We start from the raw sequence: 144179 nt of genomic DNA, 5'->3' as shown, positions 1-144179 counted from the left end.
TGAAAGGTTCGAATATCTGCCTATTATTATAGAATTCTGCATTTGTAACTGTGCATTTGCTAGGTAAGTATTAGTAAGTCGTTTTGGAGAGAAATATGTTATACATATAATAAATTGTTTTCGTGGAAAACGGTAATGGGATCTCAAAAGCTTTGTACAAATACATGCAATAAGTAATTATTATTTTAAAGTAAAATTGCTTCTCTTCCTTGTCAAACATCACACCCCTCAGATATAAATGCCAGGGGAATATTCCATCGGACTAGATAGAATATTCTTTATTACGAATTTGCAAATAAAATTCTTCGCTGTGAAGAGAATAAAGATTTTCTTCCATTCATTAGTTTTGTTGGTTAGTAAATCTCATTACATGTTTTACAAAATGTCGATATCGTTTGATATTTCTAGGTAAATGAAATCATTTTCAAAAAAAATCAATAGGATAAATATAAATAGGATAAATTCGGGTAGAAAAACTGATTTTCTTGTAAATTATACAGGGTGTCCGGGCGTAAAGTACACAGACTTTGGGTGGTGATTCTACATGGTGGAAGTAGTAAAAAAGAAAAATAACTTTTTGTTTAATCTTGTTTAAAAATAATTTTTCCATAGAAGAATATTTACTTTTTTGCCTGAAATCTACATGCAATTTCTTAGAATGTATTTCCCTGTTTTTACTTGTATAATCACGTAGAATTACCTCCCGAAGTTACTGCACTTTGAAACCCTGTATACTTGAAAAATTAATTGCTCTATATTTAGTCTACAGTTTTTTTTAAATATGTGTAGGCAGTAAACGGTGCGAATCAAATCAACTTACAATGCAAGGGCATACTGAAAAGTCATCCCGGTAAAAGACAAGCCTTTGAAAGTAGTTCAACTGGAACACAATATTTCTATTCCAGGCTGCAGTTTCAGGGATGCAGTCCATGATAATATAAAGTATAAATAATGTTCAATCTTTGCAGATCCGGAATAAGAATAAGAATCTAAATAATAATTGTCTAAACTCTAACATTGACATTTTTTTGGATTCACTGCCCAAATTCAAACGTGGCAGCGTGTCAATAATTTAAACTGTTCAATGCGCATAAATACGGACACACACACACTCACACAAACACTCACACATACATTATACACACGTCACCTGGTAACTAAGGAATAAAAATACCACTTAGCAGACATTATAAGGAAACATATCATAGGTACTCAACATGAAGTAGCTTATTCCTGTACATTGTTTCATCTCTGTAAATCATGTACTGTTTGTTTCTATGATATAAAATAAAAAATAAAACCTTTAGAGAGCTTTGCTTTTTAAGAATTTTAGTTACCCCATATAAATGCACGGTTCAAGATAATGTCAATAAGATGGAAAGAAGTATTCTTTTTTTTTTAATATTTTCAATGATTATGTTTTATTTTAACTTATTTTAACATTCATTAATATTTTGTTTTTAACCAGTACACAAATAAGAGACTCCCACAGTAAATTATTTAGAAAAATCTTATATTTAGTCATTAAGTTCCTATATACTCGTATATAAATAAATGAGGTAAAGTTAAAACAGAAAATATGTGAGCAAAAAACTCTCGAATGGTTTTCTTTCAGGAATTTCGAACCCAAGTTGAAATTTCAAAATAAATTACCCCATTTCATTTTTTTTAAATTTTTTATTTATTTTAACCCGTGAAAATTCACGGACAGTCTGAATTCTTAACTGAATCACTTGATAAGTACTATAGGTAGGTAGTACTTTATTATTATTTGAATTTTTCACACGATCAGTTCCAATCTTGAAAATGAAACATAAATTCAAAGAAAATTTTAGTTCATTGAACCAGAGTTACGCAGACCGCAAAGATAACCGAAATTAATATTTTTGATGAGGAAACCAAAATATGAAAAACTGTGTGAACCCTCATAACATTTCTGGATGGTATTTAAAATGAATAAAGGAGTGTGGGTTCGTGCACTAAAATTACCTAATTAAATTTCCGCTTCTTCTCCATTGCACCACAGCTATGATGTCTGTTATTCGGTGACTGGTAATACAAATAAAGCAGCTACCCTCATATCTACGGTATCTCTCCTTTCCTCTGCAACCAGAGGCGGATTAACTGTTGAGAGCGCCCTAGGCAAGCACCTCATCGGCGCCCCTCTAGCGACCACATATTATAAATTTTAACAAGTACCTAAAGTAGCCGAATTTGTAGTTAGGTGGGTTTTACGTGAAAATAAAAATTTCGTGGGAGGGGGGGGGGGGGGTGGCTAGAGAATTTCAAGAAAATAAAATTTGTCCCGAAAAAAAAAATTCATGGGGGGGGGGTGGCTAGAGAATTGTTTAAAATTGATGTTTTTACGTGAAAATTATGTTTTTAACTTGACTCTGAAGTAGCCCGATCAGTCGCCTTTTAGATTTTTTCAGCGCCGATTCTCGTTCTGAGTAGCCTAAATGGCGATATATCGCCCTCGTTGGCAACACTGCCAGCTATCTTTTTTTTACATACCAAGTTTCATCACAATCGGTTCAGTAGTTTTTTTGTATGAAGAAGTAACATATACCTATACAAACACACACATATACACTTTCGCAGTTATAATATTAATAGGGATAATTAATAAAACATAAAAAATTTAAATGATTAATTATTTATGTAAAGGAATAAGTATTCACTAATAAGTACCTACCTAGAAATGCCTAGGATCCCTTTGTGTTTAAATTACAAGCTCAAAATACATGTTTTATGTTCACATGAGTTTTCGTGGCTTTCTAATCTATTCGATGCGTTCTTCCAATCATTAAAACCAACATCTTGTTTTCCAAAACTAGTTCCACCACCGAATAATAAACAAGGTCCACAATAAACTTTACCTGTGCTTGGAGAGTAAATAAGCCATTTCCTTGGAAGTTTTTCTCTATTTAACAACTTTCTTTCAAACATTGTTTTTGTTAAAAAACGTGAGATTTTATCTTCATATATTCTCTTACTCAATGAAAAATCTGCATTTTGATTTTGATTAAATCCATTAATTGCAATGTATTCTTGTGTTTCGTTATTGATATCCCACTTGACTGGGTCACATCCCACGATAAACAGTCTATTTTGCGACTGCCTCACAACTTCTACGGCTGACGGAGTAGGCAGCATGGACAAATCGTGTTGTTTAGAACTAGTAGGAATTTCACATTGAATAGACTCGGTAGAAGACGCACTGTGAATTGCGTTAGAAAATTCCGAATCATCACTTTTTAATTTAGAAAAAAATGTCTCAATATGTTTCGTATGCTTTATAATATTTTGATTTTTTTCTTCTTTTTCCTTAGCCTTCCTTTTATAAGCTGCACCACTAGGTTTCTTCTTCAATTCACTCATTATTTGGGTAATGAACTAAAACGCAATGTACTAATTAATTCACACAAATACCGCTGCGAGTACGTAATCAATAGAAGCGCGCGTAACCGGCAACATCCAAGCTGAAAGTGATGAGTGTGACTGTCACCCCGTCATCCGTTCGGAAGTCCGGTGCCGGCCGCTTAGCCCCTGCCCCCGCTGCGCCCTTTGCCCTGCAATCTAGCAACGCCCGCGAACGAATCCACGAGCGAGCGGTCTTCTATTAAAAAATCATGCGATGGAGGCATGGAGGAATAATCAAGAAGGCGAGTATGCTTTGGAAGCTCTGCATCTCTACAGAAGTAAATAATCTTTTATATTGTGTAAGCAGGTGCATACTTACTTACAAAATTAAGTTTATATATATATTTTTTTTAATTCTAGGGGCGCCCGCCGGCGCCCCTTTGTAACTGGCGCCCCTAGGCACGTGCCTACTTTGCCTTAGGGTTAATCCGCCACTGTCTGCAACTCCTAACTGTTAATATATTGGGACATAGAGAGAAGCCGAGAGAACAACGTTACCCCAATTAGCGCTAATTAAACGCATAAAAACATCCTTCCTCGTACCTTAAATTCATTATTTGGCAGGGTTGAAATCAGAACGTCACGAGTTGCAATTAAACCATAATACACCCGGGTATACGTTTACCGGGAGATTCTTTCGCAATAAGAACACTTACTTGGAGTCAATAGCTAAAATGTTAATTTTAACAATGTATTAGGCCGCTAGCATGGAGTAAAACTGAGTGGAACAGAACGCTATATAAATGAGTACCTCTAATGGAAGACTTGGGTTATTCATTTAAAAATGTTTTTTGACTCGTTTATTTCTTCATACTTTCCACTAGTGAAGTAAACTTTTTACGTTGCAAAACTCTATCTAATAACATCATTATAAAAACGTATTATAATTCAGGTATGCACTAATAAAATTGAAAATATTTGTTGTAGGACTTATAGGTAAAGCTCATAGTTGGCAACTGTTTCCCATCCATGCGTCGGGAGTTTAATTCCTCAATTGTCGTCCTTCACCACAACTTACTGTGATGGTAATAAGTAAGTTATTCGTAACCAAAAAATGTTCGACTTTCTTTAAAAAATGTTTTTTCTATCTGAAAGGAATTTTCCTATTTAACTATAATACAATACAGATTAATTTCAACGAATCAGAATTGCTTTTGTTTGAAGAATTCTTACACTTCAAGAAGATCATTACGGTGAAATTAAAATGTTTTAAAATTATAGGTAGACATTTGATCCGCCCCTTGCGGGCTGATATTTCAAGCTGGTCACACCCCCTCCCCCTTTTCCACCCTTGCGACCCAGACACCTGGAATAAATAAGCTATATCAATAGCTAGGGGATGAATATTTTGAAGTAGGTGGCTACTCCAAATGAATGTGTTTTTGGTTAATTTAATATGAACCTTTTTATGAGGCTTCGCATACATGTCGTACATTGTTTCAGCGAGGGTGAAATTTTTAATCTAGTGTTTTGTCGGAGTAGCAATTATTTCATTATTTTATTAAGTGAGTAAAAAACGACATTTGCTCGCTTAAACGTTCTTGTGTAATCTTTTGGTTGTATTTCTTATGAAGTTGTGATGAGATACGGATCCAATAGGTTATTAGGTTATTTAAAAGCTTTAGATAGAAAATCTAACTTCTAAAGGTCTTAATTAAATAATTTTTTTTAAATTTTCCGGTACAGATTAATAATTATTAACGGTAGATTAATGGTTGATTGTCAGTTAGGTAACATTTTAAACATGTTTATTAGTAAGGCCCTAGACATACAATAAGTATGTTCTATGTAAAGAAAGAGCAGCGAGTAATATCAAATTTAAAGAAAATTTTTGTGTTGCTCTAATTCATCCGCTTTAAACAATACACTGTTGCGTTCGCACAGATTTGATTAGTAAACATTAATAAATTGACAGTTACATAGGCTACATGATATCAATAAAATATTAATAAAAGTATATTCTTATTATTTATTTATTAGATACGAAGTCTGAGTTAAATGTTTTAAACCGTTAGATTTCTAATTCATACTTTTTTACTAAGCTTAACTATTTTTTCAAAAGGTGTAACTTGTTTGTCGAACTGCTAATCAAGCATCATATACACGTATTATACATGGCCACCTTTATGTAAACTTAAATATAATGCTACTTTGTTGCACTGTAAAAAAAATTTCTCAATCTTTTTATTATCTGCAATCAATAAATTTACAATTTAAATACTACCTATTACACAGCACAGTTGAAATAAATTCTCCATCACATTGTTAAAAAAGTACATATTTGAATACGAAATGAAATTATTAAAATAATACGTAATTGGGAAAAAGCCTAATTTGGAAAACAACGTAAAGAAACGATATTAGAATTTTAATAAAATCTTTTAAGTTTCTTTGTCAAAATGAAATCGTAGAAGTAATGAAACCATTTAGATTTTCTCATTTCAAGAACATTTCCACGACCTAAAATAATAATCTTACACTTATCATTTCATTTCTTCAAACCTTATTTTCAAACTTATGTTTATTCAACCAAAGAAATATTACCATTTTAAAAAAAGGGTTAGTAATCTAGATATGTTTAAATATATTCAAGTAATAATGTTAAAAATGATTTATATTTATATAAACTAACGCAGACAAGTTAAAAAAGTCAGGATATGAAATTAATAAAAATAAAAAATTCAAAAGTAAAAGTTTTAAAAAATTGAACCTTGATCAACTGCTTGAAATGCAACTAGTGTCACCAATCCACCGCTAACTGTAAGAACGGCCGCGTGAATTCATTTTATGTATTGAAAATATAAGAATTATGTATTTTTGAATTTTTGTATCTTACAATGTTAGAAACAACATGAATTATATTGTTTAGTAAATATATCTGTGCATTGTACTGATTCTCAGAGCTAATAAATTTATAAATTGTACTGATTCACATTTCTCACAGCTAATGAATATATACATTTTACTGATTCATATTTCACACCGCTAATAAATATATTTATTTTACTGATTCACTGTTCTCACCGCCAATAAATATAGAACAGATTGATTACTGATATGATTTGAGAAATCACTGTAAGACTGCTCTTTGCAGAATAGAAGCACCAGATCAATATTAAATTGTGATAGAAATATTAAGGACTGGTTGTTCACAGAATTTGAAAAATTTTCAGTATTTCAATGTTAATTTTCAAGCTCTGTATAAGTTCTATAATTATATAATTATGGGCCAGTTGCTCCAAAGAACTGAAATAACAACATAGCATGAAAACCATCTTCGATATTTTATGAATTGTTCAAATTCTGTGAAAAAATTGGCCTAAAGTAACCATTTTAATGTGTGAAACAATGTGTAAATTATTTTAATATTTTTCTGGACTACTTCAAAAACTCGACAAATACAATATTCTAAATTATATGTTAGTGCATTTAATTTTTCTTTTAAATATTACGTTCTATTAAATAATTAGTTCTCTCTCACACACTCTGTTAATTTAACAATTTACCGTATTAAAATATCCTTTTACTTAGTTTATTCCCATAAAGAAGATATTTATTACATAAGAAAACCGACCGCAGAAGGAACAAATATCTACTTTTTGCTCACAATGGAATTTGTTACTCGGAAAGAATCTTCAAATTATAATTAACAAATTAGTATTTGTTATAAGGTCTTTTTGTTCCACCCTTTAGATGATCTGTACTTTTTTTATTATTATTTTCATGTGAGCTATTTGTATAGTAAAAAAAAACATACACAATACTGCACAAGAATCCCAACTGTACAGAGCTAGTAAAACTAAGACATATCTATTACCTATTTGTTAGATGATGCGAGCATGAAAGATGTGGGCGTGGAGTAGGAGAAAGAAGTGAAAGCGGTTTAGTAATGCCTGGCTATTAGGATCTGATAACTCAACATAGCTAAAGTTATTTGAATTAAGCACTGATTCTAAATTGTGGTGGTAGTCATTTATCTGAATTCTCAGACAACTAACTCTGGTGCAAATATGTTACATTTCTGACCATGAAGAAACTATCTAATTATAGTTTCACATTACAAAGAGTCTTCTTGAAAGATTGGAAAAGTGTGCGCTCAATTTTACCCCCAAAGCTAGTAAATCATAATTCCCCTCTCTATTAAAAAGTGACATAAAACTTTTTTTTATTTTTAAAATCAATTTTCCATCAGCAGGGAAGTTTATTGGCGTTTGAGGGGTTAAGTGTCAAAAGTTAAAATCAAAGTTTAAAACTCCTTTTCTGACACTGACGTGATAATTTCTCCAAAGTCCCGCCAGAGAGAGGAGGGTATTTAATTTGATTGATCCGTAAAAACCTTTTTGACCGGCACTTCCCCGTCGAAGTATTATTTATTTTTAATATTCTGAAATTTTTTTAACAAAACCATCCTTGTAACGAGTGAAGAATCAAAAAAGGGTAAACAAAATGTGTTGATTCATTGAAGTCCGAGTAATGGTAAAAAAGTAAGTAATACGCATTATTTAATTTTTACATAAATTATAAAACTCACATTCATGCACAGCTGACCAAAAGTTGTTTTGTACATAACTCTTTTTACTGCCGGCGCTGGTTATTTGTTTATTGAACGCCCATAGGAATTTTACAGACATAACGCATAAATTTAATACCTAAGTACATATTATATAGGTAAATATCATTTGATCATAAGATACAATAAACCGAACAACAACATTTTGCACCTCCAGAGTCTTAGCTCTGCTTGGTTTACAATGGTTTACATTTAACAAATGGAACAGTTCTATTTGAAGTCATAAAATGCATTAATGCGAACTTATATTGGAATATTGTTGAGCTAAATATATCTACAACATCAGAGTATATATTTCCCAAATTTCGGATCCGTCTAATAGGCGCGTAAAAGAATTGCTACACTTATATGGTAGGTACTTTCCTTTCCTGCCAACATAGAACGAAACTAAATGTAGCACTCAAGGGTATTCAATAACGAATTAATAATTTTAAACAAACACATTAAATCCAAATAACTATTCGATCGGATAATTTTAATAAATTTAATGAATAAAGAAGGCAACCGTAATTTCTAATCATTCTCTAAGAATATCTATTCTAAAATTAACATATCTTAAGAATTTATTTCGGATTCTTTCAATGGTGTGTAAATGAACATTATAATTTGGAGACCAAACTGTGGAATTATACGCCATATCTATTGATAAATTTTTGATCTGATTTTCTATAAATTAATTTCTTTTCTTCAAAGGGGTGACCCTGTTTTAGAATGGAATCATTTTTAACTTAAAGATCTCAAAGATCTAAAGTTAAGATGATACAATTATCACCTTTGATACAGTTAAGGCCTTTATTAATTTGAGACAAACCGCGTGGGCTCGAATACCTTCTCCCTCCCGCCTAAGACGAAAACTCTTTATAAGATCTCTGATTCGTCACTCACACAATTCATAAATAAATTAGTGGCCCGCTCTCAAGCTGCACTGTGCTTCGCCCCACACACACTAGAAGGTATATAAATCACTTTAGAATTTTTGAACGATGACGTCATGCGGGTATTACCAGATTAGCCAGTGTGACAAATGCATTCTTACCTAGAGTGATTAATGCACGGGTTGACAAATACCAGAGTTAGAATATTTACAACTTTTTTAGTTGTTTGTTGAGTTTAGGGTCTTGTATGTTGGTTCTCAAAAAAATGGAGGTTACTTTGGAAGGTATGTATTATAGTTTTTTTTCTATTACTTTAGTAAAAAACATTTTAGTTATTTTTTAATAATAAATAACTTGTGTGTTTTTATCTGATCTAAAATATCAGTATTTATTTAAATACAGCTATTTAAATAAATACTAATATTTTATTAATATTCTATTCTGATGTATGATTTATTCATTTTTTGCCATTTTTTTCTCATAATTGTAATTAATTTACTGTTTTTGAGAGGAGCTTTGATGATGGGATTTATCATCCGGCGAAGTATCGTACAGCCACTATAATAGAACGTCACTTTACTTACTTAATTACTTTTTTGTGTATATTTAGATGAGACATGCCCTCCAACGCTCCCAACGCTCCCAACGCTACCAACGCTCTTACGCCGAATGACCGGAAACTACAAAATCCTATCTACGCGCAGTGCGCACCGATTATCGCTAGTGAAACACGTTTCGACGAGATTTAGTACTCAATAGCACCTCTAATTGAATCACTCGATGTTCTTAACATATTAATAAATTATGTCCACTTACGTCAATCTTCTGCAATCAATTCCAATGGCCGCAGTGGATGGGAAACTTATTCTCTTAAAATTAAAGTCCGTGGAAGTAATTCTGAAACATTTTTATTTAAAACGGTTGGGAATTTATTTTCCATGGCTGCTTGATGTCTGATAGATTTTAAGTTAAAGCCTTACTACCGCTGCAAAGGGTTTAATTTAACCTCGAATGAAAATTAAAGACTTCATAAAGGAAATATGGAACAACATATTCGTTTTACATTGATTGATTTTCCATCGAAAGTGTAAGCAAATATTGGCTTAGCGGACTTTATTTACTTTCTACCACATATCACGACCACAAGTGACCAAATTAATGATTTTAGGAACAAAAACACGATTGATCGAAGCATAAAAAACGTTAGCATGAATGTTTATTCTACGTGTAACGTGTGTTACGTACCCTTAAATCATTTGTATAGAATACAATACATTACCCCGATTAAAGTATTGATAAAAAATATAGGTCGATCAAATTGACACATCCGTGTACTGGGTAATACTTGAATGTGTTAATAATTATATAGCTGCTTGTGACGAAATAGGGAAGAGTTGAGTAACTCGTACCTACTTACTCAAGGAGGTGATTAAATTACTGAACGGCGCTATTTAAAGTTGTCCCTTTATATAATCTTATTCTCTTTTAAGTGCACTATTTGCTTTTTACTGATGTTATGGATACAACGTGGAAAATTAAAAAAAGTGTATTAGACCATACTTTTCAATGCAAACTCAACCATGACCAAAATAAAACTGTATGGGGGATTATTTTCTTCGGTATTAAAAAAAAATCAAATGTTTATTCTGGATTTAAATTTTTTTTTTTATTAAAGTCATTGCTCGCCACTGGTATTAAGTTTTCTTACATGTTCCAACACTATTGTATCACCCTATTTAATATTATCGCTTATTAACAATTTTCCTTTTTTTTAATATATATATTATAAATTGGTAAATTATTAGCAGGTAAAATTTTTACAAACTCGGTTTTTTTAATAAATTATATAAAACTAGTCGATCCTTCAATGCTTCGCTTTTCCTACTGCTTTTTAGGGCATCTGTGACTTCAACTACTTTTCACTAATTAAATGTATACCATAATGTTATAAACTATATTACATCGAATTTAATTGGACATTCATTCTCATTCCGGTGTAGGGATATTGCGTTTAGTATTCTTTGGACGCCTCCGACTTCTTCTGCCTTTGAAACCACTTTATAAACACTCTTGGTCTAATAAGAACAACCGTTTAAGCTTTCAGCGATATAGGTTGACCATTTTTTGAGTTTTGCAAACGCAGACATACGCGGGCTGAATTTTTGAATATTAAGATTTAAACCTTGTTTATTAGTAAGGCTGTGAGTTTTTTAAATGAAAACTTTTACTAAGTATCTCATAAACATGCACTAAATTCCTTATTTTTATTAAGAAAATCCTTTAATGTTACTTTTCGCACGTATAAAAAGCTTGTTATTTTTAGATTCAGTAAGACATGGTTTTGCAACTAGTCCCCCCGATGGCGATACTGCAAAATGGACCATTACCTTTTATTTGTAAAATGTCTCGGGGAGTTTCCTCAGCAATGATAACGGCTGACACATAACGGCGTACGACGCGATTCAGGGGCTATTGTCGTAGTAGGAACACCACACTCCATGGAATTGGTAGCTAACGCTATCCAGACGATGTGACGCTTAGATACTTGAATACTCTAAAATTATATTTCCACGCCTGCAAACGACAAAATATTCTAATGCTGAACATTGTTAAGTTATACCGGTCTTTAGATTTGATTAGCTACATGGTAGGGAAGAAAACAGATTCAGAAACAAGAGGTCGTTGATATAATTTTCAACATATTTTATTTTGATTTTGAATCTGTTTACTCATGACATGTGTTAAAATCAAGCTCTCTAGAAAAAACCTGAATATACTTAACACAAGTAAGAATGTTCAATCCCTTCGATTGATTCCCTTACCTTAAGCGAGCGAAGAGAAACTGTGACGAATCGGATTTCGTCGAAAAACTATTTAAGTACAAAATTATATATTTAAAAAAACGCGTCCAATGCCTGAGTGAATCGAAGTGACCAAGCTAAGGGACAGAAGAATATGATGGAAATATGGAAGTATTCAGGATTGTGAGGTTAGAGTACAACGGCTAACTTTAGTTTACATAAAAAAAATCAGTAACAAATTAATGGTTCAACTTGCGTGTAGTGTAGATACGTATTTTAAAATCATCCCTCAACAAAATTTATACCGACCGAATTGTGTTACCCATTTCATCTACTGGAACGTCAGTACAAATCGAATCGATTTAGGAAGAGAACCTGATGATTGATAATCGAAAGATGTTTCGATAATTGCACTAATAATAAAATACTCACATTCTTATAAACACTTTAGTTAGAAAAGCTTACAAAGAAAACCTAAAAACTCCGACAGTAAATTCAAGCTTTGGACAAAGACACTACCAATACCATACTATAAAAGCTTTCAACAGTGTAAAACTTGAAATTAAAATTGAGGAAAGTAAAAATAAATTCACACACAAAATTACAAAATAGATTAAAGAACAAAAAAGACAATATTACCAAAATTTCATAGCATAAAATAAAAATAAAACCTTCACGTAACACACAAAACCAATATAAACACACATCACTCACAAACACACAAGATTATATTTTAAATGTATTATTTTCTCTTTAAATGTATTATGTAGATTATATTTTCATAATATAAAATGAAGGCCTCAGCACGGGCAAGCCACCCAGTGAGGCCAACATTACTGTAAAACTTTGAAATGTAAAAAATATTGTACCGAATAAAAAAATAAAATAATATTATTTCTATTAATGTATAATATTATTGTGCTTAAGAAAAACAACCAGCACTGTGCCTAAGAGCGAACATGATTTAATGGTGTTTATTAAATGCAGTCCATATGTCAAACAATTTTTACATGGAGTAGTTGTGAAACAATTTAGAAAGGATCGCAAGTATTGGCTGAAAGAATGTTACCATAATGCGAACGCTAAACAGATTACCACCCTGAAGTAGCGCAAGATAGGCGGGGTGTCGACCCAGGCGCGAATACCAACCCTGGGCGACGCGACGAGACGTTGAAGAACGCGTCGGCTGGGATGCGCTGGTGACTCGGGGAAAGTGATAAACAAGCTTATAAAAAGCTACAGCAGATTCCAAGTAGTCCTCGACGCTTTGGAGGCACTGGGAAAAATAATTGCAATCTACCGCTTTTAATGTAATTTTTATTTTTATTTATTACATTACATTAGATACATGTATGTAGCAAAAATGACAAGATAATAATATTGTAATATTGCAATAACTGTATAAGTATATTAACAATAAGTATTATTATAAATTGTAGGTCAATATTAGTTCCTAGCTAGGCAGATTGCCCGTTCTAAGGAACGAAGTACTGTTAAAATTGCAAAAAAAATATTCTGTAAAATAAAAGTGTTGTTTTTTTTATTTCAAATTGAATATATATTAAGTTTTTACTAAATGAACCATTAAGAGTTAACCATGTAAAATTATAAATGTATTCTATACCTAATAACTTATTCCAGAAGGTATGCAGAGGAAGAGGGAGTGTGATTGCATTATTCCATGCTTAATAGTAAAAAACATTTAAAAAATAAGCAAAATAACAAAACATTGAATAAAAACAGAAAATGAGTAGGTAAAAATGTAAATTATGCGAATGGTCACGAACGGTAATTAAAACCACGGAATGATTACTTTTATGAAAACATGGTTTTACTGTTGCTAGTGATGCACCTATTACCGGTTGGATTATTATTCCTCTCTACGTGAATATTCGAAGGATGCACGGCTTGGGGATTTTAAAACTATACCTACTGTTAACGATTCTGTGAAAAATAGAATTTTCTCAAAATGACAATGACATTTTATGTTATTTGACTTACTAAAAGTACAGGGAATTAACTCATAATATAGAGCTTTTTGGTTTTAATTTTATGGATATGGGTTTTAAATATTTTTTAGCTGCCTTAAAAAATCATTTTTAAAATTGCGTGTTTATTAACATATTTCTTAAAATATTCAAAATCGTATTTCCATATCTATAATAATTTAAAAATTCATACAAAACACCGTCATTGAAGGTTTCTTAGTTATATTCAAAAATAAATATTTCATATCACATGAAAAATTATGATTGTAAATAAAGAACACAAATAACGAAAAAATAATCAATTAATTAATTTTAGGAATCCTTCAGAAATTAGTTTTCAATACCAGCAGGCTCTTATCTTTCATAAAGGATCGGCAGTTGTAATGATGCACTTGTGGCCCTTACATCCATCGGTAGGATTGATGCAATGATCCTGAGTGGCGCACGGCGCACCCGTATACTCGTAAATCCAAAGCTCGACCCATCCAAATCCCCTCTCTTGTAAACTGGGTCGCCAAATCGTGAATCAGAATAATGATATTGAATAGTGTTCCGCACAAAGCATCCCGAACTCTGAATTGATATAAATTCCTCCAGACAGATAAAGTCATTCACCTGAATCATAACGGAGCCGGAGACTGGGAGTTAATATGGTGTGCAGATAGCGCGAGCCGAGGGAGCCCGAGGAGATTTATTTAAGTTTCCTAAGTGCACTCCTTGGGTAGTTTAATGTCTCCAGATAACGCCTGGTGAGGGAAAAACCCGTGTAACGAATGGCCCCAGTAAGAGACGTGAACAAATTAAATCCACGGGCCAGTGCGGCTAATACGGGTTACACCTATACTCGTCCTATAGCTACATATCTCCAGCAACTCCTGCTACCCGGGATCTTGTTCAACGAGATTGCAAGCGATGCAAGTTTCGGTTGTCAGATAACCCTATTACCTCTGCATTCGAGACGAAAAAAGCGTACCCAATAGCGCCTTTAAGATTTTTCAAGAAGATGCAATTAGTTATAAAGAAAATTCATTCCGCAAGCAAATTGTTTATGCCTGTACATTATTTTCATCTTAAAACATTGAGAGATGTAAGAATGTGAATAAATTAAAAAAAATACGCTCTACAAGACAAATAATTCTAGAAAGTCCCTGTCCCCTCTGAGTAAGCACTTTAAATAATTATTTACTTTATAATTTTACTGTGCCTTTTATATCAGAATGACATACAAAAAAGACAAAAGAAAAAAAATAATATAAAAAAAATGTTTGAAGGGTAAATTAAAGTATCACTGTATATCTCTGTGAGATGGCGTATTATAATAGTTTTTAATTAAGAACTAAATATATTACAGTAATTTGAAAATATGAAATTACTACAACTTCACATAAATCAAATTAATTATATCTAAACATCAATAACCTTGACTTAAGATTGTTGGATACCATGTACTTATGGATGGAACTCCCACATAAAAAAATGCGGTTACGGATTTTTTTTTCCTCCACACAGGAGGCTTAGAGAAAAATAATTTCCCTCATGGCTCATCTTTGGGAATGCTGTGTGGATGGCCTTTTAAAGGAATGGATGAAAAGGTTGTTCTGGGAAGCAAAAAGGTATGAGGAGTGGATAGGTATCTAGGGACAGTGTGTCCCAGAGTAACGGACATACCTCTATCCCTCCCATTGTTGAGCAAGGCGATGAGTCGAGAAGAGGACAAAAGGGTCTTCTTCAACCGGCCTCTTCCGACCTGATCAAACCTTCCGGGCTCCCCTGCTATACCACCAAACGCAGCGAACTACTTGGGTTGATCTATGTCAGTGGTGTTAGTTAACCAATGAATGTTTTCCGGGGCAGTGGAACCTTATTATGGGCGGTATGTTATTTTGACTTTTCAATAATTATCCCACTCCAGAAAGAATAGTTTATTAAAAAAATTAAATTATTTCGTTATCCAAAGAAGGTAGATTATCTACAAACGTGTGCATATTTTAGGTGGATGCCTTTCATTACAATGGAAAACTTTTATAACATGTCATATAAACAACAGAACAGAAATCCAACCTTAAATATTTCTGGCAACGATAAACCAATTAAATTCTTCTATTGTAGGCAGGTGGAATGCAAAATTTATTCATAGGTTAGCGATATAAGACATATCATGATAGGTTAGCCAATATGACAGAGGTATAATTCTATTTGGTCAATTCCAAATTCATTTATTGAGTTAATTTTCTTTAAATGTAATTTTTATGATTTTGTAGTAACTAAAAAAAATTCGGGTGTAGTTTTTTACATACCAGGTTTTAAGTACTCTTTTTAAATAGTGATCTTACCTTTATTTGATAATCTTTATAAAATAAAATTAATAAGAATATGCAAACATTTGTGCATCAATTGAGTTTTGTGGCTATGCCACTATATATGCATCACTAGTTATTGTTACTATCCGGCTTTTACCGAATTTAAAAATTTCAACCAATTTGTTTTTAGTAAATAATTTCAAATACCTCGACTGTTACGAAACGCAAACTTCTCCTGTCTAAAGCTGGGAGTGAACCTTTTAATTGAAGATGTTAAAGTATCGAACAAACGAAAAAAGCACGAACACAGAACGTATTAAAAGCGCCTTCAATTTCAAAATTCCGACAGCAGAAACGATTAAACAAAGCAGTGGTATTAAATATAAATGAGGGGTCTATAATCCGACAAGCACTTTAAGCGATAAATCTCTGGCATTTGCTTTGGGGCTAAGCGAACAGAAAGTTAAAATGAATGGCTATACAAACGCATTTCCGCGCCATAAACTTCTGTGAACCCGACGCCCTGCGCACTGCTTGCAATGTTTAAATTAATAGCAGAGTCTAGTGCTAGTGCCTAGTCTCCTGGTGTGTACTCTATACTTGTAGTCCAAGTGTACCCTTCAGCCATTATTACTACGATGTACAAGGGGGTCCACTTTCAAGTGAAGTTAACAAGGTCATTCTTTATTATTATGTGAACGTTTGGCAACATAAACACTTTAGTACTTACGCACCTAAGCAGTATGGTAAAACTTCATAAAGTCTTATTTTCATTCGTATATTAACCTCAAATAAGAAGCAGTGAGATTTCCCTCACTTGTCTTGTCGTCTGCGAGGATGCTGTGTAAAGATTATTTTCAAGGACATTTGACTGATCTCAACTACCCCCCTATGTCAAAACGTTGTACTGTGTTTACGTACAATTTTTTTCAAAATAAAATATTAATATATTAGTAACGGTTACGTCACTGCTCCTAGGGTCATAATATCATAACCAGACCGCACGCGTAAAAAAGCTGAATTAAAAATCAGACTTACGAAACTTCATTTGAAATACCGGTACAGCAATACGTAAAACTGCTGATGAGAGAATGTTTGCATACAGGGTGATGTAAATGCTCATACAATGAACCGAGTCAGCAATCCTGCGGGTTCGACGTCCAGACGCTACTACGAGACGAGGACCTAAGTACATCATCATTCCAGTCAACAAGTTCGACCCGATATCATCCCACTCGAGAAGTACGACTCGGCGTAGCGAAGGAATCGGCCATTATGGCCGGTTCTCCCCGCGTCACGCCTCGATCTTTCTTCACCTCATCGCTACACACCTACAAACGACTTTGCACGGACTACAACCATGGAATTCTTGGGATTTCACCTCAACGCCCAGGCTATCATTCCTGGCCAGCGCTGACCTCACGCGCATAGACCCTGCGACCACATCATCGCCGGTCTGCGCCTCGGCCCCGCGATCATCGTCACCGGCCTGCATCTCCCGCTCATCTGCCGACCAGGTCCATCGCACCTTCGGCTACCTCGTTCACGCTGAAGTACCTGGAAGACTCCTCACCTTCATCAGTGCTGAACAAGCCCACGAGTCCGATCTCCACCAACGCGGGGTCGACTCACTGACCCGCATCTCGACCATTCTACCACAGTCATTGCCGCCTACGCCTGGTATCATCATCATCGGTCCAGAGTCATCTCCCAACTGCACAATTATACTGACTCGCAATAAATGCCGTGACATCACACAACATCATTTTTCATTGTCTCACTACCAAGTCCCCATAAATTTTTTGTGAAGAATATTTTTAAGTAAAAGGAAGTTTGAACGTGAGTCATGAAAACAACCAGTTTGCATGCGGTAAACGTCAATGTACACATATTGCCTTGTATGGCTCGCGTTTCGTGTCTCCGGACTGTTGGTCATCAGTAGAGCACTTTAAATTTAAATGCCAACAGAGCGAGAATATAAAATTTTTCTTTAATATTTAAACATTTGAATATTAAGGAAAAATCTTAAAATTACTCACATGGGCTTCATCTTAAGTATTATAATTTATTGTACTTCGAAACAACCTATAAATTAATATGTTAGGGTGTGATAAGTGGAGGGAGGGGAAGGGAATGGATTTAATCAAAGTAAGTTATGTATTCACAGAGAATAATGACTTTGATAAGCTACTATGTTCGCCCATTAGACTCAGGTTGTGAGGTGTTAAGTTAACGATGACAAGCTGACAGAATTAATATACTTTTCAAAAAATTGAAATTTTGTGTATTTTTCAGACGACTCTGTTTGCTCTCAAGTTTTCGGTATGAGTCAAAATAGTCCGGGTAGCGTAGCCAAGACATGGTCACAATAAGGTTAAGGTCTAATGGTTCGACAACGATAGACACATAACTAGCTGCCAAATAGCTGAGGCTGACTCTCATGATGATTACCGCAACTGAAATGTTTGTCAATCAGTATACCATTGTTTGGATCAGACCAAAGATTGGACCGATTTTGTTAATTAACGAGAGAAAGTGTTAAGTTTTAAATAATATTCTGTATATTTGACATTGTCATAAATACATTATCTAATATTTTTGATAGGTTTGTTAAAAGTGCATTTTTTCCATGCAGTAATTAATATATTATTTTAGCAATTATGTGCATCCGACATTTATTTGTAGTTGTTTTTCTATATGTCAGTTGCGCTGCAACATTAAAATTTTTAAATGGAAAGTGATTTTATATGTTATGATAAATACGGAAGAACTACTTCTGGGTTAATACAGTAAATATCCAAGAATGCATTTTGCATTTATATGAACTGCTGCATAATTTGAATAAAATAGTTATGAAGACCATAGCACCCAAAGATATTAGAAGAACGAGATATGCTATGTTGACCGCCGGACCGTAGCCGGAGTACTACCTAATTAGGGTACTTTGAACGGTATCAGGACGTGTACGCACAGAAATCTGTTCTATGTATTAGTGCGGATACCTTAGCGTAAGCGAAGGTGTGCAGTAGTATTGGTGAACGAAACCGGCGACACTCGGCTAAACAATTCCACACAGTATGAACTGCTCATAGCACATCTCGTTCTTCTAATATCTTTGATAGCACCTATAATGATATTAGACCGCTTGAACTTACCAGGATCTAATACGCTCCTGGTCAATTAACAATGTGTACTCTATTTCTACATATATCACCAAGATATGCTTTGAACTGGAAGTCATTGGAGAGAAACAGTTCTGTCTTCATTGGATGCCGGATCACCTTACAATGATGTAGGCAATGTAAACATGGCACAGAGGAACGGAATATTTAGTTGGCCCGGTGCAGTTAAGATCATTTAAGGTCCATTTCTACAATAGCGTGCTCAAGCAGTGTTCGATTCCAGATTTTCCGAAAAAAAACTTTTTTTGAAAGTCAATTTTTCTTCTTCTATCCATGCATGAATAAAATACCAATATCATGTAGGTTTTAGCAGAGAAAATTATTGTCAACATTTTTTTAAGCTTGCCTTTTACTATACTTATTTTTATTTTTATTTTACGGCCTCCGTGGTTGAAGAGTAAGGCTCTCGACTAGCAAGCCGAAGGTCCCAGGTTCAAATCCCAACGTGGAAAAGAAATTTTTATCTATATATGAGAAGGTGCGGGTTCAATTCCGGAGAATTTATTTTTTGTAGTAAGATTTTTTCAATTTATATTTATATTTCAGGATAATAATTATTGCTTATAATAATTTGTTATTCTTAACCCTTTGAATAAAAACCTAGTCTTAAAAATTTTACTTTAAATAAAAAAAAAATATTTTATTTGAATAATTTGTATTATTTCACAATTCGCATTTACAATAAAGTGTACTTGCGGCACGTTCCAGAGTGGAAGATACTCTTAATATCGTCCTGTTGTAAAACCATCATTCAGATGTGAAACGTTGCTTGAAATGGCTTTGGCAGTGTTTGGTGACCAGATCTAAGTAGTCAGGTACTTACCCACCTTTCTATTCCCTATTTCCTTGTCCTCCTCACTACATTCAGCCTCACAACATACCCCAATTAGGGAAGCCATGGTCTCACTAGCTCCAGACGGTTGGGAGCAGTTGGGACTCTTGTGCAGTTTCATAAAATTTATTTTTTAACTTTAAAATACTTACTTATGTAAAATTTGATGGACATTGCAGAACGAAATCTATCGAGTTTTAGATTTACAACTTTCATCGATCAAGCAATTTTTTTCTATATTGTTTACTTTAAGAGGCATTTTCTTTATTCAACTTATAAAAAACAGCTTTTAAAGTCAAAAATTTAGATTTAATTTATAACAGAATATATCCGCCTGGGAAATCCTGGTAACCCACTAGGCCAGTCAACCCCTGCGCCACTGGTCTGCTGGTCAGTGGCTTCAAGGGGCTTCCGTTTACTTGATTGTCTCTAGAGGATTGCTCCCCTATGTATGCAAATGTATAATCCAAGAAGGTTAATTGAACGACGTTCTGCAGATTGACGCTAACCAACATTAAAATTACTTCGTACAATTTTGCAGAAAGTATTCCATCTAAACTGTAATTAATTTGTTTCTTGTGATAGAAAAGCTTACATGAACAGCTAAAATGTAACAAAACCGTCAAAGCTATAATTTTAATGTTTTGTTAAACTATGAATAACTTGTTACCAGTCAACTTTGTCAAGATTTTGACACTTTTTCTTAATTCCCCACGGAACAAAGAATAAGGTTTTTTTGTCTTTTTATTCTATTTATTTTTATAACAGATTTAAATAATCCTATTACAATACACGTCACACAATTGATATAATTTTAAATATATGATGATGAAATATTTTATTTAAAGTATTTCAATTTTGTCTTTTTTTTTGTAGAAAAAAATCCTTTTATCTGACAATGGAAAAGACATGGTCACCTAGAAAATGGAGACAGGAAAACGTTTTTAAAATTCACAAAGTAAAAAATTCTAAAGTTATAACTACTAAAAAAAACATTGTTTGTTGTTTAATTGTTTAAATGATTTCATAACGTAGATCGTAAACATGAACGAATATATGATTTAAGATTTTCACGGCCAAAAGTATTTTTGTTATTTGTTTTTGGGGTATTATGCCGTGTTGCGCTAACTCCTTCTTTAGCCAACGTTTCGGACAACATTGCAGTGTCCATCATCAGGGCAGATGTGCTATTGATCAATAACACATCTGCCCTGATGATGGACACTGCAATGCTGTCCGAAACGTTGGCTAAAGAAGGAGTTAGCGCAACACGGCATAATACCCCAAAAACAAATAACAAAAATGAACGAATATCGTGAATTTTTTGGTCGTTGGGTATATAATATAATAATTTTTCAGATATAAAAACAAATTCAATAATTATGATGAACACAAAAGCAGCTCTATCATTGTTGTGGCTGGATTTGTTCTGCTGGACGAGTCTCAATTGATTCGCTGACAATTCGGAGAATGCTGATCAACCTTAATGCATTGAAATGGGGTTATCGGAATAATATATAGCTGTGTTGTGTAAGTATGTATAATCTGTAGCTAGCTGTCTGTCAATTTGTATGCATAATGAAACTGTCAATGAAACCTGCAAATTTAAATCACTTTCAATTTGTATTGTAAATCTAATATATACAACTTCGTATAAAGGGTTCCCTAACTTCTTTTCGCATCCCTTTTGTAATTAGAATGCATTTTATTATATTATGTCCTTGTGGGCCCCGCAATACTTTTGCTAATGTCTTTCTCGAGTATCTCCGATTTCTTCCACCATTCACCCGTTACTGTTAAAAAAATACATTACATAGACCTTAATTCGACTCCGTATGTTATTCCAGTGCAGAGATATTGGGTTAATTATTCCTAGGGCGTCTCTGACTTCTTTAACCATCCAAATCTCTCTCTAAAAATCACTGGTACCAATAACAACAAACGTTGAAATTTTTTTCCAAATCGATAGGCTACATTTCGAGTTTTGCGAGCAAACATAAGCAGCCTGATTTCTTAAATGTCATTGGGAACACCAAAACAAACAGCAGTTTTTTTTAATCTTAGGTATTCAATGCAACAAACTATAATGATATTCAAACCCATAGTACTAAGATGTAGGCATTAATTGTTAAATATATAAGAAGTGATGAAATATATTTCTAAATTGAATGGATGAAAAAAAAAACATTTATTTTCAAACAATGAAAATAAATAAACTACCAAATTTTTTTTTATTTTTTTTATTTCCATATAAAAACGGCACTCTTTATCGGTGGACTTCGTCATCTCAATCTACCTAAATGATAAATTGATTTAAAACGAGATATTTTAGTGTAATCTACCCTCCCTTCTCAATTAATAATCCATTCATATTCATTAATGATGACAACCTTTGGGAGAGCTTCTTAAAGCATTAGCCATTTAAATACTTCAAGTTTTATTGATGCTCGGGCACACAATTAATGTTTTTCTCTGTGATCAGACCGCTGGCGCTGAGACGAAGACTGGTAAAGAATAGAATCGAGGGAATTCACTTTGGAAATAGAAGTTAATAAAAATATTTATCTATATAATATCTAGACAAATATATGGGCACACTCTTATTTTTCATTCTTTATTTATTTTGAATTCTTTATTTTTTACATGAGATAGGTACCAACACATTTTTTTACGTAAGTTCATATAAAATAAAATAATGGATAAAATATAAAACAAAAGTTTTGGGAACCTATTAAGACACCGCCTGTGTGTTGGTAACATAGCCAAATTTTCGCGTGTTATGGGATCAACGTTTAGTTTAAATTATAATACTCTATATATAACTATAAAGCCCGAGTGGTTAAGTTCTTTGTTAGTTACAATATCATAGCCATGTGATGTGTTAATTTGTTAAAGATTTGTATTTAAATTTAGTTATCAAAACTTTAAAAAAACTTCGGTGTCTGTGAATTATGCAGTTTATCATGTTAAGTGGGTACACATATATGTAAAAGTCCAACAGGGCGTTGATAATAAATAAATAAATAATACTCTAATTATTATATAATGTTAAAACTATTTTAGCTATTTTTTATGTTTTTGGCTTTCACCCTGCAAGTTATTGAGAGAGAAGGTGAATTTACATATTAATTGTGTTAAAATTAGAAAATTTGAAAATAATATGCATCGGAGTCGAATTCAGAGATGAGATGTAGAGGAGGAAATTTTACATGAGGCCTGAAAAAGAGGATATTTGTTTGGACAGTTGTTTTACAATAAAAAATTATGTGATCTAAAGATCCCACTTCTAGACCACAGAATTTACATCTGAGGAATGAAGCACGTGCATTTTAAAATGGCGAGAAGGAACGGAACAATGTCCAATCCTCATTCTAATAAGTGAGGATTTTTTTTTTAGAATTGAGGTAATTGTTGAAACAACTGTTTTGATGGGATAGTCCTTTTTATTGAGGCATAGCAGGCTCTCTCGGATTGACTAATAATGTGCCAATACTCTTTCCAAACATTGCGGATCAATCTTTAAGGATGTAAAAAATGTCATATAGGAAAAAAGTGGTTTACGAGGATAATAATATGGTTAGATGATTGTTACCCACGATGCCAACATGTTCAGGAATCCAAAACAGAGTTACGGATTTTCCAGAGCTTTGAACTAAGAAAATCTGAGATTCTGTCATAAGAATTATTGTGGCAAACGTTAATACCTATACCACATTTAGAAGAGTCTGGAGATTTGGAGCCATCAGTAAATAAAAGAGAGGAGTTGGGCCGTTTAGATGAAATAATGTGATTAAACATGTTATTGACAGTACGGGCCGGGAGATTGGAATGGCTTTTAAGGATGCCAATCAATTCTAAAATTGTTGGGGAGAGGATGACTTGACTATATTTTAATTGGTATAAGGAGGGCTCATTTTGGATAGTTTGAAGATCCGAGAGAAACTGGAATTTTTAACAGATGGCAGAAAGAGGCTCAGTTCAAACTCTGTATATATATATAGACAGAGTTCGAACAGAGCTATATTATATATACCTTTAATAATGTACTTTTTAGTTACTTTGCTTAGTAAATGCGTCAAGCGCACCACCCCATTCTATAATGCCTTAAGTTATTCAAGATTGCAAGATTTGCATAAAAAAGAAATAATTTTCAATTTGTTAATATTTAGTAGTTCTTTAAGTCTGTTGTGTAATTGCTGCATGTTTTCTATGGTACTATCACCGCTGAATTTGTGCCGAGGAAAGTGCAATACAGATAGTTGTAATTAATTGTAGTCATTGAGGAACCATTTTTGTTGCAAGATCTGGGACTTACGTGTACTTGTGATGCCAGTAGGGAAATAGGATAAATCGCAACAATAGATTTGATGCATTATAAAGGTAGCTACAGTTACCAAATGAGTTTGTTGTAAGAATTTCATAACCGTACCTGCATTTAGTATACTTTAACCACTAACTTTATTACAATTATCGTAACTCTTGTAATACAAGCAGAAAAGATATCTTTTTTAAATTTATTAAAATTCACACGTGCAATATTTGATGTACTCAAGCTGTACTAACTTACTGTTATTACTATTCTTTAGTAAGCGATATCATTAGTTTCTCCAATTTGCACGTATTAGAAAAAAAATCGTTAACCGAATGGCTCACAGACTTCCACCCCACTCAGCGTGTTTCGCTTTTCAGCACTGCACGGAATTCCCCAAAAGACGGATTTAGTTCCGAATCTCGGTAGTCCGTAGAGCAATCAATCGGCACGACTTAGTGGCTTTTGAAATATCGCGTCGCATTAACAAAGGCCGTACCTAGGGAAGGCGTTTATCGAAGGCTCGACTCGGTTGCCTGAAATTTGGCAAAGCACATTGACGCTAATCGCCCGACTTGATTGACGCGACGCATCCCAATTATTCTCCTCCTCCACAATCACCCCCTTCCCAGTAATCCCTCTCCCGATTATCGCCCCTCTGGCCTGCCTCCCAATTTGATGGCTTACTCTCAGATTGTCGATAATGGATACAGCTCTGCGCGACCTAAATAAACTAATGTCTACTTATACTATTATAATTACAATGCCAAGGGTTTCTCGCGCACTATTTCAACGAAAATTTAATGGAAAACTAGGGTAATATTTTGGAAATGGCTTTCCTTTTTCCCAATTTTTTTTTATTTAACATTAATAATGGATAACCAATTATATTTTAAATAAATGGTACATGAAATTAAGTAACGATTTTACTTTCTTTCGGTTAAGAATAATTTTTTTAAACATACACATAACAATGAGAAAACCTACAAATTGTGCTTGTTCTCAGTAACACAATAACAAATGTTTTTATTTTTTTTTGTGTTACTGTTGTGTTATTTAGGAAAGATATAAATGAGAATTATTTTTACGTTTGATAGTGGTGAATATAAAATAAACTAGTTAAATACCTTCTACATTTTGTTATGGTTAGAGGTGAGGAAGCAAGTAGATATTAAAAGTTATAATATTTTATTGTTTAATAAGAAAAAATATTTTGATTTAAGTACATTGTAAAGTTAACTTGATTTTAAACGTTTTAAGGGTACAGTGGAAAATTTCAATATTTATTAGGGTATTTGAAAATTTTGCAGATGTGTCCGAGTCAAGAGTTTTGTGTATATTTTCATTTGAAATGTGTTTATAAACTACCGTATTTGATCTGATATTGCGTTCAAAGCAACGAAATATAATACATTCTAACAGAGTTGGTGAGTCAATAAGGCAGTTTAAAAATTTATACAGAATCAGTATGTCGAAAAAAATCCTTCGTTTTCTTTTAAAAAAGTTTTATTTACATTAAAACAGAGAAACAATAAAAATATTAATAAAAATCAAAGCAAATTCAATTATCTAATACGTGGTCACACAAACATCCAGATTGTCATAAATTGTCATAGATTGCTTCACAATTATTCTTATTTTTTTATGGACAGCCACATTGTCAAGAATTAATAACAACATTTAACAGATACAAAAATCAATACCTGTCTAACTCGTCTACAGTGCCAAAAGCTTTCAGCTTACCATTCAGTGTTTCATAAAATCTTTGATAAATTTAGAGTGTGAAATAAATGGAAGGCATTGTAACAATTATTACTATTACATAATGACCAAATGTGGTAATATTTAAAAAATACCTGCAAATAGGTTGTAGGTAAAAAATCAGACCAATTAAATTTTCCCGATCAGTGTTCAAGTAAAAGGAGATGTATGTTTTCATTTATTATATCACTGTTTTTATATTGCTCAAAACGAGCAATATAAAAACAAAACCTTACCATTAAAATATTTTTTTCTAAAACGGTTAAAAAATTAAAAAATCTTTTTTCAAGAGTTTAAAAACATAACACCACATTTTTAAATAAATAAATAAAATAATATTTAAAAATTTGGTGTTACGTTAAGGTGACATAATATTATATCAGGGGAGTTTGCTCGAGGCTCACATTTAAGGGATTTATACGGATGTAAGTTTTATATATTTAAGATTTATAAAAAAAGGGCCTTATCATTAAAATATTTTATCTAAAACGGTTTATAAAATTGATAAAATGTTTTTCAACTTGATTTAATTTTTCTAGACTAAGAATTATTAACTTCCCTCTAGAAACATTTGAGATTTTAGTTATACTTTCATCAGAAATAATTAACATAAACCCCACGGAAAGATTGATTTTCTAGGCCAGCTAGGGCAAAGTCGACCGTAGATACGTTCATTACGCCGGGCCGCGCGCCGAATATTGTTTTGACACGACTTCATCACTTAAGATTACCACTTTATTTTAAAGATTTGATAGGGCGAATTCAACCGCAGGTCTGTCCAATACACAGTGCCGCGCGTCGCACATTTTTGTACACAGCTGCTTCACTTACGTCATTAAGATTCTGGCTTTATTTAAGGGTATTGTCTTAAATCAACACACAATAATGAGAATCCTCTTAACATTAATATCCTCAATTAGAATAAATTAAGAAACCACCTTGAATACGTTTTGAAATTAAAAAAAAACTTTTTTTTATATTCTGAAGCAGACACATGCTTTGTAACGTGATATTATAATTTTAAGTTAAACATTAACTTCGTAAAAAATATTAAAATTTTTAATATATAAATTAGTGAGTATTATACTGCCCTGAACAGGCTACGGTAGTAGCAAAACATGGTAGGCAATAGATAATAGTACAAGCTTTTTCTAAAGCTTTGTAATATATTCAACTGAGATTAAAGAAGACAATATACCAGACACCTATATTTATTGTTTGTGCCATTTTTTTTCTTTTCTCCCAAGAAAAAGAAGATGTTTGAAAACTAACAACAAAATCAAACAAATTATTAGAAAAAGCTGGTTTTTGCGTACTATAAAACTGCAACAAAATTAAGCGCAATACGCAATTACACTGCACACACATTATTTCAATTGCTAGCACTGACTCGGACCCCACTGTTATGTACATTGCAGTGATGAGCACTCGAACAAAAACGTTGTTGCTAAATGCTAAAGACTAATCTAATCTAAAAGTGCAATGGTTTCCGCATTTTTGCAGAGAAAGCTCGGCAAAGTACTGGAAAAACACGTTATGCTACAAAACGAGACAGCCCGCTCCGATGAAGTATCCTGCACAGTGTGGCGACAGATGGGTCGTTAGCGAATTCGCTGGAATATCGTACGAAATATTCCCAACATTCACATGACGGGCATGTGATACTGAAAATATCGAAATAATGTTACACGAGTTAACTACAAAAGCGGCTGAGGAATGCGTGTGTTTCCTTTAAGATGTTGGGAGCATTCCTGGAATTTCTAAATTACACCTGCTAGGTACCATTAATGTTCACCTATTATTAAATAATTAACAAAACTAAAATTCATGTTCTTGTTATTTTAATTTAAAGAACCTGAGAGATCCACACATGCCGGGTTCGGTGTTGTTCATACAATTTTAATTTTTAGAAGAAAAAAATAAGTTGCAGCATTTTTGTTTGTATTTCGGTTTGAATTGTAAATCCAAATTCACATTTTGACTATTTTTGTTTTTGATCGTTTTTCAATGGATTTCCCACTATGAAATGATTTCGGAAAAATCATAATGATTGTTTTTCAATGGATTTCCCCACTATGAAATGATTTTGTGAAAGTCATAATAATTTTTTTTTCTTTGGATTTCCCCGCTATGAAATGGTTTTGATAAGTATGCAAATATTTAGTTAATCACTCGGAATTTCACAAAAAAGCTAGAAATACATGCCACAATCTTCATTTAGGTGGGAATGGTCGTATCCATAGAATTAAAGAACTTCGAAAGCCTGAAAACCATTTGACATCATTTCATTCGGAAGAAACCAATCGACGTGTAGTATTAGAAAAGATGAAAGCGAGATAGACCACGAACTTTGTCGACTCACTCTGCATTAAATCACTCCAGTTCTGCCGACACAAGATCATCTCGATGTCGTTCAATTCGGTCGTGACGATTCGTCTGTTGCTTCTCGTGTTACTTGACCTACTATCGTCGTTTGAAGTAAGATACATCTCGGCAATAAAGCACGAACAGAATCATTTGCCAAAAGCTGTTCACGTATCAAGAGAATTCAGATAAATTGTGAGTCTTTTGTTAAAAAACAAAATTTCTTTAACAAATCAAACAGGAAAAAATAATAATATGAAGTCAAAAATAAAGTATCAAACACATTTAAGACGGGTTGTTTCACAGTATTTAATTTTATCAATTTCAAAGTTAATTTTCAAGTTCTATTCAAGACATTATATCATCATGGACCACACAAAACCGAAATAATAACTTGAATATAACAGAAATTGAAAATTAATATCGAAAATTAACGAATTGTTCAAATTCTGTGAAACAACTGGCCCTTAATGTGATTTTTTAATTCCTTACAAAAAATACTTTGTTCGTTAATGCAACGGCTATGGTATTTATTTATTTAAGATGCTTTGAGAAAATTTTACATAATTTCCTTTCAGTGTTACGTTCATTACTTTCAAAGAATTTTTTTATTAATGGAGTTTCACATAAGATGAGTAAGAAAAATGCATAAGCTCTATATTCTGTTAACGTTTCTTTGTCATGAAATTTATACGAGGTTTTGGAAACTAGTTATATAGGCAAAAAATTGAGAATCTACGTAAAATATTTCGGTAAAATTTTTCTTTTACGCTTTTCAAATTTTTTTTTGTCTACTAAAAGGTTAAAAAAAGCAGGGTTGAAGCTGGAAACTGAAAACGAAATCCCAAATCATATAAAGTTATACCACAAAATTGACTACAAATATATTGTACTAGTTTCCGCACACTATATACCCCTATATTGTTGAAATTTTTCTCTAATACACAATTAAAATCATGAACAGGTTAGTGGCTAATACACCAATACCTTTATAGAAATGAAGACCACTCTCAGGGAAGTCGAAAGTAGTGTACCCAGGTTCAAAGTGGCTCAATTAATTAGGGTAAATATGAATAGAAGATAGTTAAAATTCAGTGCGACCCTTCAACCAAGGGGCGGTGGGGCCCAACCACCTGCCTTGAGGGCTACCCTCCATAAATATCGTAGGTTTTGTATGGTGTCACGTACGGATGGCAATTAACCCTATACTTGCACGGGTAGGTAAATATGCTTTCCCCTAAGTAGTGGGACAAATGGACAACCGGAGATCCTATTACACAATAACCACACAACTAAACCGCAAATGGAAAATTGAAGAGGTGTGTTTTTGTTCTTTGATTTAATTGTACTAAGCGCATGGACAGCATCATCCCACGTTCATGAGCATGATCGTGGGTGAACTTTTAATATTTGCGTAAATAGTGAGCTTTTTGACAGTATAATTACAATTCTTTGAGTTTTCAATCAACATAATAAATAGCTTGTCACAGAAATCTAGGGAATATGTATCTTTTGTTATTTGATAAACAATCAATTTATTTTTTAGTTACTCGGAAAATAGTTCACCCGGAAAATCGAATGGTTTCATTTCAAACCGGGGTTTGAGAACAATACGTCAACAAATAATTTGACGACATTGCTATTTATTTACTATTATTGGTTATGTTAATCCAATAAAACAATGAAGATTGGGTAACTATGGATATCCATCACAATTTTTTTTTTAACTTAAATAAAAAAAATGTTATCCCCACCTTTTATTTGAACCTTTAATGCTCCTGCATTAGTCCATTCCTTGAAGGCCTTGAAGCTATCCGTACATTTTCACGTCATCTATGTACAAGTATCTCTAAGTACACCTACAATACCATTTTAAGTTTATTCTTATCCATAATTAATTACTATATTTTAATTTAACGAAGACATTTTAAGAAAACGTATATATGAAATATACATTTTAAATAGATATAGAACGTTTCATCAGTACTTCTCACTAGGAGATCCTGTGCTGAGGGGAACTAGGATAGAGGGTTTTCAGCGACTTATGGTAAAATTTCATTGTTTGGGTAGGGTTTTTTCCCGTAACTTCTATGACTATTTTTAAAATACTAGTCAGTTCTTTTTCCGATAATTTCTTAAGCCAATATTATTTGATGAACTTAGTGTAGTTATTTTTTATTTAATTTGTTAGATACTGGGTAGGAGTTTGTTACATAACTTTACAGCTAAGAGCTTCTTTGCCCACAATTGTAAATTACCATATTTCCAGTTTGAAGTTGATGTTGATAAGAAAGGTAACAAAGTAAGATCAGTAATATTTTCGTCCATCAATTCCCATTACCCATTATTATTAACCAAGGTTAAATTGTGGAAGTTACTTACCCGACTCTTCGGATAAACTAAGCACAAGACACAGTGGGTAAATTACTTTTACATGAAATTAATGAATAAATTATTTAAGTTATTTGAATATTTCGGATATATTTAGATTTTGCCTTCCTTATGAAAGTTACCTTAAATGTCAACCAACTAATGTAATCAGAGCAAAATCATCATGTAATATCAGGCGCCTGATTTATAAATAGCTTTATATCCCAATTTAGAAGTAGTTTAAAAAAAATTGTCGAAATCATTAAAAAAAATTAAATTTTTTCATACTTCATTTACTTTTAAATGTTTTTTTAACCTTTCCTTATCTGTAGTGTGTATTTACTACACATTGCTTCTAATAACTGTAATAACTCTATAAATATTATAAATTCTGTGTTCAGATTTTAGGTTTTCCTCTGTTATTTATTTATGCACTGAATTAAAAATGAATATTTTACATAGTTTTTAAATTCAATTAAAAATCGTAGAAAACTACGCCAATAGTGTGCGAGGAAATGACACGCTACTGATGTCCCGCTTAAGTTCGCTATGCGGGAACATGAGAAATCCACACGTCGGCAGTTTTATTTAGACCATCGATACCTACGACCGCATAGCTGTGTATGTGCGTCCAGCGCCCATACAGCACCTGCAGCGAGTTGGTCGCGGGACTTCGTTAGATAAGGACTTCTCACGTTTGTTTAGCATCTGCCTATGGTTTTTTCATGTTTTCAGCAATTAAATTACAATTATTATCACTTTTGACAAAAAATATAATAAAAATAAGCGATTAACTATGAATATTTATATTTTTCCGATATTAAATGGCTTATTTTGAGATGTGTATTGACTACACAGCACCGGAACGCATGGATTTTTTTAGGCCAGTAAGGGAAATGTTAACACCGCGTTAAATATACAAAAAAGGCGTCCGACACAATCAATAAACTTCGTCAAAGAAAGAAACAGAGAGAAAATATGTGCAATTTTTATGTACCATTACAATATTGAAGATTTTACTGCCATTTCAGAAACGAAAGGTTTTTCTGCTTTGTAGTGAACACAAACCAGTAAATTTATATTTAATCTGCCTACTTAAGAATAAGTTCGTTTGATACATATAGCCGCAAAAGCTCAAAATATAAATAGGATTATTGAGTGGTTGTTGAAGGAATGATTTTATTTTTATTATTTTTTTACTATAAGCGCCGCTGAATTGAAAAAAAAATGAACAGCAATGTGTGCGATTGATTAAATAAAAATGAAATACGAATAACACAAACTAAGGACGGGTTGTTTCGGAGAATTTGAACAATTCATCAAATTTCAACGTTCATTTACAAGTTCTGTGAAAGATTTTTTCAAGTTCTGTTTTTATTTCAGTTTTGTCAAGCAATTAGCCTACAATGATATAATAACAGAACTTGAATAGGACTTTCACAGAACCCGAAAATGAACGTTGAAATTTGATGAATTGTTCAAATTCTCCGAAATAAGTGTTGACATAATAAGGAAGATAAAATTTTGACACAAAAACTGAGAATTCTTAGCCTGAAATGAGAACTTTGGTCATCTTAACTTTTGTTTGAAATGCAAATGAAAATTGTTGATTGGTAATATTGAAGATGAAAAAGATAAATGCATATATTTAGGTTACATTAAATAAACTTTACAGTTTAATTTCTTACTGGCGTCACAAATTATGGTAAAATTATGCATATGTAATTTCCCAAGCCAATTAATCCAATCCAATTTCCTTCAACAGAAAATGTACTTTTGACACTAAATCATTACGACTTACACAGACTCCACTTAAGTCTATGAGTTTGTCTCGTTATTCTTGGCAAACCAGAGGAATTTTGAGGAATGAGTATTGAACTGCGTGGTTGATATGGGTTCATAAATATATATTTTTTGTTTTTACCATAAATTAACCAACGAGAATACTGATGTAATAAGGTATGTACAAATAAAAGGGCGTGTATTGTTGTGGCATTAGTCAGTTATTTTTCTTGCTTGTGGCTAAACAATCCCTTACCAACTTTGAGTCAAATTCGTTAACCGAGATGCCATGGATACCGTAACAAAAATTACTTAAATCATATCAGACCATCCAGCATATTTATCTTTTGTATGCGACATTCATGCTAGTCACGGATGAGAGATATAACCTCTTAATACCTTGGCCTATCACCATATCCCATTTATTGTTATCAAGTTGAATTCTTAAACTCCATTTTAATTTTAAGTTTCTCTTTTGTATTCAATTCATACAAAAAAGGTTTATTATAAACAAATTTTAATGTGTAATTATTGTTAAGCGTGAGAATTGTATTATAAAAAAGCCATATCCCATTCTCATTGGGAATGCATGTATAAGCAGACCAAGCCCACATACAAGTTGTCCGGGGGTAAAGTGCACAAACTTTGTGAAGTGATTCTACATGATAGTACAAGAACGAAATGTTAAGTACTTTTTCGAAATTCAAAAGTGATGTAGTTTTCTGGTAAAGAAGTTAATTTTTTTAAATATTCTTCCACTCAAAAATATTTTTGAATAAAAAAAAAATTAAATTGAACAAAAATTTCTTTATCATTTTTACTTCTACCATCATGTAGAATCACCTCCCTATGTAAGTGCAGTTTTCCCCCGTACAACCTGTATATCATAAGTTTATATATGTATATGTGTATACATCTCGTCTGTGATTAGCTTAAAGATACATGATCACAGTTATTAGAAAAAAATGCATATTTCAAGTAGATTATTTTCGTGAATTCTAGTAGTGACCTTTTCAATAATGTTCACAAAACTCAATAGGTACCAACCGCATGTTGTTTCCATTTTGTATTTTAAAATAACTTTCCTGTACGAAAATAATCGCTTCATTGAATATAGGTAGGTACTATTAAATGTGAATATATACATTCAGTCATGAGGTTGTAAGTTCTTTAGATAAGATAAAACAATGATGGTTCATCTCGTCCCGTTCATCATGATGGGGTTCTTTTAAAAAAGTATTGACGAAAAAAAAATTCTAGCTGCTTATATTATATTATTCTGTTGCTTTCTCAAAATCGTCTTATTCATGAGGTTTAACTGAAAATTATAACGGCAAACTGTGCAAAAATCAAAAAATGTTTTTTTTACAAATAATATATGCAGTGCGATTAATACATTGACATATTATCCGAGTGACTAAAATCACTTAAGGAATGCAGATATTAAAGTATTTGAAGGCGGGAATCTATTCTGAATCAAACTAGAACGCGCCAAATTTTTTTAACAAAGTGTGCTTTCCAAAATTGATTCATTGTAGGCAATTTATAGGCTATTGTTCTCTATCAATGGCCTTATAGCTTTTAGGTACTCCATAAAAAAATATCCAAAATCTTTACTAGTACAACATTGCTTCATCCCATGAAAATCCTGCGAAGTCTGAAGATATTTTCCTTTAATAATAACTAATAACTTCATTCTTGTTTATTTTTCCTGTTCTTTCCTTCTTTTTTCATTCTTGTCAATAACCACCAGGTAAATATTTGATTCCCTTTGATTGTTTCAAGTGGTTCTGTGACATCTCCGAATCTATCTTCGACCCACTTACTTTTGACATATTATATATGTTTTGCTTTGTCCATCCACATTAGGTATCCAAAAATATAATAACAAGTAGCGTGATGCAATAGAGTAGCAAATGTAAATTCAAAAGAGTTAATATGAATGCAAATAAATACTCAAATTTATTTTTCTCAAATTTTCCCTAATTTTAAGTGAGTAAAATTTTAAGTACGTAGTTTAAAGATAAAGTATAGTTTAGTGAACTGAAAAGCGTAGTGCAGTGTAGGTACTGTAAAGTTTAGTGTACTGAAAAGTGTGGTGTTTTGCCCGATGGAAAATTCTACGGAGCCGGTTAAATTGTATTTTTATTCCCTAAATTCTACGGAGCTAATTAAATTGTAATATTATTCCCTAAATTCTACGGAGCTAATTAAATTGTATTATCTTTCCTAAATTACGCAGCTAATTAAATTGTATTAGTTTTCCTTAAATTACGCAGTTAATTAAATTGTATTACTATCTTTATTTGTTGTAAGGGTGTTATGCCGTGTTGCGCTAACTCCTTCTTTGGCCAACGTTTCGGACAGCATTGCAGTGTCCATCATCAGGGCAGATGTTGTTATGTTTTGGCCGTGAAAATCTTAAATCTTATTTGTATTATTATCACCTAAATTCAACGGAGGTGATTAAATTGTACTATTACACCCTAAATTCTACGAAGATAATTAAATTGTGTTATTATTCCCTAAATTTCTTGGAGCTAATTAAAATGCATTATTGTTCCCTAAATTCTACGACCTGATTAAATTGTATTATTATTCCCTAAATACTACGCAGGTTATTAAATTGAATTATTAATCCCTAAATGAAAATCCCTTATGGATTTAAACAAAAAATAAATTAATCAAAAAGCAATCTTGCAAAATGCCTGCTGCATTTGGAAGTGTTATTTTTTACAAGGTTAGAGTATATTATGTATAATATTATAAATATATTCTAAAAATGGATTAAGAAATCAAATTTAATATACATATAAATGTATCATAGGTTAGTTTTAATATTCTCCTGACGAAGGAAGGGTGCTTCCGAAACCGGTAGAGTGCAATTAAAATTAAAGAGGTCTAAAACAAATTTATATCTTTTATTGTAAATTATGAGGAGCCACAAAGTAAATGCTTATTACAAATATGTCAAATTTAATATTTCAATTTTATAATTTAAATAATAATAATAATTGGATGACTTGTATAGCGCCGTTTTTGTGCAAAATCACCTCAAGGGCGCTGTAATAATTTAGTAAATTCTTCTCATTTTTATGCGGTAATTAAGTGGCTACATATCATAATCTAGGAAAACCGCAAACAACGCATTTCTGCTGCTTAAGAGATATATAATAGAATATCTAAACTCATGCCACTTGCACATACAATCTATTGGAACCCATATTAATTAGCACGATTTAAACCATCTTGATATGAAAATACCGCTATATTTGGGCCAATTGGGGCCGAATAATTGCATTATTCATAAAGTGATTGAAGTTAACTAGAGGCCTCCTCTCGCCGGATCTTATTATAATTCCGAATACAAAGGTAAACAGAGATGTAATTTGAATATCTTAGGTAATTGTTTTATTAGCATTTCTCCTCTCAGGCATGAGTGGGACTCAACAATGAGAAGGTAATATTATACTGTGTGGGAATTTAATGTTTACGTGAGAAACAACAATATTTTTGATGCGTAATATTTAGGTATTTTTTCAGTGATTTGTAAGTAGAATTCTCGGGAAAAAAGATTGTTTAAAAGATATTTAACTGTGACATATTGAAAAATCAATATTTTGTTTTCGACTTCACCCTCATACCAGAAAAGTAGCTACTCCCGATAACGGTCGGAAAACAGCATTCATTTGTAAAACGTGGCATGATGCAGCTACTGATTAGTAAAAAGAGTAGTATTAGTAAATTAGGTATTATTATTAGTATTAGTATCAATAAAGTAGGTACTATCAGTACCAAGTCTATCAGTATCAAAAATTATTTTCCTTAATTTCACTCCACCTCAAAAAATTCGTTAAAAATTCAATAGTTCTACTGCATCCAAGCAGCAGAGCTAATGTAACATTAAATGACAATAATAATTATTCTAAATACTTTCAAAATTTGAAAAATATTTGAAGTCATAAAATTTTCTGCAATTCGGGTGAATGATGAGAAAAGTTGTAAAAGCATGATTTAAAGTTTAGAAGCACAGAGTTGAGATATTTTTTTCATTTATATTACTGAACATCACTGGGACTATTTGTCTGATCTGTTCTGTGAAATTTTTAATGGAATAACATGAATACCATAGACATAAAAATCAGTAGACATGACGTAATACAACATCCAACATTCGACAAGCTGGAGACAAACCAAGTAATAATCATTTTGGTACCAGGAGAGTTTCGACGAACTAACGACGTCATCATTCGTACACTGAACATTGAAATGACGAGACCTTGTACAGAAAAGTAAAGTAAGGTAACGGTTTGCAGTGAAATCCATTGTGGGACTTTTCTGCGCAGAGTCTGATTGTACATTTTTAACCGAACTGACTAACACTCTCATATTTTTACATAATCACAAAATAGTCCTAGAGTATCAGGGGTGTGTATTGTGCACTTAATACGATACACAGATAATTGTTTCTTTTGTTTTCCTAATATGATCTATTCCTCTGTGGGATTTAATATTTTGTGTTGCTTTGTTCCAATTGTTATTTATTTATTCAAGGTTGTGATGTTTTGAATATCCACAAAAATAAACGATAAATAATAAACGAACGTGCTCAAAAAAATTTTTTGTTTAGACAACGACGGAAGATTTATTGACAGACAGGCCTGGAGTAAACAGATTCCCACGGGAAAGGAGAGACCGGAGGGACAGTCGAGTTTTGAACTTGGGTGCATTGACAGCCCCGAGAAATGGATACAAATCAGAAGTGTTGTTTGAAATTACAGTTAATTATTGAATTCAAATGGTATTAGAGAATATTGCGGAATATTGAATTAAAGTGAAAGATTATTGATCCGGTGTTTGTGTGAAGTGAAAGTGGTTCGACTCAGTGAGAGAACAATTAATAATAATGACAATAATAATAATTGGATAATTTGTAGAGCGCCGTTTTGTAAAAACCCACCTCAGGGGCGCCAGGTGTTGTGCAATCGCGATTGTGTTATAAAGTTGTGTTGATTTAAACGTGATTTCGTATACAGTTCGAACTAGATTGCTTGTCTTAAAAACATGAAAATAATAAAAAATAATGATTGCGTTTTTAAAACAGAGTGAATGTACTTAAAGGCAGGAAGTGTTTAATCGGGCTAAGTTATTGATTTGGCGAGATGGCATTCTATCCACGGAGACCGAAAACCAGAGAATCAAATAGATTATTAACTGTGGGTTCGAATCCTAACAGATTAGGGAGGTACAATTTTATTTACAGGAATATTTAATTACCCTTTTATAAGCGTAGGGAGGAGGTCGAAAATTAAAGTGATTTAGCTATATAGTGTAACCAGGTAAGCTTCGCGCTGAGAATGAGAGGTGACTAACTGGGTGAGTTTTTATATTATTTATTAAATTTCAGAGGACTTTTTTAAAAGACGGATACAACCGAGGTACAGGAACTAAGTTTACGACACCTGCCGCCCAAATAATGTTATCATTAACAGGGATGTGCTAGGCGAACCGTCAATCAGCTGTGAGCGAGAGACGAGTCAACGACCTTTTCATATATAGGACAAGACGCAGGTACAGTCAGTCAAAGGGAGAAGTTTTGCTAGCGTATGCCGTCCCAAATTGAAAGCGATCGGATGCAACCAGACGGAACAAAATGAAAACTTTTCTTCTGTTATTTGACTTTCTAATTTAATACTTTTCATCTATTGTTTGACTTTCTAAGTTACGAATTGGGATGCACAAAAACAAATCTAAAGTCAAAAGAGGGAGATGGTAATCTCCGAAATAAAACTACCAACCGAACAACTTTTCTCAACAGGTACCTTTCGAGAGGTAGGCAGCCTCTTTAAATTAAATGCAAAAATCAAACCAATTATCCGTTTATACCTACCTGAGAGGATAGGTATTCAGTAGGAGTTACCCATACCTAATACACGAGGATGCTAGTAACCTCATAAAATAATTACTAGAACCGAATATTAAAATACAGACAGTCCTCATCCTAAATTTGGCATTTCGAGTAGACCTTACATATATCTCACATGATAATTGGCTGAATGGGTAGGCACACAACCTATCGTTAAAAAGCGGGCTAAATGTCGACAAGATCGTCGTGTGTTATCTATGTATTGACCTAGAAAGCGATGTAAATCCCCGACGGCGTGGGAGTTACAACGTTTTCTGGAGGTGGCACGTAACTTAGGACCTTGCGTGTCACATTTTCGCGACTAGATTCGTGACAAGGGATGTCATGGTTTTCCCCTTCTACACTCAGTAAAGTAGATTTTCCTGGAGGTGTTTGAGATTGGGGCAATTCTGAAATTGGTGATGAGACCTGGTTTTCTTTATTCTGGCGTGAAGGTTGCCGATTTGGAACAAGGGGAGACCCGGCCGGTTGTGATATCCAGACACGCAGATATCGATCGCCTTGCTCAAATTATCATCCATCAGTTTTGTTTGGTAAGAGGAGGAGTCAATCTTAGCTTGAAAAAAATTCATTTCCTTTCCTCTCCTTCCCCTCCCAAAATATATACATGGATGGCGCCGACAACTAACACCATAAACTTATCGTATGTATATCACATATATAAAATCTAACACTTTATTATATTCACATTACCCTACGATAGGTAGAATCGAGTAGCTAGGGGGGGGGGAGCAGGCGACTTAGAAGATAAGGTTTATAAAATGGTTTTAAAACACAGCGGTGATGGATTCAACTCACTCTATCTCAAAAGAACCAAGGGATACCACACATACATAAATAACTAGGTTTCTAAACCGAGAAACAAAAAACCAACACAACGTTCGGTGAAGCCTTTTTATACTGAACCGTCACGTGAAATGAGTACGTTCAAGGTCGTACGTCACGTAGACAAACTAGGATGTACACTCTTGAAGGGGTGTGTAATAAAGAAAAGACGGCAGGGAGGACCTTCCCTCCCCGGATATATATATAACCAAAGCCTTATGGAAAGGTTACCTACGGGACTTAAGGAAAATTATCGTAGAAAGAAGAGAAGGAAAAGTTTGAAGTAGAAAGGGCAGATCATTACAAGGTTAAATTATTCTACCCCTTAAGAAATATAACTTTTTATAAAAGCTTATTCAAAAATCAATTAAAATTTGTGGCCAAGCACATAGTTGTTTATTTTTATTTTTTATTTTATTTTATTGATTTATTGTGAAAAACAGTATAATCCATTTACATTTCACAAATAACAGTTTATAAATTACAGTTTATAGTAAGTAAGTAGATACATTTATTTGCATGGGTAAGTACATCAATACTATCTGATTAACCAGATTTGTTAAATAGTATGCTTATTGCCGTCTTAAAATATCTTTGGTTCAATTTGAAAATGTCAATCACAGAAGACATGTGATTTAACAAGGTAGTTATTCTCCCCAAAGGCATGATCATTGGTAGGTTGGTCCTGCCCCTTGGAAAAATAAATAATCTGTGCTGTCTAGCTCTGATGAAATTATCAGGGACATTCGTTCCAGAATATCTGGATTGCAAATGTGCCCATTTAGCAGCTTGTGCGCCACTAACACCATTGCAATATTTCTCCTAACGTCTAGACGTTCTATCCCCAGCATTCCGGCAAGAAAATCAGAGGGATACAATAAAGGGTAATATCCGAACTCTCGCATGAATTGTTTAATAAGTTTTTGTGTGAAATAATTTACATAAATTAATTATATTTAAGAGGTTGCAGACTAAGGCATCCCCACTCCCGGGTATGTTGTGTCACTCGAGGTAGTGGTGACAAGTACCCGTCTAAGACTGGTCACCAAACACGACTATAGCCATTTCAACCAATCTGGGCGATACTATTTGTTCATCTAAGCACATGAAGTATGATTCTTAATGTTTTTTTCGATTCCTGTCTCACTAGGAAATACCCATGTCGTGACAGATGTAGGAGGTCCATAAATACTGAGATTATTAATTACTTCTTTCTAAAATAATTGATCTAAATTATTAAAAATTGAAAGTGATAACTTTATTATTTTTATGATAGGAACTTTTGTGTGACAACACTGACAACCTTAAATATATGAAACAACACTAAATTTATTTTTATTGCGGTAAGTAATTTGTAACTCATTTGTAAAAATGTGTTACTCAATACTGAAACAAAATACTCGATTTTGAAAACAAGTGGAACTTTCGAAATTTTATTCTTAATAGCGATAGTAGAATGCGAGTAACCTGTAAACTGTAAGATTATAAATTTATTGACCAGTAATCTAAAGGGTGACTCCTACGCCCCTTGCTCGCTCCTCGCAATATGGTTTATCCCCCTCACCCTTATCGGCACGTCTATGGTTTCTCATATCTATGCCTAATGAATACCTTTGAAGCGACAAATTTCATCTCAATAACTAATCGGCTGATTGAGTTTAGATTTGTTATTATTTTCAACTGTTTTTAACGCCAGTATGCAGACAGATATCAATTTAACGTTTTTTTAATAACTCGGATAACGGTAAAAAAGGATGAAATTTGAATCAATTTTTCTTCATCCGTAGTTTTGTGAAATTTTTTTTGTATGTATAGTCGAATCTGCTATCAACGATCACAAATTCAGACAAATTTAGAAAAAACGTTAAAACTTCTGGAAGTTTTCTGGCACTTTGTATTAAAATACATGAAACCTTTATTCTTAATAGGTATAGTAAAATATGTGCATATAAAAAAATAAAGTTGGTTTTGAAAGAATTTAATGTGCTCATTATTATATATACTTCAAAGAATCTTTTCTAAAATAGCGTACTAAGCACACAGTAATACCGACATTAATAATGTGATTTGGGGGTGTTTAAATCAGACCACACATTCGTTAAAATATCACCGGGAATAATACATGAATTGAACATTTACATTATGTAAATGAGATTCCTGTATGTTTTCAGTAGGTATTTTATTGAGAGTAAAAATGGCTCTTCTTGCGTAGAAAGCGTATTTGAGAGAAATTGTGATTATTTGCAACTTCGCAGAATCATGAAAAATCACGCTATAGTCATAATTCTTGACAAATCATTTAAAAATTTGAAAACGGCAATTAAAATCATTTTCTGTTAAAAACATTGTATTATTGATAGGTACTACATCGCTCGTCTGAATTCTTTGCAAATTTGAGTTAATTGAACCAGATTTCATGGAAGAGAAACTAACGAAACTGAAAGTTTCAAAATGTTTGATGATAAGGCAGAATGTCATTCTGTTTGTGAGAAATCCGAAGCAGCAAATACTATCGTGAAAGTTCGACAGCTTTTGCTCTTTAGAGATTCCAGAACAATTTTTTTTTTCAGTTGGTAAGGTATCTTCCATCTTCGGTTGTTTCATTACAAATGGGAAATAGTGCTTCTGTGATGATGGAAAACTATCTTCAGAAGAGGATTGAACCCTCAACGATGCCTTTGTACAAACCCGATGCCTTGAACCACTTGCTACTCACGAAAATGTATAAATATATCATTGAATCAACAACGTCATTTTCAGTTTTGAACACATTTCGATGCTTCAATTAATTTTCATTCCAACAACGCAACTTTTTTTGTGTAATTGAAATTAGAATACTTGATATCATATAGAATGAGAGCAAGACATGCTATTTTAATACCTATTCTGCTTGAATTATGTCTTGGTAATATTTTTAAACATGTCTACGTAGTAATAATAGAGGAATTTGAATATTACACTTCTAGTAATCTATCCGTATTGTCAATCTTTGAATTTGAAGAGCTTATTACCGGGAACACGTTGTATTTGCCTTGTTATACTAACATGTGATATGCTAGAATCTTCATTCTGTCTATGCTGAGGTCTATATAAGTTCTAACTGACAAAGGCTTTATATTTACTATGGCCTTTATGTTCAATTGTCTTGGGAGCTTCAACGTGTATAAATTACGTATTGTTTATATTCGCAGACCTTTAGCAATTACCAATTCGCTTGTGTTCAGAGGTTTGGGAGTTGGTAGTTGGTTGAAAAATTAAGCTGAGAGATCCTCAACAAAATAAATGGAAAATTTAGGTAAAAGGATTGAAATTGCTTGTAGTGAATATCGAATACATAGGAGCTTTCGTAAAAATCCCAAGGAAACACAAATTTTACACAACTGATAAACGATCATTTAAGATACACTAACGGTGTATCTTAAATGATCGGTGTATCTTAAATGATCGGTGTATCTTAAATCAGCAATACAATACATGTCTAAGTGCAACCTTTAGAGATCCATCGTCCCTCGTCCTTTGACCTTCATCCTGAAATAACATTTTGAACATTGGTGGTACAAAATTTTCTGTTACACTCGATTGCGATCCTCCCAAGTAATACGTAAAATAAAAAAAAATCAATAAAAATGTACGTCAAACTAAACCTTTTAAGCCGCCTAGACAGCCAGATCCGGAGAGACTGGTTTGGGGATACCCTTTGACCTCTCCAACTGGTATTTCTCGACTCATCGCCTTGCGCCATTGGGGAGGGATAGATCTTTCATTAGTCACTCCTAGACGCACTGATCCTTCCCGTCATACCTTATTCCATCCTTCTCAGAACTTCCTCTCCTTCCTTTCGTTAAAAAGATCATCCACACAGCATCCCCATAAATAACATAGGTACCTACTAAGCGTGCGTTCTGCTGAAATGAAGAACAATTGTGCCTATGTTCGTAGTAGTTCGTTTTAGATTGCTATCCAGAATTTGACCACTTCGTTTGCATTATCCGTGAACAGTCGAAAGCGATTCTTTGCTAATATAAGTTTATCGCAGACGACGATCTTACCTTTACCACCAAATCAAAAGGAACGGTTTGTTAAGTAGCATGTTAAAAGCAGATGCGGATGTGTTGTCGATATTGCGTCTTCAATTTAACACATACTATTTTCTTTAAGGCTTTCATCGATACAACAAACAACATGTCATTATGACATCAGTGATTAGTTGTTGTCAAGCATCATTACCTCGAAGTTATACTATTCTGTGGAAAAGTCCCCAGATCTGGGAGTTTCGAATTATAAAGGGATATAGGGAGTTTTATGGAAAAGAGTACGACATCTAGGGAATTTCGAGCAATGGTAAAGCCATAAATTTTTAATAGTGTCCATATTTCAACAAGAGGATGATAAAGGTTTTCGATAAACAAAAGAAGCAGTTAATAGAGGTACTTTATGAATAGTTATGTACCTAAAATTAAATTGATCATCTCACTTAAAGTTGTACTCTGATGACCTACCTCGTATATACAGAGTGGCGGTAGTTCACTTATTTAATCGAATCAAAAATTAATCACACATTACTTAATATCTTCAACCCGACAAACGAGAGTTGCGTAAAAATATAACTAATATATCACCATAGGCAGGTAAGGTTGATGTAGCGAGGGGTTTAATTTATTTTTCATAATTTCTAAAATCAAAGTGTTTTTTCCATGAAACCTCCTTGAGCACTTTATTGAATGGCTTCAGTCGGTTTAAGAATACAATTAAAACAACTCTTGCAGCAACCATCGAACAAAAATGCCTGAAAAGAAATTATTTGTTAATGTTCCACATTCCTATGAAAAGCTTAGAATTTTGAAAATATGCTCAACATGTAAAGAATAGAGAAAGGGGTATTACTTAAGACCTACTTATTACATACGTATGAAGATAAAACCACCACTTTGAAAATAAAATGGGACAAGTTCTTAATTGGATATTTTGGAAAATAGCAGGATTGAGTTTTTGAAATATTTGTTATTAAAAAATACATAAGGGCTACTTACATTGTTGTTTAAAAAAATTATGTAAATGTAAAAATATATAAATTTGCTAGAATCTAATATCTAATTTGTATACTTACTCAACAGTGTTTCAAATTTGTTTAAACAAATACACGTTTCACTTGTCTTAAGAAGACCTCAACTAATTTTCATTCATAACATAAAAGTGCACATGTGCCCTTTTACTCATGGGGAGATGAAAGTATGCCCATTAAAGGTAGCGCATTGTTGAGAAAATTGAATTTTTACTTCCCATGGAGATGCAATATTCTAAAATGATACGGTAAAAACGTAATGAACTGCGTTTCATAGCGGTCAATATAATTATTCAAAACCTAAAGCTTGTTTCTAGAATTCTAAGAAACAAATATGCAATATGAATGTACATATCTCATGATGTTGCACTGAAAATATGTGATTATTTTTAATTTTAAAATAATCTAGCTGAAAAAGCAGTAGGTTAAAGTTTTTAAATGGGTAAAAAAATGAAAGGCTATGTTTTATGATTTTTAAAACTATTGTGCAGCTTAAATATGAACCTCTAGAAAACCTCCTAGAAACCATCTATATTCGCGAACATCGTTAGTAAATATGCAGAGCTTTAAAAACCAGAAAATTAAACTAAAATTTGGCACAGAAGATGATAATACAGTCTACAGAGTGAAAGATACTCTCAGTATCACCCTGGTGTAAGACCACCATTTTGATTTGAAACGTTGCTTGAAATGGATTTAGCCGTGTTTGTTGACTAGATCTGAATATCCAGGTACTTACCCACCTTCATTTTCCCCATCTCCTTCAACTTCCCACTACCTTCAGCCTCACAATTTTCCCCATTTGGGGATGCCATTGTCTCACTGGCTCCAGATTGTTGGGAGCAGTTGGGACTCTATGTGGTATTTAGATTTAAAAAAAAAACATTTTTAGTAACTTTTGGAAAATTCTCAATAGTTAGAAGATTCCCCAGAATCTCCAAACACATTTATTATGATAATCTTTTACAACCATCAGTACAATTTCCCAAAACTGACGGTTACAAGTTTTCAAGGAGCTATGAAAAAAGTGTATTCTTCGTGGAGAATTAAACTATCTAGAGAAATGGAAGCCAAAAGTAGCAGATAAAATAATCTATGTAAAACAATGAATAACTGGTGGGCATATGGCACGACTACGCCAATATTACCTATTACAAATATATACACTCGAGGATTTTTTGAAAATTGTAAATTAGGATCTCTACTAATTTGAACTTCTGAGTCTAGTCAACATTAGAGTACATCACTTGTAGGCTCACTATGCATATGGAATTATTTCATTATCACCATTCACAACGGGAATGGGACGTTTCTACGCCGCCGGTTCTTCGCCGCCAGTTCATCGCCGCCGTTTCTACGCCGGGACGGTTCTGCACTGGCCGTTTCTACGCCAGCCAATTCTACGCCGCATTCAAATTAAATTAACAATTGCAATTAAACTTCATTGTTTAAACACATACCTAAATACAGTCATAGAAAATAAAGTAGACAATACAAAAATCATCGAATCATTTAAAAAGTAGCATCAACATTTATTTTAATTTAAAAGAATTTCCGAATAGAAATTTGGTACATGCAAGTTACAATCGCCGGGATTATCTTATAACCCGTTGACAAAACAGGTAAGCATGACAAAGCAGGTAATCAGAAGTTTTAATCCGGGTTGTCTTAATGATGTTATGGTTAGGTTAGGTTAGGTTAGGTTTTAACAATAAAGTTTAATTGTAATTGTAAATTTAATTTGAATGCGGCGTAGAATCGCTGGCGTAGAAACGGCCAGTGCAGAACCATCCCGGCGTAGAAACGGCGGCGATAAACTGGCGGCGAAGAACCGGCGGCGTAGAAACGTCCTAGACCCTTCACAACAAATTATGAAACAAACTTTTCAATTCCTCGTCAACATAGTTTTTTTTTCATAATAAACACCCGTTAAACTGCAAAAGTAGTTTGTCAGCTGGTCAATTTCACAATAATAATTGTCACACTAAAGCACAAATATAACGAGAAACTACAGAAATGGAAGAATAACATTACGAGTGATTACAATACAAAGACACAAAATACAGATAGATATACTCGTATATAATAAGGCAACTTACTCATAGCAAACGAATTTAATGATATCGAAATTTTTAACACGACAAATTCGATGTTCAAAAGACACAAAATTTTTTTTTCATTTGAATATATTATTTCTGATAATTACAGATTTTTCGATCATTTTAATGTAAGTAATTGAGCCCTTGCCGGAAATAAATTTGTATCAAACATAATTATCTATATTGAGTTATTTATTGAATAATCCTGGGTATATTTTTATGCATCGTATAAGATAGGTACAATGTACTGTAATCCGCTGCCAAAAAGGCTACTGAGCTCAAATACTTAAATGACATGAATGAATTCATGTTAGATGACCATGCCGCTTTATAGAAGGCACTATTGAGTGAAGCAGGATAAATAAAATAAATAAAAATGCGGAATAATGTAGTGTGCTAGGTTTTCGTATTTTTAATCTATTTCTTATATTCATTTTTACAACTATTTCACTACAATTACTTTGTAGTAAATCAAAATTTAATTTGCTTTTCTCCGCTACTTTACTTTACGACTCTTAATAATAGTATGTTTATTATGGTGACTGGATAAATCATCACAATGATAATTCATCACATCTTTAAAAAGTTTTATAAAGTCATGGAAAGTGATGAAAAAAAATACAGTGTGTGGCAAGCCTACGCACGACGGAAGTGAAACTTTTAGTATTCTTCTCTCTCTCTTTTCATTATATTCTCTCTTTTCTTCTGTCTATTGACATATTTATAAGTAGCATGTGATAAAAAAAAGTTATAAACATATGGGATTCGAACCCGGGTCCTGCATAACGAGTGTCGAACGCTCTGCCTCTAGACCGCGAGGAGAGGTATCTCGCGCGACGAGAACCGCGTTTACAACGTGTACTCCTCAATTCACTTATCCCACGCGAATTTTCGTTTTCAAACACGGCAAATGAATAATATCACGTAACGTCTCGTTAACACTTTATATAGGGTCGAATCGAAGATATATTGGCAGTGTGAAGTCATATCTGTCTTTTTTCAAAATATTTCCGTATATTTGTCCGTTTTGGAAAAGATCTATCGTGTTTTAACAGTCTCATACCCGTATGGAGTCTGAATTTGAAAAACATTTCCATAATTTGGAAAAACTCACTTACGGCTGTGTTTTTTACTAAAAAACTTGTCACGCACGTCTGCGAGGGTAATTAGTCGCGTTATCGGCCTTGATTAGTAATTTTAATGATTCACAATAAAAATAATTAATCAAAATACCGAGCGACTCTACCGGCTCGATTTGTAAGCTATATTTCGACCAAAATATCATATAGGTACCGACCGTTACTTCTAGCCAATTACTCGAGTGAACACCTGCCGGTCTAGAGTCTCACTAAATGGATTTCGACATTTCGGGAGACTCTCGGTTAAAATTAACAAATTTATGTAATTTTTTACTACATTATTACAAATCATGTAGATATCTTTTTATATGTATCCCTGACAAAGTCGCAGCACGAGAGCATTTTATCACTTTTCCTCGTATTAAAAAAATCACAAAAAGAAAAAAAAAATAGTTAAAGCGGGGATCGAACCTCGGTTCTTCACGACGACAGTCGGGCGCTCTGCCTCTAGACCACGAAGCTGAGTTTGGAGAGTGACCTAAACTAGGTATATAATATTAGCTTGGCTCCTATAGCGAAATGATCACGGTTTTTCGTGACAGTCATGAGTCGGTTTTACTCCGGTCCTCGAAAATGCATAACGCGCGTAAAGAAGTTTAACTTCAAAAAACTTAATAACTGGGTTAGTAGGTTAGGTTAGGTTAGGTTAGCAAAAAAATTTTTTTAATCGTTTCTAATGACTTTTTATCACTTTTTAAAAGTGTGTTGAATTGTCACTGTGTTGAGTTATCATGGAACCGTTTATTATATATTTTATTATGTAAATAAATAAACTCAACTGGTTTAATTTTTTTGCATTTTTCTCAAAAAAAGCATATTCTTGGATACAACGTTATTCCGGGCAAAGGCTCAATTATACATATTTTTATATGAATACCGCACAAGAGTACCAACTGCTTCCAACCTCCTGGAGCCAGTGAGGCCACGGCATCCCCGATTGGAGTATGTTGTGAGGCTGAAGGTTCTCTGGAGGGGAAGGAGATGGGGAAGAGGAATGTGGGAGAGTACTTTGCTATTCAGATCTGGTCTCCAAATACGGCAAAAGCCATTTCAAGCAACCATTTTATTATTAACATTTGTTTGAAAATTCGTTAAACTTGCGTATAAATAGTTAAGTAAATAAGTAAGTTAAAAATAGGATTTAAAACATCATTCGATTCAATTTTTCACTAAAGACGTAGAACAGAGATCGCCTATAAATATTGAAATAAGTTAATCATAGAAAACTGACAGCTTCAAAGGCACTCTACGAAGAGCAATATCAGAAACCGAGTTTTAAATTATTGAGAAAAAATATGTGAACCCTTTCTATTAAATATTAAGCGTATATTCTGTACGGCGCGTAGTCAACCGTATATTTGTATTAGGATAACAGTTTTGCCTTCTTATGGCTTATGCTCAACTATAATAATTTTTTATAAATTTATGTAGATACTTTATAATATTTTTTGACAATTTCCTATACCACGCACATAATGATGTCTCCGGATAAGTATTCTCTTCTTTAATCCTTCCCGGAAAACTGCCGACTAACCTCCGGAGTATTGTCAGGAAGCTGCCGGATCCTGAGATAAACAATCTCCATACAATGTGAGCGTATTGCCTCCGATCATTCGTGAAAGTAACCAACTTCCTATTAGGGGGAGTTCATCGAAGAACGAAATGTTTTTTCATTACTGACTTTATATTAATAAATAATATTATATTGAAGGTTATCATTTATCCGAAATAACGATACGTATTTATTTAATAACAAACAACAGATAAATGCTTAAATTTTGAAAATTTTTACTCTCATTTGATTTCATAGGAAAAAAAAATATATCTTTTTACTGAAAAGATCGTAATTACATTTTTCATCTCCCAAAAATGTAATAAGCTATTGCTGCCCGAAATTGTTAAGCAGATTTGATAATTTTACCGCATTTAGGTACCTATAATAGATGTAAAGTTTGTATGTACAACAGAAAAAATTGAAAATATTAATACGTATCACTTATTTGTAACAATTCATATCGTAATATATCGTATTATCTGTTCACTTTTTGCGATTCCTATCAATGCATAACAAATATCACAATGAATTATTCTCTTTATTTGATAAACTTTAACTTCTCAATTTGGTATCCCCATTTTAAAATACATTCAGGTTCTTTAAAAAAATTCAAAATTAATTGAAAGCATTTACTACAAATGAAAGAATAACTTCATTTAAACTCCCAGATCGAAGAATAATATCCGACGTAATATTTATGTTCAAAAAGGTAAATGGTAGTAAAGACAACCCTGATTTACTTAACCTCATGCCGCTGAAGTCCCGATAACCATTCTGGATAGAAGGGGAGAGGCTCCTCCGATTACTTCTCACTGCAGAAGATAGGTGGAAACTTGAGTGGACTTGATTTGACTGACGTGAGAAATGTCCATCTCGTGCGCGACCACAACTAAAGACAATTGGACAACTAGAGAAAGCCTGGATTCTCACTGCCCCGTAAACTCTGATCCGCCATAAATAGGATAAAGTCCTCCCATAGCTGCTGTGCCCACATGATTCACAGATGAGGCCTTAGTAGGTGTTGTGCGAATGGAGTGCAATGCAAACCACCGAACATGTGGCCCCCGAATGCCCGCAGAATTCATTCCCCGGCGGGATTGATGAGGTCCACAAGGCGACGGCTGAGGCCCAAGACTGGCCCACTGACCTATATGTTCCCCTATGACTCCCCTACCATACGAAAGAAGAAGAATGGAGTTCTTAATACATAGATACGCAGAAGTGGCGAATCTATTTAACTGTGTGGAAGATAGGTGGAAGAAAGCTATACTAACATATCTTTTCAACCAATATTAATTTAACATAAGTCTAGATATATGTTTTGTATAAATTAAGAGATTATGTTCATTTTATATTTTCTGACGTCATTTAGTAAATGTCGCATTTAATTGTTATTATTTTTAAATTCATTTAAGTGTTTAAGTAGCTTGCAATTAGTGTGACGTGCATTTACTGTTTATGATACATTTTGTTAAATCACCATTGATATTAAATAAATAAACATCGATGAATTTCGGAAGTTTTCCTAGTTTTGGTATTTACCGACTAATAATCGGTCCTTCACTACACTTGATCTAAAAATAAAACGACCCTTGAAACATGGCAAATAAAAATGTTTATTGTCTTATTGCCTTACAACTGGCGGATCACATACAACATTGATAAGTAATAGAATCCACTAAAACTACTGAAGGGAATGAATCAAAGCAATCCGATAAAAAAGTGCCAATCAAGACTATTGTTGGTACCAAAGATATTAGAAGAACTAATATCTTTGGTTGGTACCGATGAATGGAATTTCTTTAGTAATTGGATTATTAGTTTTAGCGGGTAATTAAGCACTCAGTTTCCTGTGTATCGTTGTGTTATTTGAAATCAACATATACGCATACTTCTCAATTAAAAATCAAGCCATTGTAGCTATTATATCCAATGCGATCCTCTGCATCGCTGAAGTGCTGAAATTTAATGCCTCTCGGATTACGGCCCTAACGTGTTTCATTTGACGCAATTTCGAAATAAAAAAAAGCCATTTTCCAATGGCACGCCGGTGTAATCGAATTTCATTGAAAAAAATGTTTTTGAATAATAATTTATTTTCAGTTCGTGTTTGCATATCTCGTTTTGATTTACAGTTGGAATATGTATGTAGTCTAATTTTTCTTTCGGCCAATACTGGGTAAACACTTTTGCTGTTTTGAGATTTTCGTTAACGAATTTGTGTCATTATTCAGAGGGTATTAATTTTTATCGTTTATTCTTCTGACAACAAATGTTTTAATATTAATCATAAAATTAAATATGTAAAAAAATTCGATGTAATGGAGGTAGTTACTAGGGAGCTACTGGATTTCAACGCTTTATCCAAAAAAATATATCGTTTCTTGAACGAGCTTTTTATGTGATTATTTTTAATTTATAACACACGTATTATAGAAAATATAATATAAATGGTGGGGGGTTAATAGTAATAGTAGGAAAACATTTTAGTTTTTTCGTTTCAATTCTACTTACAGAATCAACACAGTAAAAGTAATCTATTAAAAATTCGCTTAATTGTGCATATTAGTAAATAATACAATCTGAAACTATTCCGAGATTCATTCAAGTGCTCACTGCATAAATTGTGATAAAAATGTTTGTTCATTGAAGCGATATTATTTTAAATAATTAACATCGCGAAATAGTGACAGTAAAATTGACATATAACTAAGCTAAGTGAAGCTTTTATGATTGGCCAACAGCATCGCCATCTTTCCAACACTAACCAAACGGGTTGCTTGCTAATAGGAGAAACAGAACGCGTTTGCTCATCGTATTGTTTCTGTCGAACAAACAATCTACTGCAGGGGTCACCATGGGTTCAAGTAAAAAAAATCGGCCCTCAACAGCAGGATAATCTATAACACAGTAAAAAAGTTCAGAAATAAAATGAATACTGCACCTGAAGACATTTACCCAGAGGAGAATGTTTTTTCAAAATGTGCATGTTAAGTAGATTTAAAACTAGAGAAAATAAAAACTCAACTACTTTTTTTGTTATTTGTTTTCGGGATGTTATGCCGTGTTGCGCTAACTCCTTCTTTAGCCAACGTTTCGGACAGCATTGCAGTGTCCATCATCAGGGCAGATGTGTTATAATACATCTGCCCTGATGATGGACACTGCAATGCTGTCCGAAACGTTGGCTAAAGAAGGAGTTAGCGCAACACGGCATAACATCCCAAAAACAAATAACAAAAATACTTTTGGCCGTGAAAATCGTAAATCATATTTGACTCAACTACTTGAAAATATTGAAAAAAATATGTTTGAATTTCAAAAGACAACCGATTTTTTTAAAAATATGATCATATAGTTACTCTCTTAGACTCCATGAATCATGTTAAAGAAGTAGTTGAGAGCTTAAAAGTGATTTGGCAAATAAAGGTAAAAGTATTAAACATGCTTGTTTAGAACTGTCGAACCTTGATGACTATATTGAAATAACAGGAAGTGATGAACAACTGAAAATAACTTCCACAAAACCAATAGAAAATTTTAATTTCATAACAAGGGGGTTAATCTAAAGATAAAATAATATGACAGAAGGCCAGGTCATCCGAAAAAATTCTCCGGTTGCAAATTGGTTGTTGAGCTTCTCTCACGGCGCAACCCAAGTTTACGCTTTACAAATTATCTAAGCTTGTTTAACTTAGAATGAAGAAGAACACTTCAGCTGTCATCTGTCAAAGTGGTTTATTTATGCATCTGTCACTATCATATTGCGTTAAAAAAATGTCTGCAGAATCAAATGATGATGAAGCCGCAATTATTTACTATTACTATCAGCAAAGGCGGAATCCTCGGAATTATTTTAAACGCGTGTTCCGACATCGCCATAACAACTTTTTCGTGTTTTACCGAAAGTTTATTAGAAAACCTGTAAATTAATTTAAGATCAAAAGATTCTTTATAAAATAGCAATATTTTATATCAGTAACTTTTCTAGACCGTTGCGCTACCTCTGGATTCGTAGCCGAAGATATTACCGCTCGGCCACGTAGTACATTATGAACGTAGTTCGGCCACGTAGGTAGTCGAAGTAATGGTAAATTGTAAATGTAGTTTATTCCGATGAATAGTCTGTCGAATTAAATTACTATCATTCTGTCACTTTGCTCCGCTTTTCTGAGAACAGCCGCGCTTTGATCTTGAGCCGCAGGATTACCCGAATCAACTCCCCCCGATGAGCCACCCATCGCGCCGAGGTACTAGAAGTACCCGGCGGCGGCGGTTGACTTTGAGTTTTAGATTCTGGCAAGTTGAACTAACGACTGCCTATCCTACTCGTTTCTTATTCTCGTAAATCCTCGTTAAACTACTACAAAGGATGTTCTGGTAAACTAATAAAGCTTACATCTAGATTCTCGGAATCACTTTCATAAAGCAGATTATTTAGTATCAGTGGCGAATTTTGTAGTTACCAGTAAATTAGCATCCAAAAACAATCCTTTAAAGATTATAAGGATCCTGTTTGAATAAATACTGTAGCAACAACAAATCATTAAAAAACAGCCAGGATTCATTTTAAATTTTTCTTATCTTAATTCAATTGACTAATCAAATCGACACTAAAACACCCAAACCGGAGATAGCTTGAATGAAATATTCATAGATAATATTTATTTTTATTTCTACACCACTCAAAACACAATTCCGGTTACCATTTTAATAAAAAAAAACTCTCTTAACGTTAACCAGTTGATTGTGGTGATGTCCGTGACCTTGAGAAAAAAAAACCAATGTCGTCAGAGAAGCTGCATACATATTAAAAACTTGTTCGAAATATTAGCATAAGCAATATTTAGAACTGAAACGATTCTGAACTTATTCTTCAAACAGTTCTTATATCGCTTTTTTTTATTTTCATGAATTTTTGTATGGAATACACTGGTGTCCCATCCACAGTTGACTGGGTCTAGGCATATACAAGCAACACTGTAGTTGTGGCGACAGTTGGCGACTATTTCAAAATCCATGCAAATTCAAAAAAAGTCTCCCCTGTACAGCGTCGCCTCGTGTGCGCATCTCCATATACCATACGTGCAGCGATGCAATGGCAGCCCGCAACTAAAGTTGCTCGTGGTCGTTTGGACTAATTGTTGACAAATGTTAACAACGACATTTACGACCAAAAACACAAATAAACCCACCAAAGTGTTGAAAACATAATTTTAATAAACCTTATTAACCAAATGTCACCATTCTAAAATGTAACAAATAAAAAAATCATTAAATAAAGGTAATGTTTTATGCATATTTAAACAAAAATGTGAATATCAATACGCACAAGTCCAAATTGTCCCAATCTGTGAGGAGCTAGTGAGGTTATGGCATCCCCAATTGGGGTATGTTGTGAGGATGAATGTAGTGGTGAGGGAAAGAAGGTAAGGGAAATGAGGGTGGGGTGAGGGTACCTGGCTATTTAGATCTTGTGAGCAAACACGGCTAAAGCCATTTCAATCAATATTTCAATTCTGAATGGTGATATTACACCAGGGCGATACTGAGAGTATCTTGCACTTCGATACGCGCCACAAATACACTACATATTATTTTTAATTAATAATTTGTAAAATACCACAAATTAATCATATAAAATTTACTTGCGCACGCCGGATTTAAACCCACGATAATTCTCCTTCGAGGATAGTAATTCTATCTACTTGGTAGAAATGTCTTTTTGTTTTTTTCCAATCATCACTAACTTTTGTGATCTGCGGAACTTAAAGACTCACAAGACTAATTCGTAGACCACTAATTTACGCAGTGAACATTTGTAGGGAAGACACGTAGCGTAGCTGCAAGCCTTTATAAAATTTTGTAATTTTCTTCGTCGTTCAAGAAAGTACAACATATTACAAAAGCAAATCACGCAACAAATTGAAATAATAAATTGATTGAAATTTCCGCAAAACGTTAGGTCCTTGAGATGACAAGGCCGCGCTCGAATCGGGAACAAATAGTTTGGTTTTTATTAAATAATTTCCCGGCTGGGCAGGCTTTACAAATACGGCTTACAACATACACACATAGTCCCCGGCGTAACATGCGAGGCCCTAATTAGAGCCGCGGAATCGTAAACCCGGCATTCACGATTGACGTATTACACAAACCAACAAGGAACGCGGTAGGTACTTCCCTACCCGCGCACACGAGCTAATGCGACACATTTGGCGATTGACCATTATCGCAAAAGGCGACATTCTAGTTTAAAACGTAGAGAATTTTTAATAGGAAAACACTTAATATAATGTATGCTTTTGTGGTTCGTGCCGCAAATCCTTTTTGAATTCAGTTTTGCTGATTTATGGTTTCGCGGGTAGCAATCACTATGTGGGTTGACATTTAAAAAAATGTGTTATTTAAAAACTTTTTCTTTCTTTTTGGTTCATGTTTTTGAGGCTAAGCTTCCGTTTGTGGGTCGAAATTAATAATTGATGAATTATTTATTTTCATTTTGTAGTTTTGTGAGTAATCTTTACTTAAATATTCTCTTTTCCTATAAGTTTATATATATTTTTTTATTATTATTTTCCGACTTTATGTCTGGGTTAAATCTTGCCCACAGAAAAAACTAAACCCTTCCACATACTTTTCCACAAATGATCATCTAGTCAATCCACATTATGCAAGTTCATTATATAAGCATAATAAATACAAAGTAATACAAAAACAACAGGTCAAATCACCAGATATCAAATGGGAAAATAATTCAACGACTCCAGATATTTTCATATCAGAGGGTTCTGCTTGGTAGAATTAGTAGAACTTCTAATTGGATCTATAAATCCTACTGATCCTTCAATATAAATATTTAAAAAATCTTTCGTAATCCTACATGTATTTAAAATGACTGATTTTTGCATTTTATATATAAATTCTTTGACAGATCTAATACGCCTAAATTATGAATGAGAGAGCTAGGTATAATGCCAGTAGCCGAGATAACAAATGGTAATATTTTTATAGTCTTAGAATGCCAAATTCTTTCATTACAATTTTTTATTAGGTCAGAATATTATCGTAGTTAATAACATATTCAAACAAATTTAAAAGTTTTTTCTACTAATTTTATTTTTTTACGTGACCGGTTTAAACTTATTATAGCCATATGGTTAGTACAATTATTCCTTGAACTATGGTTTATATACATAGTATATGAGGGAAAGAGTGGCAATTAACATGAATGGTGTAAAATTATATGGATTATCCCATTTTCGTTGCTAAGTGCTTTTTCAGAATTGAATTTTTAATTATTTGGTTATTACCAGCAGGTCTATTTACCTCAGTTTTATAGATTTATTTAGGGAATACCTTAATTGAACGGTTTTTGAATAATTAAAGTTGTTGGGCAGTTGTCTATTAGGAAGCTAAGTATTGGTCTATGTATTATTGTAATGAATTAACAAGCTGAAACCGATCACGGGCAAAAATTAAATTGGGGGAAATAGTTTTAAAATTGTTTCAATATAAATATAGTCAAAATGGAATTCCACCACGAATTGTCAGTATCAGAAAATAGAAATATCATCGTAGCTAATTTTTGTTTGAGGAGGCTAAATTATCAAAAGCAAAATCAGTAATACGTGAAATATATTCGAGTTAACGTATTAAATGATGGTAAATCATGGAAAATGATGAAGGTTATCACATTGTTTGGTATCTGACAAGGTTGGAACTTTTTACCGCTGAGTTTAACTTAATTGGACAAATAGGTTGGCAAGTAAAATTCGTACGTTAAAAGTGGGTAGGTACCTATACTAAAAGCGTTATAAATATTTCAAGTGAATAAATGAAGGGGTTTGGTGTTTGATTTGGTATTCTGGTATTGGATTATAACTAACTCACTAATTATCACGCCGTTTCTCCTCAGGGGTAGGCAGAGAACTTAATAATAAATAGGTTAGTTGGTAACATTTATTAAATATATCTACTTATTTTATATAATTCTGCTCTCATCATAGAATCCCGCCAGAGTCCAGATTCCAGCATCAAACAAACTGGAAAAAGATATTGGCATCATCACATTTAAATATATAATGTAATAAAAAGTTTTTTTATTAATCTCTTCTGATTATTTATTTATTTATTTATTTATTTACGGACAAATAGTCCATTAACAACATATTAATTACACGAATAAGTTTTATAAACAGAGATGACAGTGAAAGGAGAGCATATATAAATGAGGAGCGAAGACAATAACAATGACAATAATAATATAAAAGTAGGAATGGGAGATAATAATAAGTCAAAGCATGAAGATGGTTCAAAGGGTTCAAATTATAAGGATGTATTTGACATATTAAACGCATCAATAACTAAATATACACAGGTCTTCGTAGAATTGTACTTATATCGACGAGCAGAACATCAAATCTAATATTAAAAAAACTGTCCTAGTACAGCTCTGCTTCGACTTATTGCATTTATTTGTTGTACTATTTATTCCACATCAACTATATTTTCTTCTTGCATTGTACAGTATTTTGTTTTTGTGATGTTTTGCGCATTTAGATGTTCTTTGGTTTAAAAAATAAACATTAAATTGCCCAACTGCAATATTATTATTACAAATATTATAATATTTTAATATAGATTTTATATTGTCTTTTTAAATAATTTATACTGGGTTATTACAGACGATCTCATTTCATAAATACGTACAATAATTACAACAATCTACTAAGAACTAGGTTGTATTATGTATATATATCCTTTGTGAGATGTGTGGAAGTAATCAAATTATTTGATTTGACACTAAAGCCTTATTATTTTTTGGTATGTTTTTCACTTGTGAGCTAAAATAATTGTGTTTCATACATTTATATAGTAAAGATTATATTGCATCGCTGTACCACACCATTTAGTAGGACACGCCCGAAAAGCACACCGATTTCGAAGTGTGAACAAAGTGATTGTCATTCATTAACAGTTTTTTAATTGCATTGGCATTTCGATGGTACGTATTGCTATTTTTCAATACAGATATTGTGTCATATCAAATACCAAAATGTATTTTCGTACTTATAGAGATATTAAACATTTAATTTCGGTATAGGTGATGTTATTTCACTGACTATCTTTACCCGGAATCTCCATCTCTATAATACCAAAACTATCTGACGTGTACCCGGCGATACTCGAATTTTCTCTTCTTATTATATAAATATAATATGCATGTATTATATATATATATATATAAACCTTTCAAAATAAATTTTCTAAATGGTGGTGAAAACCCTATCAAAATCCGTTGCGAAGTTTAGGAGAACTAATTGCACAAACAGACAGACGCGGATAGCGACTTTGTTTTAAGCTATTTATGCGCTTTGTGTATGGTTGGTGCGCTTAGTTCTTCTTAACTACACACCAGATTTCGATAACGTATTTCCTATAATTTAGAAAATTTATTCCGGAAGGTTTTTATATATAAAATATAAAAAGTAGAAAAAAGTCAAGTAGCGCCGAGTACATGTCAGCTAATAACGTCTAAATCATTGATAATGAATAACACAACTGTCTTGTGGGCGTATTTCGTGAACTCCAATTTTCGCCCATATTTCCATACAAAACTGTGTTTCACCTTGATTATGATTTTTAAATGTGATGATGATGTACAATTTCAGACAACTGTAAGAGAGACAGAGTCAGTTGCACATTTGTTTTCACTCAAATTTGTCTAGCAGACACTTTATTTTTCTTTTCTTCTTTATTCTATGGTCTAAATTAATCCAATACCTTTACACTAAAAAAACACAATAGTTGAAGAAGTAAAAAATATATTCAAATTGATAAATTCGGATAAGAAAAGTTTTAAAACAACTATTATCTGTTCTATCCCCCGGTCAGAAAAAAGCGTTTATTTTGGCAAGTAAATTAGGATGTCAGAATACATAACCCAGGTATCGCCGCAGGTATTTTGACCGATGGCAAAATTTTAACGCAATATCATACTGTGGTCTTGATAGTGAGCAACTCAATGTAAATAGAACTACTGTTGGCGGTCAATTTGTCGATATCCGATTTCCGTTGAAGCATCCGTTGCAAATGAATTGAAACATGTATTTGGACTAGGCATGATGGGATGATCGGAAATAAACTTTTCAATAGAAACAAAAAAGTCGTAAAATAAAAAGTTCTTATAACCCCAGATTATAAAAAAAATGATTAATCAACACGGAAAGACAAGAGGCGATCAAGTGAATCAAATTAAAGTGTGACGAGTGTTTCAAACGAAATAGTTTTTATATCTCAGTATGGAAAATGTGAAAATGACTACTACTACGACACTAGTTGACTATAAGTATTTTACTGTACATAAGTATTTGTTTCACTTGGTCGTGCCATGCCTTCCTCTATCGTCATTCTTCTACCATTCTCTTCCACATCGTACATTCTTCTTACACCTCTTTCTTCATTCATAACGTACGCCTCATTTTAATACAAATAATTATTTGATTTGTATCTTCCTCGGTTGTCCCCGACATTTTTTTACCATTAAATACTGTATACCATGTCGTCATTGTTAAGGAAAACAATATTATATCGAATTTTATTCGACTCCGTATCTCGTTTCAGTGCAGTCTTCCTTGGGGATCCTCGACCTTTTCTATCACTCAAACCACTTTCGAAACTTTCCTCGCACTAATAAGAAAAAAAAGTTCATTTAAATCGGTCCAGTAGTTTTGAGTCTATAAGGCATGAACAAAGAAAAAATCATTGTTAGAGATCTAAATATATATAGATGTAGCATTTTCCGAATCAGTTAACTGCGTCTAACATTACTTTTCAACCGTAAAATATAGCAGTCAACCGAATCACTAATAAAGAAAGAATATTACTTTATTACAAAATTACTTCCGTGGCCATTCTCAGTACGAAAAGCGCTAGTTATAGTGTAACACTATTTTACATGCGGTGTTTTTGTCATTTCTTCATGGCATGCGAAAAAGATTATTTTTCAGGTCTGCCTCTCCTTGGAAAATAAGTTTAGAAGATATCAAAAGTTTTCCTGGAAACGGCTAGAAAATAATATCGTCGGCCCAACTCTGGAAGCGAGTTAAAACTTTGTTATCTCTTACCAACTCTTCATCCTCCACTGAACTGTACACGTATAAGTTGCAGTGTTTAGTTTTTTCAATAAGGTTCAATAAGTTAAATGTCTAAATTGAAAGCATTTACGATAAGAGACGATCAAAAGGCAACCATTTGTCCCTCAGAATGGACTTCCTCTTATTTCAATAGAACTTTTGAATGTGATGGAGCAAATAAAAATGTGCCTTGTGTCAAGAATATTTGAAAGCTCTCTCTGCGTATTCACGTTTACCTAGATGTTCCAGAAAGATTCCGCATCTATGAAGCTACAGCGATACAGAAACAGATATTCTCGTGTATTTTTTAGAAATAACACTACATATTTTAGATTTGTTTTAGAGACTTGTATTCAAAACAATCTTTTGATGGTCAGTTCTATAAAAAATAAACCCTTAATCATTGTTAAGTAAATACGAAATAATTTAATCGAGATTAATTATTTTATTTTTTGAGTATCATGCCATGTTGTGCTTCTTCCTTATTCAGTTTTAAAACTGCCGTGATGATGACACTGCAACGCTGCCCGAAACATTGGCTAAATAAGTAGGAAGCGCAACACGACATAATACTTCAAAAACAAAATACCATCTATATGATACAAAAGTGCTCGTGGAATCGTAAAATCAATATTCAATTAAACTCTTCGTGAGTGCCAGTAATGTTTTCTACCATTTTTGGTCTGTGTTTCTTGGTCGAATGTTGGTTATAATTAACAATTGAAAAGATAACATAAGTTTTTTTTTTACAGATAAATTATGTACAGGAAATAATTTCTTCAGAGAACTTTAAAATTATCAGAACCAAAATAACCAAGCTGACTAATATCTTTTTTTAAAATAAATCAAATATAATATAATGTAGGGTGGAGCGATTTTTTAAATTATAAATTATAAGCCATTGATTTTTTTTATTTTATTTTACAGGCAAGTTGGAAAATTATTTATATCGCAAGTTTGTTTTCTTTACTACCATCTTAGTTAAATTTTAAATTTAAAATGTATAATTTTCTAAGATTTCCGGGACGCGCAACGTCAAGTGCGAAACTGGCTGAAAATTTTTCAGGAATTTTAAAACCGAGCAAATTGTAAAACGTGGCTTATTTTGAAAGTTGTTTCTTTTAGAGATGCGCATTCGTGTGTGCTTCCGTGTTGTATGAAATTGCATTACCCACTTTCATGCCAGTTGTGCACTCAGAGCGGAAAGTAGTGAATGCACATTACACCAACACGATCAACATGGAGGGGGGAGGCTTTACTCTTAAAACTACTTCTCGAACCGTCGCTCCACAGCCTCAATGTAAGAATAAATAACAATTTTCCCACAAAAACAAGTTGAAGGTTCAAAGTTAAAAATCTCAATAAGAATATTTATTTAGTTCTGGAGTAAAATATTCATAAAACAAATTCAGAATTTGCATTTTTGAAGTGAAACTTCTTTACGCGCGTCATGCAATTTCGAGGACCGGAGTAAAACCGACTCATGACCGAAACGAAAATGCGGGTACCCCCACCACCGATTAAAGTTCATTTGATCTAGTCAAAGTTTTGAAGTAACATATAAATGCTTCTTAGCTCATCCCGACAACTGGCGTTGGTGGTGTAATGGTCAGCGTAGTTGCCTTCCAAGCAGTTGATCCGAGTTCGATTCTCGGCCATCGCACATTATTTTTTTGTTTTTAACGCCTTTTTCATTCAATATCTTATTTTTTAGTAGGTCAGAACATTTTTTAAAAGAAAATAATATTGCAAAATAATAAAAACACTTATCTCACTGTGATAAAACATTACTCCGCTAGAGCGCGCTTTGCGTTATTGTGTTGGATTAAAATTATTATCTAATCCGTATATTATGATAATTGTATTACATTTATTTAATTAATTTATTTATTTTGATAATATGTAATAATTTACAGAAAAAAAAATTAAAACTATCTCCCTCTGATAAAATATCCGTTCGATAGAGCGCACTACGCGATCTTGTGTGGGATTCTATTTCTGTACATTGTACATTATTTTTAAAAATATATTATATTTTGGGTGTGATGTAGGTAACATTATAAAACATAACAAGCTCTCATATTTTCAGAACCTACATAATATAATCAATTTATGCGGCTTTGCTTACAGTTGGTGCTCAGCGTGGTTGGCTTTCAATCAGTTAAGCGAGGTTCGATTCTCGGCTGTGGCATTTTTGAAGTGAAACCTTGTTGAGGTGGGGGAGCCGCTCACGAACGTTCTCTCTCTTCTCTTCTTTCCTCTCTCTCAGACACCAGCGAACTGCGCCACGCCAAGCATCAGCTGAAACTAGAAGTTTCACTTCTGTCTTGCGTAGGCTTGACACACCCACTTTTATTTGTTGAAGAAAGACAAACTTTCCCGGGTAACGAATAAACTGAAAATATTTGAAAATCTCCTATTACCACTACAATAAGCGGAAAATGTTGCTTGTGTTTTGATGGAGGACTTAGCCATCTGAGGAATTGAACACACTTCGCACTAATTTTATTTATTTATAAGTACATGTTACATGATAAATACAAATATTTAGAGAAGATACATAAGAGGTGTTGTAACTGTTTCATGGTGACCAATGGAGGAATAGTTACTTTGAATTTAAGTCTAGTGTAAACAAATTTTCGTACAATTATAAAGAAATTTTTAAAATTGGTAAAAAAATGTTTTCAATAACTCCTGCCAAAGTTTTCTATAAAATAAACACAAATATATAAAGTAGTACACATATGTACACACATACATACACATATACACGAACATGTATACATACATACACGCATATATGCATATACATATACGTACATATACACAACATACATAATATACTTACATACATGTATCTTCTTCCTCACACATGTAAACAATATATACACCTCTATATGAGTACGAGAAGCAGGTTACCAACGCTATCACACTCACTCATAAAAAAGTCCCCAAGTTAATTACAATTAATTAAAAAATAATTAAGTTAATTAATCATTTATTCCCATTTGTAGCAGCGGTTGAAGTGTTTTTTTAAGTTTGCGAGCTTACACGAAAAGTAATCCCAAAAGTACTCATGTTTTTTATAAATACAGAGAAACATTTTTTTTAATAATTTTTTCATCTTTTAAAGCTTTAACATTTAGCTATTTTTCTACAGAATCGCCGATTCGCACAGGGAAAAATTAGTTGTGCTGATTTATTATAAATCTTATAAAATTATTTGTTATCTGGCTAAAATGGGATTGCAGGCCATTTCCTGATAAACTTTTAGTAATATATCGTAACACGTTTTCGTGCACCTGCATTTGCCTTGATAATATATAATGGCGAAATGCGAAAATATTATGATTTTTATGAACACTTGCTCTAAAAGTTTAACAGGAAACTTGAAGGTTTTCTTAATAAATTGTCAATACTCATTTTTTCCCGTGCGGTCGATGTTTTTTTGTAAGATGCTGTGTTAATTTTTATATACCCATGTCATACCGGATCACCGCCATATCATCGAGGAAATGTTGAACCATCTTTCACCTTGTCATTATTGCTGTAGTTCATTTGTGATGTTCTGTGAGCTTTCCAGGGTACTGTCTTGGGCAACATCTGATATTTTTGACATTATCGAGAGTTGTGCGCAATTTAGGTCCCTGGAATACTCAGAGCGACAACTAGTCGAAGAGATCTCTTTTTCTCAATAACACGCGGGGAGCTAGTATGACATGGGTATACAAAAAATGCCACAGAGCTTAGAACATTCATAGACCGAAATGGCTATTATGTTAAATATATAGATAAAAGTTAACGCTTTAAAAAAACTTTCAAAATACAAAAATAATTTTGAATAAAAAAAATCTTTTTGGTTTTTTTTAAAAATAGGACATTTATTTTGTGTATCAGTTACTGACAGCGCTGAAACAGATTCCTGAAATATGTTTTTCAATCCCAACCCTCGATGAGTCATTAGTTGCTACTGCCCATTAGAAAATCAAAAGAGAAAAATGGTAATAGCTTCAACCCGGAATAGAACTACGCCATTTCAATATTTGTTGGCATCGTAAAAATTACTAGGAAAACTAAGTAATCTCTGTGATGCACAGAAATAATAAAATTAATAATGGGGAAAAATTAACATTACCCAGGAACGTTTCAATTAATATTCTAAGCTATTTTAGATTTATTTTAAGCATTCATATGTGGAATTAGTTAAAATGTCTTAATATGAGTATTGCACAACTGTAAAATATCTTGTTAAAAAAGGGATTCGCGCAAAGGTCTTAGTGGCGATTTGAAAAATGGACACTGTTGTACAAACAAAAAAGAGAAATCATTGGAAATAATGACCATCCTGGGCCCAAAATAATCGTTAATGAGCGATGAAATCATAGAAAAGGTTAAGGAAATCATTTTGGCAGACCGAAGTATTTATATTTAACGGATAGCCATTGAAGTGGCTATCCGTTAAATACCAATACACGGTCGAAATAAATAGTCCATAACCATTTAAACATAAGGATGGTGTGCGGGTGCGGACGTTAGTTGCCTAGTAGGTAAACGTCAGTTGATCGACAGCAGCGAGTACTTTCTTACTTCTTATGCATTCTTAGAGCTGTGTGAAGAGAAGAGAATTGGGATCTGTAGGAAAATTTTAACCTGTGATGAGAGTTTGATCCACCGATATGAGCCGGAGTCTATAAGAATTTGTCCATTGAGTGGGTAGGAGAGAGAGAAACATCTGCCAGGAAATTCAAAGCTCAGAGCGCTACTACCAAACTCATTACGTCAATCTTATGTAACAGTGAGGGAGTTACACTTACAACTAGACTACTACCAAACTGTCTTATGTAACAGTGAGAGAGTTACACTTACAACTAGACTATTACCAAACTCATGACGTCAATCTTATGTAACAGTAAGGAAGTTACACGTACTACACGAGACTACTACCAAACTCATGATGTAAATTCTATGGAGCAGTGAGGGAGTTTCACTTACAACTAGACTAGTATCAAAAGGGACTTCAATAACTGATTGAACAGATAAAACATATTGCTCAACTGCGTCAATACAACAATAAGAAGAGAAGGGGAGGTTGAGGCTCGGTGTGATATTACTTCACGACACCGTACCTGCGCATACCTACTGCGAAAGTTGCGAAGCGTGCTTTGAAGGAGACAGGGACGAAATAAATTGTTTACCTTGCCTATAGTATAGGTTTGGACCCGTTTGATTATAATATTTTTTCAAGGTTGAAAAAATACACTACAGATTACATAAAGGCCGCTGTAGAATCCCATTTCTTTAGAAAAACTTCTGAATGTTTTTTGATCGTTTTTAAAATGTTGTTTCAGCGAAGAAAGAAAACAGATACATCGATTTTCAAAGTGAAAAAAATATTTGAAATCTGTTAAAGTTTACAATCTTAGGTTCATATATATATTTGTACAGCGCCCTTGAGGTGATTTCTCACGAAAACGGCGCTATATAAATTAGCGAAATATTATTATTATCCATCAGACACCGCTAGTACTTGCGTTGAGTCATTAGAATTCCAGTGATTATTTTTAAATATTTTGTTACACAAATAAATTATATAAAAAATTGAAAACGGTACAAAATAAAACTTTTGGAAATACTTTATTTTTCAACATTAAGCTACGCAATGTCAAAAATGTTAACAAAAATCCACAAGTTCTCTGAACTATAAATGGTAGTCACGTAAAAATAACAACGTAGTACATAAAATGGTAGATTACGAGTTTCAGGAAAAAATACTCTATGGTAAGTATTTTTAATGCGACAAAACTTTGCAAATTTATTTATATTATGTATGTATGTTATTCAAGCTAGTTAGCACAAACTTTTGTTCGAGAAAGTTTCACTTAAATTACAGCGGTATATCGTACTTGAAAAGAAATCTTTAAAGCTCGGAGGCTTCCGCGCAAGAAACGGCAGCAAGTTCGCCTGTTGCCAGTTAGTGCACGGAATAATTTGATTTCACATAGCGCGCCTCCGTTGCGCAACCCTTTCGTACTTTAAACTCGTAGATCGAGTTCATATTTCACATTGGTCAGTCATATCCCGCGCTCTGTAGCGGCCGGTCGCCCGTGTGCTACGCGCTCGTAGCCCGAGCAACCTCGTAGCGAACGAATCCCGCGACGAACATAACCGTAGTTCCGCGTAGCGCAGCGCGTCGTTAATCATCAAGTACAAAGCATGCGTGCTTCCTCAGCGTGTCATATTTGATGAATAATAAGTGCATACAGCTCCGTTAGGGGAGCTTATCGCGTCTTTCTTGCCTAATCTGTGACGTGAGAAATAAGTCGTAACGTTTATGGTTACTTTGGTAAGATATGTTGTTTCCCTGCAAGAAATGCAGTGTAGAACATTTTGAAAAAATCATTTATAAATATTTTCTTTCAAACCACCTACTTATGACAAAGTAAATCATGGTAAAGTATAATGTAAAAAATACTAATAATTGAAAAGTTATAGTTTGCCACTGAACAAAGCAACGAATTCTTTATTTTTTTCAATGCCGCTGGGATGTTTATTGAACTTTTAGCTGTAGCTTTACCCATCACCATAAGTACTAAAATTATACGTGCAATCTGCGCACATAACATTTAACTGACGTTTTTGCTTTGAAAACAATATAACATAAACCTCATACTACAACAAACTAATCACGCCAATCAACAGTGCTCTAATTACGTGAATAATGTGATGATTAACTGGGCGATTAAAAGTGGTTCGTATAGAACATAAATAATGTTTGTGAATAGTGCTCCATAGAATTCAATATGCTTAGTTGGAAGGTGACCACAGTATTCTTCTTGATTATTTATCAAGGTAACTATGACATTTTTACCGGCTTACTTATCACAGTCGTATTTTAATAACCCATTGAGACCTGAATTATTTTTTATTAATGTTTTATTTGCTAGCAGCTTTATTATTATTATTATAGCACACGCACAGAGCATTTAATACAAATTCTAATGAATTTGTATTAATTTAATTATTGCTCCCAACCGGTGAGACTATGACATCTCTAATTGGAGTATGATGTGAACCTGAAGGTAGTGAGAAGAGAAGGAGATGAGTAAAGGTGGGGAAGTACCTTGATATTCAGATCTCATCACTAAACAAAGCTAATAAAGGCATTGCAAGCAAGTTTTCAATAATGATTAGTGGTCTCACATCAGGGCAATACTGAGAGTAACTTCCTCTCTGGAACGTGACGCAAATATACTTTTTCTTTTTTTAAATAATTAAATTGTGAAATATATATATAATGAGCTTTTTATCCGAATTTTTGTTTTTATAATAGTTCCGCAACGTTTAGAAGTATACTACAAGTGGTTTGCTACATTTGGTAGCTTAGCAGGGGTGCCCAGGTTCATCGGGTGAGGTGTGTTCAGGATGCGCCTGCCCACCAGCTGCGTGGCGTGCCAGATCGAAAGAAGCTGGTTTGGAGAGACCCTTTGATCTCTCCAACTTGTCTCTCGACCCCATCGCCTTGCGCAGCAGTAGGAAGGATATATTCATATGTCCGTCGCTTTTGGACACACTGATCCCTAGATTCTTACCCAACCCTCACACCTCTTACCTTTCCAGAACTTCCTCTTCTTCTGTTCAAATTTAACGAAATGGAATCCAACAGCGGGTATTTAAGTATTTCCATCATTTGTACTACTCCGCACGTTTTCAATGCGTTTAATTTTTTCGTTTGGTTATTGCATAATTAATCATATGCACTCATTTTTAATTGCTATGGAAAAGTTCTTCACTACTAAGTAATTGTACCTTCACTACAAGCCACGAATGGAACGCCATCGTTTGCATCGTTCCTTTCCCTTAAGCTGAGGTTCAGTTCGGCAGTTATGCTAGCGTATGTATACGTAGCATAAGAAATCGTTCAATACTATTAGTAGTAGGTAGCAAAAATAATAAAAAGGCAAAATTTATTTGATAATCACGGGTGCCAAATTAATATTATTGAATTAAAAGGAATTTCTTTAGTTGGGAATTGCAATTCATTTGAATACTTAAGTACACAATACTGCCTGAATTTTTAAAAATTTATCTAGTTACGAAATAAATCTTTTACCCATGGCATTAATAAAACATTCAGAACAAAAAGTTCCGTTCAATGAACATTTCATGTAAGGTAGAACCACAAGCTTTTTAGTTCTAGCACAAGAGATAGGTAGGTATGTAATCCCAGTATGGTTTTTACTTTATTGTATTTTGATCACATATGGAATATTTTATTTTCTCTTTTCAATTCCTGTCTGCTTGCCAACTTCTGCTCACTATATTTCCTACAGTAAAATTGTCACATATTTTTTACTAGCTAAAAGAAGTTTGGATATTGTATAGATAAAATAACCAAGAATTCACATAGAAAAGAGTATCAGATTCACAACGGAATTAATTTCACCTTAAAATAAAATTCAATTAAAAACAATATTTTACCTGTGTTTTAAAAGCCACTAAATAATAACGAAACATCTTACTAAATACTCATGGGATACTCATTGTACCGACTAAATTTTCCATAAATACTCAACATCATCTCCAATTAAGCCCCCTTCTCATAGCCACTACTCGACTGCTATAATCAATAATTCCAGGAAATTCTATAAAAATTAAATGTAAATAATTGACCGAATAATTAGAAGTGTTGGACGGATATTAAACCTATTAAAAAGCTTTTAGCTGAAGTAAAAAAAAAATATATTGATGAATTCGACGTGATGCCCTTCGTTAACCGGAAACTGGTGAAATTATGAATAGCTACAAATTATTTTGAAAACATGCTAAATATTCATGCAAATGAGTATTTGTAAAAATGTTGCCAATCATGTTCTCGTTAATAAAGGTATAATTCGAAAATTACAAACATGGTTGAATGCCGGTGGGTCGAAACCTAGACTCTGAAGTGCTAGTAAGTATATTTATGTATGTTGTCAAGTTTGCGACGTGAATTTTCAACAATTTGATGTGATTTTTTTACATTACTGTATCGTGCGGTTTTACACAAACTGCATAAAAAAAGAGAAAAAATACCACACAAGAGTTCAAACTGCTTCTGTCCGGAGTCTGGAGAGAGTAGGACTATGGCATCCCCGTATGTTGTATGTTGTGTTGCTGCCAAGACCGAGTCAGCGGTCAATACTCTCAGCGGCGAAACTGCGTGATTGTCAGGTAGTTCGTCTAAAATACGGATGAAAAGTAACAAAACGATGGCGATAGGCAGAACTGGAAAATAAATTTCCCAAATGGGTTAGAATTTTTTAGTTATATTGAGAATTCGTGGACAATACAAAACTTTAATTTAAATATGATTAATGTAATGCCAGGATCACACGAGGACAGTACAATAACGTTTTGTCTAAGCTCCGGACCCACTGTCCTAGTGTGAACAGTAGTTTGAAGATGGAACAATGTATCAAGACACTGTCCCAGAAGTAGACGGGCAAGCTATCTCCGCAGGATTGTGTCTTACCCCCACTGAGCCCGGCCGCGTTGTACGCATGTAAACGCGTTTTGATAAAACAGTAGGACAAATAGCCAGTCAGTCCGCGCGTAAGCATCTCGGCTCTTGGCGCTTGGATTTCGTAATTCGGTTAAATATTGCGTAAATGCAACACTACAATACATCTTGGTATTAAAGACCAATAGAAAGATAATATTTTTCCCAAACTTGCTCGTAACTTGTAGTTTATCCATTTTGACAGCGTTCCGCGTTTAAACTTTAGCTAAGGTAGAATTGTTGTTTTGTCTTATTGTCTTGCCCTGCGCATTGCCTTATTGTATTGTCTTCTATATTTTCCTCGTGCGATCCCAGCGAAAAACAAATTACAGATGATCAAACTTGCTAGAAAAAAATATTGATTGTATGTTTTTACAAAATTGACTAAACCAAATATGAAACAGAACAAGACACAAAATAAAATAGATAACTGTCTCGACTGGGAATCGAACCCACGATTTCCGTCTTACTGGGACAACATCTTTATCCACTCGACCATTGGGACCAAATTATTATACATCGTAGTTGTCGATCTCATCTTGCAGCAAATTTTTACTTACTTTTGGCAGCTATCTTCTATAATTGGGACCAAATTATTATACATCGTAGTTGTCGATCTCATCTTGCAGCAAATTTTTACTTACTTTTGGCAGCTATCTTCTATAATTGGGACCAAATTATTATACATCGTAGTTGTCGATCTCATCTTGCAGCAAATTTTTACTTACTTTTGGCAGCTATCTTTTTGAGTTATCACAAATTTTAAAAAATTGCTTTGTAACCTAGATTGTGTCTCGGATTAAAATATTCAATTATCATTTATTTGGGATATGTTTATACATTATGTATGTACATTATTTTTAATGAAAATGAAAAATATATGAAAATATAGTCTCGCTGCTGGAAGTTTGAATCGATTCCAATAATTTGTTAAATCTTGGAATATTTTTATTTTCATACTATTACATTTGGTAAAAAGTCTCATGCGTCACAAAAGATCTACATTTTTACTTATGTTGAATAACATAACAGTTTTTGCTTAAATAATCATTTTGAAACCAACCTATGGTCGTATATAAAACCCAAAAGGGTATTATAAAAACCATCTTAAAAGCTCTCGTAAAGATGCCAACAAAAGAAATCTTAAAATCCCTAACATACTGAATATATCTCTCTTAACATATATAAAAAATAAAAGACCACACTTTCACAATGCAGAAAAGATAGTTAAATAGAATGGTATTATTAATACATATTATTTGTTGCCAAATTTAAAACTGCTTTTGGATAAAGGAACTTTAACAGCTTACCTCTCCGCGTAGCTCTATAATAATTCGCTTCAACCAGCAATGAACAAAACGGATTGTGCAAATGTGTTTAGAATAAAAAATAACAAAAACCTTGCAAAATCCAAAAGAGAAGAATTATATAAAATTTTGAAAAAAAATTAAACGTAGCAGCTTAAATAATCAGTATTTGTAAAAACTAGTCTGCCTCAGCACAGGAATCCCCAGTTAGGAGGACTAAAGAAAATATTTTGAATGATCATAACCTGATCATTTGTTATTTTGTTTAAAATATGTATTGAACTCAATAATAAAAATAAGTAATCTAAATGGGCAGATGAATCTGCCCTGTAACCACCTTACACATCTGCCCTGATGATGGACACTGCAATGCTGTCCGAAAAGTTGGCTAAAGAAGGAGCTGGCATCTGCCCTGTAAGCATCTCACACATCTGCCCTGATGATGGACACTGCAATGCTGTCTGAAACGTTGGCTAAAGAAGGAGCTGGCATCTGCCCTGTAAGCATCTTACACATCTGCCCTGATGATGGACACTGCAATGCTGTCAGAAACGTTGGCTAAAGAAGGAACTGGCATCTGCCCTGTAAGCATCTTAAACATCTGCCCTGATGATGGACATTGCAATTCTGTCTGAAACGTTGGCTAAAGAAGGAGGTAGCGCAACACGGCATAATATCCCAAAAACAAATCACTATAATCCCTGAAGATTGTTGAAAATTTTAAGAAGATTTGAGAAGATCTCAAAGCATATTCAGAACTCTCCACTTTGCTCGCAGTGTTGTTCACATTTTAGTTCAGTTTTGAAATGTAAATACATACATAAAAATAATAAATAATAAATAAATATAATAAATAATAAATAATACATGTAAATAATACATGCGTCATATGGGTGTATGTATACATGTGCTGTTATATGTATATAGGTATGTCTGCTGCTATATACACATGTGTGCTTGCATGCACACATATTAAAAATTATATATATAATTATGTACATTTTTACAATCTAATGCTAATTTACTTCTTTCTCCTTTCTAATTTCTATCTTCTACTTTTTATTACAATTTTTCCAAAATTTTAGCTTCATCTATAGTTACTAATTTCATATGTTTACACTAGATTTCATATTTCATACAAATTAATTACACTCAATTGGTCACCATGAAACAGGCAGCCGCCTAGTATGGTGATTCATTATATCTACTTTATGTAAATTTCATAATAATGTAACATGTATTAAATAAATAAAATAAATAAACATTATGTCATTGATGCATTTCAATAAGGCATGGCACAGCTAAACGGAAAGCTTAGATGCTTTGTAAATACATATACGAGTATCATAAGTTAGGTTACATCTAGGTATTCTTACCCAGAAAAATGTATTTTTAATTGTGATACCGTACTAACTAACCGCTCGCAACCAGTAAAACTATGACAACCCGTTCACGGATACTTGTGAGTCCAAAGGGAGAAATGAAAAGACGATGTGAAGTAAAAGGTTATGATGTACCAGACTGTACAGGGCTGCAGGTGTGAACAACTGTAAATTAAACTTAAGGTTAAACGCGACGCTCTTTATATTCTACTTGTTCATGGATGGCGTTATTAATTTATTTTATTAATAAAACAAATAATTCGTATAAATATTGTAAAGCAATACCTTGCAAAAATCATATTTTAATAAAAAAAAAATCAATTAACGCCATCTATAAACACGTAGAATATAACGAGCGTCCCGTTTAACCTTAAGGTTTAATGCAATTTAACCTTAAGGTTAAACGCAGCGTTATGCAATGTTAGATTGTATATTGTAAAGAATGACTTGCAAAAAACTATTTTAATAAAATTACCGCCATCTATGAACACGTAGAATCTAACGAACTTAGAGTTAAACTTAAACTAATTTGAGGTCCAAACACCAACAGTGTCAACAGTAAAACTGGACCAGGGAGAGACGAAATGAGGTGGGGTTGGGGGCGCAAGACCATGGACACGGTTTTCTTGAATTCAGGACCTATACAGATATACGTACTGACAACATCCGGGATAGCATTGGCCAATTCCACACGAATGCAAAAAATGTTCCCCCAATCGCCAAACATTCCAGGTTTCAGGATGCATCCAGGCGTACCTACAATAAACGTAATTTCGCCCTGGTTTTTTCCGTTCTTACGCTAGCACGAGTTTTTTTTTATTATTCGAACTCGCAAAATCACAAAATCGTTGCTGGGATTGCAATGTTAGATTAATGCTTCTACGAGAATACACAATTCACTCTTAACACCCGGATTGAAAAGGTAATTTTCTGTTTAACAGTTAACCTTTGTAATAATTGCAGTCAATTAGTCTTTCATTAATTAGACGTGAACACCGGCCTCTTGCTCCGATCTCTCTTTAAAGACTGAGACAATAAATAAAACATGCTCAATAATTTACTTTTATTATGCGCTAACTTTTTGATTAAAAGTATATGGCCAGTATAGGAGCATAGTTATTTCATTCGTAAAAAAGGGTAAATGAAGACACTTTATTATTATTTTATTATGAATCATTCCAGAATCGGTAATAAAACATTAAAAAAGAGATTTAACATTACGTACGTATTGATTTCGAATCGAGCTGTTGGAAAGCTGCGATACACACCAGTATTATTAAATTATTATTATTAAAATGTTCAAAGCCGTTTATTTATGCAAAAAAATACTTTAGTTCAAACATTAATTGAATTTCGTCATTTCAGAGCTTAGGTTGACGTAAATAATCTCGGATTTTTTCTTGAATTATTGCGTATTAAAATAAGAACCTCTTTTCGAATATTAAAATGCTTAATGCAAATATTTTTACAGTATTAAAAACGTATCAACTATTGCCTCAATGAACACTATTCCGCTGCATTCGGTTCGCTTTCAGATGTTTTTTACCGAAAGCTTTGCACCGGAGGGTAGTTTATATAGCATTTCTATGATTTAATTAACGCTGTTGGCCGAGACACAATCCTGAATTCCATTTACTGGGATAAGCATAGTTTTAATGGATTTGTCTGGATTATAACCTTCTTAAACGAATGTCACTCTTTTACCAAAATAACCTTTAATTGATTTATTGGTCACGAGATTACAATCAATAAAACTTGGCTTTTAGGTATTATAGAAAAAAAAACTATCATGTAATGTACGTATTCATTTTGGTACTTTAAAAAATGAAAAATTTCTGAAAATCATAGATTAGAGTCTTTTTGCGACGAAACAAAACAAACAGCTTGATTATAGCCGTAAACGCAAAAACAGCTGCTCTAATAATAAAAATACTAAAATATTTTCAGTACGTAACAATTACCTAACTCGTCCACTTATTTACCATTGATCATTATCAAATTCGATTTACAGTGCGAGTTCTACGAATAAAATACAAATAACTATAAATTCAAAAAACGGGATCAAAATAAAGTTGTTTTATCGATAACGAAATTGTACTTCTGCAACTAACTGCAAAAAATAAAAATACTTTAACTGGGATAATGCACGTTGAAGTTTTTTTATATGCAGTTTTCTTTATGTTTTAATTCCGCTAACCTGTCACAGTACATAGTTATTAAGCCCTTTAAACACTTGATAACACATTATTATTCATAATACATGTATCAAAATACATATATTAAAATATAATACATGTATCAAAATCTTGAATCATGCTTAGATACATGTCCAAGATGAAAATGCAAAACTTTTAAGTCAATTATCTCAATTTGACATATGAAGACACATGACAGTATAGTTGCGGTGTGCGATATCTTGTTTTATAAAATGATGGCATTAAAGCTTAATAAAATGATTAGAGTGCTCCGTTGTATACATGTTTTTATATTTACTGTAAGTAGAACACCCGCTTTGTCCTCCGAAGAAATTATGGAACTGTGAATTTGTATAAGAAAAATGCCATTATTATTTATTATCAGAAAACAAACCGGTTGAGGTACTTTAAAATACTGACTTTTTATGGTTTTAATACATTTTAAAAATCATTAAGAAACATAACACAAAATACAAACATAACATTAAAAGATGTCGTTTAGAGAATTTTTACGCCGAAGGATTTTGCGATAAGGTTTTTGATTAAAAGTCATCTGCAAACATGAAATATTGTGAATGAGTGATGACAGAAACTATATCGTTAATTTAAAGCAAGAATAGAAGCGGACTCAATATACAACCTTGAGGAAATCCGGAGAAAACTAAGAAATCGACAATAATAAGTACCTTTACCAGAAAATGTACTGCTTACAATTTTTGAAGTAGAAAGTGAAAAAAAAAACACCCAAATATTTATTAAATCATCTTATTCATTTTAGTTGAGTTGAAAAAATTACTCTTTGCACGCCTAACATATATGATGTTTATGTCAAAGGTTTTTTATTTGGAATTAAAATTTTCAACATTTGACTAACGGATGAGTATTTTGAGAAAAACACAGCATTTACCGAGTTTTAAAATCGTAAATTATGTAAAAAACGGTGACCAGATAAAACATTGCTAAAAAATTCTTAAAAGAAGGTGGGTTTCGTTCATAAGAATAATACTGCCGTGGTAACTAAAACACAGGGCGTGTTCTGCCGTGAGGCTCTCAAGGAAGACACTTTATTTTTAGTTACCACGGCATAACAGCGGAAGGATGCACTTATATGGATAACAAAATATCACAGAATTGATTAAGGTAAAAAAGATAAGGCAAGGTAAGCGGATCGAGTAAATAATTCAGTTTCCCTTACTCTCGTGTAGCCCACCCGCCTTTTAGACGTCCGACACATCTTGCTGAAGCTTTCAGATAAAGAGCTTCCCATTTTTATCGATAAATCATTAAATTCTTTGGATATTCTGTAACAGAAGCACAGTGGCATGATGTCTCAAGAGATTATATTATTAACAGTGGGTGTGTCACAAAATGTATCACCTCTGAAAGGATAATAAATTATAATAAGCAATAATTGCCTCTGAAAGGGTTGAACTCGTTGGCTAAACATACATGATTTCATATTAGTGTTAACATCACGATATCTTTTATGCAGAGCAATACATGGTACTGTTGAATCAGGTTAATAATAAAGAGGCATCGTATAAATAAACCAGGAGATGATTTTTATAATTAAAGTTTTTTTAAATATAAAATAAATCATGAAGTGGTGGTTTCAAATTAATTGCGAGAGACATGGATGATAGAGACATCAAAAATGCATTAATTTAAGGGGAAAAAAATAAAAATGCAAACATTTATCCATTTTGGAAGTAGAAAAAATAATAGCAGTAAGTGATTAATTAACTTTTATCGATTTATTTGGAAGGCTGTAAGTTTGATAAGAATATATAATGTGCAATTATGTGATCAGAGATATATGTCACTAGCATTGGTTTACTTTAAAATTTGATTTTATTATTGGGTATGGCTCACTAAAAAGTTTCTGATAAAAAAAAAGTAACTTTTCTGTGCTTTGTCGATCTATGTACAAAAAACATACGACCGAGTCGATAGGAAAAGCTTTGGAAGGTTTTGTCCAAGTGTGAGTGAATATGAATTTCATGTTGGCAACAAGGAGCTACAGTAGAAAATGACTAAAAATACATTCATATAGATCAACAAACGCTGATTCTGAATATATATTTTTTAGTTATATGTCATTATACGTAGAATTTATAAATCCTCTTTTAAAAACGAATAAAACAACATCCCATTAAAACACACCGTTTGGTTAGTACGACTGAATTGCTGATTGATCACAACCCGTCTACCTAAGTAATACATCTATGGTCCACAAAATTCATTGTTACCAATTGATGGAGAATTCCCCAAACTGCAGGAAATTTCGAAGATTCTGTGCGGAAGATGTGGGGATTCTGGGCATTTTTGACTATGCAACATTAATAAAAACTAGCAGTTAAAAACCCGCTCCGCGGGTTTTTTCTGCTAGGCCCTGCGGGCGGCTCTTAGTTGGGTTTCGCCCATTTTAAATGATATTAACAACAGTTACATTTAATAGATAGATATTAGGACATTCACAGATAAAAGGTGAGTATATATATTGTTCAAACACGGAACAGGAAGGAGTTAATGAATAATAATTTAATTTGACCGGTCAGTGGTTGAGTGGGCATAGCGCTTGGGTCTCACCCGAGCGTCGCGTGTTCGATTCCTCGGCTGGCTAAGTCCTCCATCACAACACAAGCAACATTTTCGGCTTTCTGTGGTGGTAGTAGGAGAATTTCAAACATTGTTTGGTTATTCGTAACCTGGGAATGTTTGTCTTTCTTTTTTAAAAAAAAAAAAAAAAGTAAATAACATGCTAAATTTACGCATAATAAGAATGACAGTTGTTTGAGTAAATTAAATTTGACGTATTTGTAATGGATTATTTCAAATGAAACACTATTATTGACTTCATGTCTACAACTGATATTAACTGTTATCGTACCTAATATAATTTGCTCATAGGAGACTTGCAGTGCTTAAATATGTGTTACAACTGTCAATGTCTATAAGTTTACTCAATATCGTTTAGTTTGTCACAATTAAAGATAGTTATAACAAAGTTGACTTAAATAATAGATTATTACATATTGATTAATTGTACCCGTGTTTATGAATAAAAGGAGGGTAATTGTAATTGAGATTAGCAGTCGGTTTAATTAAAAGGTGTTAATTTTACTCCAACTGGTGGTAATTCTTTACCTACAACTGTTACTGTATCTAATAAAGTTTAAAGTTTGATTATATACACACCTTCATCAGGAGAGTAAAAATCTATATATAAAGGTAGATTATTACAATATAGCGCCCCTGAGGTGATATCTCACAAAAGCGGCGCTATGCAAATTGTCCAATAAATAAATAAATATAATGTTTACATTTTATTGTGTATACACCGAAGTCAAAAATTAAATATAGATTGCAATTGGGAAAGAAGAAGTGGAAGGAGGGGGGAGGGGTAAGAGTAGGCTGGGTTTATAATAATTAGGAATTACAATATCGTTAGACGGGAAAGACCAGTTAAGTGGGAAAATATTTAAAAGAGAGTTTATAAAAAAATTCTTGTTAATTATATCTGCTTTTATATTACCATGTTTCCTCATTTCTAAAATTTCAAAATTATTTATAGTGAAGTATTTTAAGACCTGAAAAAAACAAATATCATATAACCATAAAACAATGTATTCATATTATTCATGTTATTCTAATAAATCGATTGTTGAAATACTAAATAAAAAAATAAACATATTCTCTTCAAACGGTTTTTCTAAAGATAGAAATAAACAATGGCGTAAAATTCTGTTTGTGGATAATAATACTTCTAAAATTATATATAAAAACAATCCTGGTACTTTTTTTGCTATTTGTTTTTGGGGTGTTATGCCGTGTTGCGCTAACTCCTTTTTTAGCCAACGTTTTGGACAGCATTGCAGTGTCCATCATCAGGGCAGATGCGTTATTTTGATGCCCTGATGATGGACACTGCAATGCTGTCCGAAACGTTGGCTAAAGAAGGAGTTAGCGCAACACGGCAAAACACCCCAAAAACAAATAGCAAAAATACTTTTGGCCGTGAAAATCTTAAATCATAATCCTGGTACTATTCAACTGGCGTTTTACACTAATAACAATGAATAAATATATTCTTTATAATAAAGATGGCAAAATTCAAACAAAAAAATCAAGAGTTTAAAAACTCAATTGGGATGATTGTAATTTCTTTTACAAAGGTAGAACCAATAGAAACTTTGAAGTCAGAACTAAAGAATATCGCAGGGCTCTAAATGGAAATAGTGAATCTGAGTTTGCAAATCATCTTTTGAATAATGATCACACTTTTGATAAAAATTCAGGTCTTAAAATACTTCACTCAGGATATAAAGCATCGCAAATAAATAATTTAGAAATTTTAGAAATTAGAAAACATGTCAATATAAAATCAGATATAATTAATAAGCAAAAAAATATATAAATAATAATGAAAAATGCAATAACAAAGTGATAAGCTTCCAGAAGAAATCTTCTTATTAAACGCTTGTTAATCTTAAGTAGTCAAATATTGTGAGCTGCACATTTAAATATTCGCGCCATTCATTTGGTTCGTTTTTATACCGCCAGAGGTGCGCTCTATCGGCCATATATAGCTGTGCGTATTGGCTATATTGAAGAAACGCGTGATTTTTTATAAACGTCAAACATAATCACGTAACTGTGGATAATTTTCACTGTAATGTAATTAATCCAATGGATTGTGAACTTTCTAAAACATATTTTCTTCGATATTATCCAAAAATTATATGAGCAGAAACGATGCTTTTGAAGAAACCTCGTATTATTATGAGGCGATCCTATTTTAGTATGAAATCGTGTCTTAATTTTCTAGTTAGCTGAATTTACCCGAAACAGACAATTTTAATTTGACCAATCAGAGGGTCTACATCGTCCAGACGCTAGGACAATAATACTATCAGATTAACGATTGTGAGAACTCACTGTATTTTGTTTTTCTTCGCTGCAAATTTAAAACAAAAAAATCTTAATAACAAAAAAAAACATCTCGACTTCCATACCAAAAACAGCACAGGTTGAAATAAAACCTATACCGGCTTTTTTGATACTGGTCATCGGTGACGTCACGGATCACTTCCATATATTCGTTATTAAAACTAACTTCAACAATAACAAATATCCAGGAATTTGAGAAAGAAAGTCATTATAGATATATTTTTTTAAATGGACTGCAGTTCCTCATTGCGTCTCTGCATAAGGAAAGCTTTGCATGTGTTAGAGTCAACGGTGGTTTTACGGTGTGGTTTGACATCACAAAATGTTTAAGCAAGACTGCGTAATGTCACAGTGGTTTTTCAATCTGTTCATGGATAAGTGTATGCAAGACGTGACAGAGGTGAGATTGGGAAAAAAATTGAGTAATCGGAAAGTATATTGCGGTGCTGATTTCTATCTGTATGGAAGATCTACAGTCTCTGATGCCTAAGATGAATAAGATGAATGAAGTATATACGAAGGATAAGATAATGATGAATGGTATTTAAAAGAGAGAGACAGTACGAAAACAGTGTACAAAATAGTTCTGAGTGATATATTATCGAAGGAGGGAATGAGTTTGCGTATTTTAGTTTATAAAAAGTGATTGTCCATGTCTACACTCGCCTGTGCGCAAATAAGTCCCTAATGACGTGAGTTAAATAAAACATATTTATGAAGCATGGTAGAATTTTAGATTACATCCTCCCGACTCATGTAATATTCCATAATCTATTGCTATGTTGGCATTGATGTGTCAATCGACCAAAATAATTAATAACACTCATCTAATCAAAAGTTAAAAATTTATATTAGTTTCTGATGTTACATGGAAAACACATTGTGTTGTATAATGTATATCGGGAAGATTAGGAAATTATGTTTACAAGAGATGGCTTGGCTGATGATGAGATATTGAAATAAGGGTAAATGCAGGTAATCCATTAAATGGAGGACTGAATGCGGTTGGTGCTAACAAAAAAAGTTCAAATAAACGAAGCTAGTAATTAAAATTGGAGTGCTGATACCTACCCTGATGAGCGACAGTGAAATATGGAACTGGCAGAGGAAGGATGAAAGAACACTGAATGCTTTAGAAATGAGATTACTGAAACTTAGGTGTCTTAAAACCTCAGATGGTCGTATTAATAATGTGGAGATTTACAAAGAATGCAAGACTGGTGTAAGAGTAAAGAGTAATATTAAGAAAGAGAGGGTTAGATGGTATAGGCATATAGTGCAAATGAACGAAGAAAGAAGTGTTAGGAGAAAATATGAATGGTAGAAGAAGTCAGGGACGCCAGAGGAAGACATGGCACGATCAAATCTACCAAATACTTGAGTAGGGTCTTTTCAAGAGTCAGAATAACAGAATAGTATATACGAGACGATGCCTGAATGTGAATGTGTGTCAAGATCGAACTGTTTGGCGATCCTCTCTTCCTACCCCTGCGGTGAAACGGTGTGATGTTTAGTTAGTCAAAATTTGTATCCGTTTGATATCCAGTGGGAGTGATTCCCCACCGTATGTCAGAACATGCAATGGTATCTGTGTAGCTAATAAGACATACGCGTCCCTTTAGAGTTAGCTTACATTGTGATAAATGAGACACACAAGGATGCACGAAGGCACTGCCTGGGTAATGTGGCTACGATGCAGGATTGAACTAGAGCATGAAAAATATCTTTAGCCTACTTTGGTGGTTGTTGCTATTTCAAATGTCGAAAGTTAAGTCGACAGTTAGTTGTGGGATATCAGTTTCAAATCTTGTTATTTGATTTTATCAAAAGTAAGCTTTGACTGTTGGTTAATTAGATATATTAGGTGTAAAATAGTGCTTTTTAAGACGTTGAAAACGCAATTTTTGGTTTTGTTTTTGGCAATGATGCAAGTTTAGAAGTTCCTAACCCATGTAGTGTATTTTTACTAAATTGTCTTGTTTCTATAAAATCAATTAGATACATTTTTCTTATGAATACAAAATACAAATTGTCACTAGTACTGCAATAAATCAAGAATTGAAATGATTCCGGATTTACAATCCATTTAGATATTTTAACACCACAAAATTATGTCCAAGTCAAAAGTATTCATAAATTCAATAACAAAACTGTGAAAATAATATAAAACACCCGTCAAAATGGTACACAAATTTAAAACCAGAGATTTATAAAACTTATTTTAGAATATCTGGAATCGCCTGCGTATACAAAATTCCCTAATTATGTGACTTTAATATAAATAATATGTCAGATGACAGCATTTTATACTGCAACTTCCCGACTCAAGCAGTAGTAGCTCGTTACTTTTGAGTGTGATAAGTGATAGTGCTAAGTTTTAAAAATTTGAATTTATTGATGTTATTTAGTCCAAGAAGATTTTCTTTTTTCAATTACGATTTTTCATACGAAGATTATCAGGAAATTTCAGTTTGGCCTCACGGATTTCATGAAAATCTTACAAAAAATCGAATTTTCAAAAAAACAAGCTTTTTTCGGCTAAAACACATAAAAAATGCCATTATTTGTAACATTATTACTCTAGTACGCCCAAAAATAAAGAGCCGCAACTGGACTCAAGTAATATTCCATAAACCGTTGCTATGGAAGCATTGATATTGATACGTCAATCGATCGAAATAATTAATAACGCCCATCGCTCATCTAATTAAAATTTAAAATTTTTCGTAATGTTTCTGATGTCACATGAAAAATACATTGTGTTGTATAATTAATATACAAACGAACCGGTTTTAAATAATCATCAGTGGTAATAAGAAAATATTGCTACACACCAACTAATGAAAAAGGGCGCGTAAAATCAATATTAGAGTCACGCAAGGTAATTTATATGCTTGGAAAAGAGCATGATTAATAACAAAGAAAAATCATGCATCTTTATGAAACGAACGATTTTATTTTTTAGCTTACTTTAAAACATGGAATTAAGAAGAACCTACTTATTGCAATGCTTTAAAACCATACAAATATTTTGTGGTCCCGGAAATATCGATCTATACAAATTCTTATTTAGAATTTATTTTCAGAAAAGTTTCTCCATGAAGTCATTGAATGTTTTATCTCACAAATCTACCAAATTTAGAATTAAAACTTCAGAATAGTCAATCCCCAAGCACAAAAATCATAAGCTCCTTCGATAGTAGTATAATGGTAAAGCAAAATTTGTTAGGACAAACTCAATTGCGTTGAAATGACCAAATACCATGTCCGGAACTAGTAGTTTCTTTCGTTTTTAGTTTAAAATTAGGTTAATTTATATACAGAAATTTGTACAGTCGTTCAAAACTGATTTTGAAAAATAAAATTTTTGGGAAAAAACTCAATTATGAAAACCTTATAAAAAAAGTCAAAAGAAGGGAAGACCTAAACAATGGGTCTCACAAGGTAATGTTGGTTTGAAATCACAAACTCTACATTAGAATTGAGCCGTCACGTGGTACATAAATATTCTTCACGACTTTTTGGAGCACGCCTCGTTGAAGAAATAAAATCTATTGTACCCAACTGGGATGACAAAAAGCTCCAAGCTTTTCCAAGCGCTGGAAAAGCCTTAGAGTAATATCGTTTGAGGTATTTTGTCGCCCCGGACGTATTATTCCACATTAAAATCTTCCCCCATCCATAAAAAAAGATTAGAGTGATTTCCGCCATTTCTGGCAATGTTTTTGGAAGTGACAATATTTTGAAGTGAGTTTTGTTTGGGAGAAACACAATTTGAAAGAAGAAAATAAATACTCTTATTTATAATCCATCTAATCAAACACGTTTATAATATTATCTTGTTTCAGATAAATGCAAACGGATTTTAAGGATTTTGAAACATCATTTGATGCTCATTTAAGAGAACAGATTTTAGTTGAGAGTGGATAATTAAATGACAGCAACGTTCTGACTAGTGAGGTTGTTCATCAATGTTGTACACGATAACACGACTACTTTTTATACAATAAATAACTGGTTTTTCACTAGATTTTAAACGAGGTAGGTATCCATATTCACTAACGGCCATTCAAAGAGCGGTATATATCACCCCCCATACATACAAACCCTGCTTATTTATGGGGGTACATCAAATACTTATATTATATTATATAATTTAAAACTGTATTGTATTGTGTAATGTAATTCGTGTATCTTTTTTTTATTAATAAAAAAAAAAAAAATATCGGGTTTGTATCTGCACAAATCCAACATTTTAAATTTTATCTGAGCTTATATTTTGAATATTGAGCATTTTTTTATCGTATTGCCATTTCCTTGAAAAAAAATTTGGGTTCATCGATGTGAATGCCTTGTTACTGATAGAACTTTCACTCACGTCTATGTACAATGTAATCGATAAGCCTTTACAATTTTTGATAACTCACTTCTGGGTCACGTTTTACATAATAATAGTACGACATCTCAAAGTTTTCCAATGTTAGGCAAATTCTTCACGTTGATGTTATTGATTTCGTGCTTAAAACTGACAAAGAAATAAGGGTAATAAATACCATTCTAAGCTAGGATTCAGAATAAATTTAAGAAAAGTAACTTTTAATTTAAAACTCATTCAATTTGGAGTTCTTTTGTCATATTACATAACTTTTTCAATTACCTTCTATACAAATAAATTGTGAAATAAAGAAAATTTGAAGTCGGCAGCAAAATATCGCTGGCGGGATGAGAAATAAATTATTGTCGTACGCTGTATTAAATCAAGATAAGCAACAAAATCAAATTGTCAACAGTCAAATTAAAAGGTTTACGAAAACTTTTATGAAATGTTTAATTTCATTATTAGTCTTAATTAAGTAACCTATTTCAATAAAAGCTTTAGGATCTACCCTAAAAAAGTTTTTTTGTTTGTATTACGTATTATACAGACATTTTGTTTTGATAAACGATCGTTTAATTATAATATCACAAGCGATCTCAGCGGATACGCCATCTGAATAAGTAATGCCAAAATATGCCGACGAATGTTGGCTAATTAGTTAATAAGTCAAACAAACATAAATACATACTTATATTATATTACCGTCACCCGCCCTCTTCAGACTCCTCTAGTAGAGATAGGAGAGCCTTCACCACAGGGTCGAAAAATAATGCGGAGGTCACAGGCCAGACAATATCTGCAAGCCAAATTACAGGTTTTTATGTAAAACAAGAAAGCTTCTAAATTAGGTGGGTTTATTTTTCATCATTAATTTGCCTACGTAGATATTAGATATTCATTTATTGTTTTTGTGTTTAATTCGTAGGACTCCATACATTTTTTTTAAAATTCATACAATAATTATTAAGATCCGCAAGTATTTTTTGGTTTTTGTTATTGTTACAGCTGTTTCGGCTTCCAAGGCCATTTTCAAACTGTGGTTTTAACCACGTTTAGATGACTTATTTATATAATTGTATTTTACTCTTTCCCAATTTAAAATGATTTATTACTGGTTAAACCGATTGACGAATAAAATAATTGTTACAATAGATTTCAAATTCTTTGGGGGAATTTCGAAGTCTGTTTTCCCCGCATTAATGTAATCATAATTATTTAATAATGATGTGATTGCTATTAATTTGTTTAAATGTGTTATAATGTTCAAATTTTTGGAACATACTTAGAAGCGGGGAATAAACAATTTTCCTTACTTTATTAATTAATATAATATTAGGGTCATTAATTTTTTTATGGATTTCTAATTGTTCAAGTTAATTTAATCTAAGGCCCTTTCAAGAAAGGGACCAGTAAACCAGGGTAAAATATAATCATATAAATAATTCTACTAAACGTGGTTAAAACCACAGTTTGAAAATGGCCTTGAAAGCCGAAACAGATGTAACAATAACAAAAACAAAAAAATTCTTGCAGAACTTAATAATTATATTATAAGATATTAGATATAAGATATTAGATATAAGATATTAGATATAATCAGTTACAGATATGCATGGGAATATTTCAGGTTTATTGGGTCCACATGTACGGTTATAATAATAATAATAATCGCAATATCGTAAAATCGTGCAATACTCAGTCTGCTATTTAAAAGCGTACGTCTAAATATATTACTTGATATTTGCGGTCAGGAGTAAGGCAAGGAGGGTGTATGTCCTCCATTCTATTTAATGTATACATGGACGAGTTGTCAAGTCGCCTGGACATCAGAGCGGGCTGTCGTGTTAACAGTATATGTATGAATCATATAAGCTACGCGGACGACATGATCCTCCTAGTTCCGTCGATCAAGGGATTAAGATTACTCTTAAACACTTGTGAAGAATATGGAAAACAGCATAATATGATGTACAACCCGAATAAGACGGAATTGATTGCGTTCCACCACGAAAAAAGTCAAGATACAAGTAAGATGCTCCCAGTATACCTTAACGAGGCAAAAATAAATACATGTTCGAACGTGAAATACTTGGGGCACATTATTAATGAAGACCTATCGGACGATGGCGATAAGGAACGACAAAAAAGAAGCCTAAGCATAGTGTCTAATATGATTGCCCGCAGATTTTTTTTGACCATCAATTTGTGATGGTCAAGATTGTGTCAAATTGCTAACTGATTTAGATTCAATTTCATCATGGGCTTATGAAAATAAATTATTTTTTAATACAAAAAATTGTGTCGCTATGTCGTATACACGTTCGAGAAACTCTATCAAATTCGATAATTGCATCAAAAATGATATACTGTCAAAAGTAAAATCCATCAAGGACCTTAAGGTAGTCTTTGATCCCAAACTTACGTTTTCGGACCATATATTGCAGTTGACGACATCATGCTACAAGCTTCTCGGATTTGTCATAAGACTCTGCAAACAATTTTCCAATCCCTAGGCAATGATGACTTTGTACAACTGCATTATAAGGTCTAAAATTGAATACGCCTCTGCTGTATGGGCCCCATATCAACAAAAATACTTTAAAAAATTAGAACAGATTCAAAAAAAGTTTTTGAGATACATGTATTTGAGAATGCACGGAGAGTACCCGCGATTCATCCATCACGAAGATTTGCTTGCCGAAACGCGCAATCGTATCATATATATATAGTTAATGTTACATGTGTATTGTAAATGGACACACAGTCTGTAATACACAAAAAAAAAATTGCCGGCCTGATGAGACACCGGGTCACTGGAGCCAGGATGCGGCTAATGGCCTCCGCCAACACGTTGATGACCGCAGCCTACCAGCACCAAGCGCCACTCCTGAGTGAGCGCTGGGCCCTAGCGCACTCAAGACCACACCCTGCATAGTTGTCCTTATTTTTTAATTTATTATATCTACTATACAAAGAAAAAAAAATATATTTATATATATATATATATATATCTATATGGGACGTGTGGGATTGCACTAACCTCCCCACATTCTGGAATAAAATATTATTATTATTAAGTTGTTTAAATCATGTTATTTATTTATTTATAATTGAATTTTCTTCAAAACCATATACGACACGAGATTAAACTATCTAATTAATGAAGATTCATAATTAGATTTTTTAGTAGCAATGAATGTGTTCATCAGCACATCAAATAATGTACCAAACTATTTTTCAAAATTAACGTTATATAAGACGCACTTGTGGATTGCAACAATAACATTTGGCTGTCATCAGTTGTTTTGTTTTGCTCTATCTAAAATTAATTTTTTACCATTCTTTTTTGTTTTCTGGCAAAAAAAAAGTGTAGTGTGTTGTGCCTTGAGGTTTCTTCTCCCTCCTGATCTTCCAGGAGTCACTTTTCGCTGCCGATTTCCAGATATTTATAAACTTTTTTACTTCTGTCATTTTTCATACTATTATTGTAGTTGTTTACTGTTGTGAATAATGGAGGAAGATTTCCCCCCTGGAGCCCCTACAAAGTCCCCAGATCCCTCTCCAGACCCCCCAGACGGGGAAAATGTAGAAATTTCTGACAGTGATTCTGTCATCTTGACTTCTACCAAAAAAAGGAAATTTACTCCTTCTTCCCCAATAAAACTTGACTCGCCTTCGACTTCACTGTCCCCACCAGCACTTTCTCAACTTCCTCCAACAAACTTTTATTCTCCTCATTCCCGTGGCCCATTCATAGCATACGCCCAAAAAACTGAGCAAGGAAAAACCATCCACCCTCTTGAATTTGGCAAATTCCTATCAAATAGCAAGAATCTTTCAATCAAACCTGGAGGTGTAAAAGCCGAGGGTCGCTTCCGAATCTCCGTCGAATTCCTCTCAGGGCCAGCTGCCAACAGTTTCATCAAAAATATCTTCATTTCATCTAATTCAAAGTTCAAGGCATATATCCCTACTTTTAATGTCACTCGCATGGGCCTGGTCAGAGGTATCTCGACCGATCTGTCCATCGAAGAAATTCTGTCTTCACTTTCAACCCCCCAACATATTGGCAATCCCATAAAAGCCAGGAGGCTAAATTACAAGGACTCCTCTGAGGGTATAATTACCTGGAAGCCCTCCCAATCTGTCGTTATCACCTTTGAAGGTCAATCTCTTCCCTCCCATATATATTTATTCTTCAACTCATTACCAGTTGAAATGTATACATATCCCACCACTCAATGTTTCAATTGCTGCCGTTTTGGTCATACCAAAGCTGCATGCAGATCTCAACCCAGATGTTTTAAATGTGGAGAAAACCACGCAGCTGACCAATGTCCTTCTTCCTCCTCACCTAAATGTTTTAACTGCTCAGGCTCACATACAGCTATCAACACATCTTGCCCAGAACAATCTCGCCAAAAAAATATTAAAATTTCAATGGCCTCTCAGAACTTGTCTTTTCTGCAGGCTTCTAAATTATTCCCGCCTGTCAAAAAATCATTTGCTGAGGCTTTATCCAGCAACTCCTCATCCAACCCTCTTCCCTCCACTACAACAACTTCTTCTCGTTCAACTAAATTCACATACAAAAACGCTATCTCTAAACCGGCTCCTGGATACGATCAGCAACAACACAACTCACTGCTCTTAAATCCCAATGGTTCACCTCTTTCAAATGCCACAAATGGGTGTGCAAATAATTATAATCCGTCCTCAATGAACTCTCTTAAACTTTCTGAAAAACTCTCCCAAGACAATTCTTCATTTATCCAAACTCTTATTATGCTTCTAATTGACCTTATTTCTTCTCAAACTAATCTACCGTCCAACGCTGCTACTATTATTTCCACATTAAAATCATTTATTCAAAATGGCTCTTCAGGATGTCAGAATACTTCAGTGGAATAGCCGAAGTGCTATTTCTAACAAATCTGATCTCCTTAACCTATTAAATTCCAACTTTATTTCTTTGGCTGCTATCTCTGAGACTTGGTTTACTCCATCCACCCACTTTAATGTGGGAGGGTATTCCTGTCTCCGCGACGATCGCCCGGAAGGTTCGGGCGGCGGTGCTGCCCTTTTTATTAAAAAATCCATATCATTTTCCCCAATAAATAATATCAAACCCCCCAATGCTGACTTCCAAATGGTTGCAGCTAAAATAAAGGACACATCCTTTATTTCAGTCTATCTTCCCCCAACAGCCCACTTCAATAAACAAACTTGGTTGCAAATTGTAAGTCAACTAAGCCCTCCTTTCTTTATATTAGGCGATTTTAATGCCCATTCCCCCGTCTGGGGTTCTGCTTTCTCCGACCGAGATGGTCGAAGTGTGATGGATTTCCTAGATCAATCCAACCTTTTCCTTTTGAATGACGGATCTCCTACTAGGATCTCACGCCCCAGCACAAACCCCAGTGCAGTGGATCTCTCGATATGTTCTACTAGTCTGGCTTCTCTCTCCTCGTGGGTGGTGTCCCCCGACCCTTGCTCCAGTGATCATTTCCCGATCATCATTACTTATCAAACTTCTTTCCAATCGGACAAGTCTCATATTTTGACAAAGATTAAAACGAAACACACCAAATGGGATGAATTTAACTCTCATATGGACAAGTTCCTACTAAATTCACCCGCCACCGATATATTTTCCGTCAAAGATGATTATAATAACTTCAAATCAATGCTCATAACTGCAATAAATAAATCAAATCCTCCCCCTAAAACTAAATCTCTCAAAAAACTCCCTCCAACTCCCTGGTGGGATGAGGAATGTTCCAAAGTAGTAAGAATTCGGAAAGCTAAATCTCTTTCCTATCGTTACAATATGACTATGGAGAACTATCTTATATACAAAAACGCTGAATCCAATGCCAAAAGGGTATTGAGGTCAAAAAAAAGATCCGGGTGGTACAACTTTTGCAGTTCAGTATCTCCGAACACTCCAATTTCGGAAGTTTGGTCTATGATCCGAAGATTTCGATCCTCCTTCAGTTCACCATCTCCTCGAGCGTCCCATTCTAAATGGATAGATGAATTCTTGGACAAAATTGCCCCCCCTTCTGTTCCTAACTTAGATGAAATAACGCCCATCTATAATACTCCCATGTCTAATCATTGGCTAGACTCTCCATTCACCTTAATTGAGCTAAAAAATTGTTTATCAACAGTCATGGACTCATCTCCAGGCAGAGATGGTATACCTTACAGCATAATCAAAAATAGTAATGATAATGTTCTAAACCACTTCTTAAGCATCTTAAATAAAATCTTCCAGACTGGTATAATGCCTGATGACTGGAGTTCTCAAATAATCATCCCTATTTTAAAAACAAACAAATCTCCAAATTTTGGATCCAACTACAGGCCAATCGCTCTTTCATCCACCCTCAGTAAACTTTATGAAAAATTAATTAAAAACCGATTAGAATTTTTTGTCGAGAGTAAACAGCTTCTCTCTCCATCTCAATTTGGATTTAGGAAAAAAAAATCCACTCAGGATAACCTTGCCATCATCAGCCCTGATATTAATTTATCAATTTCTAAACAGGAAGTTTGTCTTGTCGTCTTTATAGATATAGAAGGCGCCTTTGACAATGTTTCCATCCCAATCCTGAAAAAAAAACTTCTAGGCCTTGGCCTTCCCCCCATGTTTGTCCAATCAATTATTAATCTATTTCTAGATAGAAAAATTTTCATTGAACTTCCAGATATTTCTCCTCAAAGTAGGTCTATTTGGAAGGGTTTACCACAAGGCGATGTATTGTCCCCCTTACTGTATAATATATACACATATGATATGCATGTCACTATTCCCCCACAAATAAAAATTATCGAGTTCGCAGATGACATAGCTTTCTTCTTATCATCCAAAATCATCCCTCTCGCCGTCAAATATCTTAACGAAGCCATGAATGCCCTTTGCACATGGCTCACGTTACATGGTCTTGAACTTTCAATCCAAAAGACTCAGTGTGTCACCTTCTCAAACCGCCATAAAAACCCCCCCGTTCAAATTTTATTTAAAAATTCTCCAATCTCCAACGCTTCTGAAGTAAAATTTTTGGGAGTAACATTTGATAGGAAACTTAAATGGTCTTCCCATATTAATAATTTAGTTACTAAATGCGAAAAAAATTTAAATATCATCAGATCATTATCTGGCGTTTGGTGGGGAGCTCACCCTACTTGCATTAAGTTGCTTTACAATGCACTTATTCGAAGCCATCTCGACTATGCCTGCCCACTTTTTAGTACCGCCTCAAAAAATGTACTTAATAAATTAGACAAAATTCAATCTAAATCTTTGCGAATAATAACTGGAGCGATGCAATCGTCACCCATCAATTCCCTTCAAGTAGAATGTTCTGATCCTCCTCTTTATTTAAGGCGTCAACTATTTGCTGACAAATTTGTTCTTAAATGTTTAAATTCTAAATGTCATCAGGTTATCCCCAGCGTCTCGTTGTTCATTGACTCAAACCATTCATCTACAATCAGAGCTTCAACTAAACCTATTCCTGACATCTGTAAAAATTTTAAGTCTCTCTCAGAGCTTCACATCATCCAAAATGATCTACTTCCCTTATACAAACTAAAATATAGTCACGTCACCCTATCCCCAACAATATTAGAAGGGATCGGAATCTTTAAAAGTCATTCCAATCTCCCGGCCCGAACTGTCAATAATATGTTCAATGACATTATTTTATCAAAATGGCCCAACTTTTCTCTTTTATTTACTGATGGATCCAAATCTCCCGACTCTCCTAACTGTGGTATAGGTATTAACGTTTACCACAATAATTCTAATGATAGAATATTTCATTCAATTTCAAATCAATTTTCAATATTTTCAGCTGAGTGCATTGCAATAATAGAATCTCTCAAATATATAATCAAAAATAATTTTGAACATTCCCTCGTTCTCTCTGACTCTCTCAGTTCCCTCCAAAAACTTAAATCCAGTCCTCTTCTTCATCCTGATGATCATTTTGTATGCCTTATTCGAGAGATGATAGCATCCATTCAAAGCTCTGGTAAATCTGTAACTCTGATTTGGATTCCTGGACATGTTGGTATCATGGGTAATGATATTGCGGATGCCTTGGCAAAACAAGGAGCGTCCAACCCTGTTGTTACCCTCGTAAACCACATTCCCTTATCTGACATTTTTTCCATCATCAAAGAAAGATCCCGCAATGTTTGGTCAGAGTATTGGCACATTGCTAGTCAATCCAAGGGAGCCTGCTATGCCTCAATAAAAAGGACTATTCCATCAAAACCGTGGTTTCAGCAATTCCCTCATTTTTCCAAAAAAGAAATTTCTTCACTCATTCGAATGAGGATCGGTCATTGTTCCGTTCCTTCCCATCTTTTTAAAATTCACGTCCTTGACTCCCCAGATTGTACATTCTGTGGTCTAGAAGTGGGAACTTTAGATCACATATTTTTTGGTTGTCCCTCTCTAAACAAATATCCTCTCTTCTATCAAGCCTTAACTAAAATTGCCTCCCCTCCATTCAACATTTCATCTCTTTTAAGTCTGAACTCGACTCCAATTTTCATTATAATTTTGAAATTTGCCTATTTAAATAAAATTAATATTTAAATTCAACTTTCAATACACCTTTCTCAATAATTTTAAATGATGGCCAAGAACACCCTTGAAGGGTGAAAGCCAGAAATAATGGAAAAAAAAAGACGCACTTGTAAGCGCAATAAAAAGAAAAATATCATCTTATTATATGAGGAAAAATACGATTTACTTGCTGTTATTTGAATTTTTGGTTAAATTTCATAGAAAAGCAAGCATATTACTACAGTGCTAAGTATTTGGAATTCTTGTGGAACTAATAATAAGAAGAGGAACTTTTACTAGAAGTTTATGTTAATTTCATAAAAAGGCCAGCGTATTTTTAAAGTGCTAAGTAATTGGAATTCTTCTGGAATAATAATAAGTAGAGATACTTTTACTAGAATTTTATGGTAATTTCTTGGAAATAGAAGCGTATTCTGAAAGTGCTAAGTCATTTCAATTCTTGTGGAACTAATAATAAGAAAGAAATAAGTGATCATAAATGAATTTTATACAAGGAAAGTTAAAAAAATTATTTTTTTATAGATTCCATTCCACTATATCCAAATTCACCGTCTATTATCAAAGGGTTAGCCAGAATATTAAAAAATTGGTACCTATGTTCTTATGTTATTATCTCATGCAAACACAACAATGATGAACGAGGCATTAGTTAAATCCGTTGAAGATTTTTCTAAAGGGTATGTAGATATAATAAAATAGTAAATTATGGCACCCGAGAATTTGGTAAAGTTAATGCAATGATTTCAACAAAAAAATCTTGAATACGTTAAAACGCTTTTTTGGTGCTTGTGCTCTTCGAATATTGTGAAACTCTGGCATCATTGAACTTACACAACAAGTCTCAAAATGCTGGGTCAAACCAACTAGTGTCATTTTGAATGGTTATTTTATTTTTATCATGAAGCAGTCTTTCCAAATATTTTTTCTTGTTTCTTTGTCTATGATTTGCTTTTAATGCGAATTTGCAAAGGATTGCAATGGTTTAATAAAACTATGAATAGGAGTATAAATTCCTCATTTCTACGTGCCTTGCTTAACCCTTCGTCACGTGCATATGCTACTACTGAGGCATAGTGCCTTCGCAGTGTTTCTCACCCTTCAGTGGACTAAGAGCCACGGCTTTCCAGATATGTAAAATGTACACATTTTCCTTTGAGCTAAGCAAAAAAAAGCAAAATGCAAAATTCATTTAATTGGTTTAAATTCTTTGAGTACAATCCAACGGTGAACTGTTAATGTAGCTGCCAAACAGTAACTAACGTACAATGTTCATAGACACATACAAATTGTTAGAATTACTACAAAGAATCGGAATATGGTGAGAAATGTGGAGATCGGTAAATAATGAAAGGTTGATTTAAGCAAGTCTTTGAAAGCTCCCTGACCTCCACTGTCCTGACTGCCTAGACCGTCTTCCAAACCTTGACCTTCCTCTTACCGCTACCTAACCCTGCCTGTCTTCCAAATCTCACTTACCTCAACTCCCTTCATCTCCCCCACCCGTCCAACAAATCTCCCCGCCCCTGTCATTTATCAATAATTTAATTTGTGTTTCCGAATTCTGAAAATTTTGTATATTCAAGGACAGAATCGCACTAAAAAAATACACATAATATAAGCCCTAGGATCCGTCACATTAGATTCGATCATTCCAAAACCAATAAATAATTGATGTCGGCCTCTTTGTCTTCAAGATTGAAACTTGACCCACTGAATCCAGTGGCGTGTCGGCCTACCAACATTTTAGCCCGGCTTGTAAATTATCAACACGGTCTAGGATATATTAAATATTTATTATTTAAAAGTTTGATTTTTAAATCTTCGTGCGAGACATTAATTTATCTAAGCAACTTCCAAACTCGTCCTGTTAAAATGTGATTTACCTCTCTAGTCATAATTATAATTCGTCCAAATCATTAATGAATTACGTAACTATATTTCACGGCGCATTCCCTACGTAATAAGTCACTCAGTGACATAGCTAAGCGGAGTTTAATAGTTTTTTATTGATTTTATTAGGGTTTTTTTTCCTCTCCGCCCCATCATGTCAAAATCATTGCGACTGCACTGAACAAAATCCTAGAATTCTCAATGATATCATGGAGGTCTCTGATAATCGTAGTGCATGTTCCTAGTTTTTTTTAATAGCATCGTAAATTCAAGCACTTGTTTTAAAGTAGCTTTAACTCCGACATCTGGAGATGTCACTATCTTGTGAGATTATATCCAAAACTTCTTCCCCATGATAATAATTCAATCTGGTGGGTGTTGCCTGCCTAATTTGAACTTTCACCGATCCCTCTGATTGGTTGCATCTTATCCTTTGGCGTAGATAAAAAAAACCAACACGTCCCTGATCTCTCCACTTACCTAGTACCTTCACTAGATGTCACCACTGATCACGTTTTGATTGGAGAAACCAGAATTCATTAATTCCTACAATAAATGGAAAATAATCTCCCACGGCAAGTTCATCATAATATGTATGCTAAAACTATATGCGAATGTATCCCTTTCACTGCGGCGCAAGGTGATGGACCGAGAGGCCAGTTGGAGAGTTCAAAGGGTCTCTCCAAATCAGCCTCTCCCGATCTGGCACGACACACAGTTGGTGGGCAGGCGCATCCTGAACACACCTCACCCGATTAACCCGGCACCCCTGTTGAATCACCAAATGTAGGGAACCACCTGGTGTGACCTACGAGTATATAAGGGGTGTTAGTTTTCCAATAAAGGGTTCCCGGGCGGCGGTACCCAAACCCACCTCCCAAATTGTAAGCTGGATAAAGCTGTGTTTAGTGACAAGATCCGAATAGTCTTTCAATTCCTTCCTATGTCGATTTTATTCGGCCTTTTGAAGAAACTAGGGTACAAAATATGTCATTCATAATCCACTAAACGGAAGGTTCCTCCGGTTTGATGTATTGTTGAAATTTATAGCTCCTATTAAAATGCATACGAAGCAATATTTATAGATATTCACTGATACAAATCTAGTCATATATAACAAATATATACACATACATGATCCATTTTGTTTTCCTCCCAATTTTTCACTTTCTTTCCAAAAATGGATCAGATGATGAGAGAATCCTCCGAATTCTACCCTCTACTGTATATACAGGCACAACAGTCCCACTTCCCTTCGCGCCACCCCCAAGTAAACAACTTGTGAGGCACTCTCACCTGCCACCGGCTTACTGCTCTGTTTCCACTTCAACTTAAATCCTTTCCTTCCATTCATTACCTACCCTTCACTCCCTTTAACTGAATTCAAGAGATCACAATTCGCTTGTAAAATTTGTAATACTAGTAATACCCGTGAAAAATTAGGATATGAAGCTAAAAGTATTTTTTTTTAAATATTTGCCTCAAGATCATTGTCTTTCAAAAGAAGAAATATATTAAATAAAATATTCAACATGTTACCAAGTTATGAATAAGTATTATTTTAATTAGTAATGATATTATGTACATATTTTATATTGTAATTGAACATGAACATCTTGTTGACAGACTGCTTAATTGCGGTTTAGTGGGATTGTACTTTGAAGAACAATAAAATAAAAAAAAAGTGGGTGTGTCAAGCCTACGCAAGACAGAAGTGAAACTTCTAGTTTCAGCTGATGCTTGGCGTGGCGCAGTTCGCTGGTGTCTGAGAGAGAGGAAAGAAGAGAAGAGAGAGAACGTTCGTGAGCGGCTCCCCCACCTCAACAAGGTTTCACTTCAAAAATGCCACAGCCGAGAATCGAACCTCGCTTAACTGATTGAAAGCCAACCACGCTGAGCACCAACTGTAAGCAAAGCCGCATAAATTGATTATATTATGTAGGTTCTGAAAATATGAGAGCTTGTTATGTTTTATAATGTTACCTACATCACACCCAAAATATAATATATTTTTAAAAATAATGTACAATGTACAGAAATAGAATCCCACACAAGATCGCGTAGTGCGCTCTAGCGAACGGATATTTTATCAGAGGGAGATAGTTTTAATTTTTTTTTCTGTAAATTATTACATATTATCAAAATAAATAAATTAATTAAATAAATGTAATACAATTATCATAATATACGGATTAGATAATAATTTTAATCCAACACAATAACGCAAAGCGCGCTCTAGCGGAGTAATGTTTTATCACAGTGAGATAAGTGTTTTTATTATTTTGCAATATTATTTTCTTTTAAAAAATGTTCTGACCTACTAAAAAATAAGATATTGAATGAAAAAGGCGTTAAAAACAAAAAAATAATGTGCGATGGCCGAGAATCGAACTCGGATCAACTGCTTGGAAGGCAACTATGCTGACCATTACACCACCAACGCCAGTTGTCGGGATGAGCTAAGAAGCATTTATATGTTACTTCAAAACTTTGACTAGATCAAATGAACTTTAATCGGTGGTGGGGGTACCCGCATTTTCGTTTCGGTCATGAGTCGGTTTTACTCCGGTCCTCGAAATTGCATGACGCGCGTAAAGAAGTTTCACTTCAAAAATAAATAAATAAAAATCGAAAACTCATTGAATGTTAGTAAACTTGAAACATTATACATAAAAATAAAACACACGTCATATTCATACAGTCGAAACAAAAGTAAAGCACTGCTTTTGAAAAGGATAGCCTTTTAAATAATATGTACATAACTATGAGATAGAAGAATATAACCGTTTTAATTCTTCTCAGCATATTTCAAGCATTTGAACAAAACAAATACGCATTTCAAATAAATAATTTAGGTAACTACTTTATCGTTTTTCTAATATGTAGTTTGAATTTTAAATATTAAAAGTTAATGGAATTTTAATAATGTTACGCATTACGCATAAATATTATTATTACTTACTTACCCATGCACCAACAACTGAAATTAGAGTGTTTAATTGATCTATTACAAAATCCCTCTTAACTTCATATCAATTTATTATTATCGAAATAAACAGTAAAACCAAAACAGGTTCATAAACTAATTAACTGAACTTATAATTACGCCATTTCTGGAAATGGATAGTAATAATGATTGGATTATTTATATAGCGCCGTTTTCGTGAGAAAATCACCTCAAGGGCGCTTAGTAAGCGAAAATGATGGCATGCCACTTCAATCATATACCATTTTATATATAAACTTCTTTTGCACCATGACGAAGATAATAATTTTAATTTGTGAGTATCTATTAGTTCAAAAATACATATTTTTTACAAATCTGATAAACTTCAGAGTCAAATCATGGCTTGCAATGGCATTAGCCGTGTCTTTTAAGTAATCAGATGTTAGTTTCCCACCATAATTCCATCACCACATCTTACAAACAACAAACCCCTAAAAATATCATGGCATAATTCACCTGCCATTGAATAGTTGGTAATTAGAATAAAGAAGACCACAAGACATGCCATGTGAGCATGTTTCGTGATCCATCCATTTTCGCCAATCGGGCCATAAATTTCCAGTAAAAACTATATCTCACCATGATTACGAACTTCAAATTCGATTGAGATCTGCAGAGAGACAGAGCGCGCGCTAAATGGTTGAGAACTAAAAGGTACTAAGTCAGTAGCCATTTAAGTTAGTAGGTACATTTGTTTCTATTCAAATTTGCATAGAAGACACTTCTAGTTGTCTTCTTTACTCCTTATTATATTGTTAATAAAGTGAATAAAAATTCATGTGAATAATTGCACCGTTGCAGAGAAATTAAATATTTATTTGTTTTTTTTTCAGAATCCATTTCATTGAGTGTCGTGGATTTGGTGGTGCCAGGCTACAGGGTGCGTGGAGAGCCGGCCCGCCTCGAGTGCCAGTACGAGCTGCAGGGGGACACCCTGTACTCGGTCAAGTGGTACAAAGACAACGAGGAGTTCTACAGGTTCATGCCCAAGTTCTCTCCCCCCCAGCACAGCTATACTATAGAGGGAATTAAAGTCGATGTGAGTATTCAAAAATCCTTATAACTTGAGTTCATAGTTAATTATGTCAGATTTTTGCAATTTATGAAAAAGCTTAAATAGATAACATAAAAACTTGTAACCCACCTTAGGATGGTGTTAAAGCTTAGTTTGAAGAAAAATTGCGTTAAAAAATATTTTTTTATGATTTGAGATTTTCACGGCCAAAAGTAGTTTTGTTATTTGTTTTTGGGGTGTTATGCCGTGTTGCGCTAACTCCTTCTTTAGCCAACGTTTCTGACAGCATTGCAGTGTCACTGTGTAACAGTGACAAATATTTTTTTAAATTTAATAATAACATTACCTAAATATAAATTACTTTTTGAATAAATGTTTCACACAATTTTTCATGTCTGTTCATGTACAGCATTTACAAGCTTTCAGATAAATATATATTTTAAGATTAAAGTAAAGCCCAACTGTGCTTTCCAACTGTTTTTCATCATTGGCACGGAGATTTTCAAATTTAAATGTACTTAAAATACTATTATACATTCCCAGAAGCCTTTCTTCCTTCGGCAAACTCTTCAAAGTCACGAATAATTATTCCTGCACAGAAATCTTAAATATAGTGCCTGTAAAATAACAAAATAAGCTTGGTAGAGGTTCGGACCGGAAAATATCGAGAATGATTTGAATAGAAAATTAATTGTTCTGTTTAAAATAATAACAATTATCGTGCAATTTTGATACATTCTTTAAAATATATTGTCGATAAGTAAGAAATATAATATTTTTTAAACCACATAAAAATCACAATATATTCATAAATTTCGCTAATAAACAATTAGTTAATGCTAATTAAGTGTAAATCTTATGTGACTTACCCGGTAAGTATAGTACTGTATATTACCTCCATATATAGTTAGAAATAACATAGATCATTGTAGAAATGTATTATATATTGGTGTTGCGCCCTTGATGTGATTTTGTATCTTCCTAATATTATTATTCAATAAACTAAAATGGTGTGAATCAAACTATTATAAAACAAAAAAAAAGTGGGTGTGTCAAGCCTACGCAAGACAGAAGTGAAACTTCTAGTTTCAGCTGATGCTTGGCGTGGCGCAGTTCGCTGGTGTCTGAGAGAGAGGAAAGAAGAGAAGAGAGAGAACGTTCGTGAGCGGCTCCCCCACCTCAACAAGGTTTCACTTCAAAAATGCCACAGCCGAGAATCGAACCTCGCTTAACTGATTGAAAGCCAACCACGCTGAGCACCAACTGTAAGCAAAGCCGCATAAATTGATTATATTATGTAGGTTCTGAAAATATGAGAGCTTGTTATGTTTTATAATGTTACCTACATCACACCCAAAATATAATATATTTTTAAAAATAATGTACAATGTACAGAAATAGAATCCCACACAAGATCGCGTAGTGCGCTCTAGCGAACGGATATTTTATCAGAGGGAGATAGTTTTAATTTTTTTTTCTGTAAATTATTACATATTATCAAAATAAATAAATTAATTAAATAAATGTAATACAATTATCATAATATACGGATAAGATAATAATTTTAATCCAACACAATAACGCAAAGCGCGCTCTAGCGGAGTAATGTTTTATCACAGTGAGATAAGTGTTTTTATTATTTTGCAATATTATTTTCTTTTAAAAAATGTTCTGACCTACTAAAAAATAAGATATTGAATGAAAAAGGCGTTAAAAACAAAAAAATAATGTGCGATGGCCGAGAATCGAACTCGGATCAACTGCTTGGAAGGCAACTATGCTGACCATTACACCACCAACGCCAGTTGTCGGGATGAGCTAAGAAGCATTTATATGTTACTTCAAAACTTTGACTAGATCAAATGAACTTTAATCGGTGGTGGGGGTACCCGCATTTTCGTTTCGGTCATGAGTCGGTTTTACTCCGGTCCTCGAAATTGCATGACGCGCGTAAAGAAGTTTCACTTCAATAAACTAAATACCTTCCAAAGTAAATTCCATTTTTTTTTTCAGAACCGAAAAGCAACACCTTCAAAAAGAAGCGAATAAATGCATCTGATATTTGCGCTCTGGTATTATTCAACCGATGCATTAATCACACCAATTAAAAATGCATTTGTCACACTGTCTATCTGGTAATATTCCCATGACGTCATCGTTCAATAATTCCAAAGTGATGAATATAACTTCTAGCTTGTAGGAGGCGAATCACAGTACAACTTTGGGATCTGCATATTTTGTCGATTAATTCGGGATCATAACAGTTGTATCCAAAGATATTAGAAGAACGAGATATGCTATGTTGGCCGCCGGACCGTAGCCGGAGTACTACCTAATTAGGGTACTTTGAACGGTATCGGGACGTGTACGCACAGAAATCTGTTCTATGTATTAGTGCGGATACCTTAGCGCAAGCGAAGGTGTGCAGTAGTATTGGTGAACAAAACCGGCGACACTCGGCAAAACAATTCCACTCAGTACAAACTGCGCATAGCACATCTCGTTCTTCTTATATCTTTGGTTGTATCAGTGCAAAATTTAAGAAGACTTTTACGCAACTCTCAATCTGATTTTACGTTATAAACAACCGTAATTTTAATTTGAAAAAAAAAGAAACTTGTACATTTAAAAGTGAAAAATAATGTAACATTTGTCACATGATAGCAGCATTTCTGAAACGATCACTACCTACGAGCATACTTTTTATAAGTAGGAATTTTAAAATCCTTACACCATAAGGTTTTTTTTGCATACTTTTTCTGATTTGCATTACACATCTATATATATTCTATCACCACTGGTTTAAACGTACTGAACATTTTAAAAACTTCTAGAATTTTGCAACTCTGAGATAGGCACCTATATATTTTTTTTTCGCGTTGATTTACTTTTCTGTAAAGACAGACGTAGATAATTTAATTTAGGTAATACTAACATTGAAATATCAGTATGGCATATTAAAAAAATATATATATACATAGCAAAAGATTTTTGTGCAATATTTAGATTTGATTATAATGATGATAACTAGTTCATTTTTATGTAAATGAGAAATGCAATTATATCTCGGTTCTGCATGATTCCTATATTTCGGTCTGCTAATTAACTTTTTGCTATAAATTAAGTCAAAGCATTCCATAGAAAATCGAGTGAACCAATTTAAGTTCGCAAATTTCGCATTTACGAGACTCGTTAACTAAGTTAATCCAAGACGACGTTTTCCAATTTACATAGATCGTAGATAGTTGAAGTATATGTTCAGAAAATGCATATTTGTAAAGATTAAATAACTTTGGTTACCTACACCGCAAAGGTTGCAGAGAATAATTAATTCTATCCAAAATAGGAAATAAAAGCTATTTTACTTGTTGCAAAAATCTTATATATTGCAACAACTTGGAAATTAATTTTATTTAAAAGGAACTTTTGATTTAATCTATTCGAAATTAGTTGATACTTCCTTCAAAGGGTTAATAATACCTAAGAAATAAGCAAAAATCCACGTACATACTACCAGTATGATATTTAATGACTAACCTAAACATTGTCAAGTAACAGATCTCTCAAACACATTTTAAAATCCCTGCGAAACAAAAATTCAACGCAGAACTAGGCGGCGCCAAACGGTGCACACCTACGCCAAACCCCAACGGTTTTAGTGGTCGCCTGCCATCTTGCACTCCAACACGTGCTCTTTCAACTCACGACTTGGCTTCGGACGCTGTGCGCTCGGCTCCGGCCTCCTCATCATAGCCCGAGCCTAGCCCGCGCACGTTTTGCGTGTAGACGATTACTACCTTGGTTTCCACTCCACAATGTCTGGAAGTAACACCTCGCTGGCCTAGCAACTCCTTCATTTCCGGAACATCTTATGTAAGCGTGTACCAAACCTTTGCCATTTTATGTGCCTATTTAGAAGCCTGTTAAAGACGTCTGCCAGACGAAGCCAATATGAGAAAGAGACTTGTTTAATTCAATCAGCCAGGAATAATTTAGGATATATATTGTGAGCCCTCTTTGTGTTATACTATGTGTGTACTTGTTAACCTGTAAATACACTCATTAATCATTCCCATTCAGGTGTTTCATTTGACGAGAGAGTGGAGACTTGAATTGTTAAATGTCCCCCGTGTAAAGGCATAATCTGCCGACTCTACCTGAGCTAATAATTAGAGTCCCATGATTCTACCTCTGAAGCTCTACAGCCGACTCCAAAACCCTACGTGGCTCCAACCATTACACTGGCGCCCCTTACACTCTGGCGGTGCATTACGTGGGGGCTCCAAACTTTACAACATTTATCTGTATGGGTATGCCAATATTATGAATTGCCACACATAGTATACATGTATCCTTGCTTCACTAACTGATATCCAAATTAATGATCTTGACTTCTTCCATCCCACTCATGTGCTTGGATTATCAAAATTTTTAAATCAAATCCAACGAAGTGTCCTTTTCTTAATCAATTTCATAACAGGTAGGTACATCGGAATTGCAATATTTTCCGATACCCTTATTGTTCGTAATACGATCATGTACAGATCTACACATTTATCTGTGCATGAGGCCAAAATGGAACAAAGGAAAATAAATTTAGACTCGTAGCCACAATTTCTACAATAGATACGCCCCGACTACAAAGAACAGAATGGCGATATGGGTACATGTTTTTATCACGTGATCGATGTTTCCCATTACCTGAAAATATGAATAATAACATGATAAATGAGTTTGAAAATAAGATAAAATTCAAATACACACCCACATAATATATCTCCCTTATTTTTGTGGTAATCTCAAGTACGTAGGAAAGTATGGTTACGTATATCAGTTGGGTTATAAATATAATAATATCCGATTTTTGAAGCAAAAGTAGTCCCATTTTTTACTTGAAGTTTCTTTGGCCGTCGGATAGCTTCAGGAGCTTGCACCGGAGCGCTCTTTGTTGCGAGCTTTTCAAAATAATAAAGTAAAAAATGTTTCAGTCACCAAGCCGACCTGTCTGGCTCACGGAGAGATGTATGGCCCCTAACCAGAAGCGGTAGGCTATCTGCGCGTCACCCCTCCACTCGCTTAAATTGTGTTTTTAATATTGAATAGTTAAGATAACACATAATTTTAAGTGAAATTTCTTTACATAAATAATATGTCGTTCATTTAAATAACTTTAAAAAAAAATTATTTCTCTGAGTAATATTTTTCATAACGTTTATTGATGTGCCTACGATACATCAATGCCTACACGGTGAAAAATAAGAATTGCCAATTAATTAAGAATCAAATTATTGATGATCCGGCTAAAAATGGAATTGAAGGAAATTTTTTATAAACTTTTAGTAAATTTCTAATATACCGGAACACGTGTTCATGCACCTGCATTTGCCTAGTGCGAAAATATTGGGATTTTTATTCATATTTAATAAATGTTCCGACTGACATACATTAGTATTTTAATAAAATTTTATCAAGTAACCTACCAAATCATTTGTTAAGGCCTGCAATACCGTTTTTAACTTGGTTAGAATAATTTGACTGGCAATACTAATTTCGCCGTGTATCTAAATGGAAGGAGTTCCCGTTAGAAAGTTGAATAGTTTTGTTTAAAAATTCCATAACTCATAATAGTAACTATTTATAAGTTGCAAATGTTTGCATCGACCTATAAATTCCAGGCAAACATATTAAGCACACCTTTGAAGAGTTTTCAGGGGGTCCCAACCAAATCACACCTTTTAACTAATCATTTAACAAGACTAATAATTTTGAGCGTTATAAGGTCCTGGCTATACAGTTCTACTCACTTAACACGACCAAATCAATTTCTTTAATGCTGTGAACGCATTTTGGTAGTAATAGCCATAGAATTATTGATAGCAACAATTATTGTGCAAAAATAATGTACATTTTTTGTTAATAGCCTCCAAACTCCAAACAAACATAATCAACTATATATTTAGTACTGATGCTCAACTATGAGCATTGTGTTTGAAGTTGCGCTTTTCCAATAATTTAATATTGCATCGTGTCTAATGAAATTATTCATCGTCACCTGTGAATTTTTCTGAGATAATTTAATTTTGTTTCTAGCTTTGTAGCATTGTGAAAAGTTTCGATTCTGAATGCTGGAAATGTTGGTATAGTTGTTTTTTTTACTAATTTTGTAACGCTTTACGTAACGGTCATTTTTTCATTAAAATCTCATTCCCATTAATTAAAAAAGAGGGAGCGAAATAAGTTGACAAAACAAAGGGGGAATTCAAAATACCGGAATTCTTGAGAACGGCTACATTAACAAGGATTCTGCTCTTAAATATCTGGAAAATGTACACATTTCGAGGACAGCTCGGCGTAAAAATGTGTCCACTGTTTTACAATACATTCTTTGAAGGATTCCATTACTTAACGTTACCTAATTTATTTCAACAGATTATGTAAATCAGAATGAAATTAGTATAAAGGAACTCGCGTTCTTTTTTTAGATATAGTCACAGTACAAATGTCTTCTAATCACTTTGGATAAGTTTTTTAAGCGTTAGTGTGCTTTGTGTAAAATAAATTATATTTATACGCCAAAAATCACCACGGGATAATGGATCTGAATTCATGATCCAAAATATTATTAAATAATAAAATAATATTATATTATAGGTAGGTAAGTTGTCGCTTGTCTGAATTATGTACACAACTAATTCCAATTTTTAAAATGACACTTAAATTCTAAGCAAATTTATGAATCGGATTTCTCGCTGGAATGACTAATGCACGCACAAATAACTGACTTTAGAATATCTGATAATTTATATCGTTCCTCTCCTCCAAATATGTTTAAAATACAAAAAAATCATGTATTTACAGAACGTAAGGAATTATCGTGCCTTAATAAATAATCTTACTGTAAATCTTAATAATAGAGTAATTACAAGCAGCTGACTTTTGAAAAGAGTTTTGGCATCATCAAATTTGAACAGGTTTTTTTGTTTGTAATGGATACTCGTAGACCAAAGCTAGTTGTTTTAACTCACGATATCATTTTAATCTTTAGGAAACCGTAAAACTTATTTTAAAAAATCGTTCTCTCAAAAAATTCTACTCGTCGAATTGTTTGTTAAATGATTTTCATTTCTTCATGACGAAAATCCGTTTCAATTTCAAAACACGGGCGAAACCGAGCAGTGCTACTGTTATTATTTATACATTTGCAGTGTGGTATCAAATGTTATGGTTTTAAAATTATCCATATTTACAAAGTAAACACAATCAATTTGCACATGTTTGTTGTTCGTAGAGTTAATTGGTTTTACGGTTTCGAGGTTTACAGCATTGCATCCTGTAGCGGTTACAGAGTATCAAAAAAGTGAAACAAAGAATACGTAAATTGTTTTTTTCGCCTGCAGCAATTCAAAATACACTTTTTCCAATCGATTTAATAAATTTTAATAATAGGGTATTTCACAATTTTCCAATAATTCTTGAAAACATGTGGTCAAATAAATAAATAACTTTGGGTTTATGTGTTTTTCTTTTGATGTTGAATAAATTCTGTACAACAGTTAAAAATATAATATTATATTCCCACGGAAGGCCGTTGTATCGTAGCGGAACCTTACAACCTTTAGTTAAAAACAGCCAAATATGAACCGCTTAAAATTTTTCCTTTTTAGATCGTCTTGAAATCAGTAGGTATTTTATCATTTAATCATTGAAGACGATATTATCAATTAACAACTCTCAAACGAAAGATGTGAAACTCAAAAATTACAAAATAATTCGGTCGCATTTAGGTATTGAACCCAGGCCTTGCCGGCTCTTCGCTAACTCGATTCTATTCCCTTCGGTCATATTTAACTGTATCATTTTTTACACCCCACAAGAGTCCTCCCTCCACAAGAATGCTCCCAGACGTCTGGAACCAGTTAAATTAAGGCATCGACAATTGGGATAGTTTCAGGAGGGTATATGGTGAGACTAAAGGTAATGGGTAGTGGGAGGAGATGCGGTAGAGGAAGGTGAGTGTATACCTGGCTATTCATATCTCGTCACCAAACACGGCTAAAGTCATTTCAAAATGGTGGTCTTACACCAGGAACATACTAGAAGCATCTTCCATTCTCTAACGTACTGCAAATATACTATATATTATTTTAATTGGATGGATTGTCAAATAGCACAAATTCATCAAATGAAGTTTACTTGCGCACGCCTGGGTTTATGAATCCGAGACCTTCGGATTGCTAGTCGAAAGCCTGACCTCTCGCCCATGGAGGCCATCAATTTACACATTCACCGAAAGCTACGAAAGTTATTTTCATTTTATCAACGCATATTTTTACTGTCTGCTATCTTTAGGTATGTATGATTGCAAGATTCTACTAGATTCTTCTAGATAGTGTCTTGGATAAATTTAACCATTTTTATGTATGTTACAGTTAAATATTACCGAAGGGGATATGATCGAACAAATATTTAACTGTATCATATTCCCGAACTAAATGCAACCTAGATAGCGGATAGTGGATAAGTATATCCATTTTAATTTTAATATGCGACGTCTATTTTTTTTTAACAATTCAAGGATGGTTTTTTTTGGTATAACTTAATGAGTAAATCCTCAAATTTTAATATTTAATCATTGAAGAGATTTACCTAGGCTTTGCTCTACCACTGAGCTAATTCGACCCATGTCACATTCGGTCATATTTATCTGTATCATATACTACGACTAAAAGATAAGCTTCATTTTCTTAACGCCTGTTTTTATTGTATGCTATCTTTACATTATTAATTAAAATGTGATGAAAATACATTTTATGCACCGTGTTAGAAGTAAGAAAAACTTTAAATATTACAAACCAAAAGTACTGCTATTCAAGTTATTGAGAAGAGCACGGGTTGATATATGAAACTGCAGCTGAAAGTAGAATGCAGAATGCAGTTGACATTTGGTTATGACTGAGACTTTTATAGCAGTAGCAGGTACAGGAGCGGTGTTGGGCAGGGGAGTGAAAGCGCCGGGCTGCGCCGTACCGGCCTTGTTGCCATTGTGTGTCTCGGTAAGCTGGAAGTATTTCAGGTGAATCTGAAGAATGCGCTTGAAACTGCGGCCCCATTGTGAGGGGAAAAGGGGTCATGGAAATTCATATCTCTGGACTTTATTCAATACTCCGCTTTAATAAAGTGTCCATTGTAAGTTAATGCACCCGACAAATATGACTACCAATATTTCGGATTCGAGTTTAATTTAAAGCACTTTCATTATTGTTGCTTGATATTACTTTAGTTATATTTTCATTTGCAATCTCTCGTAGAATAGTTACATAACACTATGAGAAAACAAATCTATTCCTTTCGAAACTTCTTTCAGACTTATAACGTTCCCGGTGATTGTAGATGCCATCGTTCTGTTGAGTCTAAGCAATAGGTTTCTGTAGTGTTTGGTGATTTAGGTTCCTACAGGTTCGGGTTCTACCAAACATAACCGAACGCTACCAACGGCCTCCGATTACATTGTCGGGTCGCGAGGAGCTCATTCTCTCGCTAGACGGCCTTTAGGCAACTTGTTACTTGTATTGTCAGTTTATTATATTCCGAATTAAACAACGTCCGTATATAAGAATCTACGACTATTCAATATATTACCAGATCCTATCCTCGTTAGAATACTGGAGATTCCTTAATTTTGCCTCCCTTTAATCCCTTGCCCAGTATTCTATCCTATAAAACAACGATACGTTACAGTTTCACAAAAAATAAGCAAACAAAATGGGAACGCCGTATTAGTTCTACAGACTTTGGTTAACTGTCTATCGCCAGATGTAGTGTTTATTATTTATCTATTTGTACTCATTTGCTCTCACTGATAACATGGAATAGTGAATTATCGTCAATGTGGACTGCATTAGACATCGCATGAAATACCTTTCAAACAGTCTTAAACTCGTCTAAAGCCTAAAATAACAAATTTCTATTGTGCGGCTGGATACATTAGCAGTTCAGTGAAATAATTATCACATTAAGGCGTGCAGCGAGTTAGAGCCAGGTTTTAGAAGTTTAAAAAATATTTTTTAACTATAAATGAACAATAAAGTATATTTAATATTTAAAAAAAAAAAATTCAATATTATTTTTTCTTTTCATATTTTTAGATATTTTTTTACCTGTCTCTGGGATTTATTATCAGATTTTCGGAATATTTATGAGCAAGCTTACTCGGACAAAATCACTGTATCCGGGTATGCTAAACACTACTAATTTCTTCAGATTTAAAAGTACTGGGAAGGCCCAAAACCAGATGTATCGATCTAGCCTGATTTCAGAGGTCGTTGAATTAACGAGACCCAAATTAGCATTAGTATTAGGGGTGACGGGTTAACATTTAGCTCCACCATTGTACTCGGATTTTGGGAGGAATTTATAACAATTATTTTTATACCAACAATCGAAATATCAGTTTTATTCGACTTTTTTGAACATTTATTTAACCAGTGGGACGCCGATGCGTCTCTAGAGAGCATGATAGCATTAGAATGCTTCTTATTACAATAATTTGCAATATTGACCTTAATGCATCGAAAAATGCATTAAAAACTAAATCAGCATCATTTGGGCCAATAAAATGTTAGGTCCCACTAGTATTTTTTTCTGTTTTATGCTCCGGCCTTCAACAGGTTAAGAAGCTAAGTAGAGGTATTTATACAATAAAAAACGGATAATCAGGTCCAATGATCTCTAATACACAAAATACTGCACATTACTATCAGATCTCCCCCGAAGACGCACAATACATGTGGGAGTGTTAGAAACGTTGGATCGTGATTGAAAGAAAAGCGCAATACAGCTCAAGGCCTCAAAGTAACAACATATTACTAGTCCGTGTAATTTTTAATAATGTGTAAATAAACATGCTTATAAATCATATCGTATGTAACGTATGATAGATACAGGTATATAAACAAACATGCTTAACAAAGTATATCATATCACAGGTACGATAGCAGTAGCAGCTCTCCACAGGGGGAAGGTGGGGACAGACCCCTCCAGATATTCCTGAAACCTACTAAAAGAAAAAAATATATATATGTCTCGTCAACACCAAAATGAATAAATTCGTTAAATATAAAAGCAATTAACATTTGTAGAAATGAAATGTAAAAATTTGTTCCGGAGCATTTTCAAGCGACACACGTCCACTCCGCACCAAGTCTTAACCAAAATAAACTACCCACCTTACTAATTATCTAGAAATTAGTACTAGCGATTAGTGACCAGCCGTGCGAATCGAGTCCTGATGCATTTCGAAGTGCGCAGAACGTTGCAACAAACGTGGGGACAAACCGACCGGTCGGTGGCAGAGTTGATATCGCGTTTGAGTCCCACCCAGGTGTCGTGTGGTCAATTCTTCGGTTGGCTAAGTCCTCCACCACAACACAGGCACTGTGGTGGAAGTAGGATTTCAAATAAGTTAAAATTGACAACAAGACAAGTGAACCACCTTTAATCACGTACGGAGTCCCACAGGGGAGTGTACTTGGCCCACTAATATTCCTCATATACATAAATGAATTATGTGACATTTAAATTGATGGTAAAATCGTGACCTTTGCTGATGATACAGTTCTTCTATGTCAAGCAGCCACATGGAAAGATTTATTCATATTAGCTGAAAAAAGTTTGTCAATTGTCAAAAAATGGCTAAACAGAAATACTCTTACCTTTAACACAGTCAAAACAAAATACAGCACACATAGTATTGCACAAAGAGGTCAACCTCCTTCTAACTTAGACTTGTTTTTGCATGACTGTAAACAAACATCATCCAATTGCCAATGCGAATACATCGAAAGGGTAAAACAAATAAAATACCTAGGAGTTATTATTGATACACACTTACAATGGACTGTACACATTACTTTCATCACTAATAAACTAAAACGAGTCTTGCACCTAATGAAATCCATTAAAAACATTTTCCCACAAACAATACTCAGATCAATATATTTTGCACTGTGTCAATTCATTGCCACTTATGGAATATTAGCTTAGAGAAGCGCTACAAACACAACAATTTACCCAATTCAAAAAGTTCAAAATGCAATAATAAAACTCATCATACTGCAAGTACCATTCTACACAGACTCAACCAAAATCTAAAATACTAGACGTCATGTCAATGAGACAACTTTACCCCAAAACTGCTCTCCTATACCTCATCCATAGTAATTTTCATATTACAAATCAACCAAAAGCCATAATAAAAACCAAGTCATCAACAAATAAAACACTAAACATTCCAATGACACATACCACACACGGACAAAGATACTTTCAATATTACACAACCAAACTTTTTAATAGTATGTTCGTTACTTTGAAACAATTACTGACAGCAAATACATTTACAAACTTTCTGAAAAAACATATCATAGCTTGGATGTCATAATAGAGGGTATGACCGAGGGGACAAACTCGAGGAGAGTACCTGGAGGACCTGCTGGTGGACGTGCGCTGCTCATCATATGCAGAAGTCAAAAGAGCCGCACAAGACAGGGAAGAATGGAAGAGGAGATTAGATAAAATTCAATCCAATCCCAGGATTGAAACCAGAGAGAGAGAGCTTGGATAAAAAATCAAGATATTTACTTTATTCTAAAGATTATAATTCCAAACCGAACATAACCAAAATATAGTAAAATTAAACAAGTTAAACTTATGTAATTAAACAAGTTTATTATACAACTTTTTCAATAATTATCTAAAAATACATACACTCATATAAAAATGTGTGTTTTCATCTTTCAACATATGTCTGTGAAAAAAAAAAACTTTCTAGGTGAGGTGTTCACATAACATAAAATATCACCCACACACAGTTTTAGTTATTTATTTATTTATTTAATATCAACGGTATAAATAAACCATAAACAATGATAACATGTCACAGTTAAAAACGTAGAAATATTTAAAAAAAAAAGAATTACAAATATATGTGGCATTTGATTGTGAAATGACATTAGAGAGTAAGTAAGTAAGTATACAAGAGATACAAGTACATAAGTTTCTATAGTGCAAATAAGGTAGAATTAGTTTAAATTAATATTGATTGAAAAGATTATATCAACCTTTTTTTTAAAAAAATTTTGTACCTTTTTTCTGTACTTTTTTTCTTCAGTCAAATTAAGTTCGACGATATATGTTATAAATTTGTACATACCTATATCCATTTTAATTTATTTTGTGTTCAGATACGACTTTTCCATGAACGTTTTTGTTGGAAAATGTTTCTATTATTTTCTCCGGTTAGTAAGATTTCAGTACGCTACTTGTAAAAAATGTCAGTCCCCACGAAGAAGTGCTCAAGCCGCCACTGTACGATAGGTATATACACATTGTACACAAACGTGCTTACAAAGAATATCGTACCGTAGGTACGATAGGTATAGGTATGTAAACAAACATGCTTAGAATGAATATCGTATCGTAGGTACGATAGGTTTAGGTATGTAAACAAACATGCTTACAATGAATATCGAAGCGTAGGTACGATAGGTATAGATAAATAAACAAACATGCTTACGAAGTACAATACGTAGAATGACATTCTCAAAGCGATATTTTAAGTAAACAAACATGCCTACAAAGTATAAAAAGTAGAATGACATATCTTGCGTACATAATGCGTTTACAAAAGTACCATTTAATAATGTCTATAGCCCAATATAATTAAACTTCTCAACAAACTATATATAGAATACGATGGATGGAGTGAGATGGATTCGAACACCGAGAGAGGTAGAAATACTCGACAGAAGGGAAATTTTATTAAAATACTGCGGACTTCACAACATGTCGCGAAACGATGAAAAAATGTGAGAATCCGATTCATATTACGAATTTCGATTAGATAAACCTAGCATATTTTACCTGATCTCTGCGTATGAACGTGATTTAACTCCTAGCATGAAAAGAATAACTACTATTCCAAAATGTTATTTCTCGTCATTTTGTGTAATCTCGATCGATAAATACACGAAGGGACCGAAGCAAGAAGAAACTCATTAGCTTATTTGAAAAAAACAATACATGTCATTCAAAACTCTGAGCAATTGCGTATAAAAAATGTTGAAGTTTGGTTAAAAGTTTGTATGGATAAAGTGATTATATTAATACCCGTATTTCTTCCTTAAGAGTTTAAAACTGTGAATAAATAAAAATTATCAGAGGTCAATGGCAAGTATAATCGGATCAGCCACTTAAAATACAGGCGATGAAAACATGATTGTTGCTTTTAGTTGTTGTTGTTCAGCTTCCATGGGGCGTTTTCCCGCGAAGGCTAAATAAAATTTTTTCATTATTATTCTTCGCCAGAAAATAAATTCCTGGAAAAGGAATCCTTTCATTGGGTTAAACACTCCATTTTTCTAGTCGGAATCCATTCATCGGGTTGCGCACTCCGTTTTCCAGTCGAAATCATTTCGTTGGGTTAAGCACGCCACTTTAGTAGTCAGAATCCTTTCATTTGTTTACGCACTCTATTTTACTTTTCGGAATCCCTTAATTGGGTTACACACTCCATTTTACTAGTTGGAATCATTTCATTGGGTAAAATACTCCACTTTACTAGTCAGAATCATTTAATTGGGTTAAACACTCCACTTTATTAGTCAGAATCATTTCATTGGGTTAAGCACTCTATTTTACTAGTTGGAATTCTTTCATTTTGTTAGATTATACGTCCGTCACTCCTGGGCACACTGATCCCTAGATTCCTATATACACACATCCCTCTTTCCTTTCCCAGAAATTCCTTTCTTTTCCTGAAAAATACCCCCTACACAGCATCCCCAAAGATGACATAGAACCTGAGGGAAATTATTTTCCTCAAGTCCTCTGGTGTGGGGCTAATGTAAAAAAACTATCCATTTTTCTAGTCGAAATTCTTTCATTAGGTTAAACACTCCATTTTACTAGTCGTAATCATTTCATTGGGTTAAGCATTCTATTTTACTAGTCATTCCTTTATCAGAAAATCTCATAAATCAAATATAACTTTTGAAATCATGAAATGAAAAATGAATGGTGATTAATTTACATATATTTAAACATATGAAATTAGTAAATAACAGAAAGAACAAATGAGATAAAAATTCGAAATATAATTACAAAGTATGGACTGCAATTAAACGCGCAGATTTTTTCAGAAAAACTGAAGAAGGACCAATAAATTGTTAACAGAATTAAACTAACATGTATTATTGTCATTTAGAGTCAGAAAATTTTTATAAACATGTGTGAAAGCATTGTAGTTTGAAAACAATATTTTACTAAAGCTTCCTCGGTTTTGCGTAGTCTACTTGCCACGATATAGTTTGCTTACTTAATTATATCCTGCCTGCCACAGTGTAAGTTGCTTGCTTTAATAAACATATCCTGTTTGCTGAAGGTTCTATGGCAGAGGAAACACCTTAGATATATTATTATGTAAATAGTCGGAGGCTTTCATTTTAATAAGAAGGGATAAAATTTGGTAGGTTTGCTTTTGCCAAAATAAAATTTACTCTGTAGTAAAATGACGAACTTAAAAATATACTCTTATGTAGGTAACAATCGTTCCATATCATTCTTTGCATCATCCCTAATGAGTTCTTCAAACGGGGAATTAATTAGTTTCTTAATAAATTATTGAAAATAAACTCAAGAATTTTTTTTACCGTTTTGGAAAGCTTACTAACAAAGAGCCCATGTAGTGATTTTTGAACACGTTTTTTTATCTTTATTAATATTGCGGTTTCAATGCCCTACGCCTGTCTTACTGGGGTGCTTCCAGTGTTGAGAGAGGCGTACTGCTAGTATTAGATAAAACGAGGGTATCGGGTGAAAAGATGGCTTTTTTTACCTCAATCAGTTTTCCCTAAGTAAGACATATTTGTATGTTTACGAGAACAACACGTTGGGCGGACTGGAATATCCAATAGAACAATTAAAATTATATAATAAACATTGTTTTAAACCTTTCACCTTCTCTCTGGGTATACCATGCACAGTGTAAAGTTTGTAAAAGGTTTACACTAATTTATATTTGATCGTTTAGATTTTTTTAATAGAGTTGACTTTATTATCATATTCGTATTGAATATTTATATAATACCGTTGTAAATATAAAAACACACAGATATTTGAATAACTATTCGTATAAGGATGAATATTTTTCGTATTTAATCGTTGGAGACAATATTAACGACTCTTCAACGAAAAATGTGAAACATAAAAATCTGAAAAATATTCGATCGCATCCAGGGGTTGCTCTACCACTGAGCTAATTCGATCATATCCCTTTTGGTCATATTTAACTGTACATACATAAAAATGGATGTATTTATCGATTACACTATCTAGCTGCATTTAGTTTGGATCGAACTTGTAATCAGATATAAAGATAGCAGCCGATAAAATGTGCGTTAAGAAAATTAAGATTATGTTGGTAGCTACTAGTCGAAGTATATTACAGTTAAATAAGACCGATAGGGTCGAATTAGCTCAGTGGTAGAGCGAAACCCCGGTAAGGCTGAGGTACTGAGTTCAATCCGTAGATACGACCGAATCTTTTCCTGATTTTTCTGTTTCAATTTTTTTTTATTTGAGAGTCGTTAATATTGTCTTCAATGATTAATTATTACAAAGCCATGGTGTAATACCACCATTCAGAAATTAAAGGTTGCTTAAAATGGCTTTGGCAGTGTTTGATGCCTAGATCTTCCTCTTTTCCATCTTCTTCCTCTCCCCACTACCTTCAGCCTCACAACATAACCTAATTGGAGATACCATAATCTCACTGCTCTAGACTGTTCGGAGCAGTCAGGACTCTTGTGCAGTTTCACACATACAAAAAAACAATTATGGTTTTACTCAATAAGTTATTCCAAAAAAGTTTTTTTCTTTCTTATTTTATTATCAAGTATGTATGTAAGTAAACGAGTATGTACTTAACGCAATAAAGTTCTTACCAGTACGCACCTGGTTTTTATTTTAGTATTATGATTTTTCAGAGATTTTTTCGTAAGAAAAAGGATGTGTTGAAATAAAAATAAAATATAATATGAATTCTAATGGCAAGGGAATTTAACAGTTAACAACAACATATCCAACGCCTACATCATTTTTCAACGTAAAAAATATCGGATGTAGGTGGATGTAATTAGATCATATTATATTTACAAGTTACACGTAACCGATAATATGGGATTATTTTAAAAAATACACATTTTTAATTTATTTATTCTATTATCTCCGTAATAATTATTATTTGAGGGTTTATTGACTTAATATTACAAATATCGAAATATCTGCTGTATTTAATTAGCGTATCTCATTTCCAAATACCTACTTGTTGAGCTCGCTAATTATGTACAGTATTTGTGTATTATTTTTTACTTTGATTCGAAACCTAAATCGCATTAAATAATAAGGCCATAGTGAACGGTTATATAATTTGAAATCACTGTTCGCGGTCAAAGCATAAATTTGCATTATAATGTAGAATAAATCTGTTGATGATAATGATTGAATAATGTAGGTATTCATGGGGACAATGAATAATTTGCAAATATATTAATTCCCATTATTGTTATTTGTTTTTGGGGTGTTATGCCGTGTTGCGCTAACTCTTTCTTTAACCAACGTTTCGGACAGCATTGCAGTGTCCATTCCATTAATGTTAACACATCTGCCCTGATGTCCTGAGTCCTCGTGAAACTCAATCCTCAAAATCCCAAGTCCTCATGAAACTCAATCCTCAAAATCCTAAGTCCTCATGAAACTCAATCCTCAAAATCCCAAGTCCTCATAAAACTCAATCCTCAAAATCCCAAGTCCTCATGAAACTCAATCTTCAAAATCCTAAGTCCTCAAGAAACTCAATCCTCAAAATCCCAAGTCCTCATAAAACTCAATCCTCATAATCCCAAGTCCTCATGAAACTCAATCTTCAAAATCCTAAGTCCTCATGAAACTCATGCCTCAAAATCCTAAGTCCTCATGAAACTCAATCCTCAAAATCCTAAATCCTCATGAAACTCAATCCTCAAAATCCCAAGTCCTCATGAAATTCAATCCTCGAAATCCCAAGTCCTCATGAAACTCAATCCTCAAAATCCTAAGTTCTAATGAAACTCAATCCTCAAAATCCTAAGTCCTAATGAAACTCAATCCTCAAAATCCTAAGTCCTAATGAAACTCAATCCTCAAAATCCTAAGTCCTCATGAAACCCAATCCAAATCCCAAACCCAGGGCAGATGTGTTATCTGCCCTGATGATGGACACTGCAATTCTGTCCGAAACGTTGGCTAAAGAAGGAGTAAGCGCAACACGGCATAACACCCCAAAAACAAATAACAAAAATACTTTTGGCCGTGAAAATCTTAAATCATATATTAATTCTCAATTTGCTCATTCCGTTCCTCTTCTCCTAACCTACCCCATTTTGCTTTGCCTAGTTCTCTAATATTGTCGAATAAGAAGTTAATGCTGTAGAAATGAGATCCTTGAGGCGTTTGTGTGGTAAAACCATGTATGATCGTGTAAGTAATGTGGAGATCCACAAAAGAACGCAAGTCTAATTAATATAAGCGTAATCAGTAAGATTAACAATGGGATCCTCAGATGGTTTGGGCATGTAGAGCGAATGAACGAAGAAAGGAGAGTTAAGGAGAGTGGTAGATGAAGTTGGGGACGCCCGAGGAAGAGGAAGATATGTCCCGATAAAGTGAATCAGATACTTGAGTTGGGCCATGTCAGGAGTCCGAATAATAGAAGAGTATGTAAGCGACGATGTATGAATGTGAATGAGGCAGGGAGTGTCTGTAAAGACCGAGTTTTTTGGTGGTCCGTCCTCTCTGCCTACCCTTCGGGAAAATGGCGTGATGGTTAGTTAGTTAGTTCCAGAAGTTAAATAAGTAACAAAATTTGTATGATTATGATTAAAATCGTGAATACAACAGATCATAATATTAAAAAAGTACACGCTTTAATGTTTACTTCACCCCGAAAAGCAAGTCTCGATTACCTTGTGGCCTATTTCATTTCAGAAGACACTGATGTACAGAAGGAATTTTAGACAGGAAATTGAACAAGTGAATCTTACCCTGGTTAATTCCCTCAAAAAGACAAAGAAGCAAACACCTCACATAATTATAAAACTTCTTTCGTATGGTGGGGGGGTCAGAGGGGGACATCTAGGTCTGTGAGCCATTCTAGGGCCTCAGGCGTCGCGTCGTGTGAACCTCATCAATCCCGCCGGGGAATAAATGGAGCGGGCAAAGTAGTGCGCCAACTGTCACACGCAACGGTTGTGTCCGCCGCGCTGTTCGCGATGTCATCGGCACGTTATTGTTACCGCACGTGTAGGTAGTGCAGTGAGTGAAACGGATACCAAATTAAGTGGGCTTCCAACTACAAACTATGACGCTAATTAAAGGGCCGAAGACCGATAGGTCTCCGGGCCAAGGGGAATCGATAAATAAATTATAAAACTAGAGGCAAATAGTCAAGTAAAACATCTAAGTGTAATACTACCTTTAATCATAATACGGACATGTGTCTAGTGTGGTAGTCGAAAAGAATGTAAAAAACTGTATTCAAATATATTGTTATGAATAAAAAAATAATAATCTAATATCTTGGCTTTGGGAATTAACAAAAAAAACTGACTAGTATTTTTAAAATATCATCATAGATGTATCTGAAAAACAGTGTATCACAGAAGTCGCTGAAAACCCTCTATCCATAACCTAGTCCCCCTCAGTACAGAATCTACCAGTGAGGAGGACTAAAAAAGTAATCTGGATCTATTTTTTTACTAATAATTTTTCTGGTACATACATTGGTATAATTTTTTTAATAAAGGAAAAACTTTTTTTATATAAACAGTTAAAAAGTAAAAAAATAATACATTTAGCAGATTAACCAAAAAAAATCAAACATAGGCATCGCCAGTTCGTGGGTATAATTGTGTTTATTAACAGTTAAAATTTTACTCACATACAAACATTATCTTTGTAGAAGATTAGAAAATAAAATTGAAAAAATAAAAAAAAATCAGTGTTTACTGAATTACAATTCAAAAGGTATGATTGAAAAATATAAAAAAAAATTAAATTAAAAATGTTAAGTTACATCAGGTCAGATGTTACAGCAGGTCGGATTTTACGGCAAATAAATGTTTGTATTTATCCAAGACTCAATATGATTCATCAAACAGTTAAAAAGTAAAGTAATACTCATAAATTCTTTTGTTTACTAATATTTCATAAATATCTTCGAAGAAATTTAAAATTGTAATACAGCAATAAAACAAAATTAATCCATGTTGTAGTGCGAACGAAGCATAATTTAATATCCCCTTAGCCCTAGGTCGTTTTGGGATTAGGTTATTTGAGCTTAACTATGAGTTTAATAAAAATTCTATCGACCATTGTTATTTAACACATTCTAATATTTTTTTAACTATTTATTTACATTACACTTGTATTTGAAAAATATAATAAATCATTTATTTTACCGGCCAGTGCGTGAGATGGTATCATGACATCGACGTCGTAAGTTCAATTCCTCAGCGGGCTCATTTCTCCATCACGACACAAGCAAAATTTTCCACTTATTTTGGTGGTAGTAGGAGATTTTAAAATTTTGTCAGGCTATTGACGCCCATTTCCTAAAAAAGGTTATAAATTGAAGTACATGTAAGTTAAGTAAGATGAAGTAGCCGTTAAGTCTGCCTGCTCGATAATAATGACTAGTTAGACAATATAATATAAAGTTACTCTTTTCAGGGTGAAATGCCTAAAACCAAAAAAATAAATAGTATAAAGTTCTAAGGAATAAATTTTTTTATTTTTAAAATTGTAATATATCTTATAATCAAAATTGTAATAAATAATATGTTAATAATATGTTCATTGTTCGTTCATATTTTTATGTAACCAAACTAGAAACAGATATGTTGTTATATAGGAAAAAATTACATTCACTTTTCTCACAAAATTATCCGATTGCCCAAGTAAACGAACAGGAATAAGATTAGCAGACCAAAAGCGAGCAATTTTCAAAAATAATTTAATTCCTGTAGTCACATTAGAACAGATTAAAAGAGAAATAGCAGTTAGATTGCAAATGGGAAATAATTTAGAACAAATTAACACAAGTAATGTCATATCAGATACATTGAATGTAGATAGTTTGGATAATATTCTAGTCGAAATGTCCAATGATATTACAGTAGATTCAAATAACTTAGACGTTATTTATAATCTTAGGGAAATCAACATTGCAAACTTAAACTTTGTTGATGATAATGTAATAGAATTAGCCAACTTACTTCATAATAATATAAACAGATATATTGATGTAGAACCAACAGTTAGACCAAAATTACCAAAATTGCATACGTCAAAGAAATTATCTAAATTAATTTTTGAATTAAATAACATAATTTTACCAAAAATCATTTTTGACGAAATTAGTTTTTTAGATCTTCATACAATAGTATATGCTAGTGCTGTTACTGTTTGTAATAAGTTAGGCATCAAATTATCATCCTCTGATGATAGATCATATAGTTATAGTAAACCAGAATGGCAGATAAGATTAGAAAATGATGTAGTATTTTTAAGAAGTAACATAGCTAGAGTATAGAATATAAAAATGGGAATAGAAGTAGGAAAATTTTGAGACATGTAGATGAAATTGGGAGAAAATTTGGTTATAACATAGATAGTCATAATAATGAAAATATAATCAATGATTTATTGGATTTATTAAAACAAAAATTAGGCGTAAAAGCTAGTAGATTAAAAAGATATAATTATACGTATAATAAAAAAAATAATAACAGATTATTTCAGAAAAATGAAAAAAATATTTTATTCCAAACTTGACGATAAACAAAATATTATTTCGAATAATAATATTCCGTTGCCATCTGAATCAGATATGCGTGATTTTCGGACTAAAATTTGGAGTAAAGATATAAAACATAACGAATCAAGTCCCTGGATAGAAAATGAAGAACTCAATTTTTCAGGCATTGAACAAATGAGTTTTTCTAATATATCGGTTGAATTGTTAACAAAAATTATTAAAAATACTCATAATTAGAAAGCCACGGGTTGCGATTGGATACATAATTTTTGGTACAAACGTCTAACTACTTTACATCCTCTTTTGGCAAAAAATCTTTCAAAATTTGTCAGTCAACCACAAAATTTTCCAAATTTTCTAACTAAAGGCATTACTTATATGTTGCCCAGAAGCGAAAATATTAATAATCCCTCTCAGTACAGACCCATTACATGTTTACCGACAATATACAAAATTTTAACATCTTGCTTGACAGATTTAATATATACTCATTTAGATGAAATTTTTTTTTATCTGAACAGCAAAAAGGTTGTCGCAGAAAACATATGGGATGTAAAGAACAATTAGTTATTGATTCTGTAATTCTAAAACAGATTCAAACTCGAAAACGTAATTTACATACTTGCTATATAGACTACCAAAAGGCTTTCGATAGTGTCCCGCACTCGTGGCTGATCAAAGTATTAAATATATATAAAATTAACCCCATTATTATTAGCTTTTTGGAAAACATTATGTCCTTTTGGAATACCAATTTACTTATCAATTTAAAAGGTAAGAAAATAGTAATACCGGGCATTTCAATTAAAAGAGGAATTTTTCAAGGAGACTCATTGAGTCCTCTTTGGTTTTGCTTAGCATTGAATCCTCTATCTAAAATGTTAATTAAAAGCAAGTTTGGAATAAAAATTAAGGGTAATACAAGGGAGAGTAGTACAATTTCGCATTTATTATATATGGATGACATAAAATTATTTTCGAATTCTGAACAAAATTTAGAGAAAATGATCGAGGTAGTTAAAAACTTTTCAGATGATATCAAAATGACTTTTGGTTTAGATAAATGTAGAACGATCCATATAGAGAAAGGCAAAATTGTAGATGGGGACGAGAGTATATTTAGAAATTTCCAAATTACTAGTATGAAAAGGGATGAGGTTTATAAGTATTCAGGATACCCACAATCAAATAGATTAGACCATACAAGTATTAATAATGATATTATGATTAAATTTCAAACTAGGATCAGGAAAATTTTAAAATGCAATCTATCTGCAAAAAATTTAGTAAAAGCAATAAATACTTGGGCAATACCTCTATTAACGAACTCATTTGGCATAATTAAATGGTCTAAGAAAGATTTAGAAAACTTAGAAAGATTAATTAGAACTACCCTAACAAAGTTTAATTGCCATCATCCAAATTCAGCTAAAGAACGAGTTAATTTACCAAGAAATTTAGGAGGTAGAGGTATAGTCAAAATAACTTCTTTGAAACATAATCAGGTAGAAATGCTAAGAACTTTTTTCCATAGGAAAGCTCATAGCTCAGAAATGCACAAAATAATTTGCAAGGCAGATAGAAATATTACACGTTTAAATTTATACGATGGGAATGCCAACATTTTTATAAATCCCAACCAGGAATTATTAGATTCCTGGTCAAATAAAATTTTACACGCAAAACACTTCAATTATCTCAACCAAACGTATGTTGACAAATTTTCGTCAAACAAATGGTTGAGTATTGGAGAGTTGAGCGCAGAAATAGAAGGATTTATGCTTGCCATTCAGGATAGTCATTAATACTAAAAATTATAGAAAGCATATAATCAAAGATACAAATCAAATTGATGATTTGTGTAGAAAATGTTTGGCTTTTCCGAAAACTATAGAACATATTATATCGGGATGTTCTATATTAGCACCGTCCGAGTATACATTTAGGCACAATCAAGTTTTAAAAATAATTCACCAAAATTTGGTAATTAAACATAACATGATTGACTGCCGTAATATAGTACCGTATTATGAATACGAACCAAATTTATTTTTAGAAAACGAATTTTATAAAATATATTATGATAAAACTATACTAACAGACCGAGCGATTAGTCATAATAGACCCGATATAGTTAGCATGACAAAATTAAAAAAATAACTTATATCATTGATATCGCTATACCAAATTCCTGTAATATTCAAAAATCTGTTAGCGAAAAAATAAGAAAATACACAGATTTAGGAAATGAAATAAAAAGAATTTGGCATTCTCAGACTATAAAAATATTACCATTCGTTATTTCGGCTACTGGCATTATACCTAGCTCTATAATTAAAAATTTAGGCGTATTAGATCTATCAAAAAATTTATATATAATGATGCAAAAGTCGGTCATTTTGAATACATGTAGGATAACAAAAGATTTTTTAAATATTTATGTTGAGGGATCAGTAGGATTTATAGGCCCTGTTAGAAGTTCTACCGAGCCGAACCCTCTGATATGAAAATATCTGGAATTTTTTTCCCATTTGATATCTGGTGAGTTGACGTGTTGTTGTTCTTGTATTGTTTTGTATTTATTTTACTTATATAATGCACTTACATAGTGTTGATTGACTAGCTGATCATTTGTGGAAAAGTGAGTGGAAGGGTTTAGTTTTTCCTATGGGGAAGATTTAACCCGGACAACAAAATCGGAAGCATAATAAAATACATAATAAAAATTCTAATATAATTTATAATATTACATCGTTCATTTATATTTGAGAGTATATTGTTTTTAAGTTATTTATTGGCCGTTTATACTTTATCAAAAAAGAGTAACTCTTGTGCCTGATAAGGGAGCCACGTTTCTTACTTTGGTATAATCTGTTTGGTATAAAATATAATTTTTTGTAAATAACTTTTTTTTCTTCATTTTATTGATTTGTTCTTATTGGTTGATAATACAGCGCAATTTAGAAGGGAGATTATTGTAATTTTTCATGGCTGATATCCATTTCTCATTAGTTTGCGGAATTCGTGATATTTTTGTCTTTACACATTTTGATAACGGAAGCTTGCTTAAATACGTCATCGACATTTGGTAGGTACTGTAAACAGTTTAAAAAGCGATTTTGTTTAAGTATTACTTAATTGATGATTTTTTGTGATACTTTCTTGATTGTTTTGGAAGACCCCCCCAACCTATAAATATGTGGGTTTTAAAATTTTAAGTTGTGACGCGTTTTATTTGTATTTTTTATTATTTGTTAATTTAACGTTGTAAAAATTTATTGGTTTGTGAATTTCTATTTTATTTAAGTTTAGAATTTATATTAGAAAGAAAATGTATTAATATTACTAAATGAAGTACAGATTATCGTTACCAGGTCAATAAGCCATTTGGTAATTTTTTGCCAAAGGGTGACATTTCGCAATTTCTTTCTTAGGAATGATTTATTTAATCATTAAATGAATTTTTTATTTTTATGAGCATAAGTTTTCTGCGAGATCGTTCACAGACCACCTTTCTAAGAATTCTTTGAAATTTCATTCTGCATCCTGTTAAGCGAAGTATCACAAAGTAGAATATTCTCTGTCAGTATAATAATAATAATAATAATAATAAGCCTTTTATTCTGAACTTCTGATAGGTACATTAATATTAGAAATATTTAGTCTCTCTGTCAGTGCGCTTATTCAATTTAAGTTCACAATTGGTACTCCTCAGAGAACGATTGTTTTATGCCATATGTTACCAGCTTTTTCTAATTGCTAATGACTCGTTTTAATGCTGAGAAGTTCGACTGTGAAATACTTGGTTGGCATTTTCCCCAACATGGGTCTTCTCACAACATGGGTCTCTTTAAGACACATGTCTTACCACACTTTTTATTCTCATTGAAAAGTCACTCCAAATATTAATTATTGTCATTGTTAGAAATAATACAGACTCTGAGGGAAAGCTCAGGACCCGTGTGAAGTTCAGATAAAATATGTGTCTAAATATTCTGGACAGATGAATATTTGCTACCGATGATGACATGAAAGTTGCTATTTAGCTCATTATGTTTTTCTTGTTTGGCAGGATCAACAATCTGACGACAAGCGGGTGACATTGAAAGCGGTGACTCTGAAGTCCTCAGGGATATACCGCTGCGAGGTATCAGCAGAGGCGCCCAGCTTTGCCTCTGCGAGCGGAGAGGGCCGCATGGAAGTCGTCTGTGAGAATCACATACATAATAACTAATTCTATACCTCAAATAAAAATTATTCTTGACTAAGTGCTACATTATACTATAGCCATGTAACTTCTCGAAATAAAAATAAACTATAGGCGTTTCTAGAAAAACATTTAAATTTATTAAAATTTCTTTAAAAGAGTGAAATGAGACGTGAAATCAAGAAATTTCAAAATAAAATTTTCAGTGCTGTTAACGAATCTGAAAATAGATCGTACCGATAAAACGAGATTATATACATATCACAAATCGAAAAACATTAGAAACTGCCAGTTCCTTAGTGCAATGACACACGTGCCGGTTTTCAACGCCTGCAATTTATATGAAAATATAATACACAAAGCGCACTTACATTATACCAGTCCCGAGCCGGGACTCTTGTCGTACAAATCGCACCAGCCGGGGCCGTCGACAATCGGTCAGCAAAATCAGTGCGTGTGTTTTTGTTTAAATAAAATAATATTTTGTAAATTGCATAATTTTTGCTGATATGCTAAATACGATTAATATTATTATGAAATTAATAATTTTGGCTGGTTTTACGCGTAATTTACAACACATTTTTAAGCATACATTTTTTTCAGATTTGCCAAGAGATGGCCCCCATATTAGTGGTCAGAGGGAGTTTTACAATGTAGGAGATCTTCTTAACCTGAACTGTACTTCAGGGAGATCTTTTCCAGCCTCTATACTCCATTGGTACATCAATGATGAAAAGGTAAACAGATTAAAAGCTTGTAAAAAACCATTTTTTTGTATAAATAGTATTCAATAAAACAGATATATATTATGTTCTGACGACCGAAAACCAAAGGATATTTATTCGGTTAAGTAGAAGGCTTTGCAATGAGGGATATGCGAATATTGATAATAATTATTAATTCATGTTAAATAATGAATCATTTTACTGTGCACTCAAGGATTAATTACACAATACTTCAGTTTCTTAATTCTTTAACTTTGGAACTAAGACATTTATGTACAACGGTTTTAGAATACTTGACATACATCTCGTTTTTTATACGAACTTTTTCACTAACAGAGATGTATAAGTTAAGATGTACAAGTTGTAGGGTAATTCCAACGATAGTATTTCAAAAAGTTGACTTGGTTATAACCTTAGAACCTTTCACTCTTGCACCACCCTAAACAAAATTTTAACTAAATAAGATAGTTGAAACATAAAACAGTACTACGAAAACGTGCCCTTTTTAAGGTGAATGAAAACAGTAATTTCTATTCCGCAGGTCACAAATACCGAGGAGCTCGTGCGCTATACGCTCATGACGCACCGCCACGGTCTGGTGACCAGCACGCTGGGATTGCGTATGCGGCTTCACGCGCAGCACCTGCGGGGCGCGGACCTGCGCGCGCGCTGCACTGCACGTCTCTCCGCGGCATTACTGACCGCGGACCGCGAGTCACTGTCAGAGCGGGTCGCGCCGCTCATCGACAACAAGGAAGCGCTGTTCTTGGGTAGGTCACAAGTCACTTGTGACTTATGACATCTATTTGACGGCCGGCATAGTCCAGTGGTAACGCATTGGACTGCCATTCCGAAGGTCGCGGGTTCAAACCCGGCGTGCGCAAATAAATTTTATTTGATTAATTTGTGTTATTTCACAATTAATTAATTAAAATAATATATAGTATATTTGCGGCACGTTCCAGAGTGGAAGATACTACCAGTATCGCCCTGGTGTAAGACCACCATTCAGAGTTGAAACGTTGCTCCAAATGGCTTTAGCCGTGTTTAGTGACTAGATCTGAATAGCCAGGTACTTCCCCACCTTCCTCTTTCCCTTCCCCACTTACCTTCAGCCTCACAACATCCCCCAATTGGGGATGCCATAGTCTCACTGGCTCCAGACGGGAGCAGTTGGGACTCTTGTGAGGTATTCACTATAAAAAAAAAAAATAAAAAAAAATTGAATAGTATGAAAAAGCAAAACAATACCGACGAGACAATCACAACTTATGACATCTGTTGAATACTATGAAATGCAAAACGATACCGACAAGACAACCACAACTTATGACATCTATTGAATAGGTATGACAAATCTAAATGATACCGACGAGATAACCACAACTTATGACATCTATTGAATAGTGTGAAAAATGCAAAAGGATACCGACCATTCAATCACAACTTATGACATCTATTAAATATTATAAAAAGACAAAACGATACCGACGAGACAACCACATCTTATTAAATCTATTGAATGGTATGAAAAGACAAAACGATACCGACTTGACCATCAGGGACGGCAATTTGAAACTACATCACAATAATTTTTCGATACTATAATGTAATTTTTATTGGTTGACCCCGCCCTTGCTGCAGTGCTTAGAATACAAAATGTAGAAATAACGTATTCGAATGCATCCACTTCAGAAAAGATGTGAGACGGTCTGGCGTCGCACGTCGCTTCTGAACGAGAATGCGCTCATAAATATGGGGTAAGCAAAGTTCCGTTCCCAAATAGAGCTCCGTTCTCTATGTAGATAGTAGGTACCTATATCACAGATGAAAGAAAATTACGTTAAGGTGCAGTAATTCAATTTTGGTGGCGGGTATGGGTACCGTCGCCCGAGGAACTATTTATTGGATAACCAACACCACTGCTATAAGTCGCCCCGAGTGGTTCGCTACGTTTGGTCACTTACAAGGGGTGCTCGAGTTCACAGGGGTGAGGTTTGTCCAGGTCTTGACGGCGAATGCTTCTGCCCACCAACTGAATGACAGGTGGGATCGGGAGAGGCCGGTTGAGGGACACAGTTTTGAGGTCTTCGGCCGGTTTCTCTTGACCCATCGCCATGGATCGCAGTTAGAGGGATAGATTCATAGGTCACTCCTGGACAAGCTGACGCCACCCTCATGCCCCTTTTCTCCTCAGCACGTCTTATCCCTCGTTTCCTTCAAAAGACCCTTCCACAAAACAATCCCAAAGATGACATAGGCCCCGAGGGATATCATTATAGGCCTCCTGTGTAGGGTTAGTGAAAAAAAATTAACTGGAAATCTGTAACACTTTTGAATCATTTTTAGAAGTCATTAGAAAATACAAGGTGTTTGAGATAAATAAACCACTTATCACTTATGTTTCAATGATATTAGAACGTAATCAAAGCGATGTACAAATATTACTATAAAATACTTTATTTTTACTGGTCAGTAGTTCTTCATCTGAAAATCTAATTACTATGGACAACTTACTGGAAAAAAATCTATACTATTCCCTACGTGAGAACTTAATATTACCCAAGTTCGAAAAAAATCAAAAACCCACTACTTCTTCTGGTTTCATAAATATACGTAGGATTGAGAGTAGAATAGCGTGCAAAGTGTAAGCGAGATAGATAGTAACGTGGCAAAGAGTGATGTTATTGGATATCTACGGTCAAAAAGCGAAAGGTTTCATGTGAAGTGAGCAAACTAGATTACTTTCAAACGATATAGGTCGCACTTTTGGCTTTTAGCTAAGCAGCGAAAGAGTTAGCTTCTTATGGGCCACGCTTAATAATTTAAAGCATTTTGTCGCTCCATGGTGTATATTATTTTATTTTCAGTTGATTCACTGTCCATTCTTTACTAAATTCTCTTGAAAAAATAATTACACAAGGCCATAATTTCACATTTTATACTTTGTTCTCGCGTGTGATGGGAAAATTGTAATATGTTTTTGCCTTTTGTGTACATTTCTTTGTCATCCTTTGAAGTAATTGTCAGTTTAATAAAATAATCATTTATTCAACTAAAGCTTTTATTTTGGTGCAAATAAATGGATATTTTTAAATATTTAAGGCTTAAAAACATATATTTACCTACATTCTTGATAGTTGGGTAATTATTCAGTTCTTTGAATTTTGTTAAATTTTTATCCATTTCGTTGCTAAGCAGTTTTTTCGCCTTTCTTGGGTCTTTGTAAATTATACACTTATTTGATTGTCGAGTAAATATGCTACGTTTTATTTCAACGTCGTATTTTTAATTAGTGAATGCAGGTATACAGAGATGTTTGTTATTTTCAGATCTTTCATATTGTCTAAAATTATAAGTTCATTGCTAAGGACGGTTTGTTGAGAGAATTTGAACAATTCATCGAATTTGAATACTATTCAAGTTTTTTGAAAGTCCTATTCACTTTATGTTATTATCAAATAAATGCACAAAAAATCCAAGGTACAAACAACCGACCCATGATGAAATATTAACAGAACTTGAATATACATTCAGACCAATTGAATTAAAACTTTAAAATTTAATGAATTGTTCAATTTCTGTGAAAAAATCCTTCCTACGCAATATTGGAAAAACTATTTTAATCTGTTTATTGAGCCTTGCGGTTCTTGGTGCAGAATTGTTGTATAATGCGACCATGAAATGATGCGATTACACTGGAGCCTCTGTTAGAACGCAAGTGCATTAGTTTACTTCAGTATCTCGTGTCCATAATCAGGTGGCTTATTTGGTCTACAGATGTGTTACTTAGTGACTACCGCATTCCTTTGAGGGTAACTTTATGTATTATGGTACTTCGCAATTCTGTGCTGGTTTGCGTGTGGGCGCGAGTTATTATTTATTATCAAAGGGAATTACGAATATCTACTACTCAAAATAGAATTAAAGTTCTAAGTTTTAAAAATTGTTACTGTGACCTAAACATTCCACGCAGAAAAATCTTTTCAATTAAGAATCCTGACGCCAAAGCTTACAGTTCAAGCATTTCTCAGAATAATAAAAATAATAACAATATATCTTAATGTAAGAAAATTTCAACTTTAACTAAAAATACATGTTAAGTGTCAAAAGTATACACTTTTTTTGTAAATTAGGTAGTAAATAGAATTAACAACAGTAAATAATAATACAAGAACAACAGGTAGTACGTAACAAATAGAAAATGTTGAGAGTTCTCATAACCTGCCTCACTAGGCTAGCTTGTGTTGAGGTAGTGGGTAAAAATTTATTTTGAATACATATAAATATACCTACATTTTAAGCATAATTTAACATAATAATGCATGCAAATGCATAAAATAACATGTTCTTTGATTTATTGAAGAATTATTCTAACGGAAAAATTATTAGTTATTGATATGTATTGATTGCTAAGTTATTAAAAAACTGGCCAAATTATTCGAATTCCTGTTAAAGACGGGACAACAGGCCTTTAACAAATGAATTGACAGATTTCCCAGCAAACTATCAGTAAAACGCGAATGTGTTTTGAGGATATCGGAACATGTGTTCATAAAAAACCTAATATTGTTGCATTTTGCATGAACACGTGTTCCGATATATTCTCATTGTGTTAATATTTTATCAGGAAATAGCTTGCAATCACGTTCTTAACAGGATTTTAATATGTCAGCCGTTGTCTTTTTACTCCGTGTAGGTACTTCCTAAAGTATTTTATTTAATGTATTTGCTAACTAATTTTTTATCTCTTTCTTTTAGTGAAAAGCTCCGCACCCGGCAGACCCGGCCTCGAAAGCAAGATCTTATGGATATTGACCGTTCATCTGATTTCAACATTCGCTCTTTTCATTCAAAATAATTGGTTAGGTTAAAATAAAGCAACACGAGTTATAAAAAATAACTTAAAAAAGTGTATGTAAATATTAAAATATTTATTTTGACAGAGCTTGCAGTGATTTTATAAGGGTTAAAATAATTCCAAAAAAGTGTGAAAAAAAAGTGTAATATGACCCCCTGACGAATAGTTTTGAAAGGGGTCTTTTGAATCTTGACTGGTCAATTTTTATATGTAACAAAGTTTTTTGTTAAAAAAATGCAAAACGTGTTACAAAATTGGTTTCAATTAATTTATTAAATCAACTACATTTTTTTATTTTCTATTAGGTATTCTTGAATTTCGTATGAAACTGGGTATTAACAGTAGCATTCAAATGCGAAAGAGTTTGTATTAAAAAAAAATGGCATTTGATCAAAATAATATTAGAACACTAAAATGGATTTCTGTAAAATAAACATACAAACAAAAAATATGATAACAGAAGATTGTCGAGAATTTTTCTATTTTAAAATATAGGAACACCATTTTAAATATTTTCAGTAAGTGGCGAAATAATTACACCTTTAAAAAAAAAGTTTTTTGTGTTGAATTTTTTTTATTATTATGGCTTATAAAGCCATCAAAGGTCGATAATCTCGCCGCATATGAAATTCTATTTTAAAACAACCGTTAGAACTAGAACTTTGAGTACAGCTTGTTGTTGGCGTACCTTAGAAAATCATCAATTTACTAAGCAAATAACTAGGTACTGATTACCTGACAAGTCAATCTGTTTTAAAACATCTGTAAAAATTATAAAATATCCATCGTTTAGCACTTAATAAAATTATTTTAATATTCTACTGCTATTAAAAATACTTTAAAAATTGTAATTTTTTTATACGCCTCGCATTATTTGTTTACCCATTTTGAAAATTTTTGTTTGTTTGCTAGAATTTTTTCAGATAATAAAATTCGTACATTTTTTTTCCTTTTCACTTTATTGGAATTCTTTGTTTATTTCGTCAAAAAAACATAAAAATGTTAAATATTTTACAGAATGTTTTCGAGTAAATATAAATCATTTATCCCGTTGATTAATTTATTATTTGTGAATGTACCAAATACTTTTTTGTAAATAGAGCTTAAAAGTAATGATAACAGTGTTATAATTAAGATGCGTGTTCATACTGTAAAAATAATGAATAAATGATTGCATAATAAATATTTCGTTTATTTTAGACCAAAATAGAGGTAAATCATTTTAAAGAGACCCTTGCATTATTTAGTTATTCGGGAATATTGTAAATCATATGCTACTCTCTCCAGTCTCGCAACATATCCTGAATTTATTTTCGTAAATACCAGACGCATTATCCATTCGGGATATTTCAGCAGCGCTCGGTAAATGCCCGACGACGCCTCATGACGGTACGTCAGCTTTTTATTTATTTATTTATTTCACATATACGGCACAATATGTGCCATTCACATACTAATTTACAGAGAATAGTACAGCAAAATAAGGAATGCAGCAATATAGTAAGTATAATGGTATAATCAGTAAATAGTAAGTAAGGTTAAACGTATGAAAAAATAATGAGATATAAATATAATAAAAGTAGCATTCTGTAGTATAGTAATAAGTCAAAGTAAGAAATTATATGTAATAATATACAATAAAGTAGTATAAGGAAGAATGAAGTGCTTATAAAATGTCTAAAAAGGCATTAAGAGTTTTAAAAAAATAAAATTAAAGATATTAGAAAGGTATATATACTAGTAGAAAATGAAAGGAATAAAATATATACTATTATAATATGAATATTATAATATAATAATATTATTATTATAATATTATTATCATAATATAATAATATTAGTATACGACCGAGTCGACAGGAAAAAGCTATGGAAGGTGTTGTCCAAGTATGGAGTGAATGCGAATCTGACTCAGGCAATTGCGTCTCTATATGAGGGGAGCGTTGCATGTGTTAGGGTGAACGGTGGTTTTACGGGGTGGTTTGATATCACAAAAGGTGTTAAACAAGGCTGCGTAATATCACCGTGGTTATTCAATCTATACATGGATAATTGTATGCAAGAATTGAAAGAGGTGGGATTGGGCGCGAATTTGAGTAATTTGAAAGTATGTTGCCTGTTGTATGCTGATGATGCGGTGCTGATTGCTAATAGTATCGATGATCTGCAGTCTCTCGTGTCTAGGATGAACGAAGTATGCGTGAAGAATGAGTTAATGATGAATGTAAGTAAGTCTAAAGTAATGGTGTTTGAAAGAGAAAGTACGAAAACAGTGTGCAATATAGCTGTGAATGAGGAATACTTGGAGCAGGTGGATGAATTTGTGTATTTAGGAAGCATGTTTACGAGAGATGGGAAGGCTGACAGAGATATTGAAAGAAGAGTAAATGCAGGTAACTCCATTAATGGAGGACTGAACGCAGCTGGCGCTAACAAAAAATTGTCCAAAGAAGCGAAGTTAGCAGTCCACAATGGAGTGCGGGTACCTACCCTGATGTATGGAAGTGAGGCATGGAACTGGCAAAAAAAGGATGAAAGTAGATTGAATGCTGTTGAAATGAGATCCCTGAGGCGTATGTGTGGTAAAACCATGTATGATCGTGTGAGGAATGAGGATATCCGCAAAGAGTGCAAGGCTGATGTAAGCGTAATGAGTAAGTTCAAGAAAGGGACGCTTAGATGGTTTGGGCATGTAGATCGAATGAGCGAAGAAAAGAGTGTAAGGAGAATATACGATGCAAATGTGAATGGTAGCAGAAGTCGGGGACGCCCGAGGAAGACATGCCACGACCAAGTGAATCAGATACTTGAGTCGGGCCATGTCAAGAGTCAGAACAATAGAAGAGTATGTATGAGACGATGTTTGAATGTGAATGAGGCAAGGAGTGTGTGCCAAGACCGAGTTGTTTGGCGGTCCGTCCTCTCTGCCTATCCCTGCGGGGAAACGGCGTGATGGTTAGTAAGTTAGTTTATAATATGAAAAGGAAACAAAAGTAATAAATTACGTAAATCTACCGGGAGAATCGCGTGTATAATAATAATGTGCGACACTGCTTGACAGTCCGTTTTTACCTATCTCTTAATATTTTAAAGTTCGGAGGGTTATTTTTGTCGATTTACCTATTAAATTATTACTGTATTGAGCAATGTTTTTTGTTTATATCCAATTCAACCACCAATTATGGAAAAGGAACGAAGCAAATATTTATATTAAAATAAGCAATTAATCTAATTATACATGTATTTTTTGATTTATTTGTTTTCGATCTTTGAACTTTAAAACAATATAGACATTTAATATCCCGAATGCGTAACGCGTCTGGTATTTACAAATATGCACCCCGATTAGGGATGTCATATTACCATTGGCTCAGGGAAATTACCGTGGCTAAGAAATAATATAAAATTTGATATAAATAAAAAACTTTTTTTTGTTGTTAAGGTTTTCTATTATCATCGTTCTCTTTACAGTGTAGACTGCAGTCCAGAACAGATCGAAGGAACTGCAAACGTACCAGTCACGTAACCACACCGTAGTAGAGCGGAAAAGTCCCTGGCTGACTAGATAATACCGGGAAATAGGAATTACATTATAACCTTAATAACCTGCTACTTTCGAACCAACCCCCTTTTTTTATTAATTTTTTATTTTAGTATAATATTTTGAATTTCAGTAATGTTGGACTCACTGGGTGGCTTACCCGCGCTGAGGCCTCTAGCATGGGTTTTCTCCTCCTTTCTCTCCTAACTTACGCTATTGTCACGACACGTTTCTCGCGAATGTCGCTGTCTAATTTTGTCTCCTAACTTCTGCTATTGTTACGATAGAAATGTCGTAGTGTTATTTTCTCTCCTAACTTCTGCTATTGTCACAACAAGTTTCTCACGAATGTCGTAGTCTTATTTTCTCTCCTAACTTTTGTTATTGTCACGACACGTTTTTCGCGAATGCGTAGTCTTATTTTCTCTCCTTGCTTCCACAATTGTCACGACACATTTCTCACGGATGTTGTATTCTTATTTTATTTCCTAATTTTTGCTATTATCATGACACATTTCTCACGAATGTCGTAGACTTATTTTCTCTCCTAGCTTTCGCTGTTGTCACGACACGTTTCTCGTGAATATGGTTGTCTTATTTTCTTGGGCGATATGTAGATTTAAAAAAATATATATATACATGTATATATTTCTAAAAATTAATATATTTTTTTGTAGATTAAAAATAAATAAAATCAAGAGTTTATAAAACACAAAGATGCGCTCGTTTTGTTTTACAAGTTGAACATTTGGTGGGTACTAGTTTTGTATTTACAGTTGTAATAATAGTTCCTCAGGATATTCGTGTTTAAACTTTGCGCTTCCAGTTGGCTGTATTAATTTCTACATCACTTAACCCATAATTATATTTCGCCTCAGACGCTTCCTGAAAAGAAAAACTTCTAGGAAATGGTGAAAATTATACCCGAGTGTCTACCTACGAAACTTAATTCATTTCAGCTTTGTTAATAAGGCTGGTAATTTCTTATATTTGATGTAGAAGGCAGATAATAACACTAATTACTAAAATACTAAGACTAAAATAAGTGTACTAAAGGAGGTGGTCGTATCCAGCACTTTAAATTATAAAACAGGACTCGGCTTTGAGTACCTCAGTTGTTAGAGTAGGGATTTTGAAAAAAAAGAAAATCGTGAATTAGAAAAACTACTAATTAAACCTACCAATACTATGGACAGGTTGTTTCATAGAATTTAAAAAAAACATCAAAAAATTAATGAAGTTAATTTTCAAGTTCTGTGAAAGTTCTATTCAAGTTCGGTTATTATTCAGTTATGTGAAGCAACTGGCCCATAATAATACAATAACATAATTTGAATAAAACTTTCATAGAACTTGAATATTAACTTTGCAGTTTCATAAATTGTTCAAATTCTGTGAAACGTAAACGTAAACGTTTTTCTTTCTATTTTTGTATGAAAAATCGTAAGTACATTAGTATTCTATCGTTGTTAAATAAAATTAATACATTAATTATACATGGCTTTGATATTGATTACTTCTTATTTTCGTTGGTGGAAATGATTTGAAAATAATACGTAATGGAAGATATCCTCACGGTATCTCCTTGGTAAAACTCCACCGTCCAGAATTGAAACGTTGTTTTAAATGGATTTAGTCGTATTTGGTGTGGTTAGATGTATAGCCAGGTACTTCCCAACCTCATTTTCCCCAACTCTTTCCCCTCTCCTTCATCCACAAAAATACTCCAATTAGGGATGGCATTATCTCATTGGTTTCTAATCTCTTATGGATTTTTATGCAGTATTCAAATAAAAAGTCAAGTAGATTTTTAGTAAACTGATCAGATAATATCTTTTTTTAAGAAAATTAAACTCACATGTGATATAATCATAGAAATGCTTTTAAAATATATTATTTATATGTATATATATGTAGAATGATGTTCTCGGTTTACCCGCGTAACGTAGTCCTTAAAAAGCATTTTTAATTCCTGACGTTTCGGACAGATCTCACTGTCCATCTTCAGAGGCCTTATGTTCTGAATTTTGTCTCAAACTAACGCCGATCGGTCCAGAAGTCAAGATACAAGATCATGTATCTTGACATCATGTATCTTGACTTCTGGACCGAACAGACACGCGAAAGCGTTCAGTTTGAGACAAAATTCAGGACATAAGGCATCTGAAGATGGACAGTGAGATCTGTCCGAAACGTCAGGAATTAAAAAGTTTTTTTAGGACTACGTTACGCGGGCAACCGAGAACATCATTCTACATCTGACACCCATGAAAACCTTAACCATAACATATATATATATATATATATAAACAGTATTAGAAGTTTATATATATATATATATTAGGGTGTCCCAGGACATAAGGAAGAATTTTTTTTTCATGAATTTAAATACGCATACCCTCTTATTTTATTCCATTTGATCCCAATAACTCATATAATAAATATTATTTTGATTAAACACCGGCAACCCGTGCCGACTTGATGCCAAACATATGGTACAGAGTTAATATGGAAGGATTTTCAACTTTCATTTTTGTCGGATAAATAAAATTTAAAAATGCACAAATGTTCAATTATGTAGTATTTTATATTTAAAAATGGTTTATTGATTAAATTTTTTCTTCATACTTTGTTTTTTACAGTCAGGATAAATCTTCCGGTGTTCCTGAACGCATCGTAACAAAAAATATTTTTGTTCCTCTTCGACCGTGAGATTAAGCCATGAAAATCTTGCATTAACTTAACAGTTCTTTCAGCTGTATCATTCACTACCCTCAGCGGCGACACCTTATTTCTGATTTCTTGATACGAAGCATTATTTGACCACATCGTAGGGAATTCGTTAAGAAAACTGGCATCTGTTTTCAGACGATGAAACAAATATTTGCTCTTGACTGAAATGAAGTCGTAAATATTTTTCTCTGAAACAAAAGTCACTAAATTATGATATGAACAAAAACCTCAATACAAAACATAATTTAAACTACTTAATAGACTTACCATACAATTTACCATCAAGATCTTCCTTCGATGGGATGTAACGTTTGTCATGGGTTGATAAATTATTTTTTTTGATATTTCGAGCATTTTTATTTTAGTTGTTTGATCCACAGCGTCGTCAAACAGCGATAAAATAGATCCTTCATCGGTCAAATACCATAACTGCTTACTAAACAGAAATAAAGCTGCCATTGAGATGTTTTCATCATTTTTTTCTTAAGCCTTCATCGATTTCAAAAAGCACAAGTCCTGGTATAGTGCTTTAACTGCTATAATTCATTGTAACCATGGCTTGACATAGGATGTTACTATGAACAGGCAAACGTCTAAAAGTGCCGCCTATCCTTACCGGTAATTTTAAATTGTGCAAAAATTAATGATATTTTCAAGGAATAAAGCGCCTTTGCCATCCATCGAGCACCTGGAGGCCGAATCTTAAATTTTCTCGCCGTATCTCCTCCTAAAACTATCACACAGAGCTCTAAAAACTCTCAATAGTCATCTCCAAGTAATTTTGTTGTCTGTGTAGTACGGTAAAAGTCAAGCAAATCATCGATTTCGGAAGCGGTTACGTGCAATGTGAGATTTTCTCTGTAGCACTGAATTTTATCGGGATCAACATTTTTCCAGTTATCTTGAAATTTTTTGAAGAGTGGTATGTCAGGGCTTGTAGTCACTTGACTGATTTTTACTTCAAACACAGCTTTTATACCAACTATGGCTATATTTGGTATATATTGACAGTTAAATTCACTTTCCGGATATTGTAGAACAAAACTTCAAGAACTTGTCCATTAGATGGCAGTTTAGAACCTGATATTTGGTGTTTTACGACTCCTATTAAAAATATACTATTTTTAGAAGTGCGTAAATCTAACAACATCTTGCCTGAACGAGTGATTTTCGTTTACTAACAAAATAGCAAGTTACTACAAGCTCATCAACACGTTTGCTCGCTGGCGTCTTAATGTAGAAGTACTGACATCTTTCGATGCAAGTCGGCACGGTTTGCAGTTGTTCAAAATAAGCGAAATTTTTTTTATAAGTGTTTTGTCATTATTAAAACAAAATTAGAGGGTATGCGTTCAAAAATAACAACTTTAATTTTTTTGGGACACCCTAATATATATATATATATATATATATATAAACAGTATTAGAAGTATTAGTAAGTATACAAATCGTCCAGAGACTTGATCATTGACCAATGGCTGCTGACAGTGCTGATTGGAAGCTTTAATAATCTAGTATCTTATGATATTGCTAGTTGAAGTAATTATACTATAATTAGTAACTATAACTATTAATATTATGTTAGATAATAATACACATACTTTACTTATAAACTGTGTATATTTATACAAATATGTTATAGCCACAGATTAACCTATATATTTGTGAGATAGCTATTCATTTTTAATTTCTTATTTGAGATTTGACTCCAACTTTTCATGTAGTATTCCAAATATAAGTATGTAAAATGTAATTTTTTTTAATTAGTTATCTTTTCAATGTTTTTCTCTTTCACCTTAATGGTGTTCTAAAATATTTTTATTTAAATGGGCGTGTTTCGTTATGAACGGAAGATTGGTGTCTAGTTCAAAATTAGAAGAGATGAGATGTTGAACGGATAATATGCAATTTTAGATAAACCTTGATAGAAGTTATGATCTTTAATTTGTTTAGATAAGCACAAACAAAAATGTGCAATTTAAAGTTCTTACCTCTAGGGGGTGTCAAGCAGGTGCATTATAAAAATGTTAGAGGGAACGTCCAATTCGCATTCGAATAAGTGTAGAAATGTCCTAAAAATGGGAAAAAAAATAATGGTATTTAAACAAAAATTATTATTTCGTACCATCTCATATTTAGGTCCCTTGATTTGACTAATGAATAAAAACGTGTGACAGAATCACCATGCATTCCCACATGTAGTGTTTGGCGAGCAATATGCAAAAATTCTATGTATGGCGTAATGTGTAACCACCCTAAAGGTAAACGAGCCTACTTTTATGAATATAATTGAACACGGAAAGGGTTTTAATACTTCAAACCCTCTCAAATAATTAACCCCTTCAATAGATTAATGGATGATCGCTGGCATAAAGTATATTTTTAGATAAGCGGTGGGTACTAATGATTCTAATTTTTTTAAATAAATATACCACATTTTTTAAAAAGAAAATCCACCAGGTAGCTTAATACCAACCGTAGGTTTTTTTTTTAAATACCATAAATTAAAAAAAATAATGTTATAAGCAAAATAATATTTACTTTCGAAAGATTTTTTTTAATAAGTTCAATTTATCGATATATATTAATGCCATGACGGCTGCATACACTCTAATTTGTTATATTAAACAAAATTTGTATTAATAACGATACACGGCTTAAAACAACAGTGAGCATTATTATAAAATTAAATTAGTTTAATAATTACCCATTCATTATATCCAGCTTAAGGCTTATTATGATTTGCATTATACATGAAACAAACTATTCGAAAATGGTTATTGAATGCAAGAACGCTCGTTTGACTATTTAAACTACTTAAAATTTAAAATCTTTATGGTAAATTATCTATTATAATAAAAATATCAGAATAAACACGAAAAAGAAAATATTTTAATTTAGAGTTATACATGTTAAGTACGTGTAGATTTTAAACATACAATTGATTCACATTACTCAAATATTTCCCCTTTATGTTAATTGTAATAACCAAACGGAAAATGAAATATTTAATTACATTACCATGATTACTTCTCTTCTACGCCCTACGGTACTGGAAAACAGGGTTTAAACTTTGAACTCTTTGGTTCATTTTTAATTTGCTTTGTTACTTTAATATTACCTATTTATTATAAGTTATTTTTAATACTTTAAACGTACTTATTAGGGAGCTGTTATAAAATAAAAAAACTTTAGTAACTTGTTGTGATTGTGAAGATATGAAGAGATAAAGAGGAGGTGGGTTGGAAAATAATTGCGTTTTCAACGCGCTTCAATTTGAAATGAGAATCTTTTACCAAGGGGCCTACTCTGTATCATATTAAACCTTCCCTTACGGTGTTCAAAAATTCCTCGTCATCCGGTGCTATAAAATCCGTAAATATTGATATTTTGCAATTGCTTATTGCAATAAATAAATGAATTGCTGAGGAATACTTATTATTTGAACTCTGTGTTTAGTATATTTAGAGAGATATTTTATTAATTAGAGCCGATGTTCACTCAGTTGACAGCAGCGGCAAGGAAAGTTTAAACCACGAATCTACTAGTTTGTTAACCCGAAAGATGATACAGAGTAAGCCTCCAGGCCGGTACTGAGATTATCTACCACGCTTGAACATTCAACCAAATCAGTGTAAACCATAAAAAAATAATATTTATTTTTATGTGGATTAAATCGTGTAGTTAAAACTATATTTAATTTGTTCCGTCCACACAAAGCCCGCATAACGCGCTGATCTGCTCCCAACTAGCAGAAGGTAAAATAAAATGCAAGGGCGTTCCCATCAATGTTCAAATGTTTATTAGATCATTGCTTGCGACTCGACGCGTTGTGCGGGAATCATGTGGATGAGATGATCACCCCGGGTTTCGAATTCGAGACTTCTACGACCGTATTCAATACCGCTTTCCCAAGAAGATCTTCAAAACACAATCTTAATTATATTCATCATTAATTTCATAGAGAAGTGTTGTAAAATATTGCGTTTTATCTACCGTAAAATCTCAGCCTCAATAGTCTCACGAATTAAACAAGATTCTCCATAGATGTATATATATTCTCTTACTTACACATCAACAGATAATAAATTATTAATGTACAAGGTGACTATTATGGCCGCCTTTACATAGACTGCACCAACGTAGGGGCCTGCATTTGACTCCAAAACACATAAAGCGTCAACTTGTCAAAGCTTGCATACAAAGCTATGTTGCTAATACTAAATGCTAAGTAGATCAGTAGCAGGAGCGGGCATTGCTCCTTGACCAAAGGTAGGATGTAACTTTTTGGGTATTTATTATGACTACCAGTATTTATAATGCTATATTATATGTAAGTACAAGGCACAAAATTATAAATTAGCCCAGCGGAAATAATTTCTTATCGTATAACGGTCGTCACATAGGAACACTTCTGAAATTTATTCATTTATGAATTTTATCATTTTTTATATGAAGAATTTCTTTTATAGTTTGTTTTGCATTGATATTCTTTTAATAAGCTAGAAGAGCGTGTGGAGCGTGCAGAAAAATTGTGCAAAAAAATAAGGAAAATTTTTTTGTTTTCAAAATCAAGGTGCAACGAAAAGTAGACACAACTTTTCAGTTTTTTATGAGCTGCACGCCACTGATAAGTAGGTACCTAAATATACAATTTTTCCTATGATAAGAAGCAAAATTACAGAATCCTTTGTAGAGTCTTGGCCACTTTTCCTGCTGTCTCCCTACAGATATTTTTGCCTAATAATGGGATGTGCGCCTATACACCATTCGGAAATCTTAAGTTTAGGCTTTTCTAATCTGCATCTAACTATGGAAAAATCACTTGGTTGATGGAACGGTCCAAACTCACTTTATGTCTCCTCAATTTAATTTGATTGTACGTGTTATTATGACTCTACGATGATAGGAATAACTTAATCTTCACGAAGAAAAAATACTGAAAATTCCATATTGACTAACAAATGATGAACCTTCTAAAAATCTTATTGTGAAGGTAATGAATCCTATGATTATTCATTGGGTTGTAGTAGAATAGGGTAACTTAAACTACTTAGAGAATTCTGAATGTATTTTACAGCAAACATCAAAGTCGGGAAAACTTATATTATAAATTAATGATGTGTGAATGTTAGGTAGATATCGCGGTATGAAAGACCAGTACACTCAAAGCTCATTGGAATAATAATTGCGGCAGATTGCTCAAGGAGATTGGTCATGATTCCATAGCTGTGGAGTAGAATATCTTCTCGCTTGAAGATCCTTCAAGCCTTTTGTTCGCCCTGGAAGTGGCAGTTCATTGCTTTTTGTGCTTTTACTTCAGTGTTTTTTTTACACGAGGCTCTCACCGAACAAGGGCTCACTGCAAACCACGTCGACGTTTTTGCTTAAGGTTTAATTTCAGTTCGCTCCGAATTTAATTAAATACAGCGAATATAGTACAGAGCTGTAAAAATACTAATAAATATTTATTTCTGTAGCGTAATAAAAATAGATTCTGTTAAATTGTATTCATTAATCTAATTAATAATACAACGAAGTGGTTGTTGATTTATTTAAGCAATAATATACGTAACATGTTTTTTATAGTATCACTCCATTTAACCATAGAGCTATAAATTAGATACGCTACTGCGTACGAATTTCTCATTGAAACGTGTTCCACCATTAGAACGCGATAGCGGTGCGTGTAGACCGGATTCGGTAGTTTTGGTAAGAACGTTGGAGGTAAAAAAAATTGAAACAAAATTTTCGCTAAATATAATACATTAAAGCAGTGGCTCCAACATTTTTTTCGCCACGGACCGGGCAACGGGTGGTTAAATTATATGATAATATTCTACAACGTTTTTCATTTTTTAATTGAATTGTGTTCAACGGTATTGTGTCGGCGGTTAATTAGCGTAAATATATTTTCAACAGAATTAGGCTGATTTTAGTGTCACGCTCACCGTCAGCGCTCATAGATCAGCGCGTAGTTCGTCAGCGCTGAGGCTCAGCGTGGCTCGTTTCAGTATCGTACTGACCGCCTTACTGTCAGGGGGGTATAACTCCGCTTAAAAACGTCAACACAAATTATAGACATGGTAAAAATCTATGTTTGTGACGTAGGCGATGTGTATTTTTTTTGTTTCTCGCTCACTTTACCATAAGACTCGTGCGCCAGAAAGAGAGGGTTCGCAAACGGTGTAATGCGTGTTCTTGCCGCTAGGTGGCCGACTCATGCTTCCCGCCATTTCACTTACTCTAAAAAACTGTAAGAAAAGTTTGACAGACGCCGTTGTTTGTCATCATAAAATTGTCAAATATCTGGTTGTGTGAAACAGTTGATTTATGTGTGATAAATAACATTTATGTGCATACCGATAAAGTCCTTAAAACGTATTGTGTGAAAGGATGTACGGACAGAGACTATTCGACACAAGTTTCCAACCATAACCTCTGAGAGTCCATTTCGAGAATGGTGTTCAGCACGTATCATGACTACATCCTAAAAGGTATTCTATACTGCATCAGCCTATAATAATAATAATATGTTTTGTTAATTCGGTTAATGTAATAATTATATTTATTTCAGAGCATAACATCTCAACCAGCAGCGTACCCGTTGCTGCACAGGGGAAGCTAGTAGAAAATGAAGGTACATATCTGTTTTATATTACTTAAAAGGGAATAGTATTGTTAGTTTTGTTCCTCTAATATGTCAATCTTTACTTCAATTTCTTCAAGAACTATGATATATTTTTTTCCAGAAATGAGTGCAGGACCCAGTCATGTCTTCTCTGCAACCAGCAGCGTTGCTGTTGCTGCACAGGGGATGGCAGAACATAGATGTAAAATATCTTGCATAGGTGACCCATATGATCCCACTAAGAAATTTGCTATCAAGGCTCTTGAAATTCATTATGTCGTCGAGTATGTACTGAATTATAATTGCGAAAATTTATATCTTGTGCCCGTTATTGAAGAAACCATTGCCAAATATATATGTTTTGATTGGCTTAATTGTAACGAACATAAAAAAAATTATTCAATTCATTATCAAAATTACTGTACCATTTATAATCAATGCATGGTGTACCGATGTCAATAGAAAATTAATTGGCAAGGATACACTACCATACAATGGACCTGACTCCATGAAGAAAATAGCAGTACTGCAACATTTAAAATATGCTAAATATAGGAAGAAATGGTTGTCATAACTAATTTATTTTAATAAGTTAAAACCAATTAGGACCACAATTTGTTCCTATAAGCGTCTTTTAAGTATCGTAGTACTGCCATGCTCCTCATTAAATCAGGTCCATTGTATGGTTGTGGTGTATCCTTGCCAATTCATTTTCTATTGACATCTCTATATGAGTAGTAGAATAATAACGAAAAAATAAATATACAAGTCAAATATTGTTATCGTTTGTAATTTTAAGCCAAATATTCTCTGATGCGGAGTTTACATTATTCAGTTTGGCTGTATTAGTCTGCAGCCCATTTTCAGTCACCGACTAGTGTTAATAAAAAAATAGTCAAATTAGTTTATTTCATATGTCTAGTTTATATATATAGTTCTACTTTTTTATTACATACTTGACATCATAATGAATATTCTCTCAACACCTTCTTTAAATTTTACT

General features: G+C 33.4%; 1 protein-coding gene across 1 annotated transcript; it reads left to right on the top strand.

The window, feature by feature from the left end:
- The first annotated feature begins 66400 nt into the window (after window positions 1–66400).
- Window positions 66401–131246, top strand: LOC149426790 (uncharacterized). Its single transcript, XM_089638469.1, has 6 exons — window positions 66401–67150; window positions 98387–98592; window positions 124551–124686; window positions 125289–125422; window positions 125952–126180; window positions 130172–131246. Exons 1-6 carry the CDS (start codon window positions 67102–67104, stop codon window positions 130282–130284), a joined length of 867 nt encoding a protein of 288 aa, XP_089494595.1. The 5' UTR covers window positions 66401–67101; the 3' UTR covers window positions 130285–131246.
- Window positions 131247–144179: the final 12933 nt, after the last annotated feature.

Source organism: Hesperophylax consimilis, chromosome 1, assembly GCF_061612785.1.
Source record: "Hesperophylax consimilis isolate HC1 chromosome 1, BYU_Hcon_1.0, whole genome shotgun sequence".
In the NCBI taxonomy this organism is placed as follows: domain Eukaryota; kingdom Metazoa; phylum Arthropoda; class Insecta; order Trichoptera; family Limnephilidae; genus Hesperophylax; species Hesperophylax consimilis.
Note: the sequence above shows the minus strand (reverse complement) of the source record. Positions and strands in the feature narration are given on the sequence as shown.

Bases quoted from the DNA above. Each gene is read 5' to 3' on its own strand.
- LOC149426790 (XM_089638469.1), top strand. From the start codon at position 67,102: ATGCTTAGTTGGAAGGTGACCACAGTATTCTTCTTGATTATTTATCAA. The intron at 98,593-124,550 runs GTGAGTATTCAA...CTTGTTTGGCAG, and splicing joins TAGAGGGAATTAAAGTCGAT to GATCAACAATCTGACGACAA. The intron at 124,687-125,288 runs GTGAGAATCACA...CATTTTTTTCAG, and splicing joins GGGCCGCATGGAAGTCGTCT to ATTTGCCAAGAGATGGCCCC.